The sequence below is a fragment of the Somniosus microcephalus genome, chromosome 6 (assembly GCF_052327205.1).
Source record: "Somniosus microcephalus isolate GS21.2 chromosome 6, FLI_Smic_1.0, whole genome shotgun sequence".
Classification (NCBI taxonomy): domain Eukaryota; kingdom Metazoa; phylum Chordata; class Chondrichthyes; order Squaliformes; family Somniosidae; genus Somniosus; species Somniosus microcephalus.
In genome coordinates this window covers 83,762,388-83,884,931 of record NC_140992.1, presented here as the reverse complement: position 1 = coordinate 83,884,931, position 122,544 = coordinate 83,762,388, and the positions used below count along the sequence as shown (strand labels likewise).

At 43.1% G+C, this 122,544-nt stretch overlaps 1 protein-coding gene across 2 annotated transcripts; it reads right to left on the bottom strand.

Moving 5' to 3' along the window:
* Positions 1-9,271: 9,271 nt before the first annotated feature.
* Positions 9,272-114,081, bottom strand: cul3b (cullin 3b). Of its 2 annotated transcripts, XM_085990460.1 has the most exons (16): positions 113,736-114,081; positions 65,932-66,129; positions 65,403-65,516; positions 54,863-55,023; positions 50,734-50,848; positions 50,350-50,578; positions 38,701-38,846; positions 36,940-37,116; positions 26,688-26,858; positions 24,647-24,754; positions 23,710-23,834; positions 20,305-20,405; positions 18,040-18,170; positions 16,613-16,799; positions 12,170-12,315; positions 9,272-11,360 (listed from the first exon to the last, which is right to left on the bottom strand). In XM_085990460.1, the coding sequence occupies exons 1-16, from the start codon at positions 113,796-113,798 to the stop codon at positions 11,229-11,231; spliced, it is 2,304 nt and encodes a 767-aa protein (XP_085846586.1). In that variant the 5' UTR covers positions 113,799-114,081; the 3' UTR covers positions 9,272-11,228. The 2 variants fall into 2 exon arrangements, with proteins under 2 accessions (XP_085846586.1, XP_085846587.1); XM_085990461.1 differs by lacking the exon at positions 65,403-65,516.
* Positions 114,082-122,544: the final 8,463 nt, after the last annotated feature.

Here is a 122,544-nt window from a genome sequence, read left to right as displayed (position 1 = left end):
CACCACACGAGGGATAATTTACACTCCAGTAGCACTTAGTTTAATCCATCACCAGCACATTAAAAAGTGACCTGATTTTGTCTATCAGTGGCCGCTCTGTTTGAGTGCATCAGTGTCAATCTACAGACTGCCAGGCCTTGATGGGCAGCAGAAACGTAGCCTGTACAGCCAGTTTAAAATTTTGTTGTGTTTTACCTCCAAATCCACAGCAGGACATAGGAAGCAGAGGAAAAAAGCAAAATAACTTTCTTTTATACACCTTTAAATGTAGCCAAGGCACTTCATGCTGGGGATCAAACGCAAGCAGTAATACAAGAGCATACCAAGGGAGGTGCCCAAAATGCATTGTTAAAGAAATAGATTTTAAAGAATTTGAAAGTGAGAGATGGAACAAGACAGGTTTACAGAGCACTATCAAGAGTGCGCAGGCAAGATGATTTGTGGCTTTGCTACCAATGTAATAACAGCAGAGATCCAGCACTAGAAGAGGGGAGGGTGCAGACAAGGGTATAGAGGACAAGGAGGTTGAAAAGTTAGGGATAAGTGAGGCAGTGAGGAGATTTGAAGAAAGCAGTAAGTTTCCTGCATGCTCCCCTCTTCTAGTGCTGGATCTCTGCTGTTATTGGTAGCAAAGCCTTAATCATCTTGCCCGTGCAATGTGGATTGCACTCCGTCAACCTGTCTTGTTCCATCTCTCTCACTTTCAAATTCTTTAAAATCTATTTCTTCAACAATGCACTAGGGGACAAGGAGCCAGTGGAGACTGGCAGATTGAGGTGATGTAAGCAGGACTTTGTGTAGCATAGGATGCAGATGGATGAGCTGGAGTTTATATAGGTTGGAGTTTGGGAGGCCAGTGAGAAAGGCATTGGAAAAGCCAAGTCTGGAGGAAAGTCATGGATAAGAGTTACAGTGGTAATGAATGTGAAAAAGGGATGGACACAGGCAGTGTATCAGAGATCATGCCTTGGTGATGGACTAGATGTGGGATTCAAAATTAAGAAAAACTTTAAAACATTATTTTAATACACCATATTTAATGTTCTTAATATTAAGTTGTACAGCACAGGAGGCCTCAACACCTGTGCAGAGTCTCTAAGAGCAATCGACTTAGTCCCATTTCGCTATCCATATATTTGTTGTAGCAAAATAGTTATTTCACTGAAATTTAAGCAGCTTCAACACAGTATTAGAGAGTGTTTCAATGCCACAATATATGAGCTTTTAACTTAAAGAAATGGCTGATCCAGTGAGACTAAAATTACCCATTCACCAGCCCACTTTAGGGACAGAATGTGACCTAGAATGCTTCTCAGGGGCCCAGGGATGTGTTTTATTAACAAGTGTGAATTTTTCAGGATGTAGCATCACACCTTCTGGGGAAATTGCATATCCAGCTTAACATCTCAAATATACCACAAAAGACCAGCTTCTCAAGATTGGAATGCCATACCCTACCGAAGGCTCTAGCAACGAGTGCTTCTAGTCTTTGTGCTGTCCATCAAAAGAATCACTCCATTACTGGACAATAACATGGAATTGCCCTATTTGCTCTTAAACCAAACTGGCAGCCAGAAAGTGGGTTTTTGCAACAATTTCAGTATAGCTTTTGTAAGTTTTTGCATCATTGCAGTACAGATCCAGTCCTATAATTTCCAGGGACTGATAAGATCCTTTCTTGTGGATAAACACATTACTTTGCTTTCCTTTCAGATGGGGTATTACTCAACAGGAATTTGAAATATATGAGCCAGGAAGTAGTTTGTTCCATAGATGAACAATTGAAAAAGCAAATCGTTTTCTGGGATTAAAATTTTGAAGGAGTTTAATTTTATTATGTTTGATCTGAATTCACCTGATTAGATTGCTGTACCTCAACTTGCGTTTTTATACTTGACTTTCAATTTTAGATGATTTCTTTTTCAATAAATAACATTCAAAAACTACTCTTTATTCAAAGATTCCACTTTTCTCAAGAAGCATAGTTCCTTCATGGTGGAAACAGATTAGTCCATCTTCCATTAATTGGGGTCCCTCCAAAAATCAGTTCGAAGTTAATCTTGGACCTGCACCCTGGCGAGTCCATGATGAGATCTTCTTGTACTAGCATTTGATAGGTAGGCATCCCAAATTTCTCCAGAAGTACTGACTGGCTACATCAATATTGCTGGGAATACAAGCCTAGTTTATGTAATCACTCTTCATAATCTAACCCTTGGAGCGCTGGTAACATTCTGGTGAATCTGCACTGCAATCCTTCCAAGGCCAATATACCCTTTTAATGTGCAGTGTCCAAAACTGTTTACACTACTCCAGAAATAACAGAAAATGCTGGAAAAACTCAGCAGGCCAGGCAACATCCGTGGAGAGAAAATAGAGTCAATGTTTCAGGTCTAACCCTTTTTCAAAACTGGAAAGGAAATGAAATAGATCGAAAGGCAGGGCTGGGAGAGAACAAAAGAAGTGAGGAGACATTAAGAGGTATTCAAAACGAGACGAGATGGTGATAGGACTAGTGTAGACAAAAGACGGCTCTAGATTAGGTGCGAAATGTTCTGGCAGAATGAGAGACAGCTGCCATGTGGGAGAGAAAAAAAATGGGGGGGGGGTGGGGGAGGTGAAAAAGGGCCAAAACAAAGATGTGGATAAAATATAAGCAAAAATGTAAAGGGGGCCGAGGTTATGATCTGAAATTGTTGACCTCGATGTTGAGTCCGGAAGGCTGTAAAGTGCCTAATCGGAAGATGAGGTGCTGTTCCTCGAGTTTTACACTACTCCAGATGTGGTCCAACCAGGGCTTTGCATAGCTGTAGCATAACTTCCTCCCCTTTATACACTAGCCCTCTAGTTATAAAGGCTAACATTCCATTTTCCTTTTCAATTATTTTTTGTATCTGAGGAAAATGTAGTAACATTTTAATGATCCCCCAAATCTCCTTGGACCTCCACTCTTCCTAGCTTATCATTTAATACTCAGATTATCCTTTTGTTGGCCCACAATGGATGACCTCATACTTACCTGCACTGAAATTCATCTGCCACAGTTTTGCCCACTCACTTAGACTATCAATGTCTCTTTGTAATAAGGTTACAATCTCCAGAAATATAACCATTTCCTCTAGGAAACCATGAAGATCAAACTTCTGTGGTCATTTATGGTGGTGCTCATGTTAATGACCAATAAAGGAACAAAAAAAACACAGGACATGTTAATTCTTTAGTATTCAAAAAAATGAATATCAAAAAAGCAATTAGTTGACTTCCAATAACTCACTACTTTACATAGAGGTATGGTGTGGAGATGCCAGTGTTGGACAAGTGTAAGAAATCACACAACACCAGGTTATAGTCCAACAGCTTTATTTGAAATCACAAGCTTTCGGAGCGCTGCTCCTTCGTCAGGTGAAGTGGAGAGATGCATAAAAACACAGCTTATATAGTCAGAGAATAATGTCAGATGTTTACAGGTAATCTTTCTAACTGCCATTTATCACACCTCAGCAGATAATCACAGCAATCAAAGGTGTAAATGGTCGACAAACACCTCGCTAAGGCCATCCCCACGCCTCCACTACTCGCCTTCAAACAGCCGCTTAACCTCAAACAGACCGCCTAACCTCAAACAGACCATCGTTCGCAGCAAATTACCCAGCTTTCAGGAGAACAGCGACCACACCACACAACCCTGCCACAGCAACCTCTGCAAGACATGCCAGATCAACACAGATACCATCATCACACGTGAGGACACCACCCACCAGGTACATGGTACATACTCATGTGACTCGGCCAACATTGTTTACCTCATACGTTGCAGGAAAGGATGCCCCAGAGCATGGTACATCGGCGAGACCATGCAGACACTGCGACAACGGATGAACGGACACCGTGCAACAATCGCCAGGCAGGAGTGTTCCCTCCCGGTCGGGGAACACTTCAGCAGTCAAGGACATTCAGCCTCCGATCTTCGGGTAAGCATTCTCCAAGGCGGCCTTCGAGACACACGACAACGCAAAATCGTCGAGCAGAAACTGATAGCCAAGTTCCGCACCCATGAGGACGGCCTCAACCGGGATCTTGGGTTCATGTCACGCTACATGTAACCCCACCTGACGTAGGGTCATCCAGACTCGAGTCGTCGTTGGCTTGTTCTCTCCACACAGATGCGGCCGGACCTGCCGTGATTCCCAGCAAAAGAAATGTTTTTTGTGTTTCATACAGACCCCAGCATCTGCAACATTTGACCCCTTGTGACCCCACCTCATTGTTCTTTGATGTAATGTTTTCCTGACTGACCTGTTTGGATACCATTTACACCTTTGATTGCTGTGATTATCTCTCTGCCGAGGTGTGATAAATGGCAGTTAGAAAGATTACCTGTAAACATGACATTATTCTCTGACTATATAAGCTGTGTTTTTATGCATCTCCACTTCACCTGACGAAGGAGCAGCACGCCGAAAGCTTGTGATTTCAAATAAAGCTGTTGGACTATAACCTGGTGTTGTGTGATTTCTTACATTTACATAGAGGTAGACATACAAGATTATGCAGAAGTCAAGGGACATTTATACATTGAAAAAAATGTACAATTGTAAGTACCAGGATTCTCTTATTGGCTGTGAGGTACAACAAAAAATTTCAAACCTGTGTGGGGACACAATCTGCAAATATTGACACATTAGCCCCAATTTTAACGGTTGCATATAGTGACACCATTATTCCTGGCCAGAATGGAGATGATTGGTTAATTCCCCCGTCAATCAGACCTGGAGACCATACTACTGTAAGTGACTGGGATTGATTTTACGCACATAATGTAACTATTCTCTAGTCACTGCCTTTTGCTGCAGGAATCACCGATCACATCGCGAGAATTTGCTGCAGTTTCAGTCACGAGTTCTGTTTGCTGTAGTTTGTGTCTGCATATAGTGACACCACTATTCCCGCAGACTGTTGTACTGCGTGGTGTAAACAGACTGTGTGTGCTGAATGGACTTTGTTTGCTACAAAATACACTGTTCGCAGAGTCCTGTTGTAAGTCCTGCCCCACCTCCAACTCATTGGTTGACAGAGTGGTGTCAATAGTCACTCTGGATTTTAACTAGGGCCATAAGTGCAGAGGTTGAAGTGGGCGGCAAACTGACTGGCTTCCTGCAACGCGAGACCTGGGAGACTAACTCTCAGGCCTTAATGAAATGCTCAAAAGCTGACTCCCACCTGAATGCAGCAGGAATGATGAGAAGTGACAGGATTGCACTCCTGCTCCTTCTGGTTCACAAGGAAACCTTAAAAAAAAATCAAAAATTTGTACTTGGCTGGACCTCTTCTGGACAGGATTCTGAATGCCGCCAGGTTTCACGGGAGGGGCAAGCACCGAGCTTCACCAATGCGATAGGCAGTCAAAATCATGCTGGGCTCAATGACATAATCGGACTCTACATTTAAATATTGATGAGGTACCTGCCTGTCTCAACGTTGCCAGAAAGCAGACAGTTAAAATAGCAGCAGGTGCAAACATGTCAGGAATGTTGTGTTAAATGGCCGTCATTTTAACTACACACCTGACCCATTCCTGCTGGGCAGGCAGGGTTAGATTTGGGTCCATTATCACAGAGACACTCAAAATACTTTTTTTCTTCAGACCTCTGCTGCAACATCCAAAAGTCAAGATTAGTGTTATCATTGCAGAAAACATTTATATGAAAATATACAGCAATTGCAACAGTAAGTCCACAAACACAGAAAAAAAATAATATACAATCAGGACAGTGTCAGTTGTGGCTCAGTTAGTAGCACCCTCACCAAGTCCCACTCCAGTGACTTGAGCACAAAAATCTAGGTCGACACTTCAGTGCAGTACGGAGACAATGCTGCAGTGTTGGAGGTGCTGTCTTTCGGATGAGGCCCTGTCTGCTCTCTCAAGTGGACGTAAAAGATCCCATGGCACTATTTTGAAGAAGAGCAGGGGAGTTATCCCCGGTGTCCTGGCCAATATTTATCCCGCAACCAACATCACGAAAACAGATCAGGTCATTATCACATTGCTGTTTGTAGGAGCTTGCTGCGCGCAAACTGGCTGCACCGTTTCCTACATTACAAAAGTGACTACACGTCAAAAAGTACTTAATTGGCTGTAAAGCACTTTGGGATGTCTGGTGGTCGTGAAAGGCGCTATATAAATGCAAGTCTTGCTTTTTCAGTGCTTGGGGCATGGTTGGCACTAGACAGACAAAAATCTGATGATCCTTTAAACTCCTGGAATACCCTTTGGGACCTGTTTGATAAGAAGTGTATGTATTCTGTGTCACAGGTTATGTATTTATGTATTTTTATCTAAATGGGGAGGGTGGCAAATACCTGTGTGCTGCAAACTACAGCAGAAAACCAGCAATTTTTTTGCGCTATACATGCTTCATGTAAAAGTGTTTTGCACTGCCATAATATAATATATACATCAAATATTCATGGTTTACTTTTCCATGCATTTATTTATTTTTAAAATCTCACAAACGCAAACAAATTTTGCCCTACACAGGATGTCACATGCATACTCACAGTTTTCACCTATGACCCACAACCACACACAAAATATATATATATATAAATAAATAAAACAACATATTACTTACCAACGGAATCTTATGAACAGTTAAAATGTAATTATAGCACCTTGGGCTAATTGCAGAAGAACCTACCCATACTTGATGCAAAAGCAGCGTCCCAGTCAATGAATTAATCAACATTTCTCTTTTGTATCTAAGTTTATATTCTACAAAATTGCACATGGATCCCCACAAATACTAATTAAGGGAAATATCATGGGAAGTTACCCAAATTGAAATGTAATTGTTCTTGTTTGAAATGCACAGAGCAGGCATGCTTGGTTATCTTACAAGTATATTGAACAGTTTTGCATCCAAACAAAACTGTACTTGCCAGCAAGTTGCTTGAGCTCAATGTAAATATCACATACAATTAAATCTCAATTACAAACATACAAGTATAATTTTTTGATTAGAGGAAGGACTATTACTTGATTCTCTAGTTGGTAACAAGTGCGCACTTTGTTCATATTCCCTGAATAGTATTTGAATAAATGTCAATGTCCACTTATTCATGCAGGGACATCAGTGGAATGGACAACAAAGAGTTTTGAGCAGTGAATCAGTATGTATTTCAAAACACTGGAGTAGACTGGTTTATAGTGTTGTATTCTATGTACAATATGTTACTGTCCAGAATAAGGGTGTCAGAAAATATACAGATGGCAAAATAATGCGATTTGCATTTGATGTAAATTTACAATGTAACCACAGCATATACCTACACTGATTACACTATGTGGTAAATACAAGGTTGTGTATGAAGACACAACATACTGTAGTAGCTAACTAGCTTGGCAAGAATTATTTGGATAAAAACTTCTGCAAAATGTGAATAAATTAAAATGGTACATAGAAATTCTAACATCTCTTAGAATTACACACAAATCAAGTTAATTTATCCAGATTTAACTGCACATTCTAATCAAGACTACTGGTAAATGAAAATGTTATCAGTTTTGCCTTAACTCAAAGCAGTAAAACATAAAAGTACTGTAACAATTTTTTTTTTATTTTTTTATTTTTTTAAAAACAGCAAATCAGTCTGCATCAGTTTTGAAATACTAAAAGAAACAGTGTTGGTGTAATCATCATAGAACTTTTTAATTTGTGCAGCAGATTGGCAACTCTTGGCTTATAAGCATTATTTTTGAATGAATCCACACATTGAGCTTTTATAGTACTTACCCTGGGCCAACCATCCTGGAATATTCAGTACAAAAATTCTTCATTTGCTGAAATAATGTTATAAAAAAGTTTACAACATAAGAGGGATAATGATTGTACATTTAGATGTTCAGGGCTCAGGTTTAGTGCAGAGTCTTGAAGATCCCTCGTGTACCTTAGCACAACTTAAGCTGGACCATGATCACCTACTGGTATCACTAGTTATTTGATAACTTAATTCAGGGAAATAAATGACAGTACACTATTGTCCAGGATTGCTGAAGATATACAGATGGAAAAATGATCAGATTTGCATTTGATAGAACCTTACTGGGTTATGTCACTGGTCAAGAAACCCAGAGGTCTGAATTAATAATCCATGGACTGCAAGTTTAAATCCTACCATGGCAATCTGAAAATTTGAATTCAATTTAAAAACATCTGGATATAAAAAGCTGGTATAAGTGAAAGTCGCCGTGAAGATGTCAGATTGTCGTAAAAATCCAATTAGTTCACTAATGTCCTTTACGGAAGACAACCTGCTGTTCTTACCCAGTCTGGCCTATATGTGACTAACATGGTTAACTCTTAACTGCCCTTTGAAGTGGCCTGGCAAGTCAGTCAGCTGTGTCAAAACCACTGCAGTGGTTCAAGAAAGCAGCCCACCATCACTTTCACAGGGCAGCGAGGGATGGCCAAAAATGTCAGTCTTACCAGCGATACCTGTATCCCAAAAATGAATAATAAGAATTAGTTAATTGAATGCTAATGAATGAGAATGTGTTTTAGCCATATTACCTCCTCCTTATTTCATAAGCAAGCTGCAAGCTCGAGGGGCCAGATGGCCTACTCCTGCTCCTATTTCTTATATGACAGTCTTCCATACAAAAGTGGAGCATCTTTCTTCTTGGTCTTTTTACAGCTTGTATTAAACATGAGCTAAACAAAATGTTCGAGAATTTGAAACTCAAATCAAGATCCTCTGAGTTCCAGCAAAAATGCTCAGGTTTTAACAATATAAATTGTCAAGTATAGAGAGTTTTTAGCAAAACTGTGCAGATCCACATGAAAAGTAAATTCATGGGAGTTTTGTAAGCACTCCCTTTCTAAAATATTAAGTACAAAAATTAGGTGTTTCAGAAACCCCTTCCAACCCAATTAACAGGAAACAATATTAGCATACTTTCATAGAAATATTAATAGCTATTGCAACAGCCCTTCTAAAATAATAGTCTGCACAAAAGATGATTCTTGACTCTTCAAAAATGTAGTGAGGAAGAACATAGAAAAGTTTCTTGTATTTAAAATGGCTTCCATTAATCCAAATTCATTTCCATTTTACAAATATAGAAATTTGCTAATTGCAGGTTTAGTAATCAAGTGGATAAGAAAAATTCTGCATAGAAACATTTTCTGTAAAGAAAGGAATTCTGTACCTTTACACCAGAATAGCTTAATTAAAATATGAACTGCAGAAAATAGCAGGCTGACACATCTAAATAGGTGAAGTTTATATAAACAATTTCTCCAGTCAGAGCTTTTATTTTAAATGGAATTCATTTCCTTTCAGTATTGTCCTAGAAGTTACATCAAAACATTCAACTTTGTACTTTGTGTAGAACCTTTAATGTGTATTCCATTGGGTGGCACCATAACAAAGACCTTGGCTGAACTGGACTGATCGTAATATGCCCTTAAAAAGCAGTACAGCAAACAATCTGACATTTACCTCTAATAACAAACCTCATAACTTAAAAAATCAATAACCCATTAAGATTAACCTTTTAAACATAAATTATGGTAGGTATACATATATTAAGCGTCCCCAAAATTTTGCTAAACTTTTTTTTAATTAAAAATTTAACCCCAGAAGGGATCACTTGCATCCATTCTCACTCCACTTATAGTACTGGATGGGGCTTTAAAAGACCAACTCCAACTTAATTGAGGATATACTGAAAAGTCTCAATGCAAACAGAGAAACTGCTGTTATTGAGATAGCTCCCCCAGATTATTTTCAGCACAGTACCCAGAAGACATTCATTTGGCTATTTTGTTTGCATACATTGAGAGCATATAAAATTCACTGAGGCAGAGCATCACAAAGAATGGCCTGCCAATTAATAATGCAAATGAACTTCCTGGGTACAATTCTGAAAAACTAGTCTATGAAATGGTTTAGATCATATACAGAAATGGGTGGGCATCCCACCAGGTACATATGCTGCTCAATGCTGTGAAGGAAAAATAAAAACTTATTAGCCTTTAGCACCCCTCCTAAATGGGTACTGAATTCTACAAAAAGAAAATGACCAGCCCCACTCCCAGTTAAGAAGGGGTACTTTCAATTTTCTGAGACAGCCTTGCTTAGTTTGATAAAAACATATCCCAAAATAAACTACAAGCAAGCTTTCAGCTTATCCACAATTGTTGCTAAACAGGAGTTAATCTTTAAAGGCTCCCATCATAAAAATGATCTATTCCATGCTTGTGCCACATCTTTCTCAATGCTTCATTTCAGATGAATACTAAGATAGGCTAGTCATCCCAAAAGATTTTACGACTGTATACATCTTGTGTACAATGTGGATTTTCTCTAGTTTACTAATTTTTTTTATTTGAATTCCTCTGTCTACAAGTAATGTGATGAAAACAATGCCCTGTACAAGCTACTGTCAGCAGTGAGTACAACAGCAAAAATTATTATACATTTTATACACACTAAAATAAAACTTCAACTTTAGAAGTAACTGGGTATGGACTGCACTTGCCATCGACACAATGAAGAAACAATTTTTAATACAATGTTAGCGATGTAATGGGCAGTTTTACAGGAGCCCCACCCAAAGATTTCTACTGAAATAACTCCTGCAGTTATTTATGTCCAATGGTAAAATATAGCATGTTCAAAAAAAGCACATTCTTGCCATTTTATAAATGTGCACACTATTTGGGAGTTTGCATTAAAGGCTTCTTCCTAGCAGAATATCGCAAAAGTAGGGCAATCCAAGTGAGGCAGCTGCAGTTCATTTAACCAGCTTTATATACCCAATCCTTACAAGCACAGAGGTGCCAAACACTTCGAAAAATGCCTGTACATCAACATTGAGAATCGGGGAAAAAGAAATTCGAACAATTATTTTATTTTTATTGATGGTATTTCACGTTTTCTAGATTTTATTTCCTTTTTTTTTACAGTACTGAAAACAAAATGAAAACACATTCACATTTTCCCGAGGAACTGTTAAAGATGATCTCTACATGGGTAAAACGGTGAGCAACCAGAAGTTGGGTCCATTTTTGTTCAAAATTATCACAGGGAATGAGGGCTTGATCTGAATAATCTAGTACACTTACTGCAATTTATTTGGAGAAGGTCTTCTTAATATTTTTAAAACGAACCTCCCAGTTCATGCGATTATACAGTCCAGAACAGATAAACCTGTTGAATGCATCTTATGCTACATAAGTGTATACTTTGCGATCCTCAGGTGTTCGTGCCAAATATTCTCTCTCAATAAGTCCCTCGATTCTTTTTTTAATAACCACTGGGCTTGGTAAGAAGCGAGCCTTCAGCTGCTGGGTCACCTATGGATGGGGAGGGAGAAAAAAAAAAGTTACTGAAGTTTCTTTATACTGGACTACTATAATAAACTTCAAATTGTTGAAGATTTATAGCTTTCTGTAGCTCAAGAGTGGTCCTGGGATTTGGCAGCATTGAGGAAATGGTCCTGGGATTTCACAGCACTGGAGTGAGGGGTCCTGCAATTTTGTAGCAGGAGAAGCAATGCAGAGGAAGATTCTAGCCTTCAGTAGAACTGGAGATTGGAATGCAATACTCAACTCACTGGAAAAGGCTGGGGGGAGGGGGTGCAGGGTTCCTGGCAGCACTCAGCGAATGGGCTGCAAGGGGCTGTGGCAGCATTGGGGAGGAGGATTCTACAATCTGACATTATTAGGAAGGCTACTGGGATCTGGCAACACTAAAAGGACCAGCACAAGAGGGACGAAACGGAAGGGAAGAGGAGAGCCAGGCAGAGAATCTCATACGACACTTAACCCAAAGTTAAGTGCGGAGGTAAGTAAAATCAACGGAACTACACTAGCATGGCAGAAAAACATGACAGAAAACGTGTTCCAGAAAATTAAGTTATAGGACATATGTACAAAACTTTTAAGGGCCAGTATTACAAATCTGCAGTTAAGTTAAATCATCCCTTTAATATAGTAATTTGATTTTCATTAAATGGTCACCAGAAGTGATGGAATTAGTAAATAATTAACTTCATCAATCTTGACCTTTGACATTATAGGATATACATACTAAATGAATTATATACAAACCAGTTTTAAATGTACTTTTTCTTTTAAAAAGATAAAATTTAAATTCTTCTCACCTCTGCTACCAGAACATTATGCTGCATCTTCTTCCTCGATTTCATGATGCGCACAATGGCAGCTTCAATTTCATGCTTTCTGTCATCATCAACTTTCTGGCGTGTTTCTTTTCGTTCTGGGTCAGACTCTCCTTGCTTGGCAGCAACTGTAAATTAAATCCAATAACCAATTTAAATCTTTAAGAACCATATAATATCAAACTCACAATTCCTGAACTTCTGACATTTCAATACAAGGTAAATCCAACTTTCCTTTGATGAAACCAGAAGAAATTAATTAACTTCAAAGTGGAGCTCAAGCAGAGAACACAGTAAATTAACAGGGTCTTTTATATATTTAAAAAAAAAAAAAAAAAAAAATTTTCTTGAGTAAAGTGGTGTTGCTAAATTTAAATTCCAGCAAACATGGGAAAGCTGACTATTGCAGTGAGGAGATGTGGTTCTGCAAATGCCAACAGTTTCAGTTCTGCACAGTACTCTGGTAATTCAACATCGATAGTTTAGCTGTGAAGCATTCAAAGTGCTCGTGATTTTGGCAAAGTAACATTACAAAGATTGTAATGGAGTACAAGCAAGTAGAAAAATATATATAAAAAAACAAATTTCTGATTCAGGACAGACTTCAAATCAAGCACATTGGGGCATAAAGATACTACACAGATATATTTGCTGCTGTTTTCACTCTTTAGAAGCTCAACCTCTATGTACAAATAGAATGCCATGATCATCTCATTTTAGGGGATGGGAGGAAGGAGAAAGAGACAGAGACAACAAGGGACAATCAACAAAGGACACTTCAAGCTGGCCAGCCCTCCAACCCAGCCACAACTCTGACCCATTTTCCTGCAGCACCAGAACAGACAGCCAGGCATTTAAAAAAGGGACAGAAAAGCCTGAAAGACAAAGAAAAACTAATTGTCAGCCAAGATCAAGGCCTAAAAAGCTAGTGTTAAATGGAGGCCTCTATGAACCATTACCATCACTTTCCACCTGGCTGTCTGAGGGAGCAGCAGTGAGAGGGGTGGCCTCAATGGTAATTATGGTTTACATTTGGTGGGCAGGGAAGAGGCAGGATTGCAGCAGTTCTGGTATGAACAGGAAATTTAACTTGGGACTAGAACTGGCGGCAGGTTATACAGCCAAATTTTGCCCCCTTTTTCATCGTAATGCGATGTAGGATCATGGAGAGAAATCCAGCCCACCCTTTCAAGAAATTCATACTATTCTGCTGCCCTATTGGTCAGATTAGCTCTTCTAGCCTCTTTTTGAAATACATAGTTAGTCTTTGATCAGGAAAGGTAGAAGTGGAAACGTTTAGCAGAAAGGGCTCCTTCATGTTGTTCAGTGAAAATTAGGATCAAATCCCTGCCCGAAGCAAATGTGTGGATAGTACGAAGACTACAATAAAACTAACCAAATGTTTAATGAAGACTTATATAGAATGATTGCTGGCCAGAACCAGGCTGACCGCAGACTCGAGTGTGGATATCTTGCAATTAATTTTGGAGTATACAGAGTGAGCCCTGGAGGATCCCGATGCCTTCTTTTCGAATGTACAAGTCAGCATTAGATATAGTCACCTAATGAACCTTTGCTGAAACAGTTTCCTTACATTTAGGTCCTTATTTTCCCTGAAAGTCTAAAGGTGTGCTTATTGACAGAATACCCAAGATAGCTCTAAACTTCCAGAATTGAACATTGGTCAGACATAGGGGAAAAATTTACTGAACCAAACTGATCAAGGTTTATTTCAGTGATCCAGTTGAGGTATGGAAAGTATCAACTGAAGAAAACAGATACTTGGTGTAAATTTTCCAAAAAGAATGTTTTGAGCACGGTGACTAGAACTATTCCCCATCAAATTTCAGTAATAGCGTCCAGTGAAGGAAACATTATGAAAACCTTTTTCTGCTATGCAAAAACAATCATGCTATTAATGATAGCGGGAAAGAAAGTGTGTGGTTTGGAACAGAGTAGGACAAGATGTAAACAGCAGCCCAATGGCATGAAAACCTAACAACAACATACATTGATATAGCACATTTAACATAGCAAAACATCCCAAGGTGCTTAACAAGAGCGATATCAATAAAAACATTTTTGACACCGAGCCACAGAAGGAGATATCTGGACAGATGACCAAAGAGGTAGGTTTTAATGAGCATCTTAAAGGAGGAGAGAGAGGTAGAGGCACGGAGAGGTTTAGGGAGGGAATTCTAGAGCTTAGGGCCAAGGCAGTCGAGTGACCCACATGAGTAGTCTGTGGGATGACACCAATATTCTACTGATGTGTGGAGGCTGAATGAATGAGGAAGAAATCAAATGTTTGTAACTGACTTCTAAAAAGCTGCTTTGATAGTGAAACCTCTTCTTAAACATCAACCTCCACAGCATTGTGCACCTCTGCCTCTACCTCAGCCCTACTGTCACTGAAACGCTTATACATGCCTGTCACCTCCAGACTCAACCATCAGCACTCTCCCATTCCTTCACGCTCCATAAATTCCAACCTTTCCAAATTTCTGCCGCACATACCCTGCCCCACACAAAGTCTCGTTCACCTATCACCCCGTACTTGTTGAACAACACTAAAATTCCAGTTCCTTAAAAGCACTGCGTTTAAAATCTTTGCCAATAAATCATTCCATGGCTCTGTCCACCTTTTGAAAGAATATTCCTTCCCAAAAACTCCATTCCTCTGATTTTGTCCTCAAGTCCATTGGTGGAGGAGTTTTCAGTTGCCTTGGTCCTACACTTTTGGATTCCCTCTCCACTTTGATCAAGCTTTTGGTCACTTCTAATCTCTCCCTTTCTAGCTCAACACCTATTTTTCTTATACTGTACCCATGTCTGTTTCTGATATTGAAGGTGCTACTTAAATGCAAGTTGTTGTTCCAGTTTAGGATTTCCAGCCATGTTTAACACTGTTATGGCATTACTATTAACTTTTTTTCCACATTACCGCCTGGAGATCCTTCTTGAGAAGAGGGGAGAACGATCAACGAAAAAATACTTGTACCAGAAAGTACTTCTCTTCTTTCCAATGTTATCCTTCTCATTTTATAGAGAGCGCTGTGGTTGCTATTTATAATAGTGGTTTTCACCCATAACCAGAGGACAAAAACAAAATACTGCAGATGCTGAAAATCTCAAAAATAAAAAAGTTGGAAACATGCAGTAAGTCAGTCAGCATCTGTGGAGACAACATACACATTTATCTTGGGTGCAGTCTCTTCTCCTGAAAAGTATTAATATGCCTGTACACCTCATATTTTTCCAATCAAAGAGGAAAGTCTTATTTTTTCCCAGTCCTTAAATGCAAATTTATCTGTACTCTCCACAGATGCTGACTGACCTGCTGTGTGTTTCCAGCATTTTGTGTTTTTGCCTAGTAGTGAACTTATTGGCCCAGTAATACCGTTCCAAACGCGTATGGTCGGGGTACTCACGCGTCTGGCCGGAGGAAATGCTGGTTTTCAGCATGCACAGCGCATGTGGGGAAAACCGGCATTTCCTGTCCTCTGAACGAAGGGGTTCAGAGGCAGAATGCGCACGACTGCACAGGCAGCGCGTGCGCAGTAAAATTCCCCTTTTTTTCCCCCCCCAGAGTTGCGCGCGTGTAAAGGCCTCCAGTCTTTACGTGTGGAAAAACAAGACGTAAGTATTTAGTTTTTCAGGTAAGTGGGCTTTTAGTACAATGTAGAAATTTTTTTTCCACAGGTTTGTTATTTTTAAAGAATTTACAGGATGGTAAGTTTAGTTTTAGACCCTATTTTAAAAAAAATTATTTTTTTCAAAAAATGGATTAATTGTTTAAAACATTTTTAAAAACTTATTTATAGTTATTATAATCAGTGGGATGTTTTCTTAAAATTTTATTTAAAGTTAAAGTAGTGTTTTGGCAGCCCATACTTTTCATGAGTTTGACAGCTCTTACTGTCAAACTCATGAATGAGTTTCCCCTCCCCTGATTGGCTGCACAGTGCTCACCTGATCCCAGCCGGCACATCGCACTAACTACGCCGCTGGATCAGGTAAGCACATCGCGTCGACAGCTGAACCGGGCCTGTGACAGGAAATGCAAGCAGGCCCAGGCTTCAGATGTCGGCGCGCAGGGCAAGTGCAGATCGGGGGCTTGCACGCGCGGCAAGCCCCCGATCCTAATTTCAGGGCCATTAAAAAAAACTGTTGCGATGTTGAAATGATAACCAGTTGCCACACAGTGGGTTTGAACACTTCTGATGCCTGGGATTTAAATCCTATCCAAGCAGGATATAGGTCTCCATACTGAAAAAGGTCCAAATTCATGCAAGTCTGGACAATGTTGAAAACTTACCCGCTATCAATTTTACTAGCCAAACATTTCTGTGCGTACAGTTACCCCCATCTGTGTAGAAAATATTTACCTCTGTCTAATTAAAATGTAGTTTTCTTTAAACAAACCTGTTTGAATCTTGACTCTGTGCAACTTTGATGTGAACTGATCATTCACTATAAAAACATGACCAGGCTCAATTTCTTTTGACTTGGGCTCTTTGCTAAGGACTCGTTGCGTTGGTTTGCCACATGCTAATGACTGAAGAGCTCTGATCAATTCTCGCTCAGGAATATCTGTCTCCTGCTGAATTTCCTGTAAATAAAATTACAGCGCTTTAAAAAGAGTATACTTACAATTATACCTCATTTCTAAATGTACTGTTTTGTTAAACATTAGCCAAGTGGTAGCACTTTTAGAAAAAGCATCTAAGTATTTAAATCGAACCATTTTAATTTTGACTCTTGGTCCACGTCTTGTAAAGTTTCAGTGCTTAGTGGAACAAATATAGGAGAATCGAAAAAGTTGCCATAAGGAGACAGGCCAGTGCCCTTTCACAAACATCGGAGGATAACTTACCATCTTTGGTATTGTTGTTTGCAGCTCATGCATTAACAAAGGGAAGAAATATGAAAACACTCATTCCTTATATAAACACATTTTTGGACAGCTTGCAAACATACATAACAAAAACAAGATGCAGGAAATCTGAAATAACAGAAAATGCTGGAAATACTCAGCAGGTCATGCAGTATTTGTGGAGAGAGAAACAGAGTTAACATTTCAGGTCGATAACCTTTCATCAGAACTGGCAAAAGAGATGCAACAGTTTTACAGCTCTTCTAGACCCATTACCACCACCTTTTGCCTTGCACCATTTTGTCATTTAATCACTCCTGCCATCCACCCGAACACAGATCTTCCCTTTTGTTCTTCCTCCCCCCCCCCAACTCACTTTTCCTGCCTCTCTAGTTGCTTAAAACCTGTTACATCTCTAACTTTTGCCAGTTCTGACGAATGATCATCGACCTGAAACGTTAACTCAGTTTCTCTCTCCACAGATGTTGCCTGACCTGCTGAATATTCCCAACATGTTCTGTTTTTATTTCATTATAAATAAGGTGTACTGCTATTAGCTTGAAGTAGCAAAGAAAGTTCTTAAGGTCACTGTTTATATCTTCTACTTGGGAGTCTCAACTATAAGCTTGTTTTGAAGTCCACCAACCTGCACATCCACTCTGGATCCAATTAAGTGATTTAGTTTGTTTCACTTACCAGCATTGCAAAGACTTTTCTGTTGATAAACATTCACAGCATAGGTTGAGCCTATACTGAAGCACTTTCAATAGCAAAGATAGCAATAACCTATTTCACAGCAGCATTTGAACAGTCATCGGCTCTTTACATACTAGTGTCTTACTGTTAAAAGGACATGCATCACCACTTCCGCAGGAATCCAAGTTCTCATCACGTGAAGGCATGTCAGCAAGAATTTATTTTTCCCAATAAGACAGTCTTTAACATGCATCACATTTGTGCCATATCCTATTCTCACCTCAAATGTGTATTTTTCTCTGTTATTGAACAGCATTAATATAGTCATCTGGAAAGTAGATACTTGTAATATGTGCTTTCTGGTATTCGAGCCAGTTACTTGAGCTCCACCTACTCCAACCTCAGAACCATCTTCCTGTTAAGACAAAAATGTATAAATTATAACAAACTTTCAACCATGCCAATATAATACAGATTATCAAACTAAACTTAATACAAAAACAAAATACTGTGGATGCTGCCAATCTGAAAATGCTGGAAATATTCAGCAGGTCAAGCATCTGTGGAGCGAGAAACAGAGTTAACGTTTCAGGCCGATGACCTTTCATCAGAACTTCTCTCTGCACAGATTCTGCTTGACCTGCTGAATATTTCCAGCATTTTCTGTTTATATATCAAACTGAACTTGTTATGTCATTTGTGAAACATTAGCAAATAATATAGTTGTTCTCGGACAGTGAAACCATATGAAACACAATTTTGCCAACTTAAAAATGGCATGTGCACTTCACGTTATCTGGCATTAAAATCAATGGGCTCCACTTCAGTGAGTGTATGGTTAGAAGGTGAAGTGCACATGCCATTTTTAAGCTGGCAAAATTGTGTTTCATATGGTTTCACTGTCCGAGAACAACTATATTATTTGTGAGTGTATGGTTATAAGTGCAAGTGATGTAAAACTAGTTTTTTTTTTTTTTTAAATGTTAACAGACTTGCACAAAAATGCTACAAATGATTTCAAATCAAAAAAGGCAAGATGACCTTTTTTATTTCCTTTTCCTTTGAAACAAAAGCCAGGCACAATGCTGCAGCTGATTTTTTAGTAGTCTCCTAAGCTGTAGTTAGGTTCATTGGGACCAAACTTCAATTCACTGTTGAGAAGGCAATTTCTCCCTAACACCATTTCAAACTGATCAGTGAGCAGCACGATGCACAATGTACCACCAGCTGGTTGCTGTATTTAACAAGCACTTCACTCATCACATTTTTAAACTTTAATTTTAAACGAGATAGACAGAAATTGCCTTGAGAGTAAACTGAAAGTGATCCTCACTTGTTTTACCTTGGAGACTTCCAAAAGGCCAGATTTTGCTTAGCTTTTTAAAAATATAAATACTACAGTGAATGAAGTGGTATTAGTCAGGTGGAACAGATCACCTTGCTTGAACAGGTTTAACCCTTTGACAAAGAAAAAAAAGACACAAAGTACATCTCGGAAGTATTTTTTTTATATAGGGCTTGGATAGCTTAAACAACGCGAGTTTAAAGCAACTTTTTTGTTGAGCAAAATACTGCAGATGCTGGAAAGTTGAAATTAAAACAGAAAATGCTGGAAACACTCAACAGGTCAGGCAGAATCTGTGGAGAGAAGAGGGTTAACGCTTCAGGTCAATGACTCTTGGTCTGAACTTTGTAGGCTCATAGACCTGAAATGTTAAAACTACCTTCCTCTCTCCAAAGATGCTGCCTAATCTGCTGAGTCTTTCCATCCTTGTTGCTGGTATGTGCATTCTTTAATTTAGCATTGTCTGAATGTTAAAAAGAAAATTGCTAAGTAGCAGTATCAGCACCCATTTCTCAACCTTTTGCCCAGAAGCATCATGATTGTCTTACTGTGTGATGTCACTCAGGCATAATACTACCTCAAGCAGGTTATGATTCATTTTGATTACTTTGCTTTCAAAGGCATGAATACTTTTGCCTGTAATGGGCTGACGAAGCAAAAATCTGCACTGGGATGTACTTATGCATTTAACCAAAATATTTAGCGTTGAATTAATGGAAAAATAATGTACATTTAAACTATGTCTATATAAGTGGGATTCCCTACACAGCTTGTTTTTAAAAGCTCAATATGCTCACAAAATGAACCAAATGACTAAGCTCCAGGTGCCGAAATAAATATCTTCAAAGATCAAAGTTCTAGGTAAAGCTTGAATCCTCACATTCATTTTCCCTCAAATTTTACTCACAATGGAATGTGCAAATTAATAGTTGTTTATTTCCTTGAATACATTTTTTAAATGTGTAAGTTATAAATCACAATCATCCATGAAGGAACTCTTCAATATCTCATCTCAGCAGCTAAGCAAAAACCACAAAGTATGCACACCTTTCACTGCATAGCTATCATACACAGAATTGAGACCGTCAGTAAGATGACAATAGTTCCCTTTTCTCCCTCCCTATTTCAACAATGATTTCCTTCTCCTCCCTACCTATAATCAATGTGTAACCAGCTTCTAGATAGAGAATGTTCAGGTACTTGCCTTTTTCACAGGTCCATAGAAAGTGGCATTTAGATCTGCCGAACCCATGTGGTGCTGGAGTGTGAGCTGTCGACCACTGTGCTTTGCTAAATAGAATCTGCAATGAAAACAAAAATCAGCATTTCAAAAAGCCTTTATGAAAATCTACAAGTAGAAATGCAAGACATAAAGACAACAGCATTTAATTATACTTCAGTATGATTAAGCTCAACCACAAAAATACTACTGCAGTGGTCACTAAGGATTTAGTCTATTCTTGGCTGGTTTTGACTATCTAGTCACTACACCCAGTTGTCCTATGATCCCTTCCCACCTTGGTCCTAATATTATTGAACACTATTTTCTTTTGCTACCTTATGTAACTAAATTCCCATGTTTTCTCCACTTTATTTCTTTTAAAAAGATAACTTGTACTGTTTACTTAGCTGCTTTTTCCTTGCTCCTACTGTCCATCTTTTGAGTTGTATAGAAGCCTTTAAAACACTGATTTTGATAGCCTGGAAAAATCCAACCTTTGGAGACAAGTTCTGAGTCGTGCAAAAGCCAGACAAATGAAGACTTAGATAGTGCATCAATATATCTAAGTCCAGACAGAAAATAGCTGCTGATAAATAAGTATAGTCATTGGCAGCCGACAGAGGAAACACATACTTCCAGTAAATTTGTGGAGGGCATTAAGAGTTGAAGTAATATTAAACAATGCTCATCTTTCAGAATATTCTGGCAGATGAACTAAACTGATTTTATATACTGCATTTCTCCAAGTAACATTCTGCATTTCTAACCAGGTGTACAAAAATGCCATTAAATTTTACCATTGATTTCAAAGCAGTTAGTGCTTCACAATTCCACTCCAATCTCAACACAAGTTATACTGTCTTCATATTCTACTACATAGAAATGAATGCCTCATCAGTTACATGATACTGTGTACTTAGGTTCAACATCACTTCTGTTACCCTTTCATCCACATCACTCAAGTTTCTATAAATAAGTAACAAATAATTAGAAGAACTAGCTTTTCACAAGACAAGTCATCTCTAACTAGCTAGAAATATGAATTCCTGTTATAAAAATGGATGTCATTTATGGATGGTCACTAAAGCTGAATTCTCAGTATAGTTCACAATTAAAACTCAGCAAAACCATGACTTAACTACTGCCTTATAGGTCAACGTCAGTTACATATTGGGCTAAAATTTACTGTCAAAATAACGGTGAGGCTAACAGCACTCATCATTATTTATGCGCAAATTGCACAGCAACTTCAGGCGTGGGCAGATGCGTGGTTAAACGCAAAAATACTGAAGTTGCTGTACGAGATGCGCCACTCCGCCATTAGCTTCCCAAAAATGGCATCTCGCTTTCTAGCTCACCATTCAAATTCATTGAACGGCGTGAAGTTCCTGTACTTGGATGAGATATAAACTAAACTCGCCACAGGAAGTTAGGGGCTTGTCCATTTCAGTCTAAGTACCCTTTTAAACAGTGTGATAAGTTTTAATTGCTGCCAAACAATCTCTCTGGCACTGAAAATTAAATATTACAAGTGTGAAGTCTCATTCCTTCAGCTTTTAATTGTCGTTGATGTAAAACCCTTTTCAATCTCCCACTTACAGCAACTTGCCGTGGAAAAGCTCATGGAAATTAAACGGGCAAGGGCAAGTCTAACGAACGGCGCTGACTAGAGTAAATTCTGGCCCATTATTCAGTTTGCATTCCAAACAATGCAGGATGGCATATTATTCATTTAATATAGATTCTAAAAAGCAAACTTAGATGGGTGCCAGTTGCACACTTTCCTCAAGGACAAAATAGTGCACAATCCCCCCAAAACTATTAAGTATTGCCACTGAAGGAAAAATAAGTTACAAATAATTTATTTCCAGCAGAAATTCATAGCCATCGAAATCAGTGTTTGGGAGGGAGGCGGCGGGGGGTGCGCAAGAGCTCAGATTAAACTTTCATCTTAAAAGGAGTAAATGAGCATAGTTATGCTATGTAGATCAATGACTCCACATGAAAAAATGTAGCAATTAAAGTCAGAACAACGATCTACACATAGGGTGACTGAACTTCAAATGTATTAGTGTAGGGCCGTGGATGCCAATAAATGGTTGAATTGTATATGAGGATCCAGTGAATAAATGATAATTTATTCATTCCATACAAAACATTAGCTAGATAATAGATGGAGTACTTAGTCCAGCTGAGGAGCAGCATAAAGGATCCAATGGAGAAAGAGGTGTTATTCCTGACTGTATATTAGTGAGAGGTGAAGAAAGCCAAATCTATCTTCATTTGAAGTAAAACTGTGAGGGCATGATCCAAATTGAAACGACAAAACCAATTGAGTAGGTCAATGTGGAATGGTATTTTATGTAATCCCATATCACAAAACAGAATACACACTAAAAGAGCCCACAAACTTAATTTAATGCACTGCATATTTTTAAGGGAGACAGAGCTAACCCAGGTAACTACAGGCCAGGTTGAAGGTAGGGGGATAAAGGGACATGGGATTAGGATTACTGCTTGTGTGGAGGATAAATAACAGAATGGTAGGGATTAATGGCCTGTTTGCATTTTACTTTCCATATAATTAATTTCAAGGACGTTTGTTTATGCATGGAGTGGTTAACTTTATTGAAGGAGCTGCCACAAGTAAATTCAGTTAAAACACTAAAAAGGAAAATTAGATTCCCGATTAAGCAGGTTCAGGGAGGAAAAAGCTTAAAAAGATACTTAAATTCTGAAACGGCTGACCTAGTAAATTAGTTGGATTGCACATCCTTTTCTTGTACCTATATTCTTGGGTCTCTGAAGGTCCAATTTACAGATTTACTTTCCATGCAACTCTCTAGAAAATTCCACAAAGCTAGTTACAGAAACAATTTGCATCTTGTCGTTCCCCAATGTCATATTAAATACCAAAACCACCGAATCATATTGCATTATGGCTCATGTGATGCTATTTGCAGAATTAAAAGTTAATAAATTTCAAACAAACATGTTTGAAAAAGTTACACAGAATAAATCACACTACAATTCTTTGTTACAAATAATTAACAAGTTTTGAAATTCTACGTTTAATGCAATAGATGAATCAAGATGGTTACAGATAGGTCAACTTAGTAGCAAAGCCTTTTAGATTGTGTTAAAAAATGTGATTGTACAAGAGTGAAAATTAAAATAAAACTTTTCACATTTAATTCTGCCCCTAAACTACTCTAGTATTAACTTTAAAAAAAAAACAAATACTGTTTTCTCCAAGAGAAAAATTGATTAACCCAGCTTTTAATTTTTATTCTGGAACTAAAGAACCATAAAATCTCAAGCTACTTTCATATTAAAGTGGAATAAAGCTCTTAAAAGAAAATTGCTCATTTATGAAGTTTTACCTTCTAAAGACTTCAAAGGCATGTCGTGGTGCTGGGGGGATGTTACATTTTGGTGTAGCAGACTGAGTAGGCCAATAACCTGTAGTCAGAACTCTTACTGTCAAGTCGACACCACCTAAAGAAACCTGAGGAGAAATAAGGAGAGTATAGCTCATTCTTATCCATTTCTGTAATTACAATAACTACAAGTACTGCACTCTGCAGGATACAATGTTCATTGTATATTAAAATTCAGTTTGTTGCTAAATTTGTTTTTTTCAAATAATAGATTTAGTCATTATAAAAAGTTCTCTATATAGCATTGCAGAATTCAAAGCTTTTGGTAGCCCTTTGCTTATATTTTGATGCAAAACTCATGTTTATTGGTGATTCTATTTTGGTGGTGCGGGGGGAAAGGAGGTCAAAGCCTATGGAATACAGAACATCTACACTTCTAATTATACAATCTTTATCAATCCTAGACTACAAAGTAAAAATGTCCAACAGCCAATAGATAATAGATCAGTAGATTGTGTGTCAAATAGAAACTCTGATTTTCAAATCACATGGAATTTTCCATATCCCAGTACAGGAAACTTTGTGCTATCCGGAGGTGAGCTATCCGGCAATCTGGAGCCACCAGCAAAAATCAGCAGCCGTTTTTTATTCTTTTTGTTTGTTTTTTTTGCTTTGTTTGAACAGTCAAGCTGTGCAAGGTCTGTAGCTATAGCAACAGCTTCAGCTACAGAGCTTTAGGGCCACACCCGAGTGTTTAGAAGCTGTTGCTAAGCAACTGTGTTTGTTGTCAAATACGGAGATAAGAATCTCCGTATCTCTCAACATTAACTCTGGAGAGTACGGCACTTTTTAGGCAATGGCAGCAGCTCAGTCCTGTGGGTGCCGGATAGCACAAAGTTTCCTGTACTATACTAAGCACTTTACTGAAACACCTTCTCACCCCTGTAGTTTGTAAATGCTGTCGGAACTCATCCATCGTTGTATTTGAGATACTCATGTCCCTGAACATTCCCTCCAGTTTGGATGTGAACTGGCAGCCACACTCCGTCTGAAGGAAGCAAAAGAAACATTTAAAGCAACTATTCAAGAAGTCAGATGTAATCTTAATGTAAATGCAAGTATCCAAGTCCAAATTTTGTTGCTTTCAAAAGGAAAAAAAGGTTTTGCTAGTTGAATGACATACAACTTTTGTATATACAGGTAGACTATCCTTTATCCGTACTTCCGAAAACCGGAAGTTTTTTTGTGGAGCGTAAGTCGTGCGCACGACATGACCCGAGTGGCGCCAAACATGACAGGAGTGGTCCGGGAGCTCTGCCTTTCCCTGTGAGCAGGGCAGAGGGTCACATAGTTCCCTCCTGGGTAGGAGATTGCAGGCCGAGCCGGGCAGTGTGAAGGAGGTACCGGGAGAGTGAACCCAACAATACAGCGGCCCGTCCGATAGTCTTTTCTTCCCCCCCCACCCCGACCTGATTTGCGGGCCAGCTTAGTGTAGGAGTCAGCCGATATCCGGCTTTCCCACAACTGGCGGCGACAGTCAAGCCCCAGACCCCCGCTAAGTCAAGGAATTCAGATACGGAGCAGGGGGAGCCGGAAACCTTGATCTAACGGCAGAAATCAGCAGCCGTTTTGTTAGGTTTTTTTTCTTCCCCTAGCATTTTTTTTTTAAACAGTCAGGCTGTGGAAAGAGTCTCTGTCGCTTAGCAACAGCTTCAGAGACGCTTCCAAGGCAGGGCCCGAGTGTTTACAAGCTGAAAACCTTCTGAAATCCGAAAAATTCCGAAAATCGAAACACAGCTGGTCCCAAGGTTTTCGGATAAAGGATAGTCTACCTGTACTAACCTCTAAATGCAACAGAGAAACTAATACAAAACATGGAAACTAATACAAAAATTACTTCAAAATGTTACTTTGTTTTTACCTAAGCAGAGGCCTTCTTCAAGATCAAATGACATTAAAATGCCAAATTGTGATTTAAAAAAATTGTTTAAAATGAAAATTTCAACATTTTGAACAAATAATATTAGTTAAGCACATCTTGACAGTTAACTTATTTATATTCAGCAACTTTCATTCAATTGAATAATGTTGAATTCAATTGTGAACTGTGGAACTGCCACTGAAATAAGCAGCATCTTTCACATACTGCTGGCCCTTCTGAACATTATTAGTTTGGATATTTAAGTTCCGACTATAAAGAAATATCAATAAAACAACCTTATTTAAAAATCAGGCAAAGCCTGTAAAACACTGTATACTACAGCCGATGGCAACATTTCATGCATTGAACTTTATGCACTTAACCAGTAACTGGAGGTAAATTAATTTCACACAATTAAGTTACTGATTGTCCAAACAATAGAACTATATTTGTGGTTTATAACAGACCGTCCCTGCCTCCCCCATAGTAATAGATTTTATGTTTTGCTAACTCAATATAAAATTATGTGGAACTGAAACAATGATCACACACAAGTTCCTTACAGCTATAAAGCAGATTTCCAGAAGTATTTTTGCCAGAACGAGTCAAATTCAAGTTTCAAACTTCACTCTACTTCTGACTCAATGCTGCAACAATTGATTTTAAATTGAGACAGTCCTGTGAATTAAAATTTTCGCTGTTCTTTTTACAGTATTTGTTCAAAAGATTAAGTTAATAAAAAAGTGTAAATATTTTAAATGAACCAGAGTGAAAAGGGAAATAAGATGGCATGTTACACTTGTGAAGGTAACCTGCACGACTTGCTTAGGACCTCACTATTCTTATGCATCATTTCATTCTCACTAGTGGAATATATAATTCACTCATTTTTCATGCTGTATCCTGTATTTCCTGCATGCCGTTCCCTCTAAATACAGTACGTAAATAAAATTTGGGACATTTACAATTATGCTTTTGTAGTGGAGGAAGATTACAGTAATAAGGTGTTCACCAATATTAAACAAGTTCTAGTCACATTTGCATTAAGTTATATTAGCACCTTAAGTTTTGAGATCATGTTTTTCTCCGAGTCATCAGATACACTTTTGTTAGTAAGAAGCCTTCTGGCCAGATGTTGCTTGTAGTATCGTTCGAACACATCCTTCTCCTGCATAAATCGGAACAGAACCATGGCCTTGTCCAAGATAGTCTCCACTTCTTGTTCTGTCAACTTAAAATATACAAAAAAACATTTGAGTCTCACATTTTTGTACCAGGACACCTTTGGCTTAGATTAAATACCATTATAAATGCACCCATGAGTTTAGTTTTAACAGGACATTTAATTATTTCAAAGGATAGTCTTCTGAACAGATCTGTAAATCTGATTGGCACTTGAACAACTGAAATCTCAATCACAGCTCACAATATGCCTCCTCAGAGAGTTAACAATTCAACCCAATATTAATATAAAATCCTTTGTCTGAACAAAGTGCAAGTGGAATTTCTGAATTTATTTACTTGATCACAGCATCAATATTAAATCATGGGCGTGGAGTTTCGGCAAGATTTCCACTCAGCGTAATCTGGGCGGAAGCAAATGAAATAGCGGTAAAGATCGCGGAATTTTAAACATGAGTTGCGGCCATAACCACTTTACGCTGGAGTATCTGCGATCTTTTATGCTGGTTCAGAAATTTATTCACCCGAAGCAGTCCCCACCCACAAAACTGGCCACGCCCCAGGTCGAACTGGTGAGTATCTGCCAATTGCACCCACCCGTGGTCAGTTGAATCCAGCATTAGTCACCTGCAGTAACCAGCAGTCAATTGAAGCCTGACCCAGGTCCATTTCTCCTGCAACAATTACTTTATAAATTCAGTTTCAATTAGTCTAAATTCAGTCAATTACAATAGAGCAAGACAACACCTGTGTGACTTCAATTGACTGCTGGTCACAGGTATTGTGTACCAAGGGCAGATCAAAGCACTCAATTGAAGCCAATTAAAATGCAAGACCAAGAGCATTAAATCAGCTTGTTGAAGAATGGCTCATTTCCCGGCCATCGCACTTCTGCAATGGTGGAGAATGCCCTGTCACAAATCGATTACGCTGCTTGATTCATGGGAGATGGTATATCTTTTTAAAAAAAAGCCTTCTCAACTTATCCTGCCAACTTCAGAGATTGGTGTACACACACCACTAGGTCTCTGTTCCTGCACCCCCTTTAAAATTGTACCATTTACTTTATATTGCCTCTCCTCATTCTTTCTACCAAAATGCATTACTTCACACTTCTCTGCCCAGTTCACCAGTCTGTCTATGTCCTCCTGAAGTCTGTTACTATCCTCTTCACTGCTTACTACATTTCCGAGTTTCGTATGCTTTGTATATTAAAAAGGCACTAAAAATGCAAGTTGCTGTGGCAACACCACAATTGTCTTCAGCATCTCAAGTCTACTGAGAGGTGGGTGGGGGTTAAGAAATTACTGCAGTGCACAGATGCAATAATGGGCCAATGACTTCCTTCTGTGCTATAAACCTCTATGGTTCCATGGATAAGGAAGCCAGAGTTTTGGTTCTTGACTGCTATCCTAAACTTCTAATGGAACTGTACATGTGATCACCAGGTGTAAACAGTGACCGATTGTTATTCAAATAGCCTTTTGAGGCTTAGACATTTAAGAGAGTCACTGAGGAAACATAGAAGATAGGAGCAGGAGTAGGCCATTCGGCCCCTCGAGCTTGCTCCGCCATTCAATGAGATCATGGCTGATCATCCAAATTCAATACCCTGTCCCTGCCTTCTCCCCATATCCCTTGATCCCTTTAGCCTTAAGAAATATATCCAACTCCTCCTTGAATATATTTAATGAATTGGCCTCTACTGCCTTCTGTGGTAGAGAATTCCACAGGTTCACCACTCTCTGGGTGAAGAAATTCCTCCTCATCTCTGTCCTAAATGGCTTACTCCTTAGACTGTGACCCCTGGTTCTGGACTCCCCGCCCATCGGGAACATCCTTCCTGCATCTAGTCTGTCCAGTCCCGTCAGAATTTTTAAAGTTTCAATGAGATCCCCTCTCATTCTTCTAAACACCGAGTATAAGCCCAATCGACCCAATTTCTCCTCATACGTCATTCCTGCCATCCCAGGTATCAGCCTGGTGAATCTTCGCTGCACTCCCTCCATGGCAAGAACATCCTTCCTCAGTTAAGGCGACCAAAACTGCACACAATACTCAAGGTGTGGTCTCACCAAGGCCCTGTACAACTGCAGCAAGACATCCTTGTTAGGGTTGCAAAATTCTGGGAATTTTTAAAAAGAGGAAACTTTCCATGGGAATTTTCGGGAATTTTGAGTTTTTTTGCACACTGATGGTTTTTGTCTCTGACCCTTATATTATCTTTGTCATCAAAATAGACATACTGTTCCATACAAAAAAAAACAGGCTTTCAAAACTTTATTTAGGTTATAATTTTGAACTTTATTGAACCCCCACAAAAAAGACCCATCTAAAATAAAATAAAAAGAGCGTCAACTTATTTAGCCTGTAATTTGTCCTTATTTTGTCCCTTTGAGTCTTCTACTCATGAGTCTTCTGAGTCTTCTACTCCTCATTGCTCCTCCTGATTCTCTGACTCTGGCTCTGACGTGTCCATTTCCTCCTCTGTGTCAGTGTCTAGCTGTGTGGTGGACACTTCTGTATCTGGCTCTAAGTTGCAGCACGGTGGCATAGTGGTTAGCACTGTTGCCTCACAGCGCCAGGGACCCGGGTTCGAATCTGGCCACGGGTGACTGTGTGGAGTTTGCACATTCTCCCCGTGTTTGCGTGGGTTTCCTCCGGGTGCTCCGGTTTCCTCCCACAGTCCAAAAATGTGCGGGTTAGGTTGATTGGCTATGATAAATTGACCCTTAGTGTTAGGGGGATTAAATACGTGGGGTTACGAGGATAGGGTGGGATATGTGTTGGTGTAGGGGTTACGGGGATCGGGTGGGATATGTGTCGGTGCAGGCTCGATGGACCGAAATGGCCTCTATCTGCACTGTGGGGTTTCTGTGATTTCTGTGATGTGAAGTTGTAGGTTCGCCCGGATAGCCACCAGTTTCTCCACTCTCTTGTTAGTCAGCCTGTTGCGCACCTTTGTATGCGTATTCCCAAAAAGTGACCAGTTTCGTTCAGAGGCCGCTGATGAAGGTGGGATTTGGAGTATCACCGATGCAATCGGTGACAGGGCCTCAGATGCACAAAGTCCCTTCCACCAGGTATGTGCACTGATATGCTTGCATGATTCCCATATCCCATCCCCATTCCAAAGACCTTGCTTGGTAGAGAACTTTGCCAGACTTCCCAGAACTTTGCCCACATCCAGATTGAGATGGTGTGAGAGGGTAGAAATCACACTGTAAGCGCTGTTGATCTGTTCTCCAGAAAGTATTGGTCTCCCAACATGCTTTGGGTCCAGCATGTATGCTGCAGCATGAATCGGCTTGACACAAAATTCTTGACGCGTCTGTATGAATTGAACAATTGCCTTCTCCTCTGCTTTGAGCAGCAGGGATGTGGGTAGGGCAATGCTGATTTGTTCTTTTAAATCAGTAAAAAGCCTGAGAACATCTGACAAGACAGCGTCATCTCCTTCAATCTGAGCAATTGCAGATGCTACTGGTGTGAGTAGTTTAAGGCTGCTAACCACTCTCTCCCAAAACACATCATCCAGCAGTATTTTCTTGATGGTGGTTTCCATATCCCCAGACTGGGATATTGCCATTTCTTGCAGCGACTCCTTACCCTCCAGAAGGCTGTTGTACATTATGACAACACCACCCCATCTAGTGTTGTTGGGCAGCTTCAGTGTGGTGTTCTTGTTCTTTGTCATTTGCTTGGAGTTGTAGGTTGCTGCAACTACCTGTTTTCCCCTGACATACTTAACAACTTGCTTGGCTCTCTTGTACAGTGCTTCCATGGTTCTCAAACCCATGATGTCCTTGAGGAGCAGGTTAAGCCCATGAGCTGCACACCCAATAGACGTAATATGAGTGAAGTTGTTGCATTTGGATAAATGCTGCTGCATCTTTGTGGCATTCTTTACATATGGCTTTCTACAGTGTTTGCACATGTACACAGTCTTTCCATCTTTAATGCCTGGGGTAAAATGCTCCCACACATCCGACGGTAAACGTGGCATTGTTCTATGCAGAGAAATAAAGGGCATTCATCTCTGTGTCGAACTGCGGTCGATCAGCACGATTGCAACAGGGTGAGTACATTTTTGCTGATGCTCCATGTGATGGAAGCATGACCTGTACACACACGACGTTACATCACCAAGAGTGTATTATTTTGTATATTTTAAATTGAAGGACAACAGAGTTCAACAAGTAACTGGTTTATTTGGTATAAAGTCTGATTTACTTACTGCATCATCACAACATCAGCAGAAAACAAAATGACTTCCCTCAGGACCCCTAACCTGGATCTTAAAAAAACTATAGCAGTCTTACAGATGCCTGCAGGCCAATCACAATTCGATATGCAAATATTACAAATAGAGGGAGCTAATCGCTCATCCAACCAATCAGGACACATTTGTTCACAGTCACACACTGTGGTAAACCACTGTTATACCTGTCTGTATGTGTATTCCACTAGGTACAGGTCTGGACATGCCTCGGCTGACTCCTCCCACTATTCCAGGTATATAAGTGACTACCTCCCAGTCCCTTAGTATTCTGGGCGGGTCGACCACTCGAGACAAGACCTTCATTCTTTAGTTAATAAAAGCCTGGTTGTTACTCGCTTAACCTCAGTCTTTTGAGTAATTGATGGCGCATCAATTTTATTAACTAAATTTTTTATAATGGAGAAGATCCTCACACCAGCATGCCTGGACCTGGACAGTCGGGAAGCGGACGCTTCCACCAAGTTTGCTCACTGGCTCATGTGCTTCGAGACATTCCTGACTGCCTCCATTGCGGTCGTAACGGATGCGAACAAACTGTCTGTCCTGATCTCCAAGGTGAACCACCGAGTGTACTCAGTCATCCGGGACGTGACCTCGTACACAGCCGCCCTCCAGCTCCTCAAGACCAAGTACACGCGCCCGGTGAACGAAGTATACGCCAGGCACCTACTGGGGAGTCGCAAGCAACAACCTGGGGAATCGACTGAGGAATACCTCCAAGCTCTGTCCGTGCTTGGCCGGGCCTGTGGGTGTAAGGCGGTAACGCCCACTACGTACACGGAGGAACTGATCCGGGATGCCTTCGTAGCGGGCCACAGGTCCAACTACACCCGACAGCGACTGCTGGAGCAGAGTGACCTCACCCTCGACAAAGCCTCCGAAATCGCACTAACGCTGGACGCAGCCTACCGGGGCATGGATGCCTACTCCTCTGCACTGTGGACGCCACGGGGAACGACAACCTGGGACACGGTAGGACAGCCCCATAGCACCGTGCCACCCCAGCCACAGCCCAACTACCGCAGCAGTGTCCCAAAGCCAGACAGCAGTACCCCAAGGCCAGAAATGCTACTTCTGTGGCCAGGCCAAACACCCCAGAGCGCGCTGCCCGGCGAAGAATGCGACCTGCTCGGGCTGCGGGAAAAAGGGACACTACGCCAGCGTCTGCAAGGCCAAAGCCACCCCGAACGCCAGCAGCGCCGCGTGTGGGCCGTGCGAGCCGCCATCTTGGGCCCCCAACAGCGCCGCGTGTGGGCCGTGCGGGCCGCCATCTTGGGCCTCCCTAGCCATGGGCGAACCACAGCAGCAGCAGCCATCTTGGACGACTCCAGCCACATGGGAATCATGGACGCCGCCATCTTGGACACCAGCCGGGCGCAGCAGGCCGCCAACCCCCCCCCCCCATCTGATACCCGCAGCGACACACCGACCCCTACGCTGGCCTCTGTTACGCTGGACCAAACGAGACCGCACCAACTAGCTCGGTCCAAAATGGACGTTAAGGTAAACGGCCATGCAATAAACTGCCTTTTTGACTCCGGGAGCACAGAGAGCTTCATCCACCCCGACACAGTGCGGCGTTGCTCTCTCCCAGTCCTGCCTGCGCACCAGCGGATTTCTATGGCCTCCGAGTCCCAGTCAGCGGACATTGGCGGCTACTGCGTGGTGACACGAGTAGTAGACGGGACTGTGTTCAATAATTTTAAACTCCTGGTCCTGCCCGACCTCTGCGCTGCTGTTCTACTGGGGCTGGATTTCCAGTGCCACCTCAGAAGCGTTACGATGGCATACGGCGGCCCCCTCCCCCCACTCTCAGTCCGCAGCCAGCAGCCTCCAAATTGCCCGCCGCGCACCAGATGCAACCTCTCCACACTCGGAGTCCCCCCCCCCCCCCCAAACTGTTTGCTAACCTCACCCCCGACTGTAAGCCCATCGCCACAAAGAGCAGGCGCTACAGTGTCGGGGACAGGGTTTTCATCAAAACCGAAGTGGAGCGGCTCCTGAAGGAGGGGATTATTGAGGGCAGCTCCAGCCCCTGGCGAGCCCAGGTTGTGGTTGTTAAGACCGGCGAAAAACAACGCCTAGTCATCGACTACAGCCAAACAATAAACCGCTACACCCTGCTGGACGCCTACCCACTCCCCCGCATAGCTGACATGGTCAACCTGATCACGCAGTACCGCGTCTTTTCGACCATTGACCTGAAATCAGCGTACCACCAGCTCCCCATCCGCCCTGAAGACTGCCAGTATAATGCTTTTGAGGCAAACGGCCGCCTCTATCACTTCCTTAGGGTTCCCTTCGGCGTTACCAACGGGGTCTCCGTCTTCCAAAGGGAGATGGACCGGATGGTCGATCAAAACGCGCTGCAGGCCACTTTCCCTTACCTAGACAATGTGACCATCTGCGGCCATGACTTGCAGGACCATGACGCAAACCTCGAGAAATTCCTCCACACCACCCAACTCCTGAACCTGACATATAACAAGGAGAAGTGCATATTCCGCACAGACCGCCTCGCCATCCTTGGCTGTGTTGTGGAACACGGGGTCATCGGTCCCGACCCGGACCGGATGCGTCCCCTTATGGAACTCCCACTGCCCCACTGCCTCAAGGCCCTGAAGAGGTGCCTAGGGTTTTTTTCCTACTACACTCAGTGGGTCCCCTACTATGCAGACAAAGCCCGTCCGCTGATCAAGTCCACCTCTTTTCCCCTGACGGCAGAGGCCCGCTTAGCCTTCCACCGTATCAAGGAGGACATTGCCAAAGCCACCATGCACGCAGTGGACGAATCCATCCCCTTCCAGGTGGAAAGCGACACGTCCGACTTTGCCCTGGCCGCCACCCTTAATCAGGCGGGGAGACCTGTGGCCTTCTTCTCACGAACCCTCCAGGGCCCGGAGACCAGACACTCTGCGGTCGAGAAGGAGGCCCAGGCCATTGTGGAGGCTGTGCGCCATTGGAGGCACTACCTGGCCGGAAAACGATTTACCCTGCTCACTGACCAGCGTTCGGTTGCTTTTATGTTCAACAACAAGCAGAGGGGCAAAATCAAAAATGACAAGATCTTGAGGTGGAGAATCGAACTTTCCACCTACAAGTACGAGATCTTGTACCGGCCTGGGAAGCTCAATGAACCCCCAGATGCCCTATCGCGTGGCACCTGCGCCAGCGCGCAGATCGATAGGCTGAGGGCCCTCCACAATGACCTCTGCCACCCGGGGGTCACCAGGTTCTTCCACTTCATCAAGGCCCGCAACCTGCCTTACTCCATCGAGGAGGTCAGGACCATGACCAAGAACTGCCAAGTCTGCGCTGAGTGCAAACCGCACTTTTATAGCCCAGACAGAGCCCACCTGATAAAAGCCACTCGCCCTTTCGAACACCTGAGCGTCGATTTTAAAGGGCCTCTCCCCTCCTCTGACCGCAATATGTACTTCCTCAACATCATTGACGAGTACTCCCGTTTCCCGTTCGCTATCCCCTGCCCGGACATGACCAGTGCCACGGTCATTAAATCTCTGAACAGCCTCTTCACCCTGTTCGGTTTCCCCAGCTATATCCATAGCGACCGGGGCTCATCGTTTATGAGCGACGAACTCCGCCAGTACCTGCTCGCTAGGGGTATAGCCACAAGCAGGACCACCAGTTACAACCCCCGGGGGAACGGACAGGTGGAAAGAGAGAATGCAACAGTTTGGAAGGCCGCCCTACTAGCCTTAAAGCCTAGGGGCCTTCCGACCTCCCGCTGGCAGGAGGTGCTCCCCGATGCGCTCCACTCGATTCGGTCACTGCTCTGCACTGCCACCAATGCCACCCCTCACGAGAAAATGTTTGTCTTCCCAAGGAAGTCCACATCGGGGACATCGTTACCGCCATGGCTGACGTCCCCAGGGCCGGTACTACTGAGAAGACACGTGAGGACCAATAAAACGGACCCCCTGGTCGAGAGGGTCGACCTCCTCCACGCCAACCCCCAGTACGCTTACATTGCGTACCCGGACGGGCGGGAGGACACAGTCTCCATACGAGACCTCGCACCCTCGGGGACCGCTGTAACCCACTACCCATTACCACCCCCCCCCCCCCACGACCCGATATCCAACCCCAGCAGCCGGCTCGCCCTGGACCGTCACCCACGAGGACTACACTCCAGTGCCCCAGCCTACACGGGACGCGACGCCGGAAGCTCCACCACCCCTGCCGTCGCCACGTCGATCACAGCGGCAGACAAGACCTCCGGAGAGACTCCAATACACGAACTTTTAAATACACTTCACCCCGCCGGACTCATTTTTAAACAAGGGGTGAATGTGGTAAACCACTGTTATACCTGTCTGTATGTGTATGTGTATTCCACTAGGTACAGGTCTGGACATGCCTCGGCTGACTCCTCCCACTATTCCAGGTATATAAGTGACTACCTCCCAGTCCCTTAGTATTCTGGACGGGTCGACCACTCGAGACAAGACCTTCATTCTTTAGTTAATAAAAGCCTGGTTGTTACTCGCTTAACCTCAGTCTTTTGAGTAATTGATGACGCATCACACACAAAATTTGTAATTATTAAAACAAGCCAAGTAAGAAGATAAACATATATTGATTAAGAAATTCCTTAATAATTAAGATTCCATCTCTGTTAGTAATTTTAAAGAGAGGAACTGTGGAAAAAAAAGAAAAATACAAAAAAAACAATATTATGCTAGCATGTGCTTTTTTGGGCAAAATTCCCAAAATTCCCAAGCTAAACTTACCGTGGAAAATTTCCGGAAATTTCCCGGAAACTTTCCACCCCTTTGCAACCCTAATCCTTGTTCCTGTACTCAAACCCTCTTGCTACGAAGGCCAACATACCATTTGCCTTCTTAACCGCCTGCTGCACCTGCATGCTTACCTTCAGCGACTGGTGCACAAGGACACCCAGGTCTCTTTGCACTTCCCCTTCTCCCAATCTATTGCCATTCAAATAATAATCTGCCTTCCTGTTTTTGACACCAAAGTGGATAACCTCGCATTTATCCACGTTATATTGCATCTGCCATGCTTCTGCCCAATCACCCAACCTGTCCAAATCATACTGGAGTTTCTTGGCATCCTCCTCACAGCACACACACCCACCCAGCTTTGTGTCGTCTGCAAACTTGGAGATATTACATCTAGTTCCCTCGTCTAGAACATTAATATATATTGTGAATAGCTGGGGTCCAAGGACCGATCCCTGCGGTACCCCACTAGTCACTGCCTGCCACTCAGAAAAGGACCCGTTTATTCCAACTCTTTGCTTTCTGTCTGCCAACCAGTTCTCTATCCAAGTCAATACCTTGCCCCCAATCCCATGTGCCTTAACTTTACACGCTAATCTTTTATGCGGGACCTCATCGAAAGCCTTTTGAAAGTTCAAATACACCACACACAGGAAAGATCAGAAAGGTGATAAAATCCAGAGAACAGTATTACAGGATACTTTGGTTTATCCGGAGGTTAACTGTCCGGAATGCTCAAGCCACCGGCAAAAATCAGGAGCCGTTTCGTTAGTTTTTTTTCTTTTCCTTGCTTTTTTTTTCCACCAGTCAGGCTCTGCAAGGTCTCGCCGAAGCTGTTGCTAAGCTACAGAGACGCTTGCAAGGTACAGCCGACTGTTTAGAAGCTGTTGCTAAGCAACAGGGTTTGTTGCCAGATACGGAGCTCAAAATCTCCATATGTTTCAACATTAGTGCTGGTTTGTCCGGCAGTTTTGATGGGACGGCAACAGCTCGGTCCTGTCGGTGCCGGATAGCACAAAGTTTCCTGTACTATGCCTTAAGGAAGAGGAAGGATAAAAGGTGAAAAAATGACAAGAAATACTTACGCCCTTTACTCCCTTTTTAAGTTTGTCATCAATAAATAATGACAAATATTCTGGGGACCTGGAGTTGAGGTTAAGGAAGTATTCAAAGTCACCAGCAATGGTCTGTTTAAAAAGACGATCATTGTTGAATGAATCCTGAAGGAAACGATCAAATCTGCCCTTCAGATCGAGAAGGCCCTGTTTGAGCAAAAATATATATGTTTAATAATCTGCAGGCCCATTCTGCACATTGCCATTTCAATAAGCCTGTAGTTTTCAGAACCTATGATAAACCTCCAGTTATATCTTAACTAATTATTTGTAAATGACATTTACTCTAGAATAATTTTAGTATAGTTATCAGCAAAGTCATTCAATATTTTTAAAACTGGCTGCCAACTTGTACTGTTCAGATCATGGGAGTGTGACATATACACCAGTAAAGCCAGGTCATTTATCCCCACACCAAAATCACATAGCCATGAAAGTCTGGGTCAACAATACTGTTACTGAGTTAATGGAACAGCACCCTCCTATTACATATATGGAACTCTATCATGTCACCTCTCAGTCTTCTCTTTTCTAATCTGTTCAGTCTTTCTTGATAGATGTACCCACCCAGTTCTTATCATACTTGTAAATCTTTTTTTGCACTCACCCAGTTCTTACATCATACTTGTAAATCTTTCTTGTACTTTCTCCAGTGCTTCTATATCCTTTTTGTAATACGGAGACCAGAACTGTGCAGAGTACGCTAAACATGGTCTAACCAAGATTCTACATGTATTTAACATAACTTCTCTGCTTTTGAATTCTATTCCTCTAGAAAATTAACCCCAGTGCTTTGTTTGCACTTTTTAGGGCTTTGTTAACCTGCGTTGCTACTTTTAATGATTTGTGAATCCGTACCACTAGCTCCCTTTGCGCCTCTACCCCATTTAGACTCTTATTTTCCAAAGGATGGGTGGCCTCCTTATTCCTCCTACCAAAATGCATCCTCTCACACTTACCTATATTGAAATTCATTTGCCATTTACATACCCATACTCCAAGTTTGTTAGTATCTTATCGAATTTTGTTGGTCTTCCTCATTATTAACTATACCCCGCCAGCTATGAAGCTACTAAACAAGTACCGACATAAAAGTGCCTTAATTTGTAAAAGTACATAAGTAAGCTTGCAGAGACCAGTCATTGAGAGTCTCCGTCAAACTCCGATTATATAACTTGGACAATCTGATCTGCTGCTACTACAGTCAGCAAGAATTGGCCGCCTCCCATTGCCCGGATGCAGATTCTTGCTTTTCAATGCAAGTTATGAACTCTGGTAAAAGTTGGAACAAGTCCCAGGAATATTTTCTCCCTTTTTTTTGGCAAGGGGAAGGGAGGTTGGATTAGGTCAAGTGCGTGGAGGGAGAAAGAGAGTACTTTACACTGAAAATACTTCTCATCCTACCCCTACACCAGAATGATGTTACCTCTTAAGAGATTCAAATTTATAAGTTACACTGGTCAGATTTATTTCTCAGACTTTTAGTTCAATGCAACTTTCAAAGTGACATTCACTTTATAAATTATGTTAACTGAAAACCTTTTGACAAAAAAAATTTCATTATATCCAACAAAAATCTAAAATGTGCTGGTTAAAATGTATAGATTGATGAACTGATAAAAGCACATTGCAATCTACTTTACTTGTGCATTTTGATTCAGGTTACTAGCTGTTTTTTCCCTTCTACTTAACAGCAATTACAATGAAAGCACAGAACTGTCTCATACTGACCTGGATGTAGTCCACTGGGTTCTTGCCTTCTCCTTCCTCAGACACCAGTGCCTTGCCCTGTTCTCTCAGGTATGAACTCATACACTCACACATAGTTTTCAGTCCATTTGGCACACGACTGAAAAGCTTGTACATACAAGCTAGGTCTGAAACAGGATATAAAGGACTTTGTGTACTAGCTTGATTGTGCACTGCAAAGTTCTACAGTGTAACGGTTACATTTTAAAATACAGACACACATTTTAGCAATAAACTTTAAAGTCAACAATGCTAAATATTTCTGTTGAGCACATCTCTTGCCTCTGCTGCACAGTCAATCTTACTGAAAGGGGCACTGCAGTTGAATTAAAAAAAAACATCAAGTTGAAGAGATTTAGATGCCAGCTTGGCCTGATATGCCATTCATTTTTTCCAGATGGCTTTCTGATTACTACTGGGTGTTCAACTGGATTTTCCATCAACAGCAAATTATTGGTTACAAATAACTGACAATGAAAACCTCAATGAACTAGGTGATGGGTGTGGTAAACCACTGTCATACCTGTCTGTGTCTGTATGTGTATTCCACTAGGTACAGGTCTGGACATGCCTCGGCTGACTCCTCCCACTATTCCAGGTATATAAGTGACTACCTCCCAGTCCCTTAGTATTCTGGACGGGTCGACCACTCGAGACAAGACCTTCATTCTTTAGTTAATAAAAGCCTGGTTGTTACTCGCTTAACCTCAGTCTTTTGAGTAATTGATGGCGCATCAATTTTATTAACTAAATTTTTTATAATGGAGAAGATCCTCACACCAGCATGCCTGGACCTGGACAGTCGGGAAGCGGACGCTTCCACCAAGTTTGCTCACTGGCTCACGTGCTTCGAGACATTCCTGACTGCCTCCACTGCGGTCGAAACGGATGCGGACAAACTGTCTGTCCTGTTCTCCAAGGTGAACCACCGAGTGTACTCAGTCATCCGGGACGCGACCTCGTACACAGCCGCCCTCCAGCTCCTCAAGACCCAGTACACGCGCCCTGTGAACGAAGTATATGCTAGGCACCTTCTGGGGAGTCGCAAGCAACAACCTGGGGAATCGACTGAGGAATACCTCCAAGCACTGTCCGTGCTTGGCCGGGCCTGTGGGTGTAAGGCGGTAACGCCCACTAAGTACACGGAGGAACTGATCCGGGATGCCTTCGTAGCAGGCCACAGGTCCAACTACACCCGACAGCGACTGCTGGAGCAGAGTGACCTCACCCTCGACAAAGCCTCCGACATCGCACTAACGCTGGACGCAGCCTTCCGGGGCATGGATGCCTACTCCTCTGCACCGTGGACGCCGCGGGGAACGACAACCTGGGACACGGTAGGACAGCCCCATAGCACCGTGCCACCCCAGCCACAGCCCAACAACGGCCCAACTACCGCAGCAGTGTCCCAAAGCCAGACAGCAGTATCCCAAGGCCAGAAATGCTACTTCTGTGGCCAGGCCAAACACCCCAGAGCGCGCTGCCCGGCGAAGAATGCGACCTGCTCGGGCTGCGGGAAAAAGGGACACTACGCCAGCGTCTGCAAGGCCAAAGCCACCCCGAACGCCAGCAGCGCCGCGTGTGGGCCGTGCGAGCCGCCATCTTGGGCAACCCCAGCCATGTGCGAACCACCGCAGCAGCAGCCATCTTGGACGACTCCAGCCACATGGGAATCATGGACACCGCCATCTTGGACACCAGCCGGGACGCAGCAGACCGCCAACCCCCCCCCATCTGATACTCGCAGCAACACACCGACCCCTACGCTGGCCTCTGTGACGCTGGACCAAACGAGACCGCACCAGCTAGCTCGGTCCAAAATGGACGTTAAGGTAAACGGCCATGCAATAAACTGCCTTTTTGACTCCGGGAGCACAGAGAGCTTCATCCACCCCGACACGGTGCGGCGTTGCTCTCTCCCAGTCCTGCCTGCGCACCAGCGGATTTCTATGGCCTCCGAGTCCCAATCAGCGGACATTGGCGGCTACTGCGTGGTGACACTAGTAGTAGACGGGACTGTGTTCAATAATTTTAAACTCCTGGTCCTGCCCGACCTCTGCGCTGCCGTTCTACTGGGGTTGGATTTCCAGTGCCACCTCAAAAGCGTTACGATGGCGTACGGTGGCCCCCTCCCCCCACTCACAGTCCGCAGCCAGCAGCCTCCAAATTGCCCGCCGCGCACCAGATGCAACCTCTCCACACTCGGAGTCCCACCCCCCCCACTGTTTGCTAACCTCACCCCCGACTGTAAGCCCATCGCCACAAAGAGCAGGCGATACAGTGCCGGGGACAGGGTTTTCATCAAAACCGAAGTGGAACGGCTCCTGAAGGAGGGGATTATTGAGGGCAGCTCCAGCCCCTGGCGAGCCCAGGTTGTGGTCGTTAAGACCGGCGAGAAACAACGCCTGGTCATCGACTACAGCCAAACAATAAACCGCTACACCCTGCTGGACGCCTACCCACTCCCCCGCATAGCTGACATGGTCAACCAGATCGCGCAGTACCGCGTCTTTTCGACCATTGACCTGAAATCAGCGTACCACCAGCTCCCCATCAGCCCTGAAGACCGCCAGTATACTGCTTTTGAGGCAAACGGCCGCCTCTATCACTTCCTTAGGGTTCCCTTCGGCGTTACCAACGGGGTCTCCGTCTTCCAAAGGGAGATGGACCGGATGGTCGATCAAAACGAGCTGCAGGCCACTTTCCCTTACCTAGATAATGTGACCATCTGCGGCCATGACTTGCAGGACCATGACGCAAACCTCGAGAAATTCCTCCGCACCGCCCAACTCCTGAACCTGACATATAACAAGGAGAAGTGCATATTCCGCACAGACCGCCTCGCCATCCTTGGCTGTGTTGTAGAACACGGGGTCATCGGTCCCGACCCGGACCGGATGCGTCCCCTTATGGAACTCCCACTGCCCCACTGCCTAAAAGCTCTGAAGAGGTGCCTAGGGTTTTTTTCCTACTACGCTCAGTGGGTCCCCTACTATGCAGACAAAGCCCGTCCGCTGATCAAGTCCACCTCTTTTCCCGTGACGGCAGAGGCCCGCTTAGCCTTCCACCGTATCAAGGAAGACATTGCCAAAGCCACCATGCACGCAGTGGACGAATCCATCCCCTTCCAGGTGGAAAGCGATGCGTCCGACTTCGCTCTGGCCGCCACCCTTAATCAGGCGGGGAGACCTGTGGCATTCTTCTCACGAACCCTCCAGGGCCCAGAGACCAGACACTCCGCGGTCGAGAAGGAGGCCCAGGCTATCGTGGAGGCTGTGCGTCATTGGAGGCACTACCTGGCCGGAAAACGATTTACCCTGCTCACTGACCAGCGTTCAGTTGCTTTTATGTTCAACAACAAGCAGAGGGGCAAAATCAAAAATGACAAGATCTTGAGGTGGAGAATCGAACTTTCCACCTACAATTACGAGATCTTGTACCGGCCTGGGAAGCTCAATGAACCCCCAGATGCCCTATCGCGTGGCACCTGCGCCAGCGCGCAGATCGATAGGCTGAGGGCCCTCCACAATGACCTCTGCCACCCGGGGGTCACCAGGTTCTTCCACTTCATCAAGGCCCGCAACCTGCCTTACTCCATCGAGGAGGTCAGGACCATGACCAAGAACTGCCAAGTCTGCGCTGAGTGCAAACCGCACTTTTATAGACCAGACAGAGCCCACCTGATAAAAGCCACTCGCCCTTTCGAACGCCTGAGCGTCGATTTCAAAGGGCCTCTCCCCTCCTCCGACCGCAATGTGTACTTCCTCAACATCATTGACGAGTACTCCCGGTTCCCGTTCGCTATCCCCTGCCCGGACATGACCAGTGCCACGGTCATTAAATCTCTGAACAGCCTCTTCACCCTGTTCGGTTTCCCCAGCTATATCCATAGCGACCGGGGCTCATCGTTTATGAGCGACGAACTCCGCCAGTACCTGCTCGCTAGGGGTATAGCCACAAGCAGGACCACCAGTTACAACCCCCGGGGGAACGGACAGGTGGAAAGAGAGAATGCAACTGTTTGGAAGGCCGCCCTACTAGCCTTAAAGTCTAGGGGCCTTCCGACCTCCCGCTGGCAGGAGGTGCTCCCCGATGCGCTCCACTCGATTCGGTCACTTCTCTGCACTGCCACCAATGCCACCCCTCACGAGAAAATGTTTGTCTTCCCAAGGAAGTCCACATCGGGGACATCGCTACCGCCATGGCTGACGTCCCCAGGGCCGGTACTACTGAGAAGACACGTGAGGGCCAATAAAATGGACCCCCTGGTCGAGAGGGTCGACCTCCTCCACGCCAACCCCCAGTACGCTTACATTGCGTACCCGGACGGGCGGGAGGACACAGTCTCCATACGAGACCTCGCACCCTCGGGGACCGCTGTAACCCACTACCCATTACCACCCCCCCCCCACGACCCGATATCCAACCCCAGCAGCCGGCACGCCTGAGCCCGTCACCCACGAGGACTACACTCCAGGGCCCCAGCCTACACGGGACGCGACGCCGGAAGCTCCACCACCCCTGCCGTCGCCACGTCGATCACAGCGGCAGACAAGACCTCCGGAGAGACTCCAATACACGAACTTTTAAATACACTTCACCCCGCCGGACTCATTTTTAAACAAGGGGTGAATGTGGTAAACCACTGTCATACCTGTCTGTGTCTGTATGTGTATTCCACTAGGTACAGGTCTGGACATGCCTCGGCTGACTCCTCCCACTATTCCAGGTATATAAGTGACTACCTCCCAGTCCCTTAGTATTCTGGACGGGTCGACCACTCGAGACAAGACCTTCATTCTTTAGTTAATAAAAGCCTGGTTGTTACTCGCTCAACCTCAGTCTTTTGAGTAATTGATGGCGCATCAATGGGTATATACTGCAAATAAATGAAGGTAGTGGAGATCAGGCCACAAGAGTTTTGGTCATTACCCTGGCAGCTGTGGGCCATCAGCAGCAGCAGAACATAAGAACATAAGAAGTAGGAGCAGGAGTAGGCCATACGGCCCCTCGGGCCTGCTCCGCCATTCAATAGGATCATGGCTGATCCGAACCTAGACTCACGTCCACTTCCCTGCCCGCTCCCCGTAACCCCTAATTCCCTTATCAGCTAGGAAACTGTCTATCTCCGTTTTAAATTTATTTAATGTCGCAGCTTCCACAGCTCTCTGAGGTAGCAAATTCCATAGATTCACTACCCACCGAGTGAGAAGTTTCTCCTCATCTCAGTTTTGAAAGGGCAGCCCCTTATTCCAAGATTATGCCCCCTAGTTCTAGCCTCACCCATCAGTGGAAACATCCTCCCCGCATCCACCCGATCAAGCCCCCTCACAATCTTATATGTTTCGATAAGATCGCCTCTCATTCTTCTGAACTCCAATGAGTAGAGGCCCAACCTACTCAACCTTTCCTCATCTCCGGAATCAACCGAGTGAACCTTCTCTGAACTGCCTCGAGAGCAAGTAAAGCTTTTCTTAAATATGGAAACCAAAACTGTACGCAGTATTCCAGGTGTGGCCTCACCAGTACCCTGTATAACTGAAGCAAGACTTCCCTGCTTTTATACTCCAGAATTGTATTCCACTGCAACCTCATGGCCCAGCATATCCCTCACTCTACCATTACCATCAAGCCAGGGGACGAACCAAGGTCAATAAGGAGTGCAGAAGAGCATGCCAGGCATACGTAAAAATGATGTGCCAACCTGGGGAAGCTGCAACATAGGACTATATGCATGCTAAAAAGCATGCTATAGACAGATCTAAGCGATCCCACAATCAACGGATCAGATCAAAAGACAAGGCTGAAGCATTTGCAAACATCTTCAGCCAGAAGTGCAGAGTGGATGATCCATATCGGCCTACTATCACAGAAGCCAGTCTTCAGCCAATTCGATTCACTCCACGTGATATCAAGAAGCGGCTGAGCGCACTGGATACATCAAAGGCTATGGGCCCCGACAACATCCCGGCTGTCGTGCTGAAGACTTGTGCTCCAGAACTAGCTGCGCCTCTAGCCAAGCTGTTCCAGTACAGCTACAACACTGGCATCTATCAGACAATGTCTATCCCAGTATGTTCTGTCCACAAAAAGCAGAACAAATCCAATCCGGCCAATTACTGCCCATCAGTCTACTCTCAATCATCAGCAAAGTGATGGAAAGTGTCATCGACAGTGCTATCAAGCGGCACTTACTCACTGATGTCCAGTTTGATAGCCACCAAGGCCACTCGGCTCCCGACCTCATTACAGCCTTGGTCCAAACATGGACAAAGGAGCTAAATTCCAGAGGTGAGGGGAGAGTGACTGCCCTTGACATCAAGGCAGCATTTGACCGAGTGTGGCATCAAGGAGCCCCAGTAAAACCAAAGTCAATGGGAATCGGGGGGAAAACTCTCCACTGGCCAAAGTCATACCTAGCACAAAGATGGTTGTGGTGGTTGAAGGTCAATCATCACAGCCCCAGGACATAGCTGCAGGAGTTCCTCAGGGCAGTGTCCTGGGCCCAACCATCTTCAGCTGCTTCATCAATGACGTTCCCTCCAACGTAACGTCAAAAATGGGGATGTTTGCTGATGACTGCACAGTGTTCAGCACCATTCACAACTGCTCAGATAATGAAGCAGTCCATGACCGCATGCAACAAGACCTGGACGACGTTCATGCTTGGGCTGATGAGTGGCAGGTAACATTTGCGCCACACAAGTACCAGGCAACGACTAACTCCAACAAGTGAGAGTCTAACCACCACCCCATGACCTTCAACGGCATTACCATTGCAAAATCCCCCACCATCAGCATCCTGGGTGTCACCATTGACTAGAAACTTAACTGGACCAGCCACATAACTACTGTGGCAACAAGAGCAAGTTAGAGACTAGGGCCTAGAAATTGGCCTGAGGCGCCCAAGCGGCGCAAAGTTCGCCTGGGCGCTGCAATTTGTGCCGCGATCGCCGCAAATTCAGTTGAAGTGCCCCTAGAGGGAGACAGGGCGCGGCTCGAGGCGCACCGCGTTCCTCTTAGGGCGCTGAAAGTGAATTTCGCAGCGCTACGTGCCGCAGCGCCACACGCTGCGGCATGGCACGCTGCGGTACTGCAGGCCTTCCTCCCACTGTTAAGGGGGCAGGGCCTGCAACAGCACGAGCCCCGATCGCGAGTGCCGGCAAGAGAGCCCGGCACCAAGGAGAAGTGCCGGGCTCTCGGGAAGCAGCCAGCAATGCCGCGGGGGGGGGGGGGGGGGGGGGGGGTGAGTGACCAGGAGGCCGGGGATGGAGGTGCTGGCAGGCGGCCGCCGAAAAAGCAGCCGCCCCGCACCTCCACCTTAACTTGCGCCTCTGCCGGCACAGTAAGGCCCCGTGAACCGGGCGCGGGTAGCGAATGGCGCAACTGCGGCGTTCGCTACCAAATATTGCGAACGGGGTGCGAATGGGGCGCTGCGCACACCGATGACGTCATCGGTGGCGGTGCAGCGCAAATGTCTAACGCCACCATTAGCGCCCCTGCTGAATATCGCGGGAGGCGCAGCAGCCACTGACTGCCTCTTTAGCGCTAACAGGTGGCGCTACTCACCCAATTTTTCCCCCTAGGTATTCTGTGGCAAGTGTCTCACCTCCCGACCCCCCCCAAAGCCTTTCCACCATCTACAAGACACAAGTCAGGAGTGTGATGGAATACTCTCCACTTGACTGGATGAGTGCAGCTTCAACAACACTCAAGAAGCTCAACAATATCCAGGACAAAGCAGCCCACTTGATTGGCACCTCATCCACCACCTTAAACATTCACTCCCTCCACCACCAGCGTACCGTGGCTGCAGTGTGTACCATCTACAAGATGCACTGCAGCAACTCGCCAAGACTTCTTCGGCAGCACCTCCCAAACCCGCGACCTCTTCCACCTAGAAGGATAAGGGCAGCAGACGCATGGGAACACCACCGCCTCCAAGTTCCCCTCCAAGTCACACACCATCCTGACTTAGAAGTATATCGCCGATCTTTCATCGTTGCTGGGTCAAAATCCTGGAACTCCCTACCCAACAGCACTATGGGAGTACCTTCACCACACAGACTGCAGCGGTTCAAGAAGGCAGCTCACCACCACCTTCTCAAGCGCAATTAGGGATAGGCAATAAATGCTGGCCTTGCCAGCGACACCCACATCCCATAAACAAATAAAAAGAGTAGCAACCAATAAAGCCAACAGAATACTGAACTATACAGTCAAACCAGGAGAGGGCAAGTCAGAGGAATCAGGTTCAAACTGTGTAGTGCTCTAGTCAGACCACACGCAAGCACGATGTTCAACTCTGGTCATCGAGAAGGAAGGGAGACATTCAACCGTTGTAGGTAGTGCAGACAGAAGTTGGATTCCAAGTATTAGAAGTCTGAGTCATGAATAAAAATTGTAGAAACCTGGGTGTCGGCCATAGAGGTATAAGACAGATAGTGAAAGGTATGAAAAAGATTAATCTGAAACATTACTTTAAACTAAATTGCAAGTAGGACAATGGTTCAAATTAGTCCAAGTAAATTTAGGATTAATATCAGGTCTTCTTCAGAGAGAATGATCAATACATGGAATGGACTTCCAAATAGAACAGCAGAGATGAAAACCCTGGAATCATTTAAGAAATAATTGGATGCCACAATTGGGCGACTTCAGGGCGTTTCTGGATAGATCAAATGAAGCATGCCAGACGGTCTTTCTCATTCATAATTATCTTGCGATATGAAGATAGACCAGCAGAGTTTGCATCTAAAATATAATCGGTGCATTTTTGTACTGAGACTACCATTTTAAGGCAATGGATGCCTCTTAAATAATCTCAACCTCCTGAGACAACAGAATGTGCCTACATTTTACAAAACAACTCTTGATAAACAATGAAAAAGGAATGAAAAAATAAAAATCAGTAAAATCCTTAAATCTCTGTAACAAATCCAAGAATACTGGCTTAACTGGATAATTGTATAGACCATCCCTTCCTAGAGACAGGTGATGCAGTGGGTTTCACCTCTTGGATACCAGTTTAAATCCAGCACAAGTGATGGGATGAAAGGGATGGGCTAGCCATAAAGATCCACAGTGAATTTTGTTTGAGGAGACTCAACCCAGTTCCATGTGGGCATGGCCAAGAAAAGCTCCTAATTAGGCATTAATTGGCAATCGGACTCAGAGGCCAGAGGATGGCTGTTGTGGAAAATAGAAAAATGTCACGATCATGCAGTCGAGGTGCTCCGTTAAGACTGGGGTGAAGACACATTCATAGGACAGAGTAGAAGCAGCTCCATTCTTGCTCAGTGCTATACTTGACCTATGAGTGCTCATTGTTGATGCTTGGTACCCAAAATGGGAAAGTGTTCCATTGCCAACATTGCTCAACTTATCAGCACAAAAACTCACCAAAATTAAAATAACCCCTCTTTCTATCACAAGACTCAGAGATGCATACAAGAAAAAATTGGCAATGGAAATGGAAATATTCAAATTGAAAAGCAGGAGTCTGTACACATTAAAAGGAATATTTGGAGTGTGTTCAAGGCTGCACACTAAGGGTTTGGATGATATTTGTAAATCGACTCTAGCATATCGACTTTAGCTTTGCCCTCATTGCTTAGATCATGTAAATTCATGTGTTACAACCTTGTGAAAATGCCAAGCCATCCATTATTCTCAATGTAATTTATGAGAGATACACAGAACTTATAAAACACTGGGAGCAAGATTAATTACAGCCTTTAACTCACTCTCTAATAATTTATATTAAAAAAACTTTTAAGTTAAAAATAACTTCTGTTTCTTACTATTCTTGGGATTGTTCCAGTGTCTCCGTACTGTGACAAAAGGGTACTTTGTGGCTTCTACACAAAGGAGGCCAATAATGAAGGTTATAAACAAGACAGTTAAACTTTATTTCTCATACCTATAATTATTATGCTTTTTCAATCACTCAGATCCTTTGTATAATTTAAGTTCTTTAAAATTTTTCTGTTTGACGTTTTGGGAAAATCCTATTGTACTATAGAAATATTTTTAATTGAAAACAGCACCAAACATTAATTGAGACCATAGGGGTCAGATACTAGTAGGGTGCTCAAAATATAGCTAAATCAACACCATATCCTGTAGTTGGACCAATTTATTCATTTGAGATACTTTTGGGAATCCTTTAAGGTACCACCTCTTCTTGTCCTAACTAAGCCTATTTGTAAAACAGTAATTGGACCAAATTATGGTAAATGGTTTGGGTTGCTGCACTGGGACATGATTACAATTTACTTGGAAAATTTGTAGATAAAAGGGAAATTCTGCAGTATACAATAGAGAATAAATGGTGACAAGGAGCATAAAGATAGTAACACTTGAAGGTCTTACAAGATACCAAACTGTGAATTTATCAGAAGTTTATATAATCACCTAAACCCAGAGAGTCTATTATAGACATTGAACACATTACCAAACAGCCAATTTGCAACCTCAAGCAGTGTTGCCCAGATCAGCAATACTCAGCTCCCTGTGTCTTCGATGAGTTCTCGTCAGACACTTAGGTTGATTCAATCTGCTGAATGTCTGAGATTTTCATCTCATAACTTGACCAGATCACTCCAACAACCAGGTCAAACTATAATACTCAGTTTTACTTTCTAAAAAAAAAACTTAGCAATCAATTTTGAGCAAAATCGGGGACTATTTAAAGTTACGCAGGCTGTAGCCAGATCTGAATTGGGAAGATGAAGGAGGCACAGCCAAGTATTAAAATATAGCATGTGTATATACAATATAAATAAGTGTGTCTAAATATAGATATATTATATAAAATAATGTAAAACTAACGTGAAAATTGAAGCTCAAGAGAAATAGGAAAGAGGAGAATGGGAAGTAAAGACAGCAGAAATGTATTAAAAACTACATATTTAAAATATTAGAATAGCATTATAAAAGCAACTCCAAGTAGCTGAAATGTTAAAAAAACAAATCCAGCCCTGGGAAAACCAGAATACCAGAGAGCTGCTAGCAGTCCATGGGTTAACATACAGTTCAGTACCATTTTTTTCCCCCCAGAGACTTCCTATTGGAAGATTCAACAAGAGTTTATATTTTCCACTATCACCGCTAAAAGACAGTTGGTTTTGATGCAGCTCCACATCACGTGCAAAGGATGGGTGCTTTACAACATATAGGTGTGATAAACTTACTATTTTTTTGTTAAATTTATACTTGGTAAAACTCCTGCTGCATTTTCTCCATGGAAGTGTTCACAAATGTGCAATCTTACTTACTTAACAGACTTCAAACAGAAATACAAATTCTCACTTGTTCCCTCAAATAGAAAAAAGAGAGTAGATTGTGACATTCATAAGGTTAATAAAACATAGCACCCGAGTTAACATTAAATCCAAACTGGAAACAAAATGAATACTACCTTGTATTAGAATCATAGCAAAGATGATCACTGTACGTTAACCCAAAGGTTCATAATAATAGCAACCACGAACTCAACACAAATTAATCTAAATATAGCTAAATGTGAATTGTGAAAATATTTAGATCTACCAAAAATTAAACTTGTACACAACTGAACAGACAAGCGATGTAGTTTAAGAAAAAATCCTATTGCCCTTTTGAATTTACCTTCTGTCTTTCCATTTTTTAACATATGAACTAGGCCAGAGTTTTCCATTTCTACTATAGTCTTCATGTGCTTAGAAATTAGTTCTCTCTCCACCACCTTCACAATTGGTTCTTCTGTGGATTTATCAAGACAGTGCATAACTCGTTCAATTTCTTCGTTAATCCGTGCCTCCACTTTCTTAATGTACACAGATGCACTATTCTCTGCTAAGAACTTCTGGCTTTCCATCTGTGTAGAAAGAAACATTTGACCATTTTACAGATTAACAAACAAATCTGAAAAAAGAAATACATTACATAATGATCTTAAAACTAGATTTTTAATGGCTATGCATTGCCTCATTAATAAAGAAATCTCAATTAAAAGCATTTAAACTTAGATACCTGGAAGAATTCAGCAGACATTTCTAAAAACGGAGCCTCGAAATCTTCCTCATACACTGATCGTCCTTCTAGGCCAAGAATCATTAACATTTGGCAGGCATTTCGAATTGCACCTCTAGTAAAACAAAATAAATTATAGAAAAAATATACTCTCTGAAAACAGCATTCATAAGTAAACTATCAGAAGTTTCTCTTTTTAAAGGAATGGAAGAGGAAAACCTAATCTGAATACATCAGACCAGCAAATTATACTGTAGCAACAATTAAAAATAGGCTGGAAGAATATTAGGTAAAAGAGGCTCATGGGATTGGGGGTAATATACTAGCGTGGATTGAAGATTGGTTAACAGACAGAAAATAGAGAGTAGGAATAAACGGGTCATTTCCAGGTTGGCAGGCTGTAACTAGTGGAGTACCACAAGGATCAGTGCTTTGGCCTCAGCTATTCACAATCTACATCAATGATTTGGATAAAGGGACCAAATGTAATATATCCAAGTTTGCTGATAATACAAAGCTGAGTGGGAATGCAAGTTGTGAGGAGGATGCAAGTAGGCTTCAAGGGAGTATAGACAGGCTAAGTGAGTGGGAAAGAACATGGCAAATGGAATATAATGTGGAGAAATGTGAAGTTATCCACTTTGGTAGGAAAAATAGAAAAGCAGAGTATTTTTTTAAATGGAGATTGGGAAATGTTGGTGTTCAGAGGGACTTGGGTGTCCTTGTACACGAATCACTGGAAGTTAACATGCAGGTACAGCAAGCAATTAGGAAAGTAAATGGTATGTTGGCCTTTATTACAAGAGGATTTGAGTATAAGAGTAATGACCTCTTACTGCAATTATATTGGGCCCTGGTGAGACCACACCTGGGGCATGGTGTACAGTTTTGGTCTCCTTACCCAAGGAAGAATATACTTACCATAGAGGGAGTGCAACAAAAGTTCACCAGACTGGTTCCTGGGATGGGGGGGATTGTCCTACGAGGACAGATTGAGTAGACTAGGCCTATATTCTCTGGAGTTCAGAAGAATGAGAGGTGATCTCATTGAAACATACAAAATTTTTACAGGGCTTGACAGGGTAGATGCAGGGAGAATGTTTCCCCTGGCTGGGGAGTCTAGAACCAGGGGTCACAGTCTCCGAATAAGGGGTCAGCCATTTAGGACTGAGATGAGGAGAAATTTCTTCACTCAGATGGTGGTGAATCTTTGGAATTCTCTACCCCAGAGGCTCAGACATTGAGTATATTCAAGATAGAGATCGATAGATTTTTGAATGTTAAGGGAATCAACTGATATGGGGATAGTGCAGGAAAGTGGAGATGAGGTAAATCAGCCATCATCTTATTGAATGGTAGAGCAGGCTTGGAGGGCCAAATGGTCTACTCCTGCTCCTATTTCTTATGTTCTTAGGTGTAACAATCTAGAATCTTTTATATGGAAAAGAACTTAAGCTGATCAACTGTAAAATAGTTGGCCCTTCGATCAGCTTTCTGTTCCATAGGCTAGCACAAAATGGGCCAGAACTGTTATACTGAATCACTATTGTACAAGTCAATCTCCATCACTAATGCTGCAACAGCATTTGTGTCACACTAGCAAACTCTGCTGGCTTGACTATTAAGCACCGGCAACGTACAGTATTGAGGAAATCAGTACATGATATCCAAACTGATCAGTTTCTGGACCACTATGGCTTTTTTATTTAAAAAGCCACATTAAAGCAAGTGGAGCAACAGATACCACAAATAACACCATGCATAACAATTGAGAATACACAAAGAGTTTACATATTTGTTACATTTTATGAAAGGTTTCCAGGTGAGAATCACAAATGAGAAACTCTTGTAGAACAGCACAGCTTTGTGCTCAACAATTAGTTTACATAATAAAAGTTTCTGGTTAGGACTGCAAAAAGGCATCAACAGGATGGGAGCTTTCCAACTTGGTTTGAAAAATGTATTTGCATGGTTTGTAAGTGACGTAATCGTAACATTTTAACAAAAACTAAGCTGGGCTCCTCTGAACTCCTCTTACATAAAGAGTGATGAACCTTTAAAGCTTCATTTTCAAGTATACACTGCAAAATTTAAACTATGCAGTATTTCTAAAAAAATAATTCTCAGCTGGTTACAACTTGTTAAACTTTCAATTTTTGTCAACAAAAATATTTTGCCAGTGCATTCACAGTACAGGTACTACAACCATTCTATTAAAAGTGTGCAAAATGATAAATTTCAACAGCTCCAGTGTAACAAACGAGCACACAATACCCCCAAAATCCATTGCACGTCAATGCTTAGCTTATTAGCAGTTGACCAATCCTACCGCTCATTAGCATCAAGTGATGTGATGGTTGACCAATCCTACAGTTCAGTCACCTGATGGTTCACCAATCGGTGCGTCACGGGTGGGGCCTAATCTTGCAGCCTCCACAAACCTCGCCGCCATTTTTCCCCCTGCTTTTCCTCAACAGCGAGCGGGGCAGCTCCGTCGGCGCGGGAGGTGAGTTGGGGTCACTCGGGCCGGGCCTCCCAACCGCTCGGCCCGAGACACAGAGCGGGGGAGCGGCAGCGGCCGGCCGTCAACCGCGCAGCCCTCTAAACTGCCCTGGCAACGCCAGGCCCCCCCCCCTGCTAGTCCACCATAAACCAAATGTAAATCACAACATTATCCAATCACAAACCTTTGGACTACCCACAAACAGTTTCAGGCAGGAGAAGGTCTTCAGTCCATCTAGTCTACTTCAACAGTATTTCCTTGATGCAGTTCTAATAACTCTGAATCCCATTAGTTGACAAGAACCTGCCTAGTCCCTTCTTGAAACCCATTATGGTTTCTTGTTCCGCCATCTGTGCCAGTAATTTGTTCCATACTTTTACCATCCGTTTAGAAAAAAGTTTCTCCTACATTTCCTATTTTCTTTTGTTGTCCATAATATGCAAGTACGACCACGTGCTTATATTCTGTACACGGCAGAAAAACTTACTTGGATTCAATTCGTCCAAATTTTTCATAACTTTAAATATTTCTAGTGTACCCCATCTCAGTCTTGTCTTCTCTTTTCAAGAGAGAAAAGGCCCAGGGTAGTGAATCTTTTCTCATACATCATTCCCTTAAGTTCTGGGATCAAGTATGTAACCCTTCTCTGGACCCCCTCCATGGAGTCTCTTGCAACCACGTCACACAAATGTTACTCGAAAGATTCAACACCAAACATTGTAGGAGACAATTATAAAGTTGAATTTATTTCTTATGCACATTGCATTTCCAGTAATTGTCAGCCATTCTAATGTTTGGGTGGGTACTCTCCATAAATGAGGATGCAATTTCTTGCATCTATCCAAATAGATAATTACTAGCTTCCTTAGTATTAGCATAATCTTCAAGAAACTGCACTGTAAAGATTATATCTACAAAATTGTCAACATTTCTTTATTAGTTGCAATTTGGTTTTGCCAACATAGCATTACAATTAATGAGATTAATTTGGCCATATCTTAAAAGCACAATAAAAAGTCACCAAGAAATGTAAAAATATTTTAGTTTAATAAGTTCAGTAAAGAAACTTAAGCTTGATAAAACAAAAGAAAGACTTACATTTCTATAGCACCTTTCACGACTACTGGACGTCTTAAAGCACTTTACAGCCAATTAAGTAATTTTGAAATGTAGTCACTGTTGTAATGTAGGAAATGCTCAGCAAGCTCCCACAAACAGCAATGTGATAATGACCTGATCATCTGTTTTAGTGATGTTGGTTGAGGGATAAATATTGGCCAGGATACCGGGGATAACTCCCCTGCTTCTCTTCGTAATAGTTCCATGGGATCTTTTACGTCCACCTGAGAGAGCAGACGGGGCCTCTGTTTTAACGTCTCATCTGAAAGACGGCACCTCCAATAGTGTAGCACTCCCTCAGTACTACAGTGAAGTGTCAGCTTAGATTTGTGCTCAAGTCTCTGGAGTGGGATTTGAACGCACAACCTTCTGACTCAGAGGCGACAGTGCTACAAACTGAGCCACTGGCTGACACTCAAACAGAAGGAAATGGGTCAATATGTACAGTAATATTACAAGCAGCTATGAGGCACTGGTACCAAGTAATGAGCGCTTGCCTTCACTTACCTGTCTACTACCTCGCCTTTCCTCTCCCGTGCAATCATATCCAGGAGAGTCTGACGTAGGTGGTCTCGGATGCAACCATAACGCACAACCTGATCTCTGAAAATGATCAACCCCAAGTTGTAAACATTCTCTACGTTATTCTGTTGTACATACACACGGTCCTGAAAAGGAAAATAAAATATGATAGTAATTTGGGTGAAACAGTTTTGAACCAGAAAATCTGTTGATTCCTGGTAACTTAAACATATTTTATTCCAGCTTAACAAAATAGCATACATCACTGTCAGAATTTTCAGGTCTATCTCAAGTACTGAATCACCCATCACTTCCTTATGAAGAACTTGAATGCCCTAAAATATGGAGTGCAAATTTTACTGTCCAATTTCTAGCTAATGACCTGGGGAATTGTAACATAGAACCTTTTTCATGTATACTAAACACTCGAACATTGCACATGCATTCACCTGCCTTTATCCAGTGTGAACGGAGAAGCACTCGATCAAGATAAGGCACGACTGCAAAGCAACAAGTTGGTATCATAATACACGCATGAACAGAATACTGTTCTCACAGTGAGATCCGACAACCTCTTACGCTTCTTGTTGCAAGAAAAATAACAAGCACACAACTCTACTGGCCCTCTGGACGGATGCCCATGTTCAAGCTAGTTATTACCAAACTAATTGGCCATTTTACTGTTACAGGTTGCTCAGGTTTATACACCCATTTTGTATTACAGCTGGAGGAGTAAGGGGAAAGAGAGAAAGAAAGAGCGAATGAAAGACAGAGATTCAAAATGGATCGACTCAGAATCACAGAAACCCCACAGTGCAGATAGAGGCCATTTCGGCCCATCGAGCCTGCACCGACACATATCCCACCCGATCCCCGTAGCCCCTACACCAACACATATCCCACCCTATCCCCGTAACTGTGGGGGCTAAATTGCCTACTCCTGTTCCTATGTGATGGAACTCAGTTGTTTATGGAGGTTGGGGGGTGGGGAGCGGAATAGACAAGAAGTCAAAATAGAGCTGAATTTCAGTGTGGATTTTCTGGCTATGCTGCTGGAAACCTCTTCAACACCAATTAACAGAAAGTGCCCATACTACTCTTTAGAATCTAGACTAATTAGACATAGAGAAGATGTTTCCACTTGTGGGGAGTCCAAAACCAGAGGTCATAAATAGAAGGGGCCTGAATTTGTGGTCGGAGGCAGATTCCTCTGAACCGCGATAAAACTACAAACCTACCTGATGGTCCTGGATCCACGATGACTTGCACACCTGGGCCTCTATGCATACGTTAGAAGGCCTACGTATCCCAAGGGCGCATACGGTTCACAAACACCCCGGGGTCACGTGGGCCAGCCCAACCAATCAGAAAGGGGATTCCCATTATGCTTATGGGGATTCCATTTACATACGGAATCCCCATAAGCATAATAGGAATCACCCAAAAAATACACGTACACAACATTGAAATAAAAATGTTTACGTTTAAAATTAATACAATTTAAACATTTAAAACAAACATTTCATTTTTTTGAAAAATAAATGTAAACATTTTTCAAGGGGCCAAAGATAACCTAAACTTATTTTACAGATTTTTGAAAGTTAAAATTCATTTAAAAATTTTATTTTAATATTTATTTAAACCTTTACGCTGATAAAAGGCGGCCTTACGCCTACTTTTACCAGGCGCAAGAATTTCATTGGCATTCTCTGGTCAGTAGTAGGGCAAATAGCTCAACTCGCCGCCAGTGAACATCCATTTCCTGGGGATGCGGGTTATCTGTCAAGATGATTAACAGTTTGAAAGTTCTGTGTTTTCACGCTTGTTGAAAACCGGAACTTGCGGGGCACATACGGCCGCGTACGCGGTCATAGGCCCCAGAAAATCTGGGCCATTATACTCACTAATAAACCCAATGAGGCATTCAGGAGAAACTTCTTTATCCAGAGAGTGGTTAGAATGTAGAACATGAGGAGAATAGCATAGATGCATTTAAGAGGAAGCTAGATAAGTAGATGAGCGAGAAAGAAATAGGATATGCTGATAGGGCGAAATGAAGTAGAGCACAAACACCAGCATAGGCCAGTTGGGCTGAATGGCCGCTTTCTGTTCTGTGCCGCTTTCTGTTCTGTGCTGTAAATTCTATGTAATATTCAGAGCTCATATGAAAGCACCTATTCGGTCTGGCCACAGCAAAGACTAAATGAACCCAAGTTGAGGGGGAAGAGAAGTGTTGTTCCTTCCAGCCTAGTCTAACTTAACCAACATTTCATGTCTAGGCACTTCTTCATACTGAAGAAAAACACTAGATGCTAAGGGGGAAAAATAATGTGTGTCAAGCAGTAAGTAAAGGGGAAGAAGAATCAACATTAGAGTCAAGGGCTGAAGGTAATATCAAAGGTTTTGAGTTGTTTTTCTCCAAACTGGGAGGGAATTAGCACGGTGGAGGTTTCAAGGGAGGGAGTTCCAGAGGACAAAAGCACAACTGGAACACCACCAAATTTGGAGTGGAGAACAGGGAATAATCTGGTGGCACGGGGTGTATATTGGCATTTAAAGTTGGAAGAGATCACTTGGGTAGGGTAGGGCGAGGTCAGGCATGAGAGATTTGAAAGCAAAGATGAGAATCCTGAAAGTCAGTTTGCTGAGCACAGGAAGCAGTAGAGCTTGGATCAAATGAAAGGAATGGAGCAGGCTGTTGCATTTTAAAAGAGTTAAAAATTGTGGAGAGTCATGGTTGGCTAGCAGACAGGTTGAGCCTCAAGGTGATAAAAGCTTGGACCAGGGGAGTAGGGTTTTGACAGCATTGGGGAAGAGACAGAGGCAAGCAATGTTTTGGAGGTGAAGAAACCAGTATTGATTAGCTGGGGGAGGGAGGTAAGGAGGAAACTTAGCTGGCAGTTGAGCTGTATGTAAAGCTTTGGCACCTCTCGACTCAGGTCCAGTCACAGCAGTTGGAGTCAAGACCAGAGACACATATACACTGATGGCAGCTAAAGTGTAAGGGCTCAGATTTGTCAATTAAGCTCGAGAAAAATTTGACTCATCCAGCTCATGTTGGACAGGCAGTCAGAGAGTGTAGCAACAGCTTTTGGATCAATGGAAAATGCGAGAGTTAGAACTGGGTGTAATCAGCATACATCAGGAAGCTAACCTCATGTTTTCGATGATCCAGGTAAGGGATAGTGTATAAATGATATGGGGCAGAGTCCATATACCAGCCACGACCCTGCAGGTGCAAGAGAAGCTTTGAGACTCAATGCTGGCATTGCAACAAGGAGGAAGAATCTGGAGAGAGTAACTACATGGAAGTAGACGGCAGAGGAGAGAAGTTGAACAAATATTAAGTGGTTGACCATGTTGAATGCAGTGGAGAGAAGTAGTAGAAACTGAGAGCCATGTTCAGTCACTACTGGCTGCCTGTCTGACTTTGATCAATGCAGGCTCAGTACTGTGAGCAAAAGTGAACCCATATTGGAGAGCACTGGACAAGGAGTGTCGAGAGCATAACTGCAAGCTTGCAGTGGTTCACTAATTAATTCCTAATATGAGCAATGCCAAATTAGATGTTAAAACGGCAATTTTTTATTTCAGACATACAGAACAAAATCTTTCTAATGCCACACATCAACAGAGGTAATTTCCAGGAGCATGTGTTCCTATTAGTCCTATGCCTCTGGGTTATAGTTCTAGAATTAGCATAAACTTTGCAGCAAAGATTGGAGGTCAACATCGGAGACACATAACTATTTTTTGCTGAAACTAACTGGCATAAAATCTTGAGTATTTTTTTTAAAGATAGTTTCTTCAGATACCCCTGTAAAGCATAGTTTTTCTTAGCTCCTACTTATGGTGAAACAACTATTGTGCCATAAGCTACTTTTGGCTGAGAGCATTTATTTCTTAAAAGTTTTAGAAGACAAGGTGAAATAATTTTGAAAGCCAAGCCTTATGGAGTTTTACAGGTTTTGGTGAGAGCATAGGATGGAGTGATGGGTGACTAATCTTTGCCCAGTACAACTATCTAAACACTTTGGACTAAATTGGAGGTATAAATGGTTACAGCAAATAGCAGAGGGATAGGGAAGCCGATACATGGCCAGTGGGGTGGTCCACATACCTGGCGGGTCTACCTGCTTTTCTTCAACCACGTTCCTGGGCTACGGGAGCCTTCTACTCCTTGCCAGATTTTCCATGCTTCCCCTGCCCTCCTCTGGACCCATCTTTTGTTTCTATACTCGTTTGATTACCACCTCCTTTTGACTGGCACCATCACTTTTGTCATTTAATCACTCCTGCCCTCCACCCCATCACAGATCTCTCCCTTTTGTTCTTTTCCTGTCCACTTTTCCCTGGCTCTGTAGTTGCTTAAAAGCTGTTCATCCCTCAAGATAATCACTAATAAATCCAATAGGGAATTCAGGAGAAACTTGTTTACCCAAAGAGTGGTTAGAATGTGAAACTCACTACCACAAGGGAGTAGTTGAGGTGAATAGCATAGATGCATTTAAGAAGCTAGATAAACAGGCGAGGGAGAAAGGAATAGAAGGCTATGCCAACAGGGTTAGATAAAGAGGGGTGGGAGGAGGCTTATGTGGACCAGCATGGACCAGTTGAGCCGACTGGCCGGTTTCTATGCTGTTCATTCTATGTAATTCTATGTAACATCTTCCAGTTTGGATGAAAGGTTATCAACCTGAAATGTTAACTCTCTTTCCACAGATGCTGCGTGACCTACTGAGCGTTTCCAGCAATTATTAAAAAGTCATCTACAAATAATTGTCAAATGTAAGGTGGGACCCCCAAGAGAACAGCTAGTGAGAATAGGATAGTGAGTTAGTGGAGTATAAGCAGAAATTGGCAGATACTTTGCTTCAGTGTTTATAAAAGAGGATATTAGGGAGGAGGTAAATCCTGAATTGGTTGAAAGCAAGACGAAATATATTAAGAATAAATAAATGGAGAGTATTAGAGAAGTTAGTTAAACTAACGGAGGACAAGGTGCTGGAACCCGATGAAATACATCCGAGCATCCGGAGTGAAATGGAGAAGCAATTATAGAGGCCCTAGAAATTGTATTAAATGGTTCTATTGAGAATGAAAGTGTGCTGGAGGACTGGATTTGGTGTGCAGCCCTGGATTCACTTCTCCCCAGCCAGTGAAATACCCATTTTCAGAAAGGTAGGCAGAGCTAACTCGGGAAATTACAGTCCAGTTAATTGAACTTTTGTGGTAGAGAAAATTTTGGAATAGGTGGAATGTCAAAATCTCTCATCTTACTTAATTACACAATTCTGATAAAAATAGATATCAATAAATATATCCATAAAATGGTGTTAGAAATGCCTTCAAGCAATTTCCCCCAATAGGCTTGCCCGTCTGCTCAGGTCTTCAGGTTTGAATTGGAATATGATATATGAGACGCATCATGGAAGTTGTCATTTTCACCCTGCTTCTGCAGTATTAAAATATCTGGAAAGGATCTGGACAACCAGATAAAAAAAATGACTCGAGAGTTCTAGCTCCTCTGGACAATGAGTGCACACACAAGAGTGAGAGGGGAATGGATCATGGGAGTTGCAATTGTTGCTCCTTTCCTATGGATCTACAATGCTTTGATGTACAGTGACAAGCAGGCCAAAGGTTTCCAAACTGCTGTGAGAAATCAGTAACTGAAAACATTTTTTTTTTTAAATCCATGGGCAGGGCCTGATCAATTACAGCTTAAGCAAGAACTAAAAGTTCACTGTGGGAGAAGAAGAAAATAAAATCGATCTGATGTAACTAAGGAGGAGGTTTGGGAGAAAAAGCGAATGAAGTTAATTGCATATTAAGCAAGTTTTGCAAAGTCAAGCATATTATAAATATAATAATCTGTTCGGGGTATATCTTTCAGTATCAATGAGCTATATTTTTATACTCGTCAATCTTCTGTGATGCTGCACATGGGGAAATCAAGACAAAATGCAGTTTTCAGGTGAATCAGCGTTGGAGGGTGGGTAAGAATTGGACCAGGGCACAGTCGTAATTGAGCCCCCTTATTCAAGTCACAGAATCTGTCGTTATTTTTAGATTTGTTATAAATTCCCATGTCCATATTTACAACACAAACTGCCTGTGTCATCTTGTTATGTTATAATTATACCTTCCCACCAGTGGCAGCACTGGCACTGCATTGCATCAATTAATTAGAGGGAGAGTGTAATTACAGTATCACAAACTTACATAGATAGTTTCCATTATTATGAACACAGGAATATATAATGGTAAATTTGACAAGTGTGCGCAGACACAAGATTTTTAATATAAGATACATTCATCATCATGTGATATATACAGCCATCTTTACAGTTTTTCTTTTGTTCTCCAGAATAACCACCAATAGAAATCAATGGCACATTTCCATGATAAATTGCTTACCTATATACTGCACTTTGCAAAATTCAACTCTGCCGATATACATTATGTCCCACCATATTCAACCAGTGCATTATAATTGGGGCGGACAGCAGAGAGAAGTTAGGGTCTATAGATCATGTGTAGAAAATTTGAAGCTGCATGCATATTTTGATGCCATGTATTTTTAGTAAGAAATTGCTGAATAGCTTTCAGAATTTTATCCAACCAGTTAAGCACTCCGACTCCAATGGCTGCTGAGAACACGCTGGAAAAGTCTGCTTTTAATTTGAGTCTACAAAAAAGTTAAGCACTCTCGTCCAACTTTGCTATTTTATAAAATCCTGCAAAGAACACCCACCTGCGTATTATAGCCAACAGATAGGTTGCACTGACTTCAGAGATGTCCTCATTTAACCACTTTCTTTGTAGCTTAAGCTTTCCTCACAGCTCATCCCTTTCACAATTGGGACCAGTCTGCTTTCTCTTCCTTTGTACTCTTTACATGGCATATATTTTACGTGACACCTACCAGAACTGAACACAATACTTAAAATGTGGAACAGTAATTTCCGTTCATTCCCAGCATGTCTCTAATCCCCGGGGTTCTGCTCTCAATGAATCTTAAATTATGCCCCACCATCTCACCAATGCATTGTAAGAAGTCACACAACACCAGGTTATAGTCCAACAGTTTTATTTGAAATCACAAGCTTTCGGAGCGCTATTGGACTATAACCTGGTGTTGTGACTTCTTACATTTGTCCACCCCAGTCCAACACCGGCATCTCCACACCAATGCATTGTAAAGCTGAAGCAAAACCTCTATAGCCTATAATAATGGCTATATATTCTAGCATTCTATTAGTTTTGTCTTTTAACACTCATGTGAAGCGCCTTGGGATGTTATACTACGTTAAAGGCGCTATATAAATACAAGTTGTTTTCTTAATAAATTGGTCACATTGAAAGTGATGAGTTTATTACCTTTATGTCTCCCATTGCAATCCATCATATGTATACGATGAACATTTTTTTGGCCGATGTGCAACGTTAAATTTAATTTGCCATTTGTCCATTCAACTGCACAACTAATCAGAATCCTTCTGCAAATCTTTTAGCTGCAATGTGTCTCTACTGCTCTATTTTACTGTTGTTCGCAAATTTGACAAGATTACATTTGGCTTCAGTAGCCAGATCATTAAATGTAGATTAGAAACAACGGCCCAATCAATGGCTACTATAGAACGGCACGCAACACCATGCCTCTAGCTTGACATTAACCACCTTGCGACTACGCTCCATTTTTTATTTTGGAAAGCAATTTCTTTTAAATCACAATTTCTATCCTGGATTCATTTGACTTAATTACAAGTCATATCATGTGACCACCTTTGTCAAAAGCTTTCCGAAAATTCAAATAAACGACATCATAGGGTGTTCCATTACCTATTATCTGTATTCTCAAAAATACTTGAGATGTGTCAGGCAGAATATTTATCTTCTAAACCCATTCTAGCTGTTTATTAAGTTATTGCTTTACAAGTAGTCCTCACCCTTAAAATAGTTTCCACTATTATCTCGGTATTCACGTTGGGCTAAAGTGCCTTTAGATAAGAGTGAAATTTGTCACCTTTTAAAGATGTGGCCAAGTTTGCTGCTTCCAGTACTTCAGAACCTCATTGTAGCCCAACCATTCTTTCGTAGTAATAGCCAGTACCATGAAAATTTCTTCTCTAGTATCCTTCAGTGCTTCAGGTAAATGCCATCTGGCACAAGAGATCTATTAGTCTCAAGTCCTTCAACTTATCAAGTATCTTTCCCAAACTAACTTGAAAAATCCTGAAGGATATTGGGTATACTTAAATTGGGTAGCCATTTCATATTATCCATTTTGGTAATTATTTTCTGAAAATATATTTAACATTTTACTTCTTTAGTTATACAATCACTTCAATGGTTTACAACTCTTTCAAACCAATCTTTTACTTCCAGGATACCAAAGAATTTTTTAGTATTTGTGTCTAACTCATTAGGGGGTGCAAAAAGTGCCAAGGATCATCTCAATCTGTTTCAGCGAATTCTTATATTCTTCCCAGAATTTCTCCCCTCCTTATCCATGTAATCTTTGTATAGTTTGCGTTCTCTTATTCTCATTTTAATTTCCCTATTCATTCATTTTGGAGCTGGTTAGGTATAAACATCATGCATATTTATTATAGTTTTACAGATGTTCAATATTTCTTTTAGCTATACATTCCCATTAATTCCATTCTTTTGAAATTTGCATTTTAAAATCTATATACAAATTTATGTCCTGTTCCTTACTGGTGGCAACTGCTGGATAATATTTTCATAAATGGCCTTTGAGCAAGACACTGCCAGTCATTGTGGCCCTCAACAAGAAGTTAATTAACAATACCGATTTATCTGCAATGGCTAACTGCTAAAATGTAAATATCTTAATAAAAATGGATTAAGTGGAGAACATTATTTTTATGTGACACTGGAGGATAACTATCGTCATTGAAGAGGAATAGTCAGTATAGTGACAGGAGAGAGATCCTCAAAGCTTCAGAAGGCAAACTAGAAAGGAATGTTTATATTGCACCAGTCATATCCTTAAGTTATCCCAAAGCACTTCAAAGCCAATGAATTATTTTTGAGGTTTAGTTACTGTTGTTACATAAGAAAATGTGGCATGCAATTTGCATACAGCAAGGCTCCACGTATCCCTCTATTGTTATAATAAGCAGTGCCACTGATTTTTTAGCGATAGAGTTAGATTCAGGTTTTACTCTACAGGAGTCAGGGATTTTTAAAGCAGTGCATTGGAGATCGTATTCTGCAATTTTATTCATTTACAATTCAGGCCTTGTTCTCTTTGATCGGGTAAATCAAATTTTGTTTTTATCCCACAGTATTCCAGAATTTTTACTGGTATATTGGGGATCAAATCTGTAGTCTCCATTCATTTTTCCATGAAAACCATTAGCCAGTAGTGTTGGCTACAAGGATTCCACGAAAAAGGCTTAAATCACAAAGTACAAAGTTGCAAATTTTAAGAAAATAGAATTTCTAAGAGGACAAACCAAGTACTGTATAAAATAAACTGTTTATAGCAGGACAGATACAATAATTTATAACATTTTAAGCTTCTGAAATAACATTAGATGCTGATTAGTGTAAGGCCCATGATGAACTGGATAAAACTTTTACAAAATATCCACAATCCATATATTTGAGGCAACAATTAGTAGTACAGATAGTCAAGACTCAAAGCCAATTTCCAGCAACCACATTTTTTACAGAAACCCACAAGTAATAGTGATTTATGAGATTTAATTAAAAATCTGATGAAGTGTTAAATTATGGTGACGCTACTTCTCCACAATTGAAAGTTGCTGTCTCGTCTCTTCACACAAACTCCCAAAGGTAGTTTGAGGCAGTGTTTTTGTAAAACTATTCAATTCACATTTTGCATTCCTAAATGATGCAGATTAGTCTCACTAGATGTTAAGAATTAGCATTGGGCTAATCGCAAAAATGCTCAGAACGCAAAACCCGTATGGTAACACCTTGGCTAGAGTTTAAACACGTACAAATCTGTATTATCCATATTCTGTCATATTACTTATGCTTTCCATATGATAATCACAACTGATTTTACTAGTTTTTCCACTTTTAAAAAAGTTTCCTGAACAACTTCTGCAAGTGCCACACTACCAGTTTCACTCATGCACAAAATATTTACCAATTTCAAATGCAGGCACAAAGTTTAAATAGTAGCTTATTTTCTGGGTGTATAATGATAAAGGAAGCATAATTGAAACTGCAATGCCAATGCATGTCAAACAGAATATACCATTACAGTTAATTACAAGCTCTCATTAAGCTCTAAATGGAAGCATTAACAAAACATAGTGTTGCATTTTTATACAGCAAGTGTCAAATTCTAAGCATTTGATAGCCGAATAACTGCCTCAGTGACTGATGGTTTTTAGGAACCAGTGAAGAGGGAAGCAAACATTTCCATCAACTCTACAAATTGTAAAAGTGAATTAAGCATAGTGGAAGGAGATAGCATTTTAATAGTTTAAGTTAAGTGATGTTTATCAAGCCTACCCACCATGTACATCAGGATGTCTCTTATCATCACCATTGCTGTCTGGTGGTCATTCCATGCTTGATTTAAGGTCTGCAGGAAGTTATTATTTAATGAGTTCAACACATCTTCTCGTACCTGTAAACGCAACATACACTTAGATTTTATGGGTAATCATTTTATACTGGTATCCATTAGTAAAACTACTGAAAACCATAAGAATGCAATCAATTCAAATTTGGATACTGCAGACAGACATAGTGGTTCAAAAGCACCTGCTTTTGCCATCCCATGTTTACTGTTAAATGAAGGGGAATAATGAGCTCACACCCCACAGAGTTCTTCATTGATGAAGGAACCTTACCTTAATGTTGTGCATAATATATATGCCATAGACATAATCAGTGTAATATTGTTCTTTACTTAAATTTAGACAGTGGAGTTTATGAATTTCTCTCAAGTCAAGGTGAACTTAAACTCTTCTTCCAAAACACCCAAACACTGTATTACTTGTATTTTTTTTTTTTTTTTTTTTTAAATCAGACACACGTACCTTATTGATCAGATGTTCAGTTACAACTTCTCTCAGTCCAGTATATAGTTTCTCACCATGTTTATGCAATACCATTGTATACGCATTTCTGTAGAGTTCCTCAAAGCTGAGTCCACTATTATTTTTGCGCTGAATTTCTTGGATGGCATTCTTCAGTAGGTCCCAGATACTATTTACATACTTTTCATCCATAGTCATCTGCAAGACAAAATGCACATAAAATTACTACTAATTTTAAATTTCAACTAATCAAATTAAGTGCAACCAGATTGCTGCTCATTTCCAGATTTGGAATAACAATGAACTAAAGGTTATGAGAGTTATTTCAAACACCAGAATTTTTTTCTAATCTCAGCTACTTTGTCAGAGGCCAGACACCTCACGACAAAAAGGATTGGGGGAGGGGGGGGGGGGGGGGCATTGTCCCCATACAGTTCTTGTGCACCTCCTAGCAGCCAACTCTCGAAGAGGAGATTTGGAAGTAAGTCAATCCATCATCACTAAAAGAACAGCTCATGTTACATAAAGGCAATTCATCTCGAAGGCCACAGACTGACATCTTCAAAAGTAACATAACTGAAATAACCATCAGTAGCCTGTACAAAAAACCACAAATCCAAACTGCCAAAAACAAAAGGTGGTTAGACAGAAGTAATTGTGTCCATCTCAGTATGCCATGTCTTTAGTGCAGTTCATGACAGCATTTGTTTGCTAAATCTGTTCATTTTCTAACTCCAGAAACAATCCAATTGACATTAACAACTTACATAGCCTCTAACGCAGTAAAATATGCCAAGGCACTTCACAGAAGCGTTATCAAACAATATTTGACATCGAGCCACATAATGAGATATTAGGACAGGTGACCAAAGGCTTGGTCAGAGGTAAGTTTTAAGGCACGTTTTAAAGGAAGAGAGAGGTGTAGAGAGGTTTAACGAAAGAATTCCAGAGCTTAGGGCCAAGGCAGCTGAAGGTACAGTTGCCTATGGTGGTACGAGGAAAATTGGGGATGTGCAAGAGGCCAGAATTGGAGGAGTGCAGAGATTGAGGATTGTAAGGCTGGAGGATGTTACAGAGATTGAAAGGGCTGAGGCCATGGAGGGATTTGAACACAAGTATAAGAATTTTAAAATTGAGGTGTCGCCAGACTGGGTCAGCGAGCACAGGGGAGATGGGTGAACAGGACTTGGTGCGAGTTTTGGATGAGCTCAAGTTTATGGAGGGTAAAAGGTGCGAGGTCGGTCAGAAGAGCACTGGAATAGAGTGATGCAGTGTGAAACTTAAGGTGGAAGCGAGATGGAATAATTATATCAGCAGCACGAAGACCCATAACCTAGCAGTATAATGAGCGATCACTGGAAAACCATAAATACAGGAGTACTAATTTAATACTAAATCTCCCATAGCACTGCTTACAATAAGTTAGAGAAAGAACATCGGAACAAGAGTAGGTCATTCTGAACCTCGAGCCTGTCAATTAGATCATGGCTGATCTGTACCTCAACTCTTACCTGCCTTTGATACTCTTACCTAACAAAAATCTATCAATCCAAGTCTTGAACATTACAGTTGACCCAACAGCCACAGCTTTTTTGGGCATGTGGTGCGGAAAGAGTTCCATATTTCCACTACTCTGCGTGGAAAAACCGCTTCCTGATTTCACTCCTAAATGGCTCTTATTTTAAGATTGTGCCCCCTTGTTCTGGATTCCCCACAAAAATAGGAAATAATTTCTCTATCTATCCTGTCAAATCCTTTAGATCACCCCTCAACCTTCTAAACTCAAGAAAATACAAGCCGAATTTTTGCAACCTGTTCTCATGGTTTAACCCTTTAAGCCCTAGTATCATTCTGGTGGATCTACACTGCACACTCGTCAAGGCCAATAGATCCTTCCTGAGGTACAGTGCCCAGAACTGAAGGCAGCACTCCAGATGGGGTCTGACCAAGGCTCTGTACAATTGAAACACAATTTTCTCCCTTTTGTATTCCAGCCCCTCAAGATGAATACAAAAGGAAGGAAATTGTGCTTCAGTTGTACAGAGCCTTGGTCAGACCCTATCTGGAGTGCTGCCTTCAGTTCTGGGCAATGTGCCTCAGGAAGGATCTATTGGCCTTGGAGAGGGTGCAATGTAGATGTAGAATGACAACAGGAAACATTTAAAATGATGTTCAACAGAGTGTAGGAAAAATATATTCCGCTAAAAGGAAAGAACAAACTAAACACTAATGAGATGCCATGGATGAGTAAAGACATAAGGGAACAATTGAGGATAAGGAAAGAGGCATACATTAAGTACATAGACAGCAGAGGAGTGCATGATGAGAGAATATGAAGGGATTGGGAGAGAAGTCAAAAAAATTAGGAAGGCAAAGAGGAACTATGAAATTAAATCATCAAGGAACATAAAACAAAATACAGGTAGACTATCCTTTACCCGCACTTCCGAAAACCGAAAACCTCTGAAAACCGAAAGTTTTTTCGTGCAGCGTAAGTCGTGCACACGACATGACCCGACGCGGCCGATGCTTGACCCACGCAGGTGTGAGGTGTCAGTTGTGTCTCAGCGCTGTCACACGTGCGCCTGCTGCTCTCTTTGATATTTGTTGGTTTTTTATGATTTGTGAAAATGCTAAAAAGAGCTGCAGATACCCCTATGGGTAACAGTGAGAAGCAGAGAAGGAAGCATCTCTCATTATCGATATCGCAGAAAGTGGAGTTATTGCAGAAGCTTGATCGTGGTGTGTCTGTGCGACGTCTTACTGAAGAATATGGTGTGGGAACTACCACCATATATGACTTAAAGAAACAGAAAGACTTGTTGCAGTTTTACACTGACAGTGATGACCATAAACTAATGAAAAGTAGGAAAACATTGCATAGGGCAAAAAATGAAGATCTTGACCGTGTGCTGATTGAGTGGATTTGACAACGAAGAGGTGAACGTGTGCCACTGACTGGTTTGATGGTCATGAAACAAGCTAGAATATACCATGAAGAACTGAACATTGAAGTGGAGTGTGAATATTCAGAAGGTTGGCTGCATAAATTTAAGAAGCGTCATGGTATAAAATATCTGAAAATCTGTGGTGAAAAAGCTTCTGCTGATCATGAAGCAGCTGAAAATTACATAGACGAATTTGCCAAAATAATCTCCGATGAAAACCTCGGTCCTGAAAAAATTTACAGTGCTGATGAAACAGCTCTGTTCTGGCGCTACGTTCCTAGAAAAACATTAGCAACGGCTAAGGACAGGTTGACTGTTCTTGGGTGTGCCAATGCTGCAGGCACACACAAGTTAAAGTTGGTAGTGATTGGAAAAAGCCAACATCCGAGATGTTTGAAAGGTGTATGCAATTTACCTGTGCATTATTATGCGAGCAAGAAAGCATGGGTAACCAGAGGAATATTTTCTCACTGGTTCAATAACCACTTCGTACCAGCAACACGAGCTCATTGCAGGCAAGTTGGACTGGAAGAAAACTGCAAAATTTTATTGTTCCTGGACAACTGCTCCGCACATCCCCCTCCTGAACTTCTTGTGAAAAGTTATGTTTTCGGCATTAACTTTCCCCCTAATGTGACATCTTTAATACAGCCTTGTGACCAAGGAATTTTACGCTCCATGAAGAGCAAGTATAAAGACGTTTTTTTGAACTCTATGCTTGATGCAATCAACAGAGGCATAGGAATCCAAAGCTTCCTGAAAGAGTTCAATGTTAAGAATGCCATTTACGCAGCTGCTAATGCTTGGGACGATGTTGACAAACCAACATTAATAAATATAATTGCAAAATACTGCGGATGCTGGAAATCTGAAATAACAGAAAATGCTGGAAATACTCAGCAGGCCAGGCAGCATCCGTGGAGAGAGAAACAGAGTTAATGTTTCAGGTCTGGGACCCTTCATCAGAACTGGAAAAAGCTGAAGATGTAACAGATATTAAGCAGGTGCAGAGACGGGGGGGGGGGGGGGGGGGGTTAGGAGGGGAGGAAGAAATAGAAAGAACATCCTGTACTTTTGTAAGAGGCAGGAAAGGTAAAATGTTGCAAATGGGAATGGCAAAAATCATACTGCATGAAAAATGGGGGCAGGGATAATTATCTGAAATTGTTGAACTCAATGTTGAGTCCGGTAGGCTGCAAAGTGCCCAATCGAAAGATGAGGTGCTGTTCCTCAAGCTTACGTTGAGCTTCATTGGAACAATGCAACAGCCCGAGGACAGAGAGATCAGAGTGGGAGTGAAGCGGTGAATTAAAGTGACAGGCGACCGGAAGCTCAGGGTCACCCGTACGGACTGAACGGAGGTGTTCCGCAAAGCGGTCGCCCAATCTGCGTTTGGTCTCCCCAATGTAGAGGAGACCGCATCGTGAGCAGCGAATACAGTATATTAAATTGCAAGAAGTACAAGTAAATCGCTGTTTCACCTGGAAGGGGTGTTTGGGGCCCTGGACAGTGAAGGGAGGAGGTAAAAGGGCATGTGTTGCATCTCCTGTGCTTGCACGGGAAGGTGCCAGGTGAAGGAGCAGGGCTGTTGGGGGTGATTGAGGAGTGGACCAGGGTGTCGCGGAGGGAGCGGTCCCTTCGGAATGCTGAAAGGGGAGGTGAGGGGAAGATGTGTTTGGTGGTGGGATCACGTTGGAGGTGGTGGAAATGGTGTAGGATGATCCGTTGAATGTGGAGGCTGGTGGGGTGAAAGGTGAGCCCGATCGTGGTTCTGGGAGGGAGGGGCAGGGGTGAGAGCAGAAGTGCGGGAAATAGAACGGACACGGTCAAGGGCCGTGTCAACCACGGTAGAGGAGAATCCTCGGTTGAGGAAAAAGGAAGACGTCAGAAGCACTAGTATGGAAGGTGGCATCGTCAGAACAGACGTGGCGGAGACGGAGAAACTGGGAGAAAGGAATAGAGTCCTTACAGGAAGCGGGGTGGGAGGAAGTGTAGTCCAGGTAGCTGTGGGAGTCGGTGGGCTTGTAGTGGATGTTTGTTGAAAACCGATTGCCAGAAATGGAGACGGAGAAGTCAAGGAAGAGAAGGGAAGAGTCGGAGATGGACCATGTGAAGGTGAGGGCAGGGTGGAAATTGGAAGTAAAGTGAATGAACTTATCCAGTTCAGGGCGAGAGCAGGAAACGGCACCAATACAGTCATCGATGTACCAGAAAAAGAGTTGAGGGGACCTGAGTAGGACTGGAACAAAGAATGTTCCACATGTCCCATGAACAGGCAGGCATAGCTAGGGCCCATGCGGGTTCCCATAGCAACACCTTTAATTTGGAGGAAGCGAGTGGAGTCAAAGGAGAAGTTGTTCAATGTGAGAACAAGTTCAGCCAGGCGGAGGAGGGTGGTGGTGGATGGGGACTGGTTGGGCCTCTGTTCAAGGAAGAAAGAGAGCGCCCGAAGGCCGTCCTGGTGGGGGATGGAGGTGTAGAGGGATTGGACGTCCATGGTGAAAAGGAGACGGTTGGGGCCAGGAAACTGGAAACTGTTAAAGTGACGGAGGGCATCGGAAGAGTCGCGAATGTAGGTGGGAAGAGACTGGACAAGGGGAGAAAAAATAGAGTCGAGATAGGAAGAGATAAGTTCCGTGGGGCAAGAACAGGCTGAAACAATGGGTCTACCAGGGCAGTCCTGTTTGTGGATCTTGGGAAGGAGGTAGAAGCAGGCTGTGCGGGGTTGGGGGACTATGAGGTTGGCGGCCATGGAGGGAAGATCTCCAGAGGAAATGAGGTCAGTGACACACTTGGAAACAATAGCTTGATGTTTGCTAGTGGGGTCATGGTCCAGGCGGAGGTAGGAGGTGGTGTTGGAGAGTTGGCGTTCAGCTTCCGCACGGTAGAGGTCGGTTCGCCAAACAACAACAGCGCCACCCTTATCAGCAGGTTTAATGATAATGTTAGGGTTGGATCGGAGAGAATGGAGTGCTGCAAGTTCAGAGGGAGTTAGGTTGGAGTGAGGGGAGCAGAGAAATGGAGACAGCCGATGTCACGTCGGCAGTTAGCAATGAAAAGATCTAGAGAGGGTAGAAGGCCAGAGGGAGGGGTCCAAGTAGAACGAGAATTTAGAAAGCGGGAAAAAGGATCAGCCGTGTAGGAATTAATAAATGCTTGGCACAGACTTTGGCCTTCAACGATGTTTCATGAAGATGGACCTGCAGATGAAGATTTTGAAGGATTTCCTGTCAGTCAGGAGAAGATGAGGATATCAAACCTCCTTACTTACGCCAAAGGTTTATCATCCGAAAGTGTAAATAAGTTAGAGGAAGCTGACATCGAAGAAGTGCTGAACATTGACAATGATGCACCTGTTGTGCATTTGTTGAGTGATGGGGAAATTGCTGAAATGGTGTTAAATAAAGACAAGCATGAGGATAGTACTGATGATGATGACATTGTGAACACAGGTGAAAAAATCCCCATAGACGATATGGTGACAATGTGTGATCAGTTAATTGCTGGCCTTGAACAACGTGCATTTATCAGTGAGCAAGAGATTATGCAAGTTTACTCAATTAAAGAGAGACTGCTTAGACAGAAACCAATGTTAATGAGACAGATGACACTGGAAGAAATCTTTAAAACGGCCGTCTGTCGTAGTGCTGCTTCATCACTTGAGAATCCTGTTCCTGGCCCATCTTCAGATGTCCGACTCCAACCTGATGACAATGATGACAACACTGATGTACCCTCTTCTCCAAGATCCTCAAGCCAGATGTAATGTACCTTTACTGCATGTATATGTACAGGTATTTAGCTTAGTTTGTACCTGTATATGTTTGAAGTTTTACTGAATGTTTTCCTTACAAATAAACTGTACGAGAGTATTTATCCCTGTAATACGACAGTATTTATAGTCTTTATTTATCCCACTCAGTGTGAATACAGGTATTCATAAGGTTCGCTGCAGAAATATTAATGTGGTGGTTTACGGGGTGTTGCCCCGTAATACCTTCTGAAATCCGAAATTTTCCGAAATCCGAAACACGGCTGGTCCCAAGGTTTTCGGATAAAGGATAGTCTACTTGTAGTAACATATTTTACAGGCACATCAATAAAAAAAGGTTGGGATGGGAATAGGGCCATTAAGGGATAGACAGGACAATGCCACAGGCAATAGGGAGATGGCAGAAATATTAAATCATTATTCCGCTTCGGTATTTACCAGGGAGATAGAACAGATGGACATGACATTGGATGATGAGATGAGTAATGAGATCAGTGCATTTAAAATTTTAAAAAGGGGATATATTAAATAAACTAATCAAACTCAAAGGAGGATAAAACTCCTGGTCCAGATGAAATGCATCCACGCATTTTAAAAGAATCTAGGGAAGAGATAGCAGAGGCATTACTACACATATTTAATAATTCGTTGGAAAAAGGTGTAGTGCCAGAGGACTGGCGGATAGCTAACGTTATACCTATATTTAAGAAAGGGGACAGAACATGTCCAGGGAATTATAGACCAGTCAGCTTAACATCGGTGGTAGGAAAAATAATGGAATCCCTATTAAAAGAGAGAATAGAAGAACATCTAGAAACAAAAAGTATAATAATGAATAGTCAGCATGGATTTCAAGAGGGAAAATCTTGCTTGACCAACCTCATTGAATTTTTTGAAGAGGTAGCAGACAGAGTAGACGTAATTTATTAGATTTTCAAAAGGTAACCCATAATAGACTAATGAATAAGGACAGAGAATGCAGAGTCAGGGGACAAGTAGCAGAATGGATTGCAAACTGGCTTCAAGACAGAAAGCAGAGAGTAGGAGTAAAGGGTAGCTATTCATAGTGGCAGGTGGGTAGTGGTGTTCCACAAGGATCAGTGCTGGGACCACTGCTGTTCACAATTTACATTAACGATTTAGACTTTGGAATCAAAAACACAATTTCTAAATTTGCAGATGATACCAAATTGGGGAGGATAGTCAATACTGAGGAGGACTGCAACAAATTACAGGAGGACTGTAATACACTTGCAGAATGGGCAAATAAAGTTCAACACAGATAAATGTATTACATTTTGGTAGGAAGAATAGGGAGGTCACATCACTTGGAGGGTGAGAGTCTAGGTGGGGTAAAGGAACAAAGGGATCTTGGAGCACAAATACACAAATCACTAAAAGTTGCGCCACAGGTTAGCAAGGCCAAAAAAAAAGCAAAAAAAAGCAAACTAAGCACTAGGGTTTACTTCTAGAGGGATAGAATTGAAAAGTAGGGAAGTTATGCTAAACTTGTATCGAACCTTGGTTAGGCCACGCTTAGCGTACTGCGTGCAGTTCTGGTCGCCATATTATAAAAATGATATAGAAGCACTGGAGAGGGTGCAGAGAAGATATACAAGGATGATATCAGAAATGCGAGGGTACACATATCAGGAAAGGATGAACAGGCTGGATCGCTTTTCTCTTGAAAAAAGGCTGAGGGGTGACCTAACAGAGGTCTTTAAAATTATGAAAGGTTTTGATAAGAGTGAAACCAGTATGTACTTGGAGAGAGGGAGCTGAAACACAAAACATTTTAAATTGCTTTGTACGTTTAAGAAAAAGCAGGAGGTAGAAAGTGTACATTATCCTAATTGTAAGAATCATTGGTAAAAGGTTAAAACTATCTTGTGTTTACATTTAGATTGGAACTGTTCGATTATTTTTAGTTTGTTTTAACTCAGTTGTCCATGATCACCTACTGTTCTTGGAAAAAGTGGAAGTTGGTGCTGGGAGTTAATCATGTAGGAAGAATAACTAATCAGGTGAAGTAGAATAAAGTTGGCTAGAATAAATTTGCTCATGTTTGAGTATTTCAGAAGTGTGGGACTGGACACACTACATACCATTATTCCTATAAAATATAGAAGAAATGTTGCATGTCTCACAAACACTTCATGTCAAAGGCATTAGGTGCTGTATAATGTAAATTTAAGTCACACCTTTTAATTAAAAAAAAGTATGAACAAAGGTAGTAATTTGGAGCATAGAGGTAAAACTCAAGGAGCAAAAAATATTGGAGCAGCAGTTTCGTATTATCTTCCCACAAGCAACGTCCCCGCTAAGCTGCATGGTCACGCAGCAGTCTGGAGGTCCTGTGCAGGTCACTCACCAGCTTTTACAGGGCGATAACCATGCATGTGCAAAAATTTGAATGGGCCGCACACACAAAAAAAATTAGAGGGAGCATTGCCCACAAGCAAATCTGGGATCTGATCTCCAGCCTAGATAGCTATTAACCTTTAGTACCTTAAAGGTTTATAGCACAGAAGGAGGCCATTTGACCCATCACGTCTGTGCCAGTTCTTTACTAAAGCAATTCACAACTAAATCGTACTACCTCACTTTCTCCCTATTGCCTTGTAACTTCCTCTACTTCAAATATGTATCCAATTTTCCCTTAAAACATGCAATGGTGTCTACCTCAACCACTTCCTGTGGCAAAGTATCTTATACACCTGAAATTTTCTAATCACGCTCGAGATATTTTGTTGAGTGCCGCCTTAAAATTCATATACTAAATTCCCTTTATCCAATCTATCACTTCTTTAGCAAACATTAATTGACTTCTTTTTTTAACACTAATTTTGTTTCAGCAAATGTGTGCTGGTTGTCTTTTAACAAAGTCACCCAGTATAATCTTCATAATTTCATAATTAGACTTTGCAACCTATAAGGAAAACAGCTTGATCATAGTACAGGTAGACTATCCTTTATCCGAAAACCTCGGGACCAGCCGTGTTTCGGTTTTAGGAAAATTTCGGATTTCGGAAGGTGCGCGAAAACACTTCGGTTTTCAGAGGTAATTCGGTTTTCGGGAGTGCGGATAAAGGATACACTATCCCTTATCCGAAAGGGTGGGATAAATAACGACTATAAATACTGTAGTTACAGGGATAAATACTGTAGTACAGTTTATTTATAAGGAAAACATTCAGTAAAACTTCAAACATGTACAGGTACAAACTAAGCTAAATACCTGTACATAAACATGCAATAAAAAGGTACATTACATCTGGCTTGAGGATCTTGGAGAAGATGGTACATCAGTGTTGTCATCATTGTCATCAGGTTGGAGTTGGACATCTGAAGATGGGCCAGGAACAGGATTCTCAAGTGATGAAGCATGACTACAACAGACAGCCGTTTTAAAGACTTCTTCCAGTGTCATCTGTCTCATTAACATTGGTTTCTGTCTAAGCAGTCTCTCTTTAATTGAGTAAACTTGCATAATCTCTTGCTCACTGATAAATGCACGTTGTTCAAGGCCAGCAATTAACTGATCACACATTGTCACCATATCGTCTATGGGGATTTTTTCACCTGTGTTCACAATGTCATCATCATCATCACTACTGTCCTCATGCTTGTCTTTATTTAACACCATTTCAGCAATTTCCCCATCACTCAACGAATTCACAACAGGTGCATCATTGTCAATGTTCAGCACTTCTTCGATGTCAGCTTCCTCTAACGTATTTACACTTTCGGATGATAAACCTTTGGCGTAAGTGAGGAGGTTTGATATCATCTTCTCCTGACTGACAGGAAATCCTTCAAACTCGTCATCTGCAGGTCCATCTTCATGAAACATCGTTGAAGGCCAAAGTCTGTGCCAAGCATTTTTTAATGTTGGTTTGTCAACATCGTTCCAAGCATTAGCAACTGCATAAATGGCATCCTTAACATTGAATTCTTTCAGGAAACTTTGGATTCCTTCGCCTCTGTTGATTGCATCAAGCATAGAGTTCAAAAAAACGTCTTTATACTTGCTCTTCATGGAGCGTAAAATTCCTTGGTCACAAGGCTGTATTAAAGATGTCACATTAGGGGGAAAGTTAATGCCGAAAACATAACTTTTCACAAGAAGTTCAGGAGGGGGGGGGATGTGCGGAGCAGTTGTCCAGGAACAATAAAATTTTGCAGTTTGCTTCCAGTCCAACTTGCCTGCAATGAGCTCGTGTCACTGGTACGAAGTGGTTATTGAACCAGTGAGAAAATATTCCTCTGGTTACCCATGCTTTCCTGCTCGCATAATAATGCACAGGTAAATTGCATACACCTTTCAAACATCTCGGATGTTGGCTTTTTCCAATCACTACCAACTTTAACTTGTGTGTGCCTGCAGCATTGGCACACCCAAGAACAGTCAACCTGTCCTTAGCATCCTTAAAACCTGCTGGTGCACTCTCATCAGCCGTTGCTAATGTTTTTCTAGGAACGTAGCGCCAGAACAGAGCTGTTTCATCAGCATTGTAAATTTGTTCAGGACCGAGGCTTTCATCCGATATTATTTTTGCAAACTCATCTATGTAATTTTCAGCTGCTTCATGATCACCACAGATTTTCAGATATTTTATACCATGACGCTTCTTAAATTTATGCAGCCAACCTTCTGAATATTCACACTCAACTTCAATGTTCAGTTCTTCATGGTATATTCTAGCTTGCTTCATGACCATCAAACCAGTCAGTGGCACACGTTCACCTCTGCGTTGTCGAATCCACTCAATCAGCACACGGTCAAGATCTTCATTTTTTGCCCTATGCAATGTTTTCCTAATTTTCATTAGTTTATGGTCATCACTGTCAGTGTAAAATTTCAACAACTTGTCTTTCTGTTTCTTTAAGTCATATACGGTGGTACTTCCTGTAAAGTCTGTAGGTATTATGGCGAATTAATACACAGACTACAAGAGTAACTTTTAACAGGACTTTACTATTCGAAGGTCAGGGCGAATCTGCCCAATAAATCCTGACACAGCACTTATATACCGGTGTGGTCACCGTCGATATTACAGTATACAGCAGCCAAGATAAAGTAGTGCCACACCTAAAATAGTTCTCTTAAAGGTGGACGGTTACATACAATAGTTCTCTTAAAGGTAGAACAGTTACATACACTACAATCCTCCCTTTTTAGCTTACAACATACTTATTCCCCATTAACATAACATCATAACATATATACAACTTATGCAAAACAGTTCACGCCTCTCTGGAGGCTTCCTGACTCTGTCCGGATAACGCCTCGGTGGTGTAGTAGTTTTCGGCGGGGTAGTAGGTTCTTCTGGCAAGGTCGATTCGGCTTGAAGGACAGGGTCAGGTTCATCTGATTCTAGTATTACCAGATCGGAGGTAGGTGCTCTGGGTATCTCTGCTTCAACATTAGCCGTGTAAGGTTGTGGAGTAGGTTGGTCCTTTGTGGATGACCCTATGATCTGGTCAACATGTCGCCTTATGATGCTGTCACCAATGTCCACGGTATACATCAGCGGCCCTAGCCTTTTCCCAATAGTTCCAGGCTGCCATTTCTCTGTACGGTAGTCCCGGGCCAAAACTTGTTGACCTATCTGAAAGGATCTAGTTGGCCTTTCATTCATGCCCTGAAATTGCCGGTTCTCTACGTCCCTTCTGACGTTTGGCTTAATCAAATCCAGCCGGCATCTTAGTCTTCTATTGAAAAACATCATGGCGGGAGTTTGGTTTGTGACCGCGTGTGTTGCATTCCTGTACGCCAACAATAAGTTATCTACCTTATGTTGCAGGTTGATGTCTTCATTACCCATGGCCTTTATGGCCTTCTTGAAGGTCTGGACAAACCTTTCAGCTAATCCATTGGTGGCGGGATGGTATGGGGCTGACGTGTAGTGCTTGACCCCATTCCTTTTCAAGAACTTCCTGAATTCTTCGGACACAAATTGCGGTCCATTATCAGAACAGATCTGTTCTGGCAGCCCATTCCTGGCAAATATGGTCCGTAATACTGTGATGGTTTTTTCCGTGGTGGTGGAGGACATCTTTATTACCTCCGGCCACTTGGAGTGTGCATCCACCGCGATTAAGAACATTGAATCCATAAATGGACCAGCAAAGTCGACGTGTACCCTTTGCCAAGGAGATGAGGGCCACTCCCATGGATGCAGAGGAGCTTGTGGTGGCGCGTTTTGGACCTTCTGGCATCCTAGACAGCTCTTGGTTATTTCTTCGATGTCTCCATCAATACCTGGCCACCACACAAATGCTCTTGCTAGGTTCTTCATTTTCACTCCACCCAGGTGCCCCTCGTGAAGCTCCTTTAGCACCTTATGCTGAAGTTTGGGTGGAATCACCACTCTAGATCCACACATCAAGGTTCCTCGGCACACTGACAGCTGTTCTTTTCTTTGCGAAAATGCGGGCAGCGTTGGTTCGCCATGTGCTGGCCATCCCTCCACCGTTAAATCGTAGACTCGTGAGAGAGTCGGATCATTTCTTGTTTCATTTTCGATCATCGAATTTGTTACTGGTAGACATTCCACTGTGGATGAGTGGAACATCTCTACCGGGTCCACTGTAGCCGCCTCTTCTACTACTGGCAACGGTAGGCGCGATAACCCATCAGCATTTCCATGCTGTTTGGACCTTTTGTATTCGATGTCATATTGGTGTGCCCCAAGTAACACGGACCACCTCTGTAGCCTTTGCACTGTCATAGTGGAAACGGCCTTGTTAGGGTTGAATATGGACACCAACGGCTGGTGGTCTGTCAGTAATGTGAACTTCTTGCCCTGCAGGTAATGATTGAATTTCTTTACTCCCCACACAAGGCTGAGGGCCTCCCTATCTATCCGAGCATAATTTCGCTCAGCGGAGGTCAATGATCGGGACGCAAATGCGACTGGCCTTTCCGAGCCATTTGGTAACTTGTGTGAAAGTACTGCTCCAATTCCATAAGGGGAAGCATCACAAGCTAGACGAAGAGGTAACGTCGGGTTGAAATGAGCCAACACTTCCTCAGAGGTAATCAACGCCTTGCTTCTGCGAAAGGCCTTCTTACAGTCCTCGCTCCACTTCCATGGTACTTCTTTCCGCAACAGAGCATTCAGCGGATGCAGCACCGTGGATAGATTTGGCAGAAACTTGTGGTAATAATTAATCAACCCCAGAAACGATCTCAACTGTGATACATTTTCCGGAGCGGGGGCCTTCACGACAGCTTCTATCTAGTCAGGTGACTTGTGCAGCCCCTCTTGGTCAATGACATGACCGCAGTACGAGATCCGTTTCTGGAAGAACTCACATTTCTGGCGATTAACTCGAAGGCCATATTCCTTCAACCTGGTGAGCACCAGTTTCAAATTTGCGAGGTGTTCCTCCTCGTCCTCTCCTGTAATCAGGATATCGTCCAGGTAACGCCGAGTGCTTGGAATCCCCTGTAAGACCTGCTCCATGGCCCTCTGCCAAATTGCTGGAGCCGAAGCTACTCCAAAAACCAGTCTATTATAACGATACAAGCCTCTGTGTGTGTTGATTGTGAGATACTGGCGCGACTCTTCCTCGACTTCCATTTGTAAGTATGCTTGTGCCAGGTCTATCTTGGTGAAGTGTTTCCCACCAGACAATGAAGCAAAGATATCTTCAATCCGCAGAAGCGGGTATTGTACCGTGTGAAGCACCGGATTAACTGTGATCTTGAAGTCTCCGCAGATGCGGACCTTTCCCGGTCCCCCTGGCTTGTTACTTGATGAAGACTTCATGACGGGAACAATGGGCGTGGCCCACTCACTCCAGTCCACCTTAGACAGTACCCCTGAACGTTCAAGCTCTTCCAGTTCTGCCTCCACAGCAGGTCGTATCGTGTAAGGTACCGATCTGGCTTTGAAAAATTTTGGGCTTGCATGTTCTGCAATCTTGATTTTTGCCTTAATTCCTCTCCGTGTTCCCAGTCCTTGCTGAAATACCTCTTTAGCTTCGTCCAATATTCTGGACAACCGTTCAGGTTTGACATCTTCCTTTCCGGAATCTACCGTCATTGTGTTTAGTGAGTGCCAGTCTATCTTTATTTTCCTGATCCACTCCCGTCCCAGAAGTGGTGGACCTCCCTCGGGTAGCACATACATGTCCATTCCTCGGTGATCTTTGCCCTTGTGTCTCACCTTGACTTTTATCTTTCCGATGGGGTATACTTTATGCCCCGTGTATGTCTGCAATACTATCTCCGTATCCCGTAGGGGAATATGTTTGAACAACTTTTTGTAATCTTGCTTATTCATGACCGTCAACGCCGATCCGGTGTCCACTTCCATTTTCACTTGGACTTTTGCAATCTGTAGTGTGACCCAGATAGTTTGTCGGTCAGCTTCTTTACTCACATTGTGAATCCTCAGACTACCCAGTTCCTTGCTGTTGGAGTCTGAATCCGAATTCTGTTCATCTGTACTCTTCCCAGTCACCTTATGTACCTTTCTGTACTTCTTCTGCGGTGACTTATTATTGCTGGTCTTCTTTCCTGACCGGCATACTTTAGCTATGTGACCAGGCTTGCCACATTTCCTACATTCCTGGTTTTTAAACCAGCATTGGTTCTGATCGTGTGTTGTCTTCCCACAACGATAACATTTCGTTGTACCCGAAGTCATTTGATCCATACTGAGTACCGCTGTCTTCCGCTGCATTTCCGCCGTGCCTCTCGCTGCGGCTTCGTGCGATGCTGCAATAAGGACAGCCTTCTCAAGTGTAAGATCGTTCTCTTCGAGCAGTCGTTTTTGTATTCCTTCCTTTGACATTCCGCACACGAACTTGTCTCTCCGTGCCTCTGACAGATTTACCCCAAACTGGCAGTATTTTGCTGGTCGACGCAGTTCAACCAGGTACTCTGCGTTGCTTTCCTCTTTTAGTTGCGTTCTCACGTAAAATTTAGATCGTTCCGCTAACATCAGCGGTGCGGGGTTCAAATGATCCTTCAGGACAGCAACAATATAAGCGAAAGACTGATCCGCCGGTTTAGCTGGTGATAGAAGATGCTTCAATAACCCATATGTCTTCGCACCCATTGAGTTTAGTAAGGTTAGAGCTTTGTCATAATTTGCTATCTTATTGACCTTACAATATATCTCGATGCATTCTACATACGTGGCCCAATCTTCCACATCGGAATCGAACCCGTTGATGTTACTATGCTTAGGCATCTTCACACTCTTCCTGAGAAACAACAACGAAATATTTCTTTAACTTTTTTTCCCCCCAAAATGGCGGTTTCCCGCGCTTGTCTTCTTTCCCCGCCCACTTTCAAAATGGCGGTTTCCCGCTTCTGTCTTCTTCCCCGCCTACTGGCGGCTTCCCGCGTTTCTTCCCCTGGCGGGAGAGGTAAGCTTTTCCCTCGGGCGACGACCGCTGGCTTTCGGGGTTCGCAGCCTGCGCGTCGGCTTCAGTGCGTTCCTTGTTCCCTTTTCTCGGCAGGGTAACCGGCGCTGGGTACAACCCGTTGACGGCGAACATTTTCAGCCGCTGGGCTGGATCTCGCTCAGTCTCCCTCGCTCGGGCTCTGTCTCTCGCTCAGCGGCTTCCAATCGCGCCTCCCAGCCCTCTCGCAGTCCGGTGCTTTCCTCCCCGGCTGCGGCTGAGTTCTCCGCGATTTATTTATTTTTATATCTTCCCGCGCCTTACGAGCCCGGTCGCAGCGCCTCGTGGCCTCGGTAGCTGCCCGGCCTTTTTCGCCGGTCGCGGTCTAGCTGTCTCACGACGCCGTTGCTTCTCCCAGCCCGCTTGTACCGCGGCTTCCGTGCCCCACGCTGCCCCAGTCTCAGCGCCTCTGGGCCCGACTTCTGTCCGGCTCCTTTCCCCCCCCCGACCGTGGTCGAGTTCACCGCCCTTATCCTCCGTTTATTTTTTTATTTTCCCTTTACTCACAGTCACCGTGGCCGACTTGCTTCTCGTGCTGATCGGCTCACTCACCACCGTGGCAGAAGGGACAATCAGTGCCTGTTGCTGATGGAAGGCTTCGTGTTTGAATTCTTCTTTCTTCCTTGCTCTGCAGACTCGAGTTTTCTCTCAGCAGAACGACGAGGGCGGGTGCCTCTTCTCGACGCTCGTTAACTGCTTCGGAAGTATTGTTGCCGCAGGGTAAGATCGAACTCGTCGCCACTGTAAAGTCTGTAGGTATTATGGCGAATTAATACACAGACTACAAGAGTAACTTTTAACAGGACTTTACTATTCGAAGGTCAGGGCGAATCTGCCCAATAAATCCTGACACAGCACTTATATACCGGTGTGGTCACCGTCGGTATTACAGTATACAGCAGCCAAGATAAAGTAGTGCCACACCTAAAATAGTTCTCTTAAAGGTGGACGGTTACATACACTACACTTCCCACACCATATTCTTCAGTAAGATGTCGCACAGACACACCACGGTCAAGCTTCTGCAATAACTCCACTTTCTGCGATATCGATAATGAGCGATGCTTCCTTCTCTGCTTCTCACTGTTACCCATTGGGGTATCTGCAGCTCTTTTTAGCATTTTCACAAATTGTTAAAAGCCAGCAAATATCTAAGAGAGCTGCAAATATCTAAGAGAGCTGCAAATAGCAGCAAATATCTAAGAGAGCAGCAAATATCACACAGAGCAGCATAACACCTGCGTGGGTCAAGCATCGGCAGCGTCGGGTCATGCTTTGCGCCACTTCGGCTTTCAGAGGTTTTCTGGTTTCGGATGTGCGGATAAAGGCTGGTACACTATCTCTTATCCGAAATGGGGTGGGGGTCGGGGGTCGGTGGGGGTCGGGTTCGGCCGTCGGCGGGGGTCGTGGTCGTGCGCATTTCGGTTTTCAGAAGTCATGCTTTGCTCCACTTTCGGCTTTCAGAGGTTTTCTGGTTTCGGATGTGCGGATAAAGGCTGGTACACTTACGCTGAGCGATTTCGGTTTTCAGATGTGCGGAAAAATGCTACACTATCCCTTATCCGGCTAGGCCTGTAAGTCGTGCGCCACTCTGGTCATGTCGTGCGCACGACTTACGCTGACCGAAAAAACCTTCGGTTTTTAGAGGGTTTCGGTTTTCGGAAGTCCGGATAAAGGGTAGTCTACCTGTAGCAGAATATATATAGTGAGTCACATGGTTTAATGATTCGCTCCTTAAAGCATAACATCCCATTAACCATGAACGATAGCATAGGATGAACGATAGCATAGGATGTTAGGTTATGATATAAAGAATGGTACTTCTAGTGCACTCGTACCATACCTACATTTCAAATGTCACAATTAGATTTCTTTTCACTTTTTATTGACGTGTCGTAAAGCAACAAAGGAACTCGAACACAGAAAACTGAAGCCACAAGGTCTTCAGCCTCTTGGTTGATCTGTTTACTTAGCAGTTAAACTTTCAGGCTTTAATGGAATACATGCTCTACACTTCAGCAGATTAATTCTGTGTTCCACATGGTATGATGTTCCTATCCTTGCGTGGTGTCATAAATTTTCCAAAGCTATATTGTCTTAATCTAAATGTACACTCTCGGGAGCCACAAGCCTACATTTCGTTGTACTGCACTTGTGCACTAACAATGACAATAAAAGTTGATTTGATTTTGATTTGATTTTGATTTGATTTTGATTTTGATTTGATTCAGGAATTGTGCCGTTTGATGAAAAAATTGCACATCCGCTGAAACTATTGTGAGCAGCGCACAGGTTTACTAGTAATCTAAAAATTGTGCATCTCGTGTACATTTCCCCTTCACACTTCAAGCATCATACTTTTTTTTTAAAAAAGCAAAAGGTGGTTGGTTATATGGTGAAGCTCTCCAGGAATAGAGAATGCCCGAGTCCAAATCAGGAATCAGTCTCCTAATTCATCTTACCATTGTAGCCTGAATAGTAATTAAACCTTCAATTACTTCACCCAGTGTCTACTTAACAGCATATAGGCCAGACCAGTTAGAGGGGGGGAAGAAGACAGGTCCCACTCCAAAGGATATTAGTGAACCAATTGGGTTTTTATGACACTCCAGCAGATTTCGTCGTCATTTTTCTGGTGCCAGCCCACAAATTACCAGATTTATTTGAACACAATTTCAAAATGGTGGATTTGAACTCATAAGCTCTGGGTTGCAAGTTCAATACCATAACTACTAGACTAAATGTAATAATTTGAATTATGCAATGTAAATGCTCAATTCAAATTAAGCAACTTCAAATTAAGAGTAGACTGCATTTAAATAATTATTCACAGTATTTTGTTACATGTGAAAATGCCAAATTAAGTAGAATTATTGGGCCAGTAATTGCTGGAATGGCCTATCTCACTGCAAGCGATGTTAATTGGACTTTTTACCTCACCCTTCAGCTCACACTAATTGCTGGAAATGAGAATTGATACTAGTGCAGCGATACAATGTCTCATCTGGGACCTCATGAAAGTCATCCAATAGTCTTTATCTCCTTAACCAATGAAAGAAAAGGATAAAGAAACAGAGCAAACAATGAAGGAGGAAATTGGGTGAAATAGAATCAAATTAGATACAAAAGAGAAATAAAGAGGGAAAAAGAGTAGATTGAGAGAAAAAAGTCAAAGGAATACTAAGAAAAAAAATTAGAAGTACAACCAGAGGAGGACATTGTTACCCAGTTGTGTTTGGGGATTGTTGTATTGCTCGAGAAGTTAACGAATGAATAGCAGGATAGGTGTGCGAAATGTACAAACATTCTTGACCCATGAAGTATAGAACCAGCAGCCCTGTCCATCATAATCAGGAACAGCGAAACTGCTTTCATAGGAATTGCTAGATGAAAAAAGACCAAGGTCCATCTAGTTTGCCTTCTACTATCCTGGTAGTCGCATGATACAATGATAATGGAGTTGTTGACTAATCATAGCAATCAATCTCTATCACTTAATCTACAACAGACTCAGTAATGACATGAGGAAAACTCCAGTGGCGTACAGCTTTGGGAACCATAGGACCCTAAGTCACCTTTTTCCTCCAAAGCATGCTGCACTTTACACATCATGTCTCACATTACTCATACACCATATCCCAAATTATTTTCTGAAAGAAAATCTAATTAGCCATTCAGAAATGCCAAACAGCTTTGCATCGTGAAAATTATTGCGTTCCGACACGAACAGAAGTATGGATGGCAAAACTGGAACAAAAATACTGCCAAGACACATAAAAAGTTTAAAAAGCCTATAGGAACAATTCACTACTTGCTGGATTGAGACGCCGAAGCTTCTTGGTTCCCTTTCTGGGCCTCCAAAGTTGAGTGTCATGTCAGGAACATAAATCACGTCATTAACAGGGTCCTTACAACATGAATTACCAGCCCTAAATGGCTGCAACAAAATTAATTTGTATTAAAAAGGTGTAAATCCAGCAATTTCATGACATGTAATTAATTTTAATGGGGAGGCTCACAACGAGGTTGCAATCTTTTTGTTCTTTGCAAAGCTAATGGGAAATCGGTCAGCAACTTGTGGAAAATTGAAACTCATGGTGTATCTCTTAGTAAAAATTTCAGCAATTTGTGCCGAACGAATAACGGCGAGCACCATTAATTCACCATTATTTTTCCAGCAATTTCTGTGCTGTTATATTTTTAATGCCTTCCAAATGGTTAAGCAGCTGTTTGTTATTTGTCTATATTGAACGTTCAAAAACAATTGTTCACTTAACAGGAAATAACTATTAAAAGGATACCATAATTCAAGTTTGGAAGAGTGCTGAATAAATTTCCTCAATTTAAGATGTTTACCCAAAGATTCTACTTAAATACACTTGACACTTTTTGTAAAAAAAGGTTAAACTGTACTTTTATTTTTTTTTCACCTTTGCTACAAAAAGGCCACACCTGAAACAGACCGACAGTAAAGAGCAGCTCCTTCATACTACATGCAGAGACTGATTTATGTATTTATCTACCTGCAGCGTGCAAGGAAAACACTTTATTTTCTAATCAATATTATAGTGCCGATGTGGAGATCTCTTACAGGCTCCTTTCCAAATATTGTCACTGGAAGTATGAACTCCCCCGCCACCCCCCCCCCCCCACCCAACAGCATAACCACTAACTCATTGTGAGCAACACAATGGAAATCTTCCCGTATATTAAAAAAAGTTAAACTCCAGTGCCTGCACTTTGCTTACTTTTTTGGAGGAACAAAGCGACTATGGATAATGTGTGTATAGGATCTTCAGGTTTATAATGTTACTGTTCAACCCAAGCAAAGATTGCGTTAACTCAAAGTTAAAAAAAATTATAATGCATTGTACGATTCTGAAATGTTATCAATTGTCTTTGCAGCATTTTCATTTTTTATATTCAGTTTCCAAAATGTATAGTTTCTTTTTCTTTTATTCTAAAGATTGATTTGTGAATTCAATGAGTTAAAACTTTTTTTTAGAAAATGTACACATCATGCAGTAATTAGTAGTCCCCTGCAAAAACACAAGACCACTTCCTTTTGAAAGTGGTTGATTGAATTTCTGGAATCCTACAATTGCTTTTATTCAAAATATTACCCCCCCCCCCCCCCAATAATTTTACAGCGCATCTTCCCAGTACCATTAATGTGTTTTAGAAAACATATTAAGCTTTAAGGCTATGAAAATATCACTGCTGTATGAACTATTGTATGATAAACTGACATGCTTAGATTATTATACCTGGAGGAAAAAAAAGGTCTATTTTTCTTTGCTCAGTCTCATATTGGGTCTGTAGGGGAAAGGAAAGCAATTGAATGAGGTAGAATCAGAGGAATCCAATTTATGGGGCAGGGGGAGAAACAGCCTTGTTAAAGCAGCTAGCATTGAACACTAAGGACACTAAAAGAGGGGCAGACTCCTTCCCTGAAAACACCCTCCCGAATGGGTGACTCGAGAGTCCAACATTCTCCTGTGACAAGAAGTGTGACTAAATGAGTTTGACAAGAATCATTAGTGAATGGACAATATTTTGTTCTGGTAACAACACAGCATACCTTGACAAAATATAAATTACTACAAAGTTCAATAGTATTGCCCAATTCCGTTAAACATTAAAGCAACACGTGCCCCTCACAGCAATCTGGATTCATATTTCTACACCACAATTATACATAACTATGGGGAGTTGAATGACGCAGTCAGTGAACATATTGGGCTGGATTTTCCGACACCCACGGGTGCGTACGAGAGGTGTAGGCATCCGTAGGGGCCTCACAAGTGCCGGTTTCAGGCATGCGAAGCGCACGGGCCAAAACCCGGCACTTGCGATGTCAAAAATCCTCTTGACAGATCATCCGCCTGCCCATGAGAGGGGCCTCCGCGGGCAGGGAGTTGTGCTTCCTGCACAACTTCCACCCGCTGAAAACCTTTAAAAATCTTACGCCTGGTGAGAGTTAAAAAAAATAAAAAATACATTTTTCCACTCATTTATAATTTTTACTTTTTAAAAAGGTAAGTTTATTTTAAGCCCCTTAAAAAACTTTTTTCTTCAATAAATTCAATATTTTAAACAAAAATTTAATTTTATGTAATTTTAAATACATGATTAAAAATGTTTTACAAATGTTTTGCTGTGTTTTTAAATGTGATCCCCATTCATACTTTTGACAGATCTGTGCGCAGAGACCTGTCAAAAGTGTGAAGGGGGATTCCCTTCTTTGATTGGTTCCCCATGGCCCACGTGATCCCAGGGGCGCTTGCGAACCGCATGCGCCCTTGGGATACCTGGCCTCTGCGCATTTCATAGAGCAGAGGCCCAGGATCGCAAGTCTTGGGACCTACGGAGCCAGCAGGTAAGTGTGTAGATTTTTTCCAATCGGAGGCATCCGCACGTAGGAAGCCTCCAATCGGAAATTCAGGGACTGTCCTTCCTCCTCTGGAACCAGAGGTCAAATCTAGGCCAAATTACTAGGGCAAAGTCTCCTCTTTGCTGGGTGTAAAGGTGCAAGGTGAATTCAGTTTGGGCATCAAAAATGATTTTACAGTGTAAAAAGCTAGCCACACCAGAAAACTGCCATACTTCAAACAGCAACTAGCAGCCTCATTCAGAGTTTACAATGATCGCTGATGCAAGAAAAACTTCCACTGGGAACCTATTCCAAGGTTGGTAGTTAATGCACATTGTTAGAGCAGGAGTTTTACCTGATCAGAGATACTTAATGCCGATAGTGTACACCCCTTTACCAGGACTACATCCTTCACTTTGAACAATGGATAACTGTTCAATTATGCAGAATAAGGCACTGCACATAACTGCTGATTAAAGTGCCAAGTAGCAAGTTGAAACATTATGTTCAGTTATAATTTGTTGGTAATATTTTTGTTTAACTTCAATCCCTAATAGAGCATTTTAAAGGAACAAAATAACTTACAATTAAAAAACACCTTCAACATTGTAGTACCCCAAGATACTTCATTGAGGAGAAACAGGTGACAAGTAATAGTAAGCTGGCACTGAAAGCATGGTTAAAAAAAGGAAGCTTTGAGAAGACTTCAAAGGCAGGGGAGTTAAGTAGCTAGCAGGAAGTTCCGGGATGGAATTTCATTGTAGGGTCAAGACGATTGAAGGCTTAATTATACCTATGGTGAAACATATAAACATAGAAGATAGGAGCAGGAGTAGGCCATTCGGCCCTTCGAGCCTGCTCCGCCATTCAATGAGATCATGGCTGATCATTCAAATTCAGTACCCTGTCCCTGCCTTCTCCCCATATCCCTTTAGCCTTAAGAAATATATCCAACTCTTTCTTGAATATATTTAATGAACTGGCCTCCACCGCCCTCTGTGGCAGAGAATTCCACAGGTTCACCACTCTTTGGGTGAAGAAATTCCTCCTCATTTCAGTCCTAAATGTCCTACCCCTTATCCTTAGACTATGACCCCTGGTTCTGGACTCCCCGACCATCGGGAACATCCTTCCAGCATCTAATCTGTCCAGGCCTGACAGAATTTTATAGGTTTCGATGAGATCCCCTCTCAATCTTCTAAACTCCAGTGAGTATAAGCCCAATCGACGCAATCTCTCCTCATACGTCATTCCTGCCATCCCAGGCATCAGCCTGGTGAATCTTCGCTGTACTCCTTCCATGGCAAGAACGTCCTTCCTCAGATAAGTCGACCAAAACTGCACACAGTACTCAAGGTGCGGTCTCACCAAGGCCCTGTACAACTGTAGCAAGACATCCTTATTCCTGTACTCGAACCCTCTTGCTACGAAGGCCAACATACCATTTGCCTTCTTAACCGCCTGCTGCACCTGCATGCTTACCTTCAGCGACTGGTGCACAAGAACACCCAGGTCTCTTTGCACTTCCCCTTCACCCAATCTATTGCCATTCAAATAATAATCTGCCTTCCTGTTTTTGCCACCAAAGTGGATAACCTCACATTTATCCACATTATAGTGCATTTGCCATGTTTCTGCCCAATCACCTAACCTGTCCAAATCGTACTGGAGTTTCATGACATCCTCCTCACAGCATACCCTCCCACCCAGCTTTGTGTCATCTGCAAATTTGGAGATATTACATCCAATTCCCTCGTCCAGATCATTAATATATATTGTGAACAGCTGGGGTCCTAGGACCGATCCTTGCGGTACCCCACTAGTCACTGCCTGCCACTCGGAAAATGACCCGTTTATTCCAACTCTTTGCTTTCTGTCCGCCAACCAGTTCTCTATCCAAGTCAATACCTTGCCCCCAATCCCATGTGCCTTAATTTTGCACGCTTATCTCTTATGCGGGACCTTATCGAAAGCCTTCTGAAAGTCCAAATACACCACATCCACTGGTTCTCCCTTATCTATTTTACCAGTTACATCCTCAAAAAATTCCAGTAGATTAGTCAAGCATGATTTACCTTTTGTAAATCCATGTTGACTTTGTCCAATCCTGTCACTGCTTTCCAAGTGCTCTGCTATTACATCTTTTATAATGGACTCTAGCATTTTCCCCACTACCGATGTCAGGCTTACCGGTCTATAATTCCCTGCTTTTTCTCTGCCACCTTTTTTGAATAGTGGGGTAACATTAGCTACCCTCCAATCCATGGGTACTGTTCCAGAGTCTATCGAGTTCTGGAAGATGACCAGCAATGCATCTACTATTTCTAGGGCCACTTCCTTAAGTACCCTGGGATGTAGATTATCAGGCCCTGGGGATTTATCGGCCTTCAGTCCCATCAATTTTCCTAACACCATTTCCCTACAAATACTGATTTCTTTCAGTTCCACCCTTTCATCAGACCCTATGTTCCCTGGTATTTCTGGGAGGTTATTTGTGAACTCCTTTGTGAAGACAGAACCAAAATATGTATTTAGTTAGTCTGCCATTTCTTTGTTCCCCATTATAAATTCCCCCGATTCTGACTGCAAGGGACCTACGCTTGACTTCACCAATCTTTTTCTCTTCACATATCTATAAAAGCTTTTACAGTCAGTTTTTATGTTCCCTGCAAGCTTACTCTCATATTCTATTTTCCCTTTCTTATTCTATTTTCCCTTTCTTAATTAATCCCTTTGTCCTCCTTTGTTGAATCCTGAACTGCTCCCAATCCTCAGGATTATTGCTTTTTCTGGCCAATTTGTATGTCCTCTCCTTGGATCTTATGCTATCCCTAATTTCCCTTGTTAGCCACGGTTGAGTCACCTTTTTTGTTTTATTTTTATGCCAAACTGGGATGAACAACTTCTGTAGTTCATCCATTCGGTCTTTGAATGTTTGCCATTGCCTATCCACCGTCAACCCTTTGAGTGCCATTTCCCAATCAATCCTACCCAACTCGCTCCTCAGACCATTGTAGTTTCCTTTATTTAAATTGAGGACCCTAGTTTCTGAGTCAACTACTTCATTCTCCATCTTAATGAAGAATTCGATCATATTATGATCGCTCCGACCCAAGGGGCCTCGTACAACAAGATTGCTAATTAATCCTCTCTCGTTACATAATACCCAGTCTAAGATGGCCTGATCCCTGGTTGGTTCCTCGACATATTGGTCCTGGAAACCATCCCGTAAACACTCCAGGAATTCCTCCTCCACAGTATTGTTACTAATTTGGTTAGCCCAATCTATATGTAGATTAAAGTCACCCATGATGACTGCTGTGCTCTTATTGCACGCTTCTTTAATTTCCCTTTTAATGCCATCCCCAACCTCCGCCTTACTGTTTGGAGGTCTATATACCACTCCCACTAATGTTTTTTTCCCCTTAGTATTTCTCAATTCTACCCATACAGATTCCACATCATCAGAGCTAATATCCTTCATTACCATTGTGTTAATCCCTTCTTTAACCAGTAATGCTACCCCACCTCCCTTTCCTTTTTGCCTATCTTTCCTGAATATCGAATACCCCTGGATGTTGAGTTCCCAGTCTTGGCCATCCTTGAGCCACGTTTCCGTAATCCCAACCAAATCATATTCGTTTACCTCTATTTGCGCAGCCAATTCATCTACCTTATTACAAATGCTCCTCGCATTAAGACACAAAGCCTTCAGGCTTGTTTTTTTAACGCTCTTGGACCTATTAGAATTATTATTTACTGTGGCCACGTTTGATTTAAACCCTTGATTTCTCTGACTGCCACTTTTGTTTTTCTCCTTCCTATCTTTTGCTTTTATCCTCGTTTCCCTTTCCTCTGTCTCCCTGCTCAGGTTCCCAACCCCCTTCCATTTTAGTTTAAACCCTCCCCCACAGCACTAGCAAACAAACCCCCTAGGACATCGGTCCCAGCCCTGCCCAGGTGCAGACCGTCCAGTTTGAACTGGTCCCACCTCCCCCAGAACCGGTTCCAATGTCCCAGGAATTTGAATCCCTCCCCCTGGCACCATTCCTCTAGCCACGTATTCATCTGAAGTATCCTTCTATTTCTACTCTGACTAGCACGTGGCACTGGTAGCAATCCTGAGATTACTACCTTTGAGGTCCTGTTTTTTAATTTACCTCCTAACTCCCTATATTCCGCTTTTAGGATCTCATCCCACTTTTTACCTACTGAGGAGAGGTAGGGGGAGTGGGGGTCTGGAGGCAAAAACAGAGGCGGGTAATGTCACAGGATGTCGAAGTAAGCTACCTTGGTGATGGACAGGATATGAGGTTTGAAGCTCATCTCAGGTCAAACAGGAAACTGAGATTGCACACTGTCTAGTTCAACCTAAGCAAGCAGTTGGGGTGAGGTTGGAAATCAGAGACAAGGGTACAGAATGTTTTGGTGGGAGCCAAATAAGCTGGCAGGTATTCCCAATGTACAATGGGAGAAAGTTAAAGCTCATCCACAACTTTGTCCGCTGACAATACATAGGTGGCCATGCCTTCTGTTGCCTAGGCCCCAAGCAATGGAATTCCCTGCCTAAACACCTCTTTCCTCCTTTAAGACACTCCTTATAACCTATCTCTTTGACCAAGCTTTTGGTCACCTGCCCTAATTTACCCTGATGTGGATCGGTATCAAATTTTGTGTCTTAAAATACTCCTGTGCAACGCCTTGGGACGTTTTACTACGTTAAAGGCACTATATAAATACAAGTTGTTGTTGCTGTTGTGGTTCTTGAACCAAAAACGACGGTGGACAGGTGAAGCTGGGTGTGATTAGTACACATATGGCAACTGTCTATGGATGATGTTCCTGAGGGGCAACATGCATGCAGGGAAAAGGATGAGGCCAAATGTCCATGCAGGAGCAGCTATATTGGATAATGCAAGAGGACAAGTAGGAGTGAAGCCAAATTCAAGTGCATCAGCGAGGTGTACCACAAAGGAGGCAGTGAAGGTGGATGGAATGGTGGTCCATGTTGAACGCAATGGAAAAATTGAGGAGTATGAGGGATAACACTCCACAACTGCAGTCATGGAGGATGCTGTATGTGACTTGGACCAGGGAAGATTCAGTAGAGTGCAAGCTGGACTGAAGGGAGGTCAAAACTACTTAATTTAAATACTAGCGGTATTAAAGTGCCTTGCACATTTAAATAACTGATCAAATAAATAGCCATCAATATTCCAATAAGTATCTGGACATCACAAGTCATTAAATATCTAACCAGTTAGCACCACCTGGGTATTGCTGTTCACTAAGCTGAAGCTAACTCTTCTCAGCTCGCGCACCTCCAGATTGACATATGAAAGCCAAATCCAAAAGAAGGGACAGGAAACTGGTAAATGTTATCCTCATTGTGTTGATCAATTTTATGAGAAATTTGAGATAATCTATTCTCAAACATGTTGGCTAGTACAAACTTTACAGGAAAAAATAGAATATCTGCAAATAAATAATAATGTAGCATCACTTGTACGGCATTGGTGAATCAATGTTGATCAAATCACTCCAAAAGATTTGATCTAGTTATCTTCAACTCCAAGACAGTAATAGCATATAGCAGTCATCAGTTACTCCTATTCACACATTCCACTTCCTAAACCTGGTCATTTTACAGCTCTTCAGACATCACTTCCTAGCCTTTACCAGTAGCATTACTACTAAGATGCTGAAAAGATTACATTACTAAATGCTCAGCGTTTAATTACATAGCATTTGAATGATATAACAATGATAAAAATTTAACAATGTTCAGGAGTTAATTATACAAATACATGCACAAAAGTCTCACTATGGCATAATTTCTAAATTGAGACTTTAATAGAGAAATCACAAAGAGGTTTGGTTAAATCTAGCTTCTGGGGATTATACGGCTAAATTTGATGGGAATCCATGATGTTTTATAAAAGTTAGGAGGTCACAAGCTGATATTCAAACACAATGTTTATAGCCATGCTCCATTGCACTGTTAACAGTTATGGTAATTTTTTTTAACAAACAGATGCTGCACTCCTTAGAAATTACCAAAATGCCAGCGTAGATTAAAACATGGTCACTTCTGAGACCATGTCTGAATTAAGGCCAGATGGGTTAGATGAAAGTTTGCTCTACTGACTGCAAGAGCAACAAATGAAATTAGTTAAGCAATCACAACCCAGTTTATTGCATATATGGATTCAAAGCACAGAACGGCCCATAATGTAGCACTAAACTGGCAATCTTATTTCTAATCAGACATATAACATGCAAGAAAACCCACACAATAAATTAAAAAGACCAGCAGGACATATGAGTTTCAGGCTGGGGACAGTTACCCAGAAATGCGAGGGTATACCTATCAGGAAAGGATGAACAGGCTGGGTCTCTATTCTCTTGAAAGAGAAGGCTGAGAGGTGACCTAATAGAGGTCTTTAAAATTATGAAAGGTTTTGATAGAGTAGATAGAGAGAGTGTTTCCACTTGTAGAGAAGAGCATAACTAGAGGCCATCAATATAAGATAGTCACCAAAAAATCAAATAGGGAATTCAGAAGAAACTTCTTTACCCAGAGTGGTGAGAAAATGTGGAACTCGCTACCACAAAGAGTGGTTGATACAAATAGTATAGATGCATTTAAGGGGAGGTTAGATAAGCATATGAGGGAGAAGGGAATAGAGGGTTATGCTGATATGAACATAAGAAATAGGAGCAGGAGTAGGCCATTTGGCCCCTCGAGCCTGCTCCGCCATTCAATACGATCATGGCTGATCTGATCTTGGCCTCAACTCCACTTTCCTGCCCACTCCCCATAACCCTGGACTCCCTTACCTTTCTAAAATCTGTCTATCTCCACCTTAAATATATTCAGCGACTCCGCCTCCACAGCTCTCTGGGGTAGAGAATTCCAAAGATTCATGACCCTCGGAGAAGAAATTCCTCCTCATCTCCGTTTTAAATGGGTGACCCCTTATTCTGAAACTATGCCCCGAGTTCTAGATTCCCAGAGGGGAAACATCCTCTCTGCATCTACCATGTCAAGCCCCCTCAGAATCTTGTACGTTTCAATAAGATCACCTCTCATTCTTCTAAACTCCAATGAGTATAGGCCCAACCTGCTCAACCTTTCTTCAGAAGGCAACCCCTTCATCTCAGGAATCAACCTAGTGAACATTCGCTGAACTGCCTCCAATGCAAGAAATCAAATAGGGAATTCAGAAGAAACTTCTTTACCCAGAGATGAGGAAAGACAGGAGGAGGCTCGAGTGGAGCATAAATGCCGGCATGGACTGGGTGGGCCGAGTGACCGGTTTCTGTGCTGTATATCCTATGTAATTGGTCCATAAATAAATTCATGTAGTACAAGAAATAAAACAAACAAGAAGCACAAATTCAGCTTAAACGGTATGATTTCATATGAGTGGTAGCTAAATATTCCAGGCTATAGAATCTTTAGGAAGGACAGGGAAATTGGGAAAGGATTAGCAATATTGATAAAAGACACAAGTAGAGAGAAGGGATTTCAGGAAGGCTGATCGGCAGTGGAAACTGTGGGTAGAGTTAAGGAACAGCAAAGGATGGAGTAGGGTAGGAGTTGTCTACAGAGTTTCTGACAGTAATGATATAATGGGGAATGTATAAATACTGAGATCATGGCAACATGCAGCAAGAACAAAGTTATTATAAATAAGATAGTTATTTTCACATGAACTGGGAAAAGCAGAACAGCTCAAGTAGTAAAGACAATGAATTTCTAAAATATATTCGGGACAGTTTTCTAGAACCGTATCTTCTAGAACTGGCAAAGGAACAGGCCATACTGGATTCAGTGGTGAGTAACAAACCAGAATTAGTTAACAATCTGACAGTAAGGCAGCACCTTGCAAATAATGACCAGAATATTATTGAACTAGATATTGGTTCGCGATTCTCTCTTCTCAAACCGAAGACTTTAAATTTAAGTAAGGCAAACTTTGAAGGGATGAGAAATAAATTGACCACAGTAAACTAGCTGAACTGTTGATGATAAACCTACAAACAGTGCGAAGTATTCGAAGTAGTATTTGCTACGATACAAAACCAGCACGTACCACTAAAAGGTAAAGGATCCACTTGTGTACTTAAGCAACCATGGTCAATGAATGAGTTAAGAGACAGTATCAAGTTAAAATAACAGGCTTACACAAATGCAAGGAAAAGTGGAAATCCAGCAGATTGGGAGATTTTTTAGAAAGCATTGAAGGGATATAAAGAAAGTAATGAGATGAAAAAAGGGAATATGAAAAAAACTTGCAAGGGATAATAGTTTTATAAATATATTGAGATGGAGTGGTAAAGGGGAATGTGGGTTTGTTAAAGATGTAGGCAGGCAAGACTATAATGGATAATAAGAAAATGTTAAATGAGTACTTGTATTTGTTTTTACAATGGACGAAGACAAAATACCAGCGTACAAGGGAACCTAAAAACAAGTCGGGGGTGAAGCTTAGTGGACTTAATACAAGTTTTAAAAGGGAGAGAAAATAATGGGACTTAACAGGCACATGTCCCCACCCCAGAGAATTAAGCCAAGGTATTAAAATAGATGAGGAAACTGCAGATGAGTTTGTCAAAAATTCCCAACGCTCCCTAGATTCAGGAATTGTGCCTTTGGATTGGAAAATAGAAAATGTCACTTCATTATTTAAAAAGGGAGTCAGAAAGTAACCATGTAACTAGAGACCTGTCAATTTAACATCATTTGTGGAGAAGTTACTGACATTTATCAGTGACTAAGCACTTGGATAGATATCAGTTGATCAATGAGAGTCAGCATGGATTTGTGATGGGTAGGTCATGTCTGACTAATCGAATGATTTTTTTTTCAGGACATCACTAATGTGATGGATAGGAGAGTGTCTATGGATGTTGTCTATATGGACTTACAGAAGGCTTTTAATAAGGTTCTGCACAAGAGATTATTAGTAAAAATGAGAGCACATGGAATTGGAGGTAACCTTGTGACATGGGATGGAAATTGGTTGGGTGGTTGCAGACAGAGAGCAGGGATAAAGGGTTCATTTTCTCATTGGCAGGATGTGACTGTGGTAAACCACTGTTATTGTTGTTCACCGTTGTTGTTGCACACTGTTGTATCTATGCATGCCTCAGCTGGCTCCGCCCCTGGCTCCACCCACATGCCCAGGTATAAAGGTGACTGCTCTGCAGCCCCCTGCCTTCTTGGAAACCAGTCAACCACGAGAGGCATGCTCTGTTCTTTGTTAATAAAAGCCTTTTAGTTACTCTCCTAACTCTCCGTCTTTTATGAGTAATTGGTAGCGCATCAATTTTATTAACAAAAACAAAATGTCGGCACCAAACACTGAGCAGCAGGCGCTGCAGCAAATGGCGGCACCAAACGCTGAGCAGCAGGCGCTGCTGCATGCCCTCAGACCAACATGCCTGGACCTAGACCCTCAAGAGGCGGGTTCGTCTACCAAGTTCGCACAATGGCTGCGTTGCTTCGAAGCTTACCTGGAAGCCTCAGCCGTGACACTAGATGGAAACAAACTAAAAATCCTGGCCTCCAACGTGGGCCACCAAGTCTACACGCTCATCCAGGACGCGACTACCATCGATCTGCTAAAAGGACAATACACACGCCCGGTAAATACGGTTTATGCCAGACACCTCCTGAGATCCCGCAAACAGCAGTCCGGGGAAATCGGTGGAGGCATTCCTACGGGCACTACAGATACTCGGCCGAGCCTGCGATTGTAAAGAGGTATCGGCCGCGACACACACCGAGGGACTTATCCAAGATGCTTTCGTTGCGGGCCTCAAGTCCGACTACTCCCGGCAGAGACTGTTGGAGAAGGGCGAAATCGACCTGAAGAAGGCAGTGTCCCTCGCGCTCTCGCTAGACGCGGCCCACCAGAATATGGACGCATTCTCCCCTAACCGCTCCGCACCGTGGACGCCGCAACCTTGGGTCATGGGACCGCCACCCCCGGCACCAACTGCTGCAGCGATGTCCAAGGGCCCGAAATGTTACTTTTGTGTCCAGGCAAAACACCCCAGAGCACGCTGCCCGGCGAAAAACGCTACCTGCTCTGGCTGCGGGAAGAAAGGACACTACGTCAGCGCCTGCAAAGGTAAAACCGCTAACGCCAGCAGCGCCGCGTGTGAACCGTGGGGGCAGCCATCTTGTCCGCCATCTTGGACACCTCCAGCCGCGCGGGGATCGGGATCTTGGACGCCTCCAACTCCAATCGCGGGTGACCCGGACTCAACCACCGCCTCGTCTGACGACCACAGCGACTCGCTCGACCATACGCTGGCCTCCGTGACGCTGGACCAATCTCTCCCTCACCAACTGTCCAGGTCCATGATGGACATTACGGTAAACGGCCGCGCCACTACCTGCCTTTTCGACAGCGGGAGCACAGAGAGCTTTATCCACCCCGACACGGTGCGCAGTTACTCTCTCCCGGTCCTGCCAACGCGCCATCGGATCTCTATGGCTTCCAAATCCCATTCAGCAGACGTCGGTGGCTACTGTGTAGTGACCCTTTCAGTAAGGGGCACAGAATACAAACATTTTAAACTTCTTGTCCTGCCCCATCTCTGCGCTGCCGTTCTACTGGGGTTGGATTTTCAGTGCCACCTTAAAAGTGTCACATTAGCGTACGGCGGACCCCTCCCCCCACTCTCAGTCTGCAGCCAGCAGCTTTTAAATCGCCCGCCGCGCACCATTTACAGCCTCTCCACGCTTAAAGTCCCCCCCCACCCTTGTTCGCTAACCTCACCCGCGACTGTAAGCCCATCGCTACCAAAAGCAGGCGGTACAGTGCCGGGGATAGGAGCTTCATTAAATCCGAAGTAGCAAGACTCCTGAAGGAAGGGATTATTGAGGGTAGCACTAGCCCATGGCGAGCACAAGTGGTGGTAGTGAAGACTGGCGAAAAACAGCGCCTAGTTATTGACTACAGCCAGACGATCAATCGCTACACCCAGTTAGATGCATACCCACTCCCCCGCATATCTGACATGGTCAATCAGATAGCACAATACCGGGTGTTCTCGACGATTGATCTGAAGTTGGCATACCACCAGCTCCCCATCAGGGCTGAGGACCGCCAGTACACAGCTTTTGAAGCTGACGGTCGTCTCTACCACTTCCTCCGAGTCCCCTTCGGCGTCACCAATGGGGTTTCGGTCTTCCAAAGGGAGATGGACCGAATGGTTGACCAGAACGCGCTGCAGGCCACCTTCCCCTATCTAGACAACGTCACCATCTGCGGCCACGACCAGCAGGACCATGACGTTAACCTAGAGAAATTCCTCCGTACGGCCCAGCGGCTGAATCTAACATACAACAAGGACAAATGTATGTTTCGCACCACGCGCCTCGCCATTCTTGGCTGCGTAGTGGAGAACGGAGTCATCGGCCCCGACCCCGACAGAATGCGCCCCCTTATGGAGCTCCCCCTCCCCCACTGCCAAAAAGCACTGAAGAGATGCCTAGGGTTTTTCTCTTACTATGCTCAGTGGGTGCCCAACTATGCGGACAAAGCCAGACCCCTCATCAAGTCCACCTCCTTCCCCCTGACAGCAGAGGCATGTGCAGTCTTCACTCTCATAAAAAGAGACATTGCGAAGGCCACAATGCACGCAGTGGATGAGTCCATCCCTTTCCAAGTGGAGAGCGACGCATCCGACTTCGCCCTAGCTGCAACCCTTAACCAGGCGGGGAGACCCGTGGCCTTTTTCTCAAGGACCCTCCAGGGCCCCGAGATTCGACACTCCTCTGTCGAAAAGGAGGCCCAGGCCATTGTGGAAGCGGTGCGACATTGGAGGCATTACCTGGCCGGAAAACGATTTACCCTGCTCACTGACCAGCGTTCAGTGGCTTTTATGTTTAATAATAAGCAGAGGGGCAAAATCAAGAACGACAAGATCTTGAGGTGGAGAATTGAACTCTCCACCTACAATTACGATATTTTGTACCGGCCCGGGAAACTCAATGAGCCCCCAGATGCCCTATCACGTGGTACATGCGCCAACGCGCAGGTTGATAGACTGCAGACCCTCCACAATGACCTCTGCCACCCGGGGGTCACCAGGTTCTTCCATTTCATCAAATCCCGTAACCTGCCCTACTCCATCGAGGAGGTCAGGACCATGACCAGGAACTGCCAAATCTGTGCCGAGTGCAAACCGCATTTTTATAGGCCAGACAGAGCAAGCCTGATCAAGGCCACTCGCCCCTGAGCGTCGATTTTAAAGGGCCCCTCCCCTCCTCTGACCGCAACGTGTACTTCCTCAACATAATTGATGAGTACTCCCGTTTCCCGTTTGCCATCCCTTGCCCAGACATGACCAGTACCACGGTCATTAAATGTCTGAATGACCTTTTCGCCTTGTTCGGCTTCCCTAGCTATATCCATAGCGACCGGGGCTCATCCTTTATGAGCGACGAACTCCGTCAGTACCTGCTCACGAGAGGTATTGCTACAAGCAGAATCACCAGCTACAACCCCCGGGGGAACGGCCAGGTGGAAAGAGAGAACATGACGGTTTGGAAGGCCGTCCTCTTAAACTTAAAATTTAAGGGCCTTCCGACCTCTCGCTGGCAGGAGGTCCTCCCTGCGGTGCTCCACTCCATTCGGTCACTGCTTTGTACGGCCACCAATGCCACCCCCCATGAAAAAATGTTCACTTTCCCCAGGAAGTCCACATCGGGGACCTCGCTACCGACATGGCTGACGTCTCCAGGACCCGTCCTACTGCGGAAGCACGTGAGGTCCCATAAAACGGACCCCCTGGTCGAGAGGGTGAGCCTCCTCCACGCCAACCCCCAGTATGCTTACGTGGCGTATCCGGACGGGCGGGAGGACACAGTCTCCATATGAGACCTCGCACCTTCGGGTGCCCCGAAACACTACCATTGCCATCCACCACTACCCACAACCCAACCCCTGTAGACGGCATGCCGCAGCCCCAGGACCCGTCATTGACCACCCAACCACTCAGACGCCAGATTCAACGTTGGATGCTGCACCATCACCGCCGCCACCACGACGATCGGGACGGCATACAAGGCCACCTGATAGACTTACTTACACGAACCTTTAGTACACTTCACCCCGTCGGACTCAATTTTAAACAAGGGGTGAATGTGGTAAACCACTGTTATCGTTGTTCACTGTTGTTGTTGTTGCACACTGTTGTATCTATGCATGCCTCAGCTGGCTCCGCCCCTGGCTCCACCCACATGCCCAGGTATAAAGGTGACTGCCTTCTTGGAAACCAGTCAACCACGAGAGGCATGCTCTGTTCTTTGTTAATAAAAGCCTTTGAGTTACTCTCCTAACTCTCCGTCTTTTATGAGTAATTGATAGCGCATCAGTGACAAGTGGTGTTTTCCAGGGATCTGTACTGGGACCTCGGCTTTTCACCTTATATATTAATGACTTTGATGAAAAACAGAGTGTTGTATATCAAAGTTTGCAAATGACACCAAATTAGGAGACACAAGTGGTGCGGATAGGAGCAGGAAGTTACAAAGGGACATAGGCAGACTAAGTGAGTGGGAAAGGCTACAGTAGATGGGAGTTCAATGTGGGGAAGCGAGAGATCATCCACTTTGGATCTGAGAAAGACAAATCGGAATATTTTCTTAATGGTGAGAGACTGGGAGCAGTGGAGGAGCAAAGGGATTTACTTGTCCATGTACAAATTACTACAAGCTAATGCACAGGTACCCAAAGGCTGATGGAATGTTGGCCTACATCTTAATGGGATTGGAATGAAGTACTCCCGAGTTAGGGAGGGAAAGTCATCGAGGGTTCCTGCTTGCTATCCAACAACTTCTGCTGGTATTGCATATGTGGATGTTGGTTGATGACTTAGCCACTTGCGGGACACACAATAGGGTGATTGGAGCCTCTGGAACTATGGTCCAGCACAGAGCAAGTTTCTTCAGGGGAGGAAGGGACAAGAGAAAACTGTCAAAAAGGAAGCAAAAAGTGCTTGCAAAGATCAGTTAAACTGAAAAATAATCTACATTCCAATTTAAAAACTAAGTTACAACTTCTACACAGGAAAAAAAAAGCATTTGATGCAATAATACATATGAAGTGGAATTTTCACTGTCAATTTTAGATTTCCATTAAGTCCATTTGAACTACAGTCAATATTATAAAACTGGATGGTGGTATGGACCAAATGAGTTTCAAAATCAAATACTTGCTGTGGTAAAATGAGAATACTCAATTTTACTAAAACAGATGCATTGCATTGAAATATAGCAAGATAAAAGGTTACATTCTACCTTCCAATACACATTTTAAAATGCTGACTGCTAGAGGTTATACAGGACAGCAATATGTTTAGTACATTTCCAGTAAACTCAAACATGAAGAGCAGCACATGCTCTCAGCTGTCAAGTGTTCTTGGCAGCCACCCTGAACCTAAAAATTAAGTAGTTGCTAGCTGCATGCATATATTATATTAATATGCATGAATATGTCAAATTAGAGATGCAACATCTATTTGCTTACAATCTATGCAGTAATTTCAAGGCACTTACCAGTTGAAAAAAGATATTCAGGATTCTCCCTCTCCCCTTAAGTTACCACCCACCCCTCCCCACTTCCTATTCTAGTGCTGTGCAACTAAAGTGGAGGATGCTAAGAGAAAACAGGAAGCTAATATAGCCTATGTCTATCATTATACAAATTTAATTTCAATGTGGTGAGCAAATAATTAAAATAGGTGAAATGCCCTTCAGGAAAGTAAAAAACTGGCAGAAGGAAGAAACAGAAAAAGCTTTTTTCAAAAGCTCAATTAAGTTAAAAAAAAACGGTCTACATTCCGATACAACTTCTGTACAACAAATATAACAAAATCAAATCTTTGACACAGGCTATTCTCAAATCAGACCCATAACAGATTATTGCAATGCATTTCAATATCACAAAGCACTGATCCTATAAACCAATAAATATTATTCTATGTGAAACATTAAACAATTGCAGAAGTATGCTAATGGTATATAGTGAAAGACTAAACATTTTGTCCTGAAAATTCTGTTTGTAACTAAGATATGATAAACTGCCCTACACCAAAGCTGATTGGGGTTAGATGTGCTCCAAGAGTGCAAAGCTTCCAAGTGTCTGAGGCAGAAGGAACAAGAATTGGGCTAGGCAACACTAGTTTAGCAACAGGAATTGCATTTCCTTAACGAAGCTTTTAATTCGATGCATGAGAAAAAAAAATATAATAAAGAACTTGTGTACAATTACTCTTAAAACATTGCAGTTTTGCTTTAAAACCCAAAATCAGTACAAAATGCACTATTTTACATACTCCAAGGAGCTTTAAGATCACAAAAGTAGCAAGTTACTTTATGCCACATAGTGCCATCTTTAAATTTGAATTGAGTACAGTATATTTTAACTTTTGAGGTATTAGGTGGTTTCCACAGAACAGCAGGAGGCTTTTTGCTCAATTCTGCCTGTGCCACTGCGAGCACTTCAACTGCAACTAACTACAGAAGTCATTTTAACTATCCTTTCCTTGTAACCTTTTATTTCCTTTTCAAATAAATAGTTACCAGATTCTTTTTTTTTTTTTAAAAAGTTATATCTGCCTCAATAGCTACTTGTTTAAAGCATTTCCTATTCTAATACACCTTTGTGAAAAAAATCTCCTGTAGCCTCACCCTTCATTCTTCCAGTAATAATCCTTTGTTTATGCCACCCTTGTTATGGATTCATCAACCAATAAAAACAATCCTTCACTATTTACCCTCTCAAATCCTTCTTAATATTAGAAACTCCTTAACCTTTATTCCGGTGGAAAAAGCCAGAATTTTGAGCCTTTCTTCAAAACTATAACATCTTAATCCTGATCTCATATTCTAGGCAAATCTATGCTGTAACCTTTCCACAACTCCCTCATTCTTTCTGTAATGAGGTTCCCAGAATTGCACTTAAAATTTCAACCAATGCCTTGCATGTTTTTGTATTCAGTGCTCCTATATGTAAAACCCAGATTCCCATATGCCTTTTTATGGCCTTTTCAACCTTAATTCCCACCTTTAAAAGATCCGTGTATCTACAACCCTGTATCTCGCTGTTGCTCCACTCTGAAGAATTTTGGCATGTGGTATATTTCCTTTCACCCCCTCCCCTCCGCCCCCAACCACAGGATATATTTTTCTGCACGGATAGATTGGTGTGTCTAATTTACCTCTAATTGGCAATCTCATTCAAAAAAGGCCAGAGGATTTCTGATGGGAAACATGGAAAAAATGTCACTAGTGAGGATTGGGGTGCTCTTGAAACAGGACTTGCTTGATGGCTAAAATGGGAAGAATTCCATTACTACACAAACATCCCTCAACTTGATGAGCAAACAATAAAGGGGAGAAAACATTTCTCTGGAATGCTGAAACGTACTTACTCCTGTCCAGAATGACACCTATGGATATAGGCAAGTGGTGGTGGACAATGGTAATGGTACAGAAAAGACTGCTTTTGGTATGAAACATGTCTTTTGCAATGGATGGCAGGAGAAAGGACAGTCATGGTGGTCAGAGTCAGTGATCATCCAGGCAACAGTATAACGGGGTTTGGGGCGGGTGGAAAGAGAGGAAATTCAAATTTCTGACTACAATTGGTGATATTAATGTGACTGCACCAAATATCACAGTATAACTGTTGGCGCTCTTTCAACAAGCGTCCAAATTCTTTAACATTACTGTAGAATTTCACCTTCAGTTCCAGAATTCCAATGGCCCTACTACTAATCAACATCATTTGGTCGGACAATAGGCAACTCGCTTTAAAAAAAAAAAAAAAGCACAGGGTTTGTTCAGCATGTACTTAAAGGAGATGTAAATGGTCAGGAAGATTATCTGATCCAAATGTTGAACATATCCAAATCAATAGAATGCTCGAGTAATATTCATTCATTCCAGGGATTATGGCAGAAGTAAACTTTAATCCCCCCAAAAAAAATCATTGGGAGGATGCTTGTACTCCGTATAGATACACAAACATAGCACAAAATACTTGCAGGAAAATTTCCTGAATTATAACTAAGCTGTGACATATTTACTCGGGTAAAGAGCTAGTTTGTTGAAATTTCAAAATCACAAATTCTGCTATAGAGGTTCAGTAGTTAGTGTTGCAACATGCTATACCATGAAGTAGCAAGATGTGGGTTGACAAACATGATTTCACTTTTGGCGAGTTAGCAATCTCTGCCACGTTGTTGGGTACTTCACTGCAGTGAAGAAAAAAAGCCAAGCTATCCTGTGCCATTTCTGTGAACATCCTAGTCACCAGCAACACTACAGGGAATGGCATTTGGAAGCAGGCTCCCTGCTCACCCTCAACCAATGAAGGGCACACAGCAAGGGAAATCTACTTTATAAATAAAACAGCAAGAGCATTTTTTTTTTTTTTTTTAAATCAGAGAGAATTGATAGAGGTGTTCAAAATCATGAAGGGTCTATACAGAGTAGATAGAGAGAAACTGTTATCATTTGCAAGAACCAGAGGACACAGATTTAAAGGTGATTGGCAGAAGAACCAAAGGCGACATGAGGGAAAACTTTTTTACTCAGCGAGTGGTTAGGATCTGGAATGCAATGCCTGAAAGGGTGGTGGAGGCAGACTCAATCACAGCTTTCAAAAAGGGAACTGGATAAGTACCTGAAGAAAAAATATTTGCAGGGCTATGGGGAGAGGGACTAGCTGAAGTGCTCTTGCAGAGAGCCGGCATGGGCTAGACGGGCCGAATGGCCTTCTTCCGTGCTGTAACCATTCTATGATTTTACGCAGCACTAAACTTGCAGTATAAATCCAGAGCTGAGCTCAACCTGAACTGAGTAAGTGGCGAGACTCATGGATTTCACTTTGTTTGGATTAAACACTGCATGGAGTATTACCCAGTGTGGTGCCAAACGGCATAAAAATTGATTTATAGTAAAAGTTAATAAAGTCCCTTTATTTTTTTCTGAATACTTTTTAAAATCTTACCTTGGAATTAGCTTAAGTGCTTAGCTGATGTGGAACATTTGCCTTCATTCTCTAAACATTTAAATTTTAATCTGATTTAAGAGCTCTGTCCTAAGCAGAATTGCAGTTCTCGTTGGGCAGTCTAAATGAGATACCTAGTTTATACTGTCTGGCTTATTGTAGCTACCAGTCTGTCAGCAGTGCAGCAGAACAAACCAGAAAATATGCTGGTTTCATCCCCAGTTAAGAGTTTTACTGAAACATTAACAGATCACAGGTGGCACTGCTCATGGCAAGTCAGATGATGAGCTGTTTTATAAGGACTGGAGTGTTAAAACACCGAACGTGCAATATATTCTTCTTCTGTTACAGTGAACCTACATCCCTTTATGGCTGCAGTACGCAACAGGGGCCAAAGCCATTCCCATTTCGCATAAAAAGCACACAAAAGCAGTTACAACTATGCTAGGATAGGTTCTGCCCTTCTTCCTCTATCAGCATCCAAAGTGATGGATTAGTTCTTGTCTTGTGCATAGACTTCTGGCAGAGTCTTAAAAGCATTTCTTACATGGTTTGGAATTCCCAGACACTACGCAGGTATGTTGAGCAGATCAAGTGTATGATCCCCTATTGCTTGATTTTGGATTATTTGTAGCCTCTTTATCTGTGGCTGGCTCAGTGTGCCAGATTAGACAATCATGTTCTAGGACTAGATGGACGCAATCTTTGTAGTGTCTGAAGAAAATTCGCAGGCTGGCTCCATGCATCTTTTCAGAGGTCTCTCAGTTGGGTCAAGCTGGTTGAGATCCAATCAACAGCTCAGCTTCAGGTCTTTTAACTCCACAGGCCTGGAGGATTAAAAAAGACTGTTCCCCAGTTGGTCTAAATTCACCAGTCTACTGGACCCAGAAAATTTAAAGAGCTACGGCTGATTTTTTTTCAAACCAGATTTTTTTGCTACAGGAGAGGGAAAGGATAAGTTTGAACATGATAGGGGAGTAGAGAAAGGGGGTGAGGACAGTGGGGCGGGCTGGAATTTTGTGTGTTTGAAAGTTTGTATACAGGGTCTTGCTTCTTTTTGTTGGGTGGGGGACTCATCTTTTGTGTACGTGCAATGCCACTTTTTTTGTGTATAGAGGAACTTGGCTTTTGTGTGTACAAGAGTTCTCAATTTTTGTGTGTGCTGTGCAGCTCTTCTGTATACAGACATCCTAATTCTTATTTGTTTATGGCATCTTATAAATTTTGTTTACGTGGATTTGATTTTTTGTGTATGGGGTGTTTGAGCTTTCTGCGCATCAGTGTTCTCATTTCTGCAAAATCAAATGGTCCACTCATGAGTTTTGACATGAGAATCCCGCAGCTCAGACATGCAAGCTTTAAGGCCACAAACTGTTCAGTAAACACAGCTTCAGGTCAGAGTTTAATTAATGTTGGTGAGGAAACTATGCAGATTGGAAAATGTATGCAAGTTTCAGACTGTAGATCAGAAGCACTGAGCATTTGGTGATATGGTTCCTTTTTTTTTACAAAAAATTACATAAGCAAGAACATGATGGAAACATTCTTAGAACCATGTTTTTATAGAAAGTCTAGTAAATTGACCGTGGCATTACCCACGGTCAATTGATGAATACAAGTTTCTTCTACATACAAGACGACAACAAGAGCTGGAAAAGACTTTAGAAACTCGCTCTGCAGAACGACCTAGTGGTCAAGAGGTTGCAAATATACTGCTACTATTGATTTAGCAAAGTTGAATGGGGAATGTTGATGTAATAATTTATAATGTTAGATGTTGACGCCAAAGTATGACCAGAAATTATGACAACAGGAAGTGCATGCCCTACCCAAGATTTTAATATTATTAAACATGTACAAATGTTGGGTACCTTTGAAGTAAAAGAAAAATAGCTGCTTAAGTTGATGCATATAAAATTTGGTCCAGCATTGCATGCTTGGGACTTTTTGTGAAACCGTTTCTTCATATTAAACCCTACACTACAGACATGAATTAAGAGTCAAACTTCACCAAATTATAGAGGGGCAAGTTTTTTTTAAACTGGTCATCCATGCAGAAACAGAAATGGTCTAAGCAGTTATGAAACTCTGCATGACTAATCAGCATTGATGGAAGAAAGCAACAATCACAGGAATATTCATAAATGAATCCCAAAGAGGGCAAGAAAGTCCAGTTCACAATTATTTAGAAATAAATAGTCCCAAAATTGGTATTACAACCAAAGCATTCATCCTGGGTCAAATCAGGAACACGCAGCAACAGCAAAATGGCCTTCTCAGCAACACTGGTCTTCTGCACTCAATGAAAGAATTTTGAGAGAGACTAACTGATCTCCTATGCTGTTGTTCATAGATAGCATGGCTTGTGCCTCAAGTCCACTGCTCACGTACTACCTGAAGGGAAGTGATCTAAATAGAGTTTATTTGTTCTTTGCTGAGGATAGTTTGCAGATTACTAGACTGATGCAAATTTCCAGATCAGTAAAATGTAGCATGCCTTCCTCTCTTTAAAAAAATGTAATTTTTTCAAAAATATCAAAATACAAACTTAAAGTGTATTTAGATGAAGAAAGTGAATCTTCATAAAAAATACAAGGTTTAGGTATATGGTTTGTGCCAAAAAATTAACTATTGAATCCAGAAAAGAATTTGTACTAATATTGCACCTTATTGTTCTCAGAAATCTCAGTGCTTTACATCCGATCAACTACTTTTGAAGTCACTCTTATGTAGGTGAATGGAACAGCAAGGTCCCATAATCAACAAATGTGATGCAGGACCAGTTACTTATTTTTCAGTGGTATTGGTTGAGAAAAGGGCACCAGGAGAACTTCCTGCTCCTCTCTGAATAATGTCATGGAATGTTTGAAATCCAACCGAACAGGCTTTGGTTCAACATCGCATCTGAAAACCTGCACCGCCAACAATGCAGCACTTTTCCACCTCCCCCAATACTGCTGAAGTATCAGTCTAGATTGTGCTCAGGTCCTAGAGTGGGCCTGAATACATGGGCCCGAATTTTGCGGTGGTAATGATGCCAAAACTGTCGGTGTTCACCATCACTACCCCTCTGAAACTGACTGTAACTTAGAATTTAGCGCATGCGCAGATAAATGTGGGAATCCTGAAGTTGCGGTCAGTCATTCCCTGCTCCTCCACAGGCTGCACTGTGGAACTTCCCATAGCCAGGCAATCAGCGAAATCAGTTGAACTGATGAAAACTTAAGCTTTTCCGCTCTAATATTGCTGTTAAACACCCCATAAAAAGTTCTGCCTTGTTGGAATAGGTGTAACTGGGGTTTTAATGGCGTATTGACTGCTGAACAGCCATTCTGGCCCTGAAAAACTAATTTTATATTTGTGGAATGTCAAGTTTCTCCATTATGATAAAAATTTCTAGATTTTTAAAATAAACAATTTTTTTTTAAAGTTTGCTTATGATATTTCAGCTTCTACCTTAACCCCATGTGTATGTCCCCAATCTTTATTTTGCGTTCTGTAATAAAAATGTTAAATGTGAATTGATAATCAGTGCCTTTTATTTCCTGGCTTGCTGTCCGTGAGAATTCTTCAATGTGATTGGCTGCTTAGCAAGCTTGATGCCATCACTGCTGCTCTACAGTAATGTTTGACAACACTACAATCAAATTAAGGTCGAGAAAGCTAAAGTTTCCACCACAGAGATTGCTAGCTCTTTGTAGGCAGCTTTCTTCCAGGTCAGCGGCGATTGCCGTTGCTTCGTCACTTACCATAAATTCCAGGCCATGATCTTCTAACTCAGGTGAGCGTACTACCAACTGAGCTGAGCCGGCACTCGTCAAAGCAAGTCGAGCTGGCACTCATCAAAGCAAGTCGAGCTGGCACTCGTCAAAGCAATGCATAGTAAAACTATGTATTTGCTAGTAAACTTGCAAAAATATTTATATACATATAAATACATGTGCAAGGCTTGCATCAGTGGGAAACAATTGAGATCTTAGATCATGCAAAATACTGAAGATGTCATTATTTGTGTCCTAGTCAACAACTCAGCTGTCAACGACAGTGGAAATTCAAACTTTTTACTATTGATCCCGGAAGCACCAGCTATAATTACTGGAATTCAACCCTTGGTGAGATGAATCCCTTATTCAAATACTCTCTCCATTCTCACAAGTTTACACTACTGAAGTCTGACTGCATAAACAGGACTTGATGCGTGTGAATGTCATGTTATCAACACCTTACGGGCACTATTAGCTATATGTACCATATTTATCATCTTGCACAGTGCCAACACTGATAAGAAAACTAGAAATAATATTACTAACCATTTTAAGTTTTCCACCATTAAATAAATGCCAATAAGGATGACCATACTGTAAATAATTCAGCTTGTTATTCTAGACTCTAGTCATTTAATCACTAAAGCAGTACTTAAATGTCTAATTGAATGGCTTGGATAAATTTATTGCCGCAAATGCAATTTTCTAAATTTCTCTTTAAAGCCAAGTTTACAAATGGATCAATGCTGTCAAACAACTTGTTTTCACACAATGTGTTTTTTGCCCCATTAATATGCATGTTCCATATTAAAATCAGAATCACATGAAAACTCTGATGCACAAATTGGTCAACAGCTGTTTTCAGTATGAGAGTGCAAATGTTCTGCTGAGGGCCCATATTTCCTGTATATAAACTAGTTTTAAACTTGGGTAACTGTGCTTTTGCAGGTTAGATAATATAGTAGTATAATTAAAAAAACAATTGAATAGGTAAAGCAATATCAATATTGTGTTATTTCAATAATAAAGGAACAAACTTTTTTTTGCTATTTCAAAATAACTACTAATAACTAACATTACTTAGTGAATTTACTTTTAAAACATACAATACTGGAGCTAAACTTTTAATTTAAGAAAATACCCTGCTGGCACAATGGATGGTACTTCAACTTGGCACCTTCCAAGTGGTAGAATTGCAAGTTTGCATCACTAATTCCCACATACAAGATCCCAAGTGTTGCTGTGGGAAAAGGGAGAGTCAATGTAAACTGAAATAAAGCATCTCAATACCTGCTATTGCCTAAAAATATTGGTAGAAGCCTTGAGGCAAGTTGTCCTAATCACCCTCGTCTGAAGAGTATGTAGTGTGGGTAATTCTCTTTTTAAATATAGAAGATATCAAAAGCCAAGGGAAAACAGCTTAACCTTTCTGCTTCTAACGTCATTTTACAGTCCTACCTTTCAGTTGTGCTTTCCATAAACCCAGCTGATTAGCATTTGGGCATCCCAAACCACATCAGAAAGGGAGCCTACAGGAAGCACCTGCTAGCAGTTGTACAAAGCTCAACGAGTGGACTCCCTGCCCAATGTCACTGCATCCCATTTTCACAAATGTCTGTCAGCCAAATGTCAATCAGCTAGGCTTGACTGTGGCACTTTTTACAGGACAGTTACTCCTGTAAAGTGAAATTTCTTCAGAACAAGTGACAAAGTAATACAAGTAATTTACATTGACAATTCATCACACTATTCTACCCTTTTAATAATCCATGAACTGTGATCTTTTACACTATTCAGGTCAAGCTATAACTTCAGATGACTTAGCAGAACCTTTGGAGAGAAATCTAATATTAGTAATTAATTAAAAAATTTAAATTGTCTTAGAGCACACACAACATACACATCAAAGAACATCCATCAAAAGAGTACACCAATTTCAGAGATAGTGCGCAAGACCAGCAGTGTTGAAATGTTACAAAAAGTTGATAGAAACATTACAAACACAACACAAGTTCCTTCCAAAAAACACATTCAACTAGCAAACTTACTGCTGTAAACAAATGTAATAGGAGTAAGCTTATAAGTGTGTTGACTTTTATGTAAGTGAATGGAACTTCAACTGTGCCTATATAAGCAGAACAAGGAATAGTTCCAATAACAAAATACTGCGGATGCTGGAAATCCGAAATAACAACAGAAAACACTGGAAAAACTCAGCAGGCCAGGCAACATCCATGGAGAGAGAAACAGAGTTAACGTTTCAGATCGAAGACCTTTCGTTCTGACGAAAGGTCTTCGACCTGAAACATTAACTCTGTTTCTCTCTCCACGGATGCTGCCTGGCCTGCTGAGTTTTTCCAAGGAATAGTTCCTCTGTGCATAAAGGTTATTTTGTATGCTCAATTTACTGTTATTTTGCCAGGTAGAAGACAAAAATAGCACAAAGAAAACTGCCCGATTTCAAATTCATTATTGATTAAGAGAGCAATAGTCTGAACTGTTTAAAATTCGTTTAAAATGCATTAATTACTGTGAACCTTGGGAAAATTTTATTTTCAAGTAGTAATGTGATGTGTCAAAATATAAAAACTTTCAATGTTAAATGCAAAAACGTATTTGAATTTACGAAATATATATTTCCTAACATACAGAGCAAAGTTGGTGAAATGATTCGGGCACGTCTACTGTGGTTTCTTGCTTACTACGGCCAGGTCCATAAGAAACATTCACACATGTTCATCGCATCTTTCAACTCGTTTATCGTGCAACTCCTCGAGAACCAAGTATCCAGTGGGGGCATGAGTTCCGGTCTCAAAGATGATACTACCATTTAAATTCTTAGACTATAACCAAAATTCATAAGTATGGCAGCAAGTTAGATTATTCAGTAGCCAAGTGATCCATGTTACAGACCATCTGTTAAAGTTAAGAGCGTTTCAACTGGACTGAAAACATAGTAAATAGACGACACCCCACTCCCATCCCCATCCCACCAGCTTCGCTTGCAAATCGAAACCATCCGAAGTTGTGAAATTATTTTAAATAATAGAAAATTAAAGCCGCGCCTTATAACTTATTTCATTGTGTTTCAACGTCCTGTCACACCCGGCAATATTCTTTTGTCCCAGGAATCTGTCACGAACAAGGCCTCTCGATAAAATAACTTGATTTTTTTTAGGGGGGGCAAAGGATGGAGGAAGTAAATTAAATAATGACAAAAGTATCCCAAAGAGAGCGCATCGTACTCCTAAATGGAGAGGGCATCACACCAAACAGCCAGGGATTAAACACCCTCCCTGTTTGGCTTCCACGGAGCACCATGAATATTAATCAAACGATAAGGGGCCTGGTCCTGTGTTGACATCCGCAGAAGCCCGGGCCCTCGATTTGAAGCATTCTCAGCCTCTCTGTGCCTGTGTGGGGTGGGTTTTCTCTCTCGCTGCTGAATGGTTGTTACGCTGCAGCTGCCGGGTCCTTACTTACGGGAAACGCTCGTATCCTCATCTTGGTGTCTTTCTTCGTCCCAGCTTTGCCCAGGTTTGACATGTTGGCTGATGGCTTCTTTCACATAGGAGTCACTTACAGGGGAAGAGAGGAGGAGAGAAAAAGAAAAAAAAGAGGGGAAGGGGGAAAGGTTCGGATAAATGAACAAGCTACAATTAAACGTCTCTATCAGATTGGATCTCCGGCCGATGGTTCGGGTCGATCCGACCCCTTCAGCAGCGAGGCGGCAGCACCTTTGACCATGAAACTGTTTTTAAATAAAAAAAAATCTGTTGGAAAATACCAGCCCGGCTCTATGGCGGCCGACACCCTCAGTGCGCAGGTCACTCGGCCACCCAGTATCGCGAGAGCTCAACACTCCTCGCAGCACAAGCCCGAGATCTGCCGACAAGGCTGAACCTCGCATCGCTGCTCGAGCTGTCAGTGAACGCGAGCTGGCGGGTGGCGCTCAGAGAGATAGAGATAGAGACACAGAGACAGAGAGAGAGACACAGAGAGAGATAGAGACACACACAGACAGAGAGACAGAGATGCATGCAGAGCCGAACTAGGCAGATACCCACTGATAATAAACATCCAAAAACGAGCACTAAACTTCCTAAATCACCTCAAATCTAGCTCCCCAGACACCCTTCATTTCAAAGCCTTTCAGACCCAAGAGCTAAACCCAGAAAAGAGTCCCCTGAGTCAGCTCAGTACTCAGCCGGACCCTGACCAGCCCCAGACCAACACAGCCGTCCAAACACCAATCCGAGTGAACCAAATCATTAAAAAATGCAAAGAAACCTACCTGGAACATTGGAACAAAATAACCGAAAGCCAAAGCAGATTAGAATGTTACCGGGCCCTAAAAAGAGAATATAAACTGGCAGACTACCTCACGACCATCAGAGACACAAAACAGAGACAGACCCTCACCAGGTACAGACTAAGCGACCACCAACTGGAAATTGAAAAAGGCAGATACAAGAAATCCTGGCAGCCTAGAGAGAATAGAATATGCGATCAATGTCTGGCTGGCGAGGTTGAAACAGAAATGCATTTCCTCCTAAAATGCGAAAAATTCAACACATCAAGAAACATATTATTCAACAAGCTAAGCCAAACAACCCCAGATTTCAAGGAATTGGATGACCTGTCAAAATTGAGATTAGTCCTAGGAGAAGGAGACAGACCATACCTTGGGGCCAAATATGTAACAACATGTCACAACCTGAGGACTGTTTAAAATTAAGACTGTTTAAAATTAATATTGAACGTACCAAATGAAGTACAAAGACTGTTTAAAATTAATATTGTTTCAAAGTAATATTGTATGTACCCAACAAATGTCAAATCGATTGACACCTACAGAATGTTGGAAAACTGTACCTTTTTGCTATGTAAGCTTTGGCAATATGGTTCTCTGTAAACTTTCATGCCAATAAAGCATTTGAATTGGAATTGGAATTGGAATTGGATAGAGACAGACAGAGACAGAGAGACAGAGAGAGATAGAGAGACAGAGAGAGATTTAAAATTTAAAATTAAGACTGTTTAAAATTAATATTGAACGTACCAAATGAAGTACAAAGACTGTTTAAAATTAATATTGTTTAAAAGTAATATTGTATGTACCCAACAAATGTCAAATCGATTGACACCTACAGAATGTTTGAAAATGTACCTTTTTGATATGTAAGCTTTGGCAATATGGTTCTCTGTAAACTTTCATGCCAATAAAGCATTTGAATTGAATTGAATTGAATTGAATTGAATTGAATTGATAGAGACACACACAGACAGAGAGACAGAGATAGAGACACACACAGACAGAGAGATAGATAGAGAAACAGAGACAGATAGAGACACACAGATAGATAGAGAAACACACACACACAGATAGAGAAACAGAGACAGATAGAGACACACACAGACAGAGAGATAGATACAGAGATAGAGAAACAGACAGATAGATACAGAGATAGATAAACAGAGACAGATAAATAGAGACACACACAGACAGAGAGATAGATAGATAGAGAGAGAGAGAGATAGATACACACAGATAGACACACACACAGAAGAACACAGACAGACAGACAGAGACACACACAGACAGAAGAACACAGAGAGATAGAGAGAGAGACACACACAGATACAGAGAAAGATGGATAGAGAGAGAGAGACGGAGAGATAGAGACACACAGACAGAGAGAGAGATGGAGAGAGAGAGAGGGACGGAGAGAGAGACGGAGAGAGAGAGGCAGGGAGAGAGAGTGAGAGACGGAGAGAGAGTGAGAGACGGAGAGAGAGTGAGAGACGGAGAGAGAGAGGCAGGGAGAGAGAGAGAGAGACGGAGAGAGAGAGAGACGGAGAGAGAGAGAGACGGAGAAAGAGAGAGACGGGGAGAGAGAGAGTGAGACAGAGAGAGAGAGACAGAGATGGAGAGAGAGAGAGAGAGACAGAGGCGGAGAGAGAGAGAGACAGACAGAGTGAGAGAGACGGGGAGAGAGAGAGACGGGGAGAGAGAGAGAGAGAGAGACGGGGAGAGAGAGAGAGAGAGACGGGGAGAGAGAGAGAGAGACGGGGAGAGAGAGAGACGGGGAGAGAGAGAGAGAGACGGGGAGAGAGAGAGAGAGACGGGGAGAGAGAGAGAGAGAGAGACGGGGAGAGAGAAAGACGGGGAGAGAGAGACGGAGAGAGAGAGTGAGACGGAGAGAGAGAGATGGAGAGATAGAGAGGGAGAGACAGGGAGGGAGAGACAGAGAGAGAGAGAGAGAGAGGGAGAGACAGAGAGAGAGAGAGAGAGAGAGAGACGGAGAGAGAGAGAGAGACGGGGAGAGAGAGAGAGACGGGGAGAGAGAGGCGGGGGAGAGAGAGAGAGACGGGGAGAGAGAGAGAGACGGGGAGAGAGAGAATGTTGGAAAACTGTACCTTTTTGCTATGTAAGCTTTGGCAATATGGTTCTCTGTAAACTTTCATGCCAATAAAGCATTTTAATTGGAATTGGAATTGGAATTGGAGAGACAGAGAGAGAGAGACGGAGAGAGAGAGAGAGAGAGACGGGGAGAGAGACGGGGAGAGGGAGAGAGACGGGGAGAGGGAGCGAGACGGGGGAGAGAGAGACGGGGGAGAGAGAGACAGGGAGAGAGATGGGAAGAGAGATGGGGAGAAAGAGACAGGGAGAGAGAGATGGGGAGAGAGAGAGACGGGGAGAGAGAGAGACGGATGAGAGAGAGACAGGGAGAGAGAGAGACGGAGAGAGAGAGAGAGACGAGGGGTGAGAGAGAGACGGGGAGAGAGAGAGAGAGAGACGGGGAGAGAGAGAGAGAGAGAGACGGGGGAGAGAGAGAGAGAGACGGGGAGAGAGAGAGAGAGACGGGGAGAGAGAGAGAGAGACGGGGAGAGAGATAGAGAGACGGGGAGAGAGAGAGACGGGGAGAGAGAGAGAGAGAGAGACGGGGAGAGAGAGAGACGGGGAGAGAGAGAGACGGGGAGAGAGAGCGAGACGGGGAGAGAGAGCGAGACGGGGAGAGAGAGAGACGGGGAGAGAGAGAGACGGGGACGGGGAGAGAGAGAGAGACGGGGGGAGAGAGACGGGGAGAGAGAGACGGGGAGAGAGAGAGACGGGGAGAGAGAGAGAGATGGGGAGTGAGAGAGACGGGGAGAGAGAGAGAGACGGGGAGAGAGAGAGAGAGACGGTGTGATGAAATATATGCCTTCATCAGCCTATGTGTTTTACCTGTGTGTTTCACCTGCTTCTATTGTGTGAACCGCCCCCTTTAGTTCCTATTGTGTGTATTGTCTATGCCCCTGTCTTTTGCCATATAAAGGTCTCGAGCTGTATGAGTCATTCCTACCAGACGCCCGATGTGGGAAGACCTGTAATGCTGCTATGTTCTTAGTGATTAAAAGCCTTAGTTGAATCCTTTAAATTCCTTGTCTTTGAGTTATTGAAGGCACATCAATTTTAATCACTAAAACACCAGGATGGATCGACTCCTGAAACCAGAGCGCTTGGATCTGGACCCCCATGCCTCAGACGCAGCCACACAGTTCGGACACTGGTTCCAGTGCTTCGAATTTTTCATTGCAAACTCATCCACTGCCATAGCCGCAGCCGAAACCGCTACCGGAGACATGAAACTGGGAATCCTGCGAAACAGGGTGAGCCATCGGGTCTCCCCCCTCATCCAAGATGCCACCAGCTACGAGGAGGCCTGCACCATCCTGAAGGCCCACTACGCGCGGCCAATAAATGTGGTGTACGCCAGGCATCTTCTGACTACTCGCACGCAGCGGCATGGTGAGTCACTAGAGGACTTTATACTAAACCTAAAAGTACTGGGCAGAGACTGTAACTGTAAGGCCGTGTCTGCCATCGTGTACACGGAGGAGCTGATTCGAGACTCCCTTATTGCGGGTCTCAGTTCAAATTATATTCGGCAGAAACTGTTTGAAAAGGAGGGACTGGACTTAAAACAGGCTATAGATACAGCGCGATCGCTGGATATGGCCCAGAGGAACTCTGAATCCTGTTCCCCAGGCCACGCGGCCCACTCCGCCTCGTGCGCACCATGGGGGCCGCCATCTTGGAAGCCATCTTCACCTCCCAGGTCTCAGGCCAGCCCAGCACCATCGGAGCCCCAGCCTCCACCCAGGAGCCCCACTACTGCCACAATGCATCGCGGCCCGAAATGCTACTTCTGCGGCCAGGACAAACACTCCAGGCATCTGTGCCCAGCGAAGGGCACCACCTGTTTTAAATGCGGGAAGAAAGGACATTTCAGCAAAGTCTGCAGAGGGAACCCCGCCTCCAACTCCACCACCGCCGCGTGCGCGCCGTGGGAGCGGCCATCTTGGAAGCCATCTTGTCCACCCTCATGGAATCCACCATCTTGCCCCGACTACACAGACCTCCAGGACCCACTGGTGGCCTCAATCACAGTGGATCAGTCCAGGCCGCATCTGTTGTCTAAATCGATGATGGACATAGAGGTAAACGGGAACAAGGTTAAATGCTTGATTGACTGCGGGAGCACCGAAAGCTTTCTTCATCCTAGCCTGGTAAAACGACTTTCACTAACGATAGTCCCCACACAGGGCAAAATTGCCATGGCCGATAAGACTCATACCTCAAAAATCACAGGTTTCTGCGCGGTTATGTTGTCGGTAAAAGGCAATGATTACAGAGATTTTAAACTATTGATAATGCCAGATCTCTGTGTGAGCGTGATCTTGGGTCTGGACTTCCAGTGCCACCACCAAAGTATCACGCTTACCTACGGTGGGTCCCAGCCGCCCCTCACAGTGTGCGGTCTGGCTACCCTGAAGGTCAAGCCGCCCTCTCTGTTCGCCAACCTCGCACCCAACTGTCGACCCATAGCGACCAAGAGTAGGCGGTACAGCTGGGAGGACAGACGGTTCATTGCGTCGGAAGTAGAAAGACTCAAGCGGGAAGGTATCATCGAATGCAGTACCAGCCCGTGGCGCGCCCAGGTAGTAGTAGTTAAGGGTAGCGAAAAGAAGCGGATGGTGATAGATTATAGCCAGACGGTTAATCTATACACCCAGCTAGGCGCCTACCCTCTGCCCCGCATAGCGGATATGGTTAACCAAATCGCGCAATACCGGGTGTTTTCCACCATCGACCTAAAATCGGCATACCACCAGCTCCCCATTAGGCCGGAGGACCGTCCATACACCGCCTTCGAGGCGAACGGACGTCTCTACCACTTCCTCAGAGTCACCTTTGGGGTAACGAACGGGGTCTCGGTCTTCCAGCGGGAGATGGACCGCATGGTCGATGAGAACCAGTTAACAGCCACCTACCCATACCTAGACAACGTCACCATCTGCGGCCATGACCAGCAAGACCACGACTCGAACCTCGCGAGATTTCTGAAAACGCCTTCAGACTCAATCTCACCTACAACGAGGATAAGTGTGTCTTTAGCACCACGCGCCTCTGTATCCTGGGCTGCGTGGTGGAAAACGGGGCAATCGGTCCGGACCCCGACTGATTGCGCCCCCTACGGGAGCTACCCCTACCAAACACCCCCAAGGCCCTGAAAAGGTGCCTGGGGTTCTTCTCCTATTACGCCCAATGGGTCCCCAATTATTCCAACAAGGCCCGTCCCCTCCTGAAATCAACATCCTTCCCGCTCACGGCCGAGGCCCACGCCGCCTTCAACAGCATTAAACACGACATTGAGAAGGCCGCGCTGCGGGCAGTGGACGAAAACATCCCTTTCCAGGTCGAAAGCGATGCGTCCGACTTCGCTTTAGCAGCCACCCTCAACCAGGATGGGCGGCCTGTAGCCTTTTTCTCAAGAACCCTCCAAGGGCCCGAGATCAGGCACTCCTCGGTAGAGAAGGAGGCCCAGGCCATAGTGGAGGCAGTGCGGCACTGGAGGCACTACCTAGCCGGCAAACGCTTCACCCTGCTTACCGACCAGCGGTCGGTAGCCTTCATGTTTAACAACAAACAGAGGGGGAAGATCAAGAATGACAAAATTCTCAGGTGGCGGATCGAACTCTCCACGTTTGAGTACGACATAATATATAGGCCGGGGGCCCTCAATGAATCCCCCGACGCCCTATCACGAGGGATGTGTGCCAGCATCCAGGGGGACAGGCTACAGGGCCTCCACAATGGCCTCTGCCACCCGGGGGTCACCCGGCTATTCCACTTTATAAAATCCCGTAACCTGCCCTATTCCATCGAGGAGGTCCGGTCTATGACCAGGGACTGCCGCACTTGTGCTGAATGCAAGCCCCGTTTTTTCAGGCCCGACCGAGCCCACCTGATCAAAGCTACACGGCCATTCGAGCGCCTGAGCTTAGATTTCAAGGGACCACTCCCCTCCACCGACCGCAATGTGTACTTCCTCAACATTGTGGATGAGTACTCCCGCTTCCCATTCGCCTACCCCTGCCCAGATATGACCAGTGCCATGGTCATCAAGTGCCTCGGCAACCTGTTTTGCACGTTCGGCATGCCCAACTACATCCACACTGACGGGGGCGTCGTTCATGAGCGATGAACTGCGCCAATACCTGCTGTCAAAGGGGATAGCCACGAGTCGGACCACTAGTTATAACCCCCGGGGTAATGGGCAAGTGGAGAGGGAGAACGCGACAGTGTGGAAGGCGGTCGCCTTAGCACTAAGGTCTAAAGGCCTCCCCACCTCCCGCTGGCAGGAGGTCCTCCCAGACGTACTCCACTCGATAAGGTCGCTACTGTGTACTGCTACTAACGCCACTCCTCACGAGAAGATGTTTGTTTTTCCCCGCAAATCAACCTCAGGAGTATCCCTACCCTCGTGGCTCTCCGCCCCAGGGACAGTCCTGTTACGGAAACATGTGAGGGGCCACAAAACGGATCCACTCGTGGAGGCAGTACACCTACTCCACACAAACCCACAGTACGCGTACGTCAAGCACGCCGACGGGCGTGAAGACACCGTGTCCATAAAGGACCTCGCCTCGGCAGGAAGCGACGACGACGACCCATCACCACCACCCCCAGAAGAACCTCCACCATCCCCAGAGGTATCCTCACCACCCCCAGCAGTACCTGCAACACCCCCAGCACATGGGTATGCCCAGGAGGGCACCACGGACTCCCAGTCGGAACCCGAGGTACTGTTGCGATGTTCAGGAAGGACTATCACACCCCCGGACAGACTAAATCTGTAGAAGGGGTGAATGTGATGAAATATATGCCTTCATCAGCCTATGTGTTTTACCTGTGTGTTTCACCTGCTTGTATTGTGTGAACCGCCCCCTTTTGTTCCTATTGTGTGTATTGGCTACGCCCCTGTCTTTTGCCATAAAAGGTCTCAAGAGCTGTATGAGTCATTCCTACCAGACGCCCGATGTGGGAAGACCTGTAATGCTGTTATGTTCTTAGTGATTAAAAGCCTTAGTTGAATCCTTTAAATTCCTTGTCTTTGAGTTATTGAAGGCACATCAGACGGGGAGAGAGAGAGACGGGGAGAGAGAGAGACGAGGAGAGAGAGAGACGGGGAGAGAGAGAAACGGGGGAGAGAGAGACGGGGAGAGAGACGGGGAGAGAGAGAGAGACGGGGAGAGGGAGAGAGAGAGGGACGGGTAGAGGGAGAGAGAGAGGGACGGGTAGAGGGAGAGAGAGATGGATGGATAGAGAGAGAGAGGGACGGGTAGAGGGAGAGAGAGAGGGACGGGTAGAGAGAGAGAGGGACGGGTAGAGAGAGAGGGACGGGTAGAGAGAGAGAGAGATGGGGAGAGAGAGAGACTGCTATGTAAGCTTTGGCAATATGGTTCTCTGTAAACTTTCATGCCAATAAAGCATTTGAATTGGAAATTGGAATTGGACAGGGAGAGAGAGAGAGGGACGGTGAGAGAGGGACGGTGAGAGAGAGAGGGACGATGAGAGAGAGAGGGACGGTGAGAGAGAGGGACGGTGAGAGAGAGAGGGATGGAGAGAGAGATGGAGAGAGAGAGAGAGACGGGGAGAGAGACGGGGAGAGGGAGCGAGACGGGGGAGAGAGAGACGGGGGAGAGAGATGGGGAGAGAGAGACGGGGAGAGAGATGGGGAGAAAGAGACAGGGAGAGAGATGGGGAGAGAGAGACGGGGAGAGAGAGAGAGACAGGGAGAGAGAGAGACAGGGAGATAGAGAGACGGCGGAGAGAGAGAGACGGAGAGAGAGAGACGAAGGGTGAGAGAGAGACGGGGAGAGAGAGAGAGACGGGGAGAGAGAGAGAGACGAGGGGTGAGAGAGAGAGACGGGGAGAGAGAGAGAGAGAGACGGGGAGAGAGAG

Excerpts from the sequence above, each read along its gene's own strand:
- cul3b (XM_085990460.1), bottom strand. The coding sequence starts at position 113,798 with ATGTCAAACCTGGGCAAAGCTGGGACGAAGAAAGACACCAAGATGAGG. Across the intron at positions 66,130-113,735 it reads TGAGGATACGAGCGTTTCCC|ATGACTATGGATGAAAAGTA; the intron begins GTAAGTAAGGAC and ends TTTGTCTTGCAG. Across the intron at positions 65,517-65,931 it reads CTGAACATCTGATCAATAAG|GTACGAGAAGATGTGTTGAA; the intron begins GTACGTGTGTCT and ends TTGCGTTTACAG.